General features: G+C 40.8%; 5 protein-coding genes and 1 long non-coding RNA gene across 11 annotated transcripts; 2 read left to right on the forward strand and 4 right to left on the reverse strand.

The window, feature by feature from the left end:
• Positions 1 to 2,775: 2,775 nt before the first annotated feature.
• Positions 2,776 to 46,847, reverse strand: LOC148189799 (uncharacterized). 2 transcript variants are annotated; one of them, XR_015776488.1, is made up of 4 exons: positions 46,660 to 46,847; positions 46,421 to 46,530; positions 22,956 to 23,031; positions 2,776 to 2,813 (listed from the first exon to the last, which is right to left on the reverse strand). It is a non-coding gene; the product is annotated as an uncharacterized LOC148189799 (long non-coding RNA). The 2 variants fall into 2 exon arrangements; XR_015776487.1 differs by lacking the exon at positions 46,660 to 46,847 and having other exon boundaries at positions 46,421 to 46,653.
• Positions 13,749 to 18,469, reverse strand: npy8br (neuropeptide Y receptor Y8b). The gene is made up of 3 exons (XM_042488407.2): positions 18,312 to 18,469; positions 17,813 to 17,944; positions 13,749 to 16,127 (listed from the first exon to the last, which is right to left on the reverse strand). Exon 3 carries the CDS (start codon positions 15,964 to 15,966, stop codon positions 14,863 to 14,865), a length of 1,104 nt encoding a protein of 367 aa, XP_042344341.1. The 5' UTR covers positions 15,967 to 16,127; positions 17,813 to 17,944; positions 18,312 to 18,469; the 3' UTR covers positions 13,749 to 14,862.
• Positions 32,849 to 40,954, forward strand: klhl22 (kelch-like family member 22). Of its 2 annotated transcripts, none has more exons than XM_042488911.2 (7): positions 32,849 to 33,601; positions 35,110 to 35,275; positions 35,368 to 35,691; positions 35,817 to 36,226; positions 37,280 to 37,472; positions 37,631 to 37,864; positions 38,599 to 40,954. In XM_042488911.2, exons 1-7 carry the CDS (start codon positions 33,312 to 33,314, stop codon positions 38,938 to 38,940), a joined length of 1,959 nt encoding a protein of 652 aa, XP_042344845.2. In that variant the 5' UTR covers positions 32,849 to 33,311; the 3' UTR covers positions 38,941 to 40,954. The 2 variants fall into 2 exon arrangements, with proteins under 2 accessions (XP_042344845.2, XP_042344846.2); XM_042488912.2 differs by having other exon boundaries at positions 35,368 to 35,679.
• A 2,829-nt stretch (positions 46,848 to 49,676) lies between the features above and the next one.
• tbx16 (T-box transcription factor 16) lies at positions 49,677 to 53,071 on the reverse strand. Its single transcript, XM_042488907.2, has 9 exons — positions 53,056 to 53,071; positions 52,741 to 52,897; positions 52,531 to 52,633; positions 51,552 to 51,716; positions 51,210 to 51,356; positions 51,047 to 51,117; positions 50,857 to 50,945; positions 50,559 to 50,772; positions 49,677 to 50,475 (listed from the first exon to the last, which is right to left on the reverse strand). The coding sequence occupies exons 1-9, from the start codon at positions 53,069 to 53,071 to the stop codon at positions 50,037 to 50,039; spliced, it is 1,401 nt and encodes a 466-aa protein (XP_042344841.1). The 3' UTR covers positions 49,677 to 50,036.
• Positions 53,072 to 59,400: 6,329 nt separating this feature from the next.
• On the reverse strand, positions 59,401 to 104,553 carry cabin1 (calcineurin binding protein 1). 4 transcript variants are annotated; one of them, XM_088077066.1, is made up of 39 exons: positions 104,369 to 104,553; positions 103,729 to 103,787; positions 103,515 to 103,607; positions 103,298 to 103,411; positions 102,637 to 102,771; positions 102,300 to 102,480; positions 102,078 to 102,207; positions 101,814 to 101,963; positions 101,141 to 101,448; positions 99,579 to 99,756; positions 99,356 to 99,489; positions 99,047 to 99,264; positions 98,746 to 98,818; positions 98,181 to 98,368; positions 97,921 to 98,058; positions 97,443 to 97,631; positions 97,104 to 97,346; positions 96,861 to 97,014; positions 96,648 to 96,763; positions 96,031 to 96,192; positions 94,794 to 95,000; positions 94,498 to 94,643; positions 94,107 to 94,368; positions 93,646 to 93,816; positions 91,881 to 91,970; positions 91,564 to 91,724; positions 91,370 to 91,467; positions 89,077 to 89,142; positions 88,130 to 88,315; positions 86,797 to 87,191; positions 85,028 to 85,141; positions 75,666 to 75,829; positions 75,474 to 75,570; positions 74,683 to 75,366; positions 70,727 to 70,801; positions 65,160 to 65,418; positions 62,135 to 62,296; positions 61,181 to 61,383; positions 59,401 to 61,056 (listed from the first exon to the last, which is right to left on the reverse strand). In XM_088077066.1, exons 2-39 carry the CDS (start codon positions 103,729 to 103,731, stop codon positions 60,913 to 60,915), a joined length of 6,591 nt encoding a protein of 2,196 aa, XP_087933192.1. In that variant the 5' UTR covers positions 103,732 to 103,787; positions 104,369 to 104,553; the 3' UTR covers positions 59,401 to 60,912. The 4 variants fall into 4 exon arrangements, with proteins under 4 accessions (XP_087933192.1, XP_042343402.2, XP_087933193.1 ...); XM_042487468.2 differs by having other exon boundaries at positions 91,256 to 91,467; XM_088077067.1 differs by lacking the exon at positions 89,077 to 89,142.
• Positions 104,554 to 106,403: 1,850 nt separating this feature from the next.
• Positions 106,404 to 109,105, forward strand: neflb (neurofilament light chain b). Its single transcript, XM_042488464.2, has 4 exons — positions 106,404 to 107,537; positions 107,719 to 107,843; positions 107,946 to 108,442; positions 108,528 to 109,105. The coding sequence occupies exons 1-4, from the start codon at positions 106,467 to 106,469 to the stop codon at positions 108,722 to 108,724; spliced, it is 1,890 nt and encodes a 629-aa protein (XP_042344398.1). The 5' UTR covers positions 106,404 to 106,466; the 3' UTR covers positions 108,725 to 109,105.
• Positions 109,106 to 115,021: the final 5,916 nt, after the last annotated feature.

Here is a 115,021-nt window from a genome sequence, read left to right on the forward strand (position 1 = left end):
TTTTGAGAGAAGGTTTGCTTTGGAAAAAAAAATCCTGAGTTTATATATATCACCCTGAAGCTCAGAAGGCTGAGGTCTAAAGCAGCATGTTGTAAGACGGAGGAGGGAGAGAGAGAGCTTGCATCAGGGAGATGGACAGCTCAGGAGATCAGACACCTGACGGAGGAAGATGTGCACTTTTATCCTCATAAGCTCTCCTCAAAAATCAAGAGTAAAAGGAGATTCTGGGGCCTCAGAAAGAAGATGAAGGCCAGACAGTGATAGCAAAAACGACGTTACTGTTTGACTGGCTCCGATGGGAAAACATGAAAGAATCATTTTTTGTTTGCTCCCTCCTCTGTCCTTTGTCTCCCTCCTTCATCTCCTTCATCCTCCGTCTGTGGACCATCTAACCTCAAACTTTCATCTTCCTCATTTACACATCTAACTCCTCTTTAGTTCACTGAGTTTACCGTTTCCTTTTTGTCTTTAATATGTCAGGGACACAGGACTGGTATCTAGCAACATCACTGCCTTCCTCTACTCTTTCCATCTTTTTTCTCCCTAATTCATCTTTCCATCATTACCTGGTGTCCTCAACCATCCATCTTTCCTCCCTCTCTTATATCTTTGCCCCTCTCACAGCTACGTCTCCTGTCATTAGTCTTAACTTTGTGACAGTCGACCAAAGTACCAAGCACTGCCCAACGGCTGGACCAACTTTCTCATCTTACAGCTAAACAGTACACTAAAATATGTTTCTGAAAACATTTGAGGTGAGAAACAGGCAATGCAGTCACAGATTCTTGATTGCTATTTGATCAGCGCTGCCCTGTTTGACAGTCTGACCTTGAGTGGTGACTGACACGATTGGCAGCTGTGTTAAAGACTCCTCCGCTTTGAATGTTTTTTTGTGTGTGGTTAGACCTTTAGAAGCACTGCACGGCAATAGAGTCGGCAGAGCAGCCTGGATATAGTTTCAGCAAATACAAAAAACTTTTTTAAAAAAGTTACCCACTACGGTGTTAACTATGGCTTTTCCTCTACACGTTTCCCTAATATTCTTTCTATCCCTCAACTTTCTCATACATGTCTCCATATTTTTTTCCATCTTTCATCTCTCTCCTTCACTCATCCACCCTTCCTCTTCTTCATCTTCCCATTGTGACCCATCTATTCTCACTTTTTCCTCTCCATCCTTTACACTTCTCACTTCATCTCCCTCTTTTACTCATCTTCTCTATCATTATTTTATCTTTCCTTTTATCACCCATACGCCCACACTTCACTTCCTCAACCATCCATCTTTCCTCTCCTACATTACCTCCCTCTCCCATCTATATTTTCTCCATTTTATTTTCCTACCCTTTACATCTCCAGCCTCCTTATACCCTCAGTGTTCCATCATTTCCATCAGTCAACTTCCTTCCTCCCTCTCCCGTCCAACTTATCTCATTTTTGACTTCCTCTCTTCACCTTTCATCTCTTCCCATCCACTTTCTTCCTGTATTTACCTGTTTGTTAACTCTTTTCATCTTGTCTCCTCCCCTCTTCCATCCACCCATCCCTTGCTTAATGGTCCGTCCTTTACCTTCCTGTTCTTTTTATCTTTTATTCCTTCCTTTACCCCTCCTCTCTCCACCGCTTCTTTTAACATTCATACTCATTTATCATCTTCCTCCCATCTATCTTCCTCAGCTTCTTTTTCCTTTACTCCTGCACCAGTCTTCCATCGTCCTTCTTCTGCCCATCTGTTTACTCCTCTTATTCTTTCTATCTTCCTTCCTTGATTTGTCTGTCAGCTCCTCCTCTCTTTCATCGTCCCCTCTGTCCCATCCAACTATCGCCTCTTTGAACTTCCCTTGCCGTCACGCCTTTACCTATCATACTTTCTTTTCTCTCATCCTCTTCCATGCGCCTCTCCCCCTTTCTATTGCTTAGTCCTCCTGTACCCCCTTCTCCTGTGCTGTACCTGGGGCATTCTCCAATCTTCATCTTCTTAATTCCTTTACCCCCTAACTGTTTATCTCTCTCATCTCCTTTCATGTTCCTCTTCTCCTTTTATTCATTACTGTATGTACTTGCGATTAACTCTTGGATGGGAGATGGAGGAGTGCTCTTTATTCTTCATTTTCGTCTACTCATTCTGCCTTTCTATCCCTCATCTCCCATTGTATACCTTACCTTGCTTCCTACCCTATCCATCCTTTCTCTTTCATTTTACCTTCTTTCCCTCTCCACTTTCCTCTAACTTCTTTTCTGCCCTTCCAAGTGACATAAGTTAGTAATGACAGGCCCCAGTGCAGGCTATTATAATGGGGCCTTGGGCTCCTATATATGAAACACACAAACACACACACACACCCACACACACACACACACAATTATGCGTATATATAAAATACCAACCATGTGTTGGATTTTACAGTGGGAATGTGTTACCTCGGCTGTTGTATTTGCAGAGTACAGAGGTCAAAGAGAGTCATCAGAAGCGTGGACAGTGCTGTGACTGTCGAAGTTCTGAAATGTGACAACAAGCCCCTGAGAGCTGAGGAGCTGTCCATTTCACCATGGTGCTGAAACCACTGCCGCCTTTTTTAGGCATTTTTTGTACAATAACCTCACGAGTCATGACAACCGCACTCCTCGTCTACATAGAGGCAAGAGAGAGGAGAGCTGCAACACTTATAAACAAACAACACCATGTCCCGAAAACAGGCAAGCGACAGCAGCACATGCACAGTTTACCCACATCAGATACTTCAAATCCCTTTGAAAAGGTACTTGTACTCACCTGTTTGAATGGTTCTGACTCCGTCTCTGGCTGGTTCAGCCTGCAACAGAAAATAGATCAATATAATGGTTATCTCATGCTAGGAATAGCCAGCATCTACTAGGCTATTAGTTAGCTTTCCATAATAATTCATCAGCTGGCTATCCACCTGGTATGGTATGAACAGTCAATACTGCACTGTCAATACTTCCACCCTTCCTCACTGTCATTTTTCTTCCTTTCCTCTCTTTAATCCTACCGTATGGCCCTCTCCCAATCCCTCTTTTTCAGTTTCATCTCCTATAATCATCATCATATACATCTCCCATCCGGTGTTTGACTTTCTTTCCCTTCTTCATCTCCTTTTCCCTCACATCATCTCTACCCCTCCTGCATCTTCCTCACTGCCCCATCCCACTCTTCATCTTTCTTTACCTATTCAACCTTCATCTCCATGTCCCCACCCCCTCTCATCCACTCTCTTCTCTTTCATATTCCTCCTGTTTCCCTCAGTTTATTGCCTTTCATCCCAACACTTCCTCCGCTTAATCCTGTCTGATTAACCCCTCCATATCCTTCACAGATGCGAGGTATAGATATAGGGATAGACTCATCCTTCCCTTCCTGTGGTTTCTTGATCACTGAAAAAAAGAGAATTCTTAACCAACTTCAAATAATTACTTCAACTGCTAACACACAAATGAATCAACTCCATCTCAAAGAAATTATGTTAATTTAACTTAACACAGTTCTAAAAAATCTTTCATATGTGTTGCCATCTGGAGTGATAATTAATTAATTATTGAAGCTGGTTAACAAGTCTCTTTTTCTCAGTGAAGATGAAAGACCGAAAGACAAAGAAAGATGAGATGAAGATGGATGGAGGATTAATGGAAGGAAGTATGGAGAGGAAAGGAGGGAAAATGAAGGAGAAAAGGGTGGATGGGTTGAGGTGGGAGATGGAGAGGTAAACAAGGAGAACAAGGAGAGGAAGAGTGGAGGGGAGATTCAATAAGATGAAAGGCAGAAAGAGAGGTTCGAAGAGGGCCCACAGCTATCCATCCTGTATTTCGTCCTCTTTCTGTCTCTCCTGTTCTCAACAAATTGTTTTCTCCTTCAGTGTTTTCTTCATTTTTTTCCTGCCCAGGGACTATAGCTCACCTAAATGGAATGCACTCATCAGAAACTACACCTGTGCCTTTGACATGTCAAAATATTCGAACACTGATAGGGCTTATGAAAAAAAATTAAACTTCTTGGGTCACATTGACCCATGGCCAGCACAAGAGGAAGATACTAAAAGTTCAGAATAGTTTTAGGGCCATTCCCAAAATCTGTATAATATGTATTTGTATAATACATTATATTATCAAGTAAAGTGCACTTTGTCCTAAATGTATTTTCAAGATACATCATATAAAACTTCAATATACCAAGAGCACTGAAAAAAAACAAAACAACATTTTGGAAAACACAAAAACATTTCACAAGGAGCAGATACATGTTGTAGTGTTTTGGGTTTTGTTTTCTGAAATATTGCAGTGTTTTCTGAAACGCTGTTTTGTTTTCTGACATGTTATTTTGTTTTCTGAAATATTGTTGTGTTTTGTAGTGCCACCATAGTTACTAGATACAGTGCTATTTTTTTTCAAATTATGTTCAATTTTAATAAGTTACAACATGTAAATGGCACCTTTTCGGCTGAACGTCCGTTTTGTCCTTTTAGAAAAAAAATAAAACCAGGTAATTTTTGCCCAAACTCCACACAAAGGTGAACTGATCAGAGGCTCAGTGCTCAACCACCAGATGTCACCACAAAACAACGAAGTTTCTACTCCCTCAATGCTGTGGTATATTCATATCTGTCTGATCCATAAAATAATGTGCCATAAAATCCAAATGTAGACAATCAGTCTGACTGCGATTTTATTTACAGTGTCATCCATAGGGCTGGATCAGATCCTGTCGATACTTTCTGTAATTTAATGCACTTTATTGTATTTGTTCACCATGAGGACGTGTGTCTGAGGCCAATTTATTGTAGTGTAATTGCTCATTGCTTGCTTGGCTTGTTTCGCGCACACACTCCACGGTCTCCATTTGATTATAAAAGTGCTTGTTCACGGTTGGATAAGCAACATGAAAATGATTTGACCAGGCGACACGTGTGTGTGTGTTTGCCAATAGCGTATGGAATTTAAACAAACTGAATAACAAATCGAAGTTCATTCATCATGGAGATTTGACAGTGATACAACAGCCGGTAATATCCTGCGGACCGGCGTGTGAGGAGGTCCTGCTCTTATCTCCAATGGAAAGTGTGTTTTTCAAAGTAGTTCAATCAGTCGGTCACTCTGCTGTCACTCAGCAAACACACAAGACAGAAAATCACTTCCACTGGTTTCACAATGTCGATGAGATCGCAGCTACTTTTGTTGAGCATACACCTGACACCATATGGGTCAAGTATTGTCCTTTATCGAAAGGGATTTGATAAGCGATTAATACTACATAGCAAAGACAATAGCGCAGCAGGACATAAAATATTGACTCAAGATCAGTACAACAGCTCTCACCTACCCCCATTTTAATATCATAGACATCATATAATAAGCATTACTTTCAGCAAGGAACATTATTTACTTTTTTTTAAAAGTGGAAATGTCAAAGTAGCCCTAACATGAATGCATGTTTGGCAGAGACCCTTAGAGAGGCAGGTGCTGTGTACTGAAATTCAGTGTAACGTTATAACAAACCGCATCATACTATTGTCATTGTTCCCCCACACAATGAAGTTAGGTGGGGATTATGATAACTAAACATGATAAATTATGAACATGTTACACTGTCATTTGAGCTGACTTTTCCTTTTTCTAAAAAAAAAAAAGCATAGGATTTACATGAAATTTGACAGGAACAGCACAGCAATCCTTTGAAAATTCCACACAACCTATTGAGGATTTTTTTTTAATGATGAGGAAATTCTGACTTTGGCGCTAACTTTTTTAAAATAAAGAAAAAAATATGGTAATGTAAAATAATAATTGGATTTCATATAATGGGTGCATTAAAGCTGCTTTATTTGGTGTATCAGGTGTAAGAAGTTACTGCTGAAATAAAGGTCTTTCTTCATCTTTCTTTTAGGCCACTTAAAGCAACCTGTCCCGTAACACCAAGAATAGACAGGCATCAAAATCCAAGCAGCAGCTGGCTTGACTACGTCATTTTATTAATAGCTAAATCTGGCATGAATTGATAAATGATTTTCTTGATAAGGGCCACAGAAAGGCCTTCACAAAAAAGGAAAAAAAAAGAAACCAGAAAGTTTGCCTTGACAAAAGGGCACTTTGGACATGAAGGGGCAAAGGGGCACATGCTTAAGCACCCTAAGCCTCCCCCTCTGCATGTGCCTGATGTTTGAATTAATAAACAGATCTATCAGGCACACAGTGTCAGCACCCCCTGGCCTTCATCTGCAAAATATCAGCCAAATTACTATTAAATGTACCAACCAGGAAAAGACTCAAAGTGACCACAAAATTATGCAAAGTAACTGCAAAGAGACACAAAATAACTAAAAAGGCCTTTGAAGAGACACAAAACCTCAAAAAGATGCATCATGATTACAAAGACATGCAAAACAACAAAAAAGGAGGCCAAACCACAAAGTCTGTTTGTGTTGCTCTCATGAGTTGGTGGGGCCTTTTGCATATCCGTGCCCAGGGGCCCACTGTCTCATAATTCGCCCGTGCTTGGGTTATTATAGAAAAGATTTAGACGACCACAGTGGGCCATCTGATGTTTTCAAACAACACTATAATTAAGACAATTCATGTTGGAGACATACACCCTGCTGATGTTGTGCTCCCACAGCTGTGAGGTCCACCATGTTACTTCTAATTAGTCTCATTGAGACCCATCTGAAACAGATTGAAATAATAAAAGAGAAGACTGGAACATGCAGAGGCAGGCCAGCAGTGGAGTTTACATATAAATGTTGTGTGTTTCATTCTTGCAGACTCTAGGCCTTTACAGCGAACATTTTGAGTCGTAATGGCGGGAAAAGCACAGGTGATGCAAATTACATTGAATGAATAGATGGGAAATATTTTATTTGCTTGCTTGCTGACAGTTAGATGGCTTGATTGATGCATTGTGTCTGTGCAATAAATGTAAGACCACCAGACAGTCAGCTTGCCGTAGCATAAAGACTGGAGACAGGGGGAAACAGCTAGACCAACTGTGACCAAAGGTAAGAGGAAATCTTCAAACAGGGCAAAGCCAGCTGCTTCCTTTAGTTTCCAGTCTTTGTGCTAAGCTAAACTAACTGGCTGCAGGTTGTTTCTATATATTTGCAGTATAGATGTATAAGTGGTATCAACTTTCTTATCTCACAAGAGAGTGGATCAGCATGTTATTCTAAACTATTTGTGAAACTCTTTCTTTCAATATTAGCTTAGCATACAGACTAGGTGCAGGCGTAAATAGTCAGCTTTATCAACTTAACATATCCACCTATTAGCACCTCTGAAGTTCACTAATCAACATGTTATTTATCGTTTGTCTAATCCATACCTAGGCTGAAGATTTGCAATGATAATTCACCGTTTAACAGAGGGTTATGTATGCTTATTATTTGGCTGCGTCAAGTAGTTCCTGTGTCTCCACTAGATGCCTAGAAGAGTGGTTCCTAACTGGTCCAGTCATGGGGTCCAAATTTATCCTTAGTCATCAGTTCAAGGTCCAGGAATTTATATTAAATAAATAAAACAGTAAATGACCACATATTCAGTTTCATTTCACAAAATGTAAGCAACACATTGGCTTGGAGGACAAAAAAATAAAACATATTGCAGGAATTAACAGAAACTGCACTTCAAAATAAAAACTCAGCGATAGGAATTCCCTGTACTTTAAAATAAAGTGAGTTTTTTACAAACTTGACACATTCATGGAACTTGTGGTCCATTCAGAATGGACTTGCGACCCACTTCTAGACTGCGACCCATCAGCTGGAAACCACTCGCCCAGAATATGCTCCAAACAAAAACGTAATCCGAAATATAACCCCCAGTAGAGAAGTAAGTTGGCGCACGTTTTGTATGGCTTCAACAAATAAATTATACCATATTAATTCTGGCTAAGCAATCTGATTGGACAGGAAGCGTTCTATGAGTGCTATTATAGGGTATAACATCACTGGGACTTTTAACAACACATGTATCACTTCACTTTACAGGTGGTCTAAACCAGTGGTGCTCAACCAGTGGATCCAGAGAACCCAAGAGGTCCTTGAGCAAGTTTCAGGTGGTCCCCAGAAAATGTGGAATATTATCATTATCCACATATTTAATTCACTATAGAAGTGAGCCCAGTGTGAGTAAGAGTTATAATAGTGACTGTTTTGATTATAGGTTTTAATTTAATTGTACAAAAATAGAATTCTGTTCTTGGTTATATTTAACTACTAAGATATTTTTTCAGATGGAGATCCCTGAAACGAAATTTTATCAAATGGGGGCCTGTGACCTAATGTGTATCAATTTAGGGTGCCATTGCAGAAAAAAGGGTGAAGAACTACTGAGTTAAACCATTAATTACAATAACCATTAATTGGGCTATATTAACGATCATCAAAACAAACAAATTTCCACAACTATCATTTGAATTGAATTATGAATGGTAGTCAGAAAAGGGAGAATGGAAGAAAAGAAGCCTCAATAGTTACTGCAAACCCACAGGTGTGCTCATAGGACATCAGCCGATGTTGCAACGTACTCTCTGATCAGCTGTTAACTCATCAGAATCCACACAGGCCTATTTCACTTGCTGCACAATAAGTAGAAGATACAGATAAATGTACACAATACAAAGTAGCTGACCTGCGGTAATGCGTAACGTAGCAAAGCTAGTGTGCAGGAATGTCCACAGTCCAGTTGCGGAACTATCTGTGCTTGTGGAGCCAAATAAATGATTAAACAAACAATATTATTATTGTGGGTTATTAGTGTTAACTAGTACATGATGCTTGTAGAACTGCTGAATAAAAGCACTATCACACCCGAAGTCGTGCTGTTGTACTAAATATCAACACAGCTGTGATTATCTTCGGCACTCAGCCTGCGGGCTTATGCCTGCAACCGAATCATAGACAGCTGTCACCCACAGTGTTTATGTTAAGATAGCCATCTCCTAGCTCAAGGTACATATTTGCTGACAAGACAAGAAAGTGAATAAGCACCACTCCACTAATGCCTTTCTCCCAAGTGTCTTGGTAAGCAATGCTAATGAATCAGCATGCAAATTCCAAATTCTGGACCCTATGCATAAGCAGTCTCTGTGGGCACCCATCCTTCCTCTCTTGATACATGTCTCACACACGCACCTTTTCATTTTTATTTATTGTTTTATTTTTTACACATCAGTTTGACTTCTTTCCCTTTCCCTTCATTTCTTTTCCAATTAGTACATCGGTGCTCCAGGGGCATAAACAGTCAGTCACTTGGCTTTAACTCCGTTAAGAGACAAACCCAAACGCAAGGGTGGACTAAACCATTGTGCACCTTTAACGGGTGTGAGGGAGCTTCCACAATTTTTTTTTTTACACAAAGTTCAGTCTTTCAACCAATTTATTTAACCAGTTTTAATTTAGTTATGGCACTAATTACTTAGAAATAAAAAAATTGCAAACAAACCAAACCCCCTCCGGATTGGGGTTGGTAGTCAGTCCTACTCCTCCCCCACCTCCCCAATACAACACCCCTGTGCACGGTAAATTTGGCCCCAGCATACCTAAATGGAATACATCATTAACAATTATTATTTGCACCTGTGCTTTTCCTGTTATGACATGCTGAAGAAATCACTATTACTTAACAGTTACAGCTAACAATTCTACTAACTTGATAAACCAATTCAAGTCAAAAGGAAAAGTACTGTATGTGCCATCCCCAGCTGTAAATATTACATCTCACTTTCTTTGTCGTCCTTCTTTTTAACCGAGAGAACCATCCGACTGAGTTGGTTCCACTAGAACTGCTTCAGCCCGGCGCAGCATCTGTGTCAGTGTTTAATAAAGTGCCTTTAATAGCTTGGTGCTCTGTGTCAGTTTGAAGGAAGCCCATAGAAACCCCTGAGGAAGCTGTAACCAGGCAACTAAAGCAAGCTGTGGTCTGCCTATTTTCTTCTGATCAGAGAAAATGGAAGGTCAGACGCAGAGACCAAATCCTAAATTGTCTGGGCAAGATTATAGAGATGAAAGAATTTCTTGTTCATCTATTTTAAAAATCCATCTATATATCCATCCATCCATAAACAATCCTAAGGAAAAACTGGCCAACGCCAATTAGGGGGTTTCTATTCCTGGCTTTCAAGTCTGCTTGTGTTATGCAAGACAAAGCTGCACTCGTGTTTGTGTGTATGTGTGTGTTATTAATACTACAGGAGACAAAATTGAGGCCCAGGAATATCTTCCCAGAGACAATGGATATTTCTAGATTTATTTAAAAAAGCTGAGGACTGTTTTGCCTTATATTAATCTTGGAGAATTAACCCTTTGAAACATGAGCAAATTGGCTTGGTTTTCTTTAAAAACATGGGAAGAAGGCAGAAAAAATAACCCCAAAATTAGAAAGAAATAATAAAAAGTACAAGAAAATTACCTAAAAATAATTTTAAAAACAAAACAGCAACAACAAAACAAGGAAATTACCTGGAACAAGTGCTTAAAATTATATATAATATATATAATTCTGTGAGATCATTTCATATCTGTAATTATGAATATCATAGGTTTAGTTTTCCTTTGCTTTTTTAAAATAATTTTCTAAATCTACATTTCTTGCAATCTGAGGAACATTTCTTAACAAGTTGCTCATTGCCTTTTTTCCCATGTTTTTGACAGAAATCGCACCACTTTGCTCAGGGTTCAGAGATTTGAATACTTCTGAAAGGTGTCTGAATGCAGCACAAGAAAAGTGATGTCGCTCCAGGTTTCAAAGGGTTAACTGTGTATAACCCAAGTCCGACTCATCAGCGGCCTGGCGCAACATTCATTCTGTTATGATATCCAAACTAATAAACAGCTAAAACCAGGAAATGCACAGTGAAATAAACCCTCCCTCACAGAGCTAAAAAAAAAAATCAGGGAGCACCTGATTTAAGGGAGACGTATTGGAGCAATTCAACACAGAGAGAACAAGGGAATATCGACTGAGCTGATCTATGTGTTTGACCCCTAGAAGAGCCACCTGTCAGTTTCGGTGCGCCATAGAGATGTTAGCATGTATAATGCCACGATTAGGATTCCAGAGGCAGCAGTCCAACTCCCTCTGACCTTTTCATCTGCCAGAACAAAAAGATTAGTTCCCTCTCACATGGGGATCAAAGGTGCATGAGGCCAATGACTTTGTCTGACATTATTGCATACAAGATTTTGTACTGAAAAAACCTTTTGTTGCATATCTACACTGTGACATCTTATGATTTATATCACCGTTTCTCATACTCAGTGTGGACCCTGCAGATCCACATTATGTAGTATACATCTTTAAATATTTTTATCTTTACAAGCGGTGGCTGGGGAGGATTCACACATCAGGGAAAGAGTTTTATTTTTAAGAGTTCTATAAAGCAACAAAAAGAAAGCTGTCATGGGAATAAGATAAAACAGGGTGAATTATACCCTCTTCTTACAGTAGCAAGGCAAGCAAAAAAAAAATGTGACAGAAGAAAATGTAAATGCTCAAAACAACAGCTTGAGGAAAATCTCTTGCCAACGATGTAGTTCACGTTGTTCCTGTGATCTGGAGAAATTGCTTCGATGAGATTCTCTCTAAATGAAAATGCAGAGCGCCAAGATGCTAATCTTTTCTGGAACTGCTCCACTGACAAGGAGAGTCTGGCCCTGTGGACTCATTAAGTGTTTGTCTTCAGCCAAGCTTAATTTCATAGTGCAGTAATGTGCCCATAGCCCCACAGCAGTTACTTGGGTAACAATGTAAAACGGCATCATTTAAGTCCCACTCATTGTTGAGTGTCGCTGGAGTACGTCGGCCTCTGGCATCTTGAGTCTTTTCTTCCAAAGAAAATGAACTCCTTCATTCAGTGGTAAAGGAGAGACAGGTGAGAAGAAGGAAATGTAGGAGAAGAGAGGGGATTGACAGGCTGCAAAGGTCAGCTCAGGAGAAGACAGCGGAAGCATGTGGTCAATTATGCCTTCAAGGACCTCTGAGAGTGCTTTTATGGACTGAATCGCCCTTGAAAAAGAGTTTGGTGGGTTCTGTGTGACGCTGTCAGGGTCACAAACAGGTTCGGCTTTTTCTGTTAGGTGTAGAAAACATGCTACACTTGCCCTTCTGACACGATCATCAAAGCTGAAAGGCCCCTGACAGCAACAGTTTTACTCTTTTATATCCCTTTAGTTGATATATATCTTCTAGTATAACTGCTAACATGCGCCAACAGCAGCAAGAATATTGAGCACAATTCCCACTGATCTCTCATGCTGTTTTCTGCCCTCCCCATGCTGTTTAACATCTAACGCACCAAACACAACACTGATTTATTCAACACTACAAGCACATCGAAAATTTGTTGTGATCTCAGACTTCTCCCTGAATAATGCACACAGAGGCGGAACACTGAATTTGACCTCAGACAGAAACAAAAAAATTGAAATACTGACTTCATAGAGGATATGTTTTCTCCTACACCAATTGCAACAGCAGTGGAGAGTGGTGATTGACTCATGTGTAAGCACATCAGCACTGTAATCTCTGGGGATCCTAAAAGTGGAATGGCCTGGTCTTAGTGCACCATTCTTACCTCTAATGGGAGACTTAGGGCCAATCAATTATCTGGTAAAAGCTGATACTTATGTAGATGAGCTGACCTGAAAGGAGACAGTGGAAAATCTTTTCTGTGCTTAAAGTCCAGGTAAAGCAAAACCAGTTATTTCTTTTTAAACACATTCTAAATATTAGAAAAAAACGTTGAAAGCACGTAAAATGACTGATATCTGTATTGTAGTGAAATGTGTTTTGGGCAGGCCTGAAAGTCTGCTTGATGACTAACTCCATAGCACAAAGCACAAACATCCTCAGAGCTGAAGAAGGAGAAGCTTTGCAGACTTCCGTTAGCAGAAATTTGCAAGCACAACGTCCATCCACGTCCCCCAAAACCAAAGAACGAGTTGCCTTGCAGCTACAGACTCTTGTTCAAAGTAAGCACCCTTGTCCTCGAAGCTGAAGAACGAGCTGCCACGCCGCTACGGACTCTCGTTGGCAGCTAACTAAGCAGCACAAAGAACACGCTTCCCAAGAGCTGAAGGATGAGCTACAACAACAGATACAATCTCTCGTTAGCAGGTAAACCAGTAGCACAGTAAAACACATCCTGAGCTAAAAAAAAACAGCAGCTAACCTTAGCACAAAGTTACAGTGAGCAGTAACTGCCATTGAGCCGGGTAGCTACATCAACTAAACGGCACGTTATTGACGGATATTCTGCTTGTGTTTATATGATTGAGGAATTTAGCCGCCTGGTCTTTAAATGTATTTATTAGACTGAAAGATATAAGGGGGGTTGTTGAATGTAGCGAATGAACGGAACGACACTAATATGTAATAAAATGCTACGAGCTCTAACATTCATAGTAACCGTAATATAGTTTCAGTTCCTTGAGCCAACCTCCACAGCGTCTCAGAGCAGAGAATACTGCACATTTATCCAATTTTCAAACCTAATTTTACGTACTTGGTGATTTTTTTTTCAATTCAAATTTGGCTAGGTGGTTAATAACACATTTTGCTGTGGTGTGACAGACTCAATAAACATATTTATTTTTCCTTTACCCAGACTTTATCACACAAAGAGAAAGAAAGTTTAGCAAACCCAAGAATTTAAAAAAAGCAAACGCAGTACAAGAATTACAAACAACAAAAATTAGCAAAAATTATGACTCATCAAACCAAATATTACAACATAGACGTTATAATTAAAGATGATAGTAAATATTTTAATTCAGTTCAATACCACAAACAGAAGTGACTTACAACAAGTTTCCTAGGAGATATCTGCAATGCTACACAGTGTTCTTGATTCCCCACCACACCATACACTATAACTGTGTCACATACATGTATTTAGTAATGTTATATACAGCAGAGGAACCTCGCTCCGACAGAGTCCTTTACTGCCTCTTTTATTTTGTTTTATGGCACTTGATGTATGGTTGTTGAATGGCACATTTTATGAGGAAAAAACATCCCACACCCACAATATAGTGAAGCACAAACCTTGGCTGACGGCATGGAATGTATACAGCTCTCGCCAAGGTTTTCTGTAAAAGATCATTATGTCGTTTGTGGTGATTTTAGGTAATAAGAAATGCATTAAGATGATGCTAGTAAATCGTCTCAGTGAACGCCTGGAGGCACATTTAATGCATTAATGTTCCCTCCTTCAGTCATGTCGAAACAGCTCAGTCGATAATCATAAACACATCACATTTTACAATCTCTGAATATTTTTACCAATACTATCAATATAAAACAGCAAAATGTGAAGGAACCCCATCCCCCTTTGTCCTTTCAGTCCTCTTGGGTGGTTTAATTTCTCACAATTAAAGCAGGTTAAAGTGAAAAGCAAACCCTTAACAGCTGATATTCATCAGAATGTGACTCCTGAGTAGATCCCAGTGCTTTGGAAAGAAATATGACAGATGTATTGCAGATCAAATGCTGTCTCTTCATTCGAGAGCATCCACAACACACGGGGAATGGACTGTACAGACTGCAGTTGCAAAAGTGCTCATGTAAAGTGCCTTCAGTAACTCGCTCTACAATGCTTAAACTTGTCCAACCTTTGCACCATCAATTTGTTATCTACTTCCTCTTACATGTGAACTCATACTGAATTGAGGGCAGCGCGCCATGCTGGTTAAGTGTCTCCAGTCAGCTCCCTCTGGACTGCTGTTGTGAGGTTTATAACTTTGTAAGTGTCAACCTCACTTTTGGATGCAACGAAGCAAGAAAAGCTCCAAAGGATGACAGAATGAGGGCTGAAGGGGCCCCGATAGTCTCTTTGTCTTTTACTGAAAAGGCTCGGATCTAAGTATTGATGCTGATTGATCCATTGCTCAAGATCGACCCCTTGGTGACCTCTGTGCTGACAGTAGAGAGCGGGACGCTCTCATACCTCTCTGTCACCCCCCAGCAGCGACAGCGCAACAGGGTAGACTTGAGTTGCTTCTGGAAATTGCTGTTGAGGAAACCGTAGATGATGGGGTTAACGCAGGTGGAGGCCATGGCTGTGAGGTGGCAGAACGAGAAAATGATGTCATGGCCACAGGACGGGATGGCCTCGTGGTTCCAGTCAAACACTGTGTTGAAGACATTGAGAGGGAGCCAGGAAAGGGCGAATGCAACCACTATGGCAACTAACATGGCGTTGATCCTCGTGGCACCTTTGTTTTTCTTTTGGGTGGTGTTCCTGCCGCGGTCCACCATGTCCTTCCTCCTCCTGAGGCGCAGGTAGACGTGCAGGTAGCAGACCATGATGAGGGCGAGGGGGAGGAAGTACTGGAAGACAAGCAAGGAGGTGGTGTAAGCTCGCCGTTCTTGAACAGATGGCCACCGCTCCATGCAAACAAGGTGGTCGTTGACTGGGAAGGGGACACTCAGGTTCTGGAAAGGCAAGGTGAGCACGCTGTATGAGAGGAAAGGCACCGAGATTAGGAAGGCCACGATCCAGGTGACAGCAACGGCCAAGTAGGACTGGCCCACCATTGGCTTCCATCCAGTCGGGTGGACAATGAGCTGGTAGCGCTCCATGGCGATGAGGACGAGGGAGAAAATGGACACGGTGATTGACGTACACTGGATGAAGGGTGTGAGCTTACAGAGGACATCTCCCAGGATCCAGCGGTCCATCAGTGTGTAGATAATAGTGACTGGCAGGCATACGATGCACACGAGGATGTCGGAACAGGATAGGTTGACGATGAAGATGTTGGTGACATTGTGCATCTCTTTGTGCCGCGTGATGACAAACACCAGGCAGGAGTTCCCAATGAGACCCACTGCCATGACTGTACTGTAAGCAACGATGAGAAACGTGGTGCCACTCACTGAGAGCGAGCAGTCCTCGGTGAAATCCCATGGTATCTCTTTCCACAAGGCTTGGTTGTGATTGGTGTTGTGCTGCTGTTCCATGGTGGTTTTTTCCTGGGCTCACTTCAAACGGCAGGGATTAATTGAACTAATTTGTTTTGTCACACCTGCTGTAATTACTTCATGAACAATATTTGCATTTTCTTTCAGCTTGCCTTCATGCTTAATCTTTGGCGGTCTTTACAACAGACCTCATTTGGTGCCTGGAAAAAAAGAAAGAAAGAAAATGAAATGAAACGAGTAACCCTAAACGAATCATGAAAACTTTGAAGTTATGAACTCTTGAGATATGAAGAGGTTGGTTTATCACTCAAAATGAAATGTAGCTTCCATAAATTGCAACATGAAAAGAAATAGCTGCAAAAGCTCATTTCATTACTGGACTCTTTAAATGAGGATATGTGGCAGAAGCTGATTCTCTTGCTGCAGGATGAGTTTTTAAATCACAGCACTCCTGGATGTAATTCCACAAGTATCTTTTTGGTGTGTTTAGTGGTCCAGTTTCTCCTTTGCACACACTGGCAATGGATTCAGTATCACAAATACAGATACTTAAGAAGGTAATGATTAATATTGGTACGCATATATCATGAGAATGATTTTCCTTCTTGTCAAGGACCAGCTATAAGAGGAAATGATGCACTGATGGCGTACCATCAAGAGCACAGCACAGATCCAGACTTGGTGGCATTGCTTTAATGGCATGCTGATTTAAATTTCCATCACAATAACGTGATAATGACTGCTCCTTCAGAGACAATCATTCCCTCTCACTATTTTCTCCCCTTTTGACAGCGGGGATTTATTCTGTTTCTGTCCATAAAGGAACAGACACCTCTCATTGTCACTAAGCATTCACAATAGCATCCCGAAATCTAAAGTACATGTGGTTCTGACAATCTTCTACAAATTAATGTACTGGAAAACAGAACAGAAATACAATTTCCTTACACCAAGACCAATAACATCTGACTGGTGTGTGTGGGTGTGTGTGTATGTGCATATCTATCTATGTGTGTGTGTGTGTGTGTGTGTGTGTGTGTGTGTGTGTGTGTGCGCGCGCGCGCGCGCGTGCAGCAGTGAAAAACAGCACTGATTAACCAAGATGCTTTGCCCACGGCTCAATTCCACAGAAATGAGTTTTGCAACATGCTAACAAAATGAAATCTACAGAATTTAAAGGATTTATCGTATTTAATCGAGGACTCCGAAACGATGACAAATGTTGACAGGTGGGACATTAGTTGCCTGTGGCAGAAATGTCCTTTTACAATGTGCTGTTTCATCTGTGCTGATTACAAAGTCTTCATAACAAAATGTGAACACTCTGACCTGCAGTTAAGTACGTTACCGTCATTTGAATTCCTTTGTGGCACACAGAATTCCCTGTTAAGGCGTCCGGAAAATTAATCCCCTCCTGTATGTCAACCTGACTAAACCTGGCTGAATTTCTGTATATGTGGCCCGCATATCATGCTGCAGACTTGATGCTGAATATTTGTGGCAGAATTTGGACACTTGAAGTGATGCATTTCTTGTGTTGTGTCTGGTGGTAAAGGGCAGTATGGATGTAAAAAGAAAATTAAGGACATTATTTATATTTGATATGATATATATTATAAACATTATCTTCACATAAATGAATAGCCTATGAAGTCTCTGCAGAAAGACCAGTTAGAAATTATACCTAATGGCGATTTGTCTCAAAATAGACATGTTTGTAAATTGTAAATAATATTTTTAATCCGTCCTTTACATCGTCCAGTTACCCACTTTGACATGTCACAAGTCTGGATTTGCTCATGCAAAAATGAGTACAGAAATCACGCACCGACGGATGAAAAACGCATAAGGGGATGAAAAGTGTGAGTTAGTATTTGCAGCCTACCCTCGGTCTCTGCCGCTGTCCTGGACCCGCCTGTCCGCCTGTTCGCAGCTGTGTGTCTGCTCGCTCGGCTCCGGACAGGTGGAGGAGACTCCTCCGTCCTCCGGTGTAGCACCGTGTGTGCTCACTGCTCTCCTGTCGGGGGGAAAGACCGGTCACTCATTCCTACGTGAACGTCCAATAAACAGCGCTACTTTCACTTTTAGCATAATAAGGACAGCAGTCTGACCGCTAAGTCTGAAGAAAACTATAAGAATAGCTACTTTAGCTTGACAGGAAATTCAAAATAGCAGCGACATTAAAACTCACTATGCAAACACCCAAAATACCTATGAAGAAATATTACTTAAACTTAAATATTATAGTGATTGGAGGTTTGTCGTCGTGAAAAAAAAAAAATACCGACCCTATAAAATGACATGTTTTACTTTCAGGTAACCCTCCACCCCTTAAAAGAGTTATAAGCTAGCAAAATGCCGTGTTTTAATTAGCCGTTTCTTACCGATATGTCCTTTGTTGTTGTTGTTGGACTTCCAGCGCTGCTTTGCATCAGGTGAGACACACAACAAGAGTTTTTGGTCGGAGAGGAGGTAGGAGGTGTCCTGTCAGGATCACTGATATGAACTGAGATATCTCTTAAAGCGACCTTATGCCTCAGACTCAGGCAGGGATGTGATTGGGAACATGTTACATAATAAATTCGCCGCGGCTCGCCTCGCACGCACGTATGCACGCATGCATGTGCACGCACGCGCAGGCACGCGCTCTCGCAGGGGCCAATGGGGAAATTGAGTTATTTGAAATTTGTACTCATGGTCTGTTTCACTCAAATGTATAAGCCAGCGACATTATATGATTCATTTAATCTGTTGTAAAGGGGTATACTGAGCCTTTTCATACTGAGGCACGTTTCATATATCCCCAGTGAGAAACTGCTTTAATATGACTGTAATGTAATATTGATATATGCCATTATCACAGTGCAATGTTTAAAATACCTATAGGGCTTACTGTTATTGCTATATAGCATAGATAGAGTATAATATACCTTTGTGTTCTCCATTGGGAACATTTCTTTTTAAATGAAGATAGAGTATTTTAGCTGTGAAGAAACAGAACAATACTGTTCAGAGAAATTCAAGCACAGATTTTAAGTTTTCACACCCTGCAAGGGTCTGTGGGTGCAAAGCTCTTATGAAAAGTGTGTTTGTTAAAGAAGAAGAAGAAAAACACAGAGTGCCATTTACAGAGGACATACATCATGTTGTGCTCCTATCAGTGGTGCCGCCCCCAGAAATTTTTCCTATAGCAGTGTCCAGATTTGGTAACTAAAAACCTTCGGGTGGCACACGAAAACCAAAAGCCATAACTAAACATCATAAATTTGATTATGCTGTTTTAGTGTACAGGCGGTGTTGGACATAACCCTGAAAATGTTATTTATTACTTATTTCCCTTTACTGTTTTCACATCATTACCTAACTGCTAACAGTAATTCATTACACCATTCATTATAACATCCCATTACACCCCCACAAAATTTCCTCTCAAAGTTCAGACTCTGCATGTGCGCCTCTGTGTTAATGTCATGGTAATAGCCACTAAACTTCAATGAGGCTAAATAGCTTGCAAACATTTTACTATCTTCTGTTGCCTGTGGTCAGTGTATTCTCATAGATCTGTCTGCAAGATTGCAAGACCATATATTAGCGACACGTTCTCATCCTAAGCCCTCACATGTCACGACTTTACATATTACGTTCTAAGCATCCTCCTGCATCTGCTGTTGAAGCTCCAGGATGCTGCAACTGACGCCGGGATGGTAACAAAAGCACATGGTTAGGATTGGGCAACAAAAGCACATGGTTAGGTTTAGATAAAAACATCACGGTTTGGCTCTTTTTTCAAACAGGAAGCAAATACTGGGATTCTGGGTGAAGATCCGGGGATTGTTTCACCCAACTACTTCCACACTTGCCTGCTTTATAGGGATGTTCGTTCCAGCTCCTTATGTTATGTTGCTACTGGAAGCTTTTCAACAAACTTATTTTGCCCCTTTCCCAACAAGCTATGCCAACATGGCTGGTACCAATGTACGCCAAATAGATTTTGGTTGTCTACTTCCACAAGATACCACTACCTACTTGCTAGTTTAAAAAACATGAAATAGCAATATCAGCAAATATAATGGGAAGGGGGAAGGGCAGCATTTGTATCAGGTGGGTCAAATGCCAACCCTGCCCCCACCCTCACTTGGGGGTGCCACTGGGTACTATTACAATGAAGTTTACCCAAACTTAGCAGATTCTGCCCGAGAAAGTTTACCCACAACACTATGATGTATACATTTAAAAAAAACCATCATTTTCTGCTGCCAGAATATAAAGAATATTGATGGAAACTGATAAGTATTGATTGATTTGTGCATGGACATGCACTGATGGCTCTATCGGTTATTTTTATCGGTAACGTTGTCAATGTGTAATCTATTGCATTCACACCCAAAACTAGCCACACGGGTTCTTTGTATCTGCAGTGTGCCCCTTTGCATCATTTTTGACGTCCATACAATCTAAAACATCATCATGATAAGAAACCCAGTCCTGATCCCTCCGCAGATAACACCTCAAACTATTTTAAACCCGTTCTTTGCACCTCTCTCGCTTGTGCAACAGATTGTTAACTGCTTCTTCACACTGTCCCCACACACTCCTGTTTCAAGTGGAGGCTGTATGAGAGAACAGTAATAGCTGTTTGTCTGAGAGGCAGAGCGGCGAAATGACTTGCCACCAACAACAACAGCTCTGTGGGTGTTTACTTGACACAGAGACACGAGTGTCAAGTCGCTCAGGACGATTAATGCACATATTTTTGAGAGAACTGGGTGAACTGCAGGACTGAATGTTATGCCTAGAATGAGCAACTATATTGAGAAATTGAATGGTTGTTGTACCTCTCCTCTTGTGCAATCTCCACTACTGTCACTCAAATCTTGATTTTCATTAGAGCTGGCGTTGTTTTGATGGAGGGAGAGAAGAAAACATTTCTTAGAGTCTCAAATGTCTGGACAGCTGAGCACTATGGTGACATGAAATTGTGTTGTTGTTTTTTGACAATGTGTCAACCAGTTTATTTGTGATCGATAAGTGACAAGTTGATTGGCTTGAGGACATGCAGCAAAATAAAGTGTGGTCAGAGAAGCTTGTTGAATCTGAAAAAGGACGAATGCCTCTTGTGGATGACATGGTTTATGAAATGAACCTTTCTGTCACATGAGCATAAACAAACAGAAAGCAGATGAGTTTTGCTCCGTCTTTGGTGATAAACTTGAATGAGAACAGATAGCATGTTCCAAACATTTTAGAAAAATAATCTCGTTGTGACATTAAATATTTGATCCCTCTTTGATCATTTCTTGTATTCGGTACACTCTATCAACTGTTTAGACTCCCATCCTGTGTCCATTTACACAATACATAATGTGACTGGATTCAAACATATGTCCATATTTGGATTTAGAGACAGACTCAACTTACATAAGGTATTTGAGAGTGCTTCTTGTGGGAAAATTGTTAATAGTTTTATGTGTCACTGCCAGTGTAAATCAATATAATACCGTGCCCTATTAAGAAGGAATTGTTCCCATGCTGTTGCTCCACATATTCATGTTTAATAGTATATGGGGAGTCGTTGTTCCTCCGTATTTTTAGGCCCACAGCCGTTTTATGGGTGATTTATTTGTGTTGACAAAAAAACTTTCACTTTAACAGACCTTTAATATCCTCTGCTGTGCAGTGAGGCTTCAAAATAGATTTCAACACCAGCCAGCCAAAACAACAAAAATAAATGACGTCTTTTTGCGACTTCACACTTTGTTCAGTGTGTGTTTTAAAGAAGGGAAAGAAAGAAAGAAAGAAAGAAAGAAAGAAAGAAAGAAAGAAAGAAAGAAAGAAAGAAAGAAAGAAATATCCTTTAAAAATACAACATAAATAAACCACTGTATGTTTAGAGTGTGACACCTTTGTGAATATTTTGCTTTACTTATGGCACGAGGACCCTAAATAATATTAAAATTATAATAATTGATTCTATTAATTATCATATAAGTTATAGAAAAGAGTCGGAAGCATAAATAAAACCTGTCTAACATTAATTGTGAGTTGCACAGATAAGAAAAACACAGAATTTGTCTAATTTTGTGCATATTTACTGTTTATTAATAGGAATGTATCATGGGCATGGGCAGATTATAACTCAATGGGTCCCTGGGCTGGGATGCAAAAGGCCCCCCTTCCACCCTTTTGCAGGTACAACATGTTGTTGTTTGTCCCCATAGACTTGAAGGCCCCATATTTCATAGAGTAATCAGGCAATAAAAAACACTCTCTTAGAATGTATTATGATGGTTTCTTTCTTGATGATATCCTATGAATTAGCATCCCGTGAATGACATTCCAAACGTCAAGTTATTTTAAGTTATGGAGGCTAGGTTTAGGCCAGTAAAGTTACTGTGGTTTTGTTTAAGAAAAAAAAATGGTGAGGACGTACCTTAAAATGACTCAAAGTTCATAAGGTTACAAACAGTGGTCTCATGGGGAATATCCTGTGTTTTGGGACCCATCAACTGCCTCCTAACTGGACCGCTCGGGATCGTTTCTGTCTTTACCCCCATTGGTACAACGTCAAGAAAACTTGATGTATTTGTCTATTTTTTAATTAAAGTGATACTATGTTACTCTGTTATTTAATTTAATATCATTTTTGCACTATAATCGTGTCATTTTCTTGTTTATTATTATTTTCAGGTCTTTTTTGTTTTACTTTTTTGGGGCCATTTGTTGCTCATTGCCTTTTTTCACATATTTTCGATTAAAAAAAGCAAATTTGCTCAGGTTTCAAAAGGTTAATTATGTAACTTAACATTAAGGACGTAATTTCATTCACGGAGCACTATTTCGTAAGATATGCTAACCATTGTGAGTATATTTTCATAAATATCATATGAACTGTTGTGTAAGGATACATTGGATCATGAGTTCTGTTGTGATGTGTCTTAATACACAAAAGAAAGCTGAATCAAAATAAAATAAATATATAAAAAAATAAAATAAGGGGCAGGCCAAACACTATAATGAATTATACTCACAGAAATGTGATGCTCTTCTTGCCACTTGTTGTCGTTGATATTCTGCTAGACTGTATGAGGTGAGTGCCGATAGTTCCTGTTAGGATAAAAGATGTCTTACTGTAATAGCACTGCTAAAAGAGTTCAAACAAATGATCAATTATTCATGTAAATATAGAAAATGACTACTTCCTGAGGTTCTTACAGTGAGCAATAAGATGAAATATTTCCAGATGATGTCATGGATTATACAGATACAGCACATAATTGTGATATACAGGATAGACTGATAGTGACGGTGTTGTAAATTCTAACACGGGCTATCACATTTGTATGTAAATTTCATACATGTTACTGTAAAATTAGGTTAAGGTCTGTCAGAGATGACTGTATGCTCTTGTTTATAGCCCATCTATAAGTACAAAGAGATGGGAACGGTGAGATTTACAGTCTAACCCAAGCCCTAATGCCATGGGAATGTTATTCATTGCAGTGCCAGTCATATATTAGATTGTACAAACATACCCATATGTCAGGCCTGTGATAAGGATCCTTGTGGATACAGATTCGTGTGGAATATAGCAGGGTCAACATAATTGATGCACTGATTAATCAAAAGCTACACATTACCTACGTTTCACACATAAAGTATCGGTGTTGCAGCTCTTGTGCAGGAGTCTATATTGCATTTTCAGAATGTGAGAAGCTGACCAGTTTTTTAATCACAATTTTTATAGAGATGCACATGTATGAATCATTTATGATTTTTATGTGGAGTGTTATATGCAATATGTATTCTGTTTGATTTTAATTATGTTGTGTATGAGAAAGAAAGAAAGAAAGAAAGAAAGAAAGAGAAAAATAAAAATAAGATTAGACAGGAAAGAAAAATGGAACTGCATGTACAATTCAATCACGACTGCTTAAATAAACTTTTGATCTGTTCACACCCCACTTGTAATATTATTTTAGGATTTTTGTGGCGTGAAACTCTAACAGCTAACAATACAAAATCTGCACATGGCTGGGGTCTGACATCAAGCAAAATCAAACCCTGTAACACAGACAGCATATTGATCATGCCGCTTGATTTTTTCCTTCAACTCCTCTCTCACTGCAACCCTAAATCCATATGCATTGTGTGCAGAGAGCTGCTCATCGAGCGAAGGACAATCTTCCCCGCAGTATAACAGCCCCTTACATGAACCAAGTTGAAGTGATCCTTGACACGATCACTGCAACACAGTCCTATAAATCCCCTGAGGCTCTAAATAACCCCAGCCAAGAACAAATGCCACGGTGCCTCAGGTACTCGAGGATGACAAACAACCCCCATCAGGTGCACAGATCACATCTGACACAGAGGCTCACCCTGATGCCCCTCTGTTTAAACGTGACTTTTGGGAGGAGCACATGCTGGTGATTACTCAAGAAAAACACAACTTATATTCTGTAAAACATAAAATATCCCAAATTGATTAATCTACTGCGGTCCATACCCAAAGCCAACCACACAGTTATGAAAAAGGTGTAAAAACCGACTGTACACTACTATAGGTAGCGAAGACCAGTTGCTAACTGACAAAGTTGCGACCAGAAGGTGAACATATTGAGGCATTTATCAGCTAAAGAGCCAGATGTTTCCCAACAACAGAGCTCAAAGCAGAGTTAAAGGTCCAGTTTGTAGGATTAAGGTCAATATATTGGCAGAAATTGAATTTAATATTAATAACTATGTTTTCATTATATCATATTCACCGGAAACATGTTTTTGTTACCTTAGAATGAGCCATTTACTGTATATCTACATACAACGGATGTATTAGAGGAAGTCTGGATATAGCCATGGAGGCGGGCCCCGTTCATTCCAATGAGGGCTGCTTATAGGCACATGAAGCAGAAAAAGCTCTTTTTCTGGGTGTAGAATCAGTGTAAAATACCCGGATCTACTGGCCCACAGAGCGTGTGTACTTAAAGGCCACGGCGGCCGAGGGTGCTAGAGCGGGCACTAGCTTGAATGGTGGTCTAAAAAATTAAATTTTGCATCTCTTTTGGATCTTCCAAATGTTATCGAACTGGATGGCTTAAATCTAGATAGTAAAATGAGTCAGGGTTGTGATTTACAGACATCTCTTCCCCGATGTAAGTCAATGAAGAAAAGTCTTTCTGGGTCAGTGGGCATGTGACCGACCCGGACAGTGTAGTTCCACTTTTGGGCAGTGTGTAAAATTTGCATCTGAGCCTGGCACTCTTTCTGGGGGCTTTCTACATACAGAGCACGTCTTCTTCAACAGAGTCCACCATGTTGTTTTGACAGTAGCTCAAAAAGGACAAGGCAAACACTGGCCATTCACCTTGTTGCGCCAGCCACATGAGTTCTCCTACACACTTATCACACAGAAGAAGTTTCCATTGGTCGCAATCTGCTCCTTCACTGCAAGATGCCACTAAATCCTACATATTTTAATATTGGACTTACATTTGACAGGTGGTAAACACAGTTCCAAATGAATACTAAAGCTGCTCCATAAATCTACTACATCTACTGCTAGCTGCACCTAGCAACATTACAGCTAAGCTGAGGAGGGCGCCATTAATGTTTACAGCTCGTGCTGTCACAAGCATGAACCACTCCTCCATGAGTCGATGCACACTTCTTTCTGAGCTGTGATGCATTTGGTGGGTGTAGAAGAAAACCCAGTTCCTACATCGAACTACTCACAATAAGGTCTGTGGATTATTCTGAATAACTAAATCACAATTTCTGTTGAGTTTTTCCAATGTATTTTTGGCGCTTTATGCACCACAAGCCGAGTGCCATCTCGTTCCATTGCACTCAAGAGATGGCAGACATCTCTACGGTCAATACCTCCAACATTTGGCAACTCACACTAAAACAATCTAGATTAATAAAAAACATTACAGGTAATGGGGGGAAATATGTTTTTTGGGGGGTGAACTGTCCCTTAAAGTTAACCAACTGCTAGCTTTATATTTAGGCCCACCATACAGGCATCCTAATGCTTCCATCCATAATGTTTCCAAGTCAAGTGAAAAAGTTGTGTTCTAGTTTAATTCTGCCAAATATCAAATGAAACAAAGCCAGAAATAAACTGATTTCAATGTCGGTATATGCTTCTTCAAAAATTTCATCTAGTATAGTGGAATAAACTGATTTAAAGGAGGGAGCAATACAGAGAGAGAGAAAAGAGAAAAAAAAAAGACTGGAGAGGAGCCTGAGATTGGAGTTTATTAAAACACAATTGCATTAGCGGACAGAAAGGTAGAATCAATCCAGTGTGCATTAGACCTGCTGACCGACCCCTTTAATTCATATAAATGTTCTGCATGTCTTTCCTGCTTTCTAAAGCCACATAAGTATTCCACTCAGCTGCAGTCACATCTGTGGGGAGCACGGACAATTCTCTTTACCGCCTCGCTTTTCCCTCAATGTTCCTCTGTGTCGACATATGATTCAGAATTTACACTAACGTTGTCACAGCGAATGAGACGGTGGATGTCACACCCCCGAAATAGCACTCATCCCAATAGCAAGAGGTGGAAACTGAATTCAGAGGCACCGTAACATGATAGAGCAGCTCAGTGATGGAGAGAGGACAGCAAGTTGGTATTGATCCCCAAAAGCCTAGTTCAATATGAGTCCAGATTCACTGACACATGGCAGATATGACCAACCACCCACTCCGGCTCTCGGCCACAGTTTTGCTTTATCCCAATTAAAATTTGATCTGCCATAAGTCCCTATTATACTTGGCATCATTGCAAGTGCTGGAGAGAATGCCAGTTGCGCTGAGATCTTACAGAAAATGCATACTGATCAGGCTTTGATGAGCATAATGTAAATTAATCATTCCATGTCAGTGTAAAGATATAAAGCTCTTTCCATGGCTTTTTATATTCCATTAGCAGTGTAGGCAAAGTGCACATGACGCAGACCAAACCTCTCCTGTGAGAGCAGCTGTCACAGCACTGTCCAGCAATGCTATCAAGTCTCGGCTTGCTGTCTTGTATAATATTTTCCACTGGGAAATGCCAGTTTCCTGCCATGTGTGGGCAGGGCGAGGAAAAAAAGTGATGATCTACCCTGTCTGTCTCTACAAAAAGTCAAAAGGTTGTTCATTCTTTCACAATATTAAAATGAGCAGTGATGGACAAGCTGGTGGAACGACTGGAGGAAACTTGCTGAAAGTGCGTGATATTAGGGGAGACAGGGGATGTTTGTAACAAGTGTTAGCTGTAGCACTTTCAATTTCTCCAATTAGAAACGAGGTATGAATCCCCCGATTCACTCTGCACATTCTCAGTTTCATCTTTATTCCTCATGTGAGAAAGTTACACCCCGTGACAGACATAGTTTTTTGGGGTTTTTTCAAAGATATTTTTAGGGTGTTTTTGCCTTTAATTGATAGGACAGCACCAGTGTGAAAGGGGGAGAGAGAGAGGTGATGACATGCAGCAATGGTCCAAGGCTGGAATCAAACCCGCGGCCACTACAGTGAGGACACAGCCTCTAAACATGGGGCGCCCGTTCTATCCACTGAGTCACCACGCACCCCAGCAGACATAAAGTTTCAAAGGTAAAAAAATTATTTACTTTTTTCCTTCTTACTTTTTGTGATGGCATTGCCTACTTTGTAGTTAGATTCTGAAAATGTAAGTTTTTTTCTGCTGGAAAGATGGCATCTTAATAAAACTAACAAGTCTTTGCAGTTGAAAGACACAATCATTTTTGAAATTTGTTGCTGCATGACCAGAGAAAATAGGGGAAAAGAATTCTTTCAGGAGAAAAAGAGGTAGAAAAACCTACACATACCAGAATGCACTGCATTGGACCAGACAAATAAACGTTCCCATTGGTGGGTGATGCAATGTGAACTCGTTTGTGTGAAACAATGTTAGCTGGCCATCAAGAAACAATCTCGTATTACTGTTAAATGGTAAGGTAAAATACTTTCTGAAAACGTTTGAGGCAAGAAACGGGCAACTCAGTAACAGAATCATGGTTTATGTTTGATCAGCGTTACTTAGCTTCATTGTTCAATCTCAGTTTTCTCGGCCTTCATTTTCACTGTATGGTGCCTACTTCCTGCTCACAATTGATTAAGGCCCAAAGTTATGTAAATTTAAGGGCTTGAGTGACAGGCTGTCCGAATGGCACTGCCAGAGTTCTCTGAGTCAGATCCACCCCTCGTACCTCCACAGCTCCACCCTCTCTTTCAAACAAGGTCACCTCCACTCCAAAAAACCAAGATGGCGACGGCCGCAATGCTAAACTCATTCATAGTTCATAATATGAGCAAACAAATCAATAGGTGACGTCTCGGTAGCTATATCCAAATTTTATACAGTCTATGGTTACAACCAACCCTGATGTGAATTGTGACATTGCACTCCTTGTGTTTTTGAGACCAAACCATGCATTTTCTGTTTGTTTTACAGAGATAAAAGCTACTCTATGTAATAGCAGACACGTGTCTCTAGTTTGTACCACAGTTTAAACACACTGGCTTAAAAGAGCTCCATCATACAGACAGCAATATCAAAGATGTTACATCCATCCCCTGTCTCCCCTACTCCATGTTTTCTTCTTAATATTAATACAAACTGACAATCCTTGATTCCTGTAGAGCAGCACATACTGTTGGGATGCTTAAATATTTCAGCAACATTGGTTTGTTTTCTCTAAGTCCCCAGTGAGTCTTCCAGCTTTTCCAAGACCAATGACTCCAACCTCGGAGAGGGGCAAACCAAGGAAAGAAATAACAATGGCAGCTCCCAGGCCTTCAGCTGGCCTGGGAGTTGCCATTATGGTCAAACAATAAAAGTCAATAGTTTCCCATGTAATTTCAATTATCAGGATTCTTTGCTCAATACAGGCTAAAAATTGCTTTTTTTCTCCAAACAATCCCACTGCGGCTTGCAATCGCAGTTTCTCACAAAATGATTCATAACCACAAAGAAAATATACTGAGACAGATCTGTCCAAATCCTGTGGCAGTGTAAATGACCCCCCACTGTTTATAATTTCAGGAGCATTATGTATCACCCAGTGGCTGTCGTACTAAGACGGTTGGCAGGCTTCATCAAACAGCAGTGCTGGAAGTTGTTGTGTTACAGGATTTTGGTGCAGGGGAAAATTGATTGCTCGCCTCACAATCACCAAGCAGCCCCAGCAAAATTGCACCTGCCAGGGCTGCACCTCAGTCACTTCACAGCCCTCCATTCAACGTATGAATCACAGAGCGGGGAGTGGGTATAGACACAGTTCATTTCACACTGCTCCCTTTCCTTTATGAACTGTCCTATTTTTAATTTTGACATGCACACTTTGCAGTTTCTGCCTCACTGTTGACTCTGTGGTAAAACTTACAAATGATCTGAAGAACATATTGTGTATAGAATGGCCCTTCATTAAGATTTCAGCTTTTACACGCCAAGCACAGATTCAAGTCAAGTCTGCAAGTAACAATGATGGTACAGTTTTTTTTGTGTGTGTGTGTGCCATACTTTTCTTGTTTAATCTACGATGCCACACTGAAAGTGGCAGGTAGTTGGCATGGAAACCATGTTAGGTGGGATACGAGCAGAATGAATGGCACCACTGGAGCTGTGTTGTCCCAAACTAATCAGTTGTATTGTCCTCTGGTCTACCAGTTTCTTATCGTACAGCAGAGGGGAGACATGCTGTGGAGCATGGCTGGGACGATTGTGTTTTTCCAGCAACCTGCTGCTCTGCATTTGTTTGAGCCTATTGTGCCCTAACTACTCTCTAACTCTTTCCATCATAAGATGGCCACTAATGGCACAGAGGTGGTCTCCTGAACTGAATGGAGGTCAAACGTCTTAACAATTACAGGATCTGTGTAACAGGGATGCTCGTAAAAGCTCAAGATTGACTATTTCATGTCTTGCTAACCGCTGCAGCCACCATGCCTTTTTGTAGTATGGATTGACAGTTAATTCTGTAAATGCAGCCCACTTTGTTTTCATTCCTTTGTCAGTTCTTCCTGCAGACTGTGGTGCTCCCGCTGCACAGCCCTTGCTTGATGAGATGAGACGGTCCACTGCTAATGTACTGGAATGCTTTACTCTAAATAACGGTAAAATCAGGCTCTCTGTGACCTTCAAGAAGGTCCGACACAAACAATCACGATGCTTCCAGCCACTGACGTCACAACAGCGAGAGCACCAACACAATCCCAAACTCTGTCACTTGTGTACCTGTGATTATGTGGCCCTAATCAGCAGTAATGTGTAAAGGTTATTCTAAATTCATGTGGAGCATTTTAAAAAGTGAGGCATGCATCTGTGTGTGATGTTCACTGTTTTGAAGGTTCGACATCTTGCTAGAAAATAAAAGCATTTTTAGGAGAATAACATTCTCCCAATAAAAGTCAGTAATCAAGATTTTACTACTGAGTAAAATTTTTTTTAAAAAGGACAAATAAAAAGGTACTAACACTTTCAGCATGGGCGGATTATGAGACAGTGGGCACAGATATGAAAGGGGCCCCACCACCCCGCGACACAGGAGCATGACACCCAGACTTTGTGGTGGCTTTGTGTCTCTTTGTAGTTGTTATGCATCTGTTTGTTGTTTTGTGTCTCTTTGTAGTCATTTTGTGTCTCCTTGTCTTTTTTTTCTGTCTTTTAATAGACGCTTTGGTCTCTTCGAAGTAATTTTGTGCTCCTTCGTAGTCATTATGTGTCTCCCTGTGGTTGTTTTGTGTCTCCATCTGGTTGTTTTGTGTCCCTTTGTGGTAGTTCTGCCAGTTTTTGTAATTATTTTGTGTCTCTTTGCAGTTCCTTTACATTTCTGGGGTCATGGTGTTTCTCCTTGTTGTTGTTTTGTGTCTTTTTGTAGTTGCTTTGGTCTCTTTGTTTCATGCCTCTTTGAGGTAATTTGTCTTTTTGGCCAATTTGTATTGCCTTGTACTCATTCTGTGACTCACTGCTATTGTTTTGTGTGTCTTTGGAGATCCTTTGCATCTATTTGTGGTCTTTTTGCATCTTTTTGTGGATATTTTTAGTCTCTTCCCTGTTTGGGCATAATTTCTGCGCAATTTTGCAAGTAAAGGCCAAGGGGCCTCCTGACACCTGTTAAGTCATATATCCATGAATTTCATCATTACATTTATTGTCTGTGACTGATGACTGATATATTTTGGGGGGAACTTTCATTATTGATTCATCTGCAAATGACTTTTTTTTCCCATTAACCAATTAATAATTTGGTCAATACAATGTCAGAAAAAGGTGAAAAATGCCCATCACAATTTCCTAAAGCCAGAGGTGATGTCATCAAATCGCTTCTGTCTGACCAACTCTCCAAAATCTAGAGATATTTATGGCATAAGACACAGAAAGGAAAACAGGAAATGTCTGGAGCTTTCACTTAAAAAAATGACTCAAACAATGAATTGCTCATCAAAATAGTTATTAACTTTTTTATAATCACAGCACTGTATCAGTAATGATGCATGTTTGCTGTTCGGGGAGCTGCAATAGGCTCCATTACTGACAGGAATTATGATAGGGCATTTCTTCAGCCACATGACAGATGTGTCAGGGGAAAAAAGTTATGATTTGCTATTTGAAAAGGGCATTTCTGCATCCAAGACAAAAAAGCCAGGGGAGCTTTCCCCCTTCATTTCCCCATGTGCACTCCACTGCAATGTAGCCTATATTAGACTGGAAAATAAATCAAGTGATGGATTATTCGTACGGTGTTTTTGCAAGTGAAAAAATCCCGAATGATATATGAAATGATATATGCAAATTGAAACCTTGGCTGAAGATGAATGAGATTGTAAAACCTAGGCAATATGGAAGCCTCAGTTTTTATATATAAAAAAAGAGCATCATGTCTTGCTGCCTTAGAAAATTTATCTGGCAGCTCATGCAGTTATCAAACACCAGGAAATCAATCTGAAAAGTGTTTGATCGGATGGAGATCAAATATTGAAGGGGAAAAAGTGATAAATACAACAAACAGCGACAAACATCAAATTTATCTGTATTTTGATTCTTTGATTCTCTTTATTTGAGTTTGTCACACAAATGTATTATTTACAGACAAAGATGTATTTTTTTGTTTGAATAAACTTCTGACAGAACTGTTTTTAATGCCATTTTGTGTTTAAAATAGGGGAGCTGTGCCTGTAAGTGGGTGAAGAAAGTAGCAATACTATTGTTCTCCATTACAAGTTCAATTCTAATATTTAAGAAACAAAAAAGCACAGACATATTACCTATCATATGCATTTCAGTATCTGAAGTACAAAGAAAGGCTCCTTTTAAAAAATATTTAATCATTTATGCAATAATATTTATGCATTATTTAACTTAACTTGTTCAGACATGGATGGATTACTGAATGAGTCTATCAGGCACAGGCTCCAGGGCCACAAGAAAATGCAAATAGTCTACTCAAGTAGAGATCCAGTGCCTCAACATTGACTACTTTCACACAGTATAGAGTAAATGTACTTGGGACTACTTTCCACCTATGGTGCTGGTGTGTTTGTTTGAAATGCAGTGTGACAGCAGACATCCATAAGAAATGGCCTTTGAGACCTTAGAGCAGGAAACAGCATCCTCTTGTGTTTACAGAAAGAGTCACAGTATCTAAACATTGTCTAAATTAATACTTATTACGTCCAATTAAATAAATATCAATTTAGCTAGGGATGAAAACAGTGTGCGGCTAATTCTGCACTCTAACACCTTATGATAAAGACAAATTGACACTGGCATTATTTGCCTTCAGAGTGACAGACGTCTCTGATTGGCTCGTTCTTGGAAACCAGGCGGGACAATACGACGGCAGCGACCAATGGTGTGTGAGCTCACCGTCTGACACCAAAAAGTAAACAGACTTGTTTTGATCTGTCAAAAAAATCAGGCGACCGTGCAGCCGTTTCACGAAGAAGTTGGTGTCACCGTGACCAAACTGTTGATGCAAAACGGTTTGTTTTCGACGAGCACGAAGATATTTTCGTGCAGTCGCTTTGCTTGAGTTTTGCGGTGTTACGGTGTCAAGCCTGCTGTTTTTGTAACGTGTTACATCAGTTAGCAGGCTAACCAACAGATAGCGTGCTAGCTTGTGTTTTTACTAACTTCACGTTAGCCGACAGCGCAGTGGCAGCTAACACTAGGTTGACGGAAGTGCGTATGTGTGTAATTATTTACTTTCACGTCTTTTAAATGCTCTGCAGATAAGGGTATGACGTGAATTGCGTGCATTAGTTGTTACAGATCCGTAACGTTAACGTTACACTTGATATTTCCAACCGTAACCACCCTTAGTTAGCCGCTAGCTAACAGTTGTAGCGCAAATTTATATGAACTATGTGAATGAATACTCATAATTCAGTTAATAGCAGACAGACAAAAGTGATGAAGCCTGAACACCGACACCCTGCCATGGCTGAGGATGGAAAGCTGAGTCCAATGGGAGGACGCGCCTGCTCATCAGGCCGCCCGGGCCGACAGACCTACAAAAGTTCAGCCCATTTCCGCAGCCTGCTGGACGGCCTGCTGGCGCTCAGACAGAGTGGCATCCTGTTTGATGTGGTGCTGATGGTGGAGGGTCGACCCATCCAAGCCCACCGTATACTTCTGGCAGCCTCTTGTGATTATTTTAGGTAAAACACAGCAGGCCACTTTGTTGTTCTGCTTTCACTCTCTTCAAATCAAATCCATGTCCTTAAGTTTCTTTGTGTGTGTTACATCATCAGCAAACTGTAACCCTAACTCAATTTCCCACATATGCAGATACAAGTCTAGACTAAAACAAATAAGATAAAACAGTACTCTCTGACAAGCAGTGCCTAATGCATACCACTGACTGTAACTACATGTTACTCAGTTTATCCACAGTCATGCTGTATAACTGGTATAACTTGTATTTAATTCCTGTCTTTATAAACATACAAAATAGCACATTGTAATCGAGAGCAGGTGTCACAAGACACAGCTCAGCCTCGGTTCAGAGTCCAGCTTAAACAAAGTTTCTCCTTTTTCTCAATCCCCTGCAGCATGTCTACATTGTCATCCTACCAGCAGTGGTGTGCACATTTTTTGTGTACTTTGTAGTTTCTGTTTACTGGTCCTTTATTTATGTTTACTTGTCTGCTCTCATCACGACCTAAGCACATTAACCTGCAGCTTTCAGGGAAAACATTAAGTAGGTCACAGATACAATCACTGAGGTCCGGTCAGCCAGCATGATACACGTGACAAAGGGGAGTGATACAGATAGGTGTATTGAGTATGACGTCAAACACTGTACTTTGTATGGGTGCGTAGCTTATTGTGCACGGGTGGAAAAAGAGATGATTCTTTGCGGTATCAATTGTGCCAGTAAACCAGAACCCTACTGTTGGTAGGAAGCCCTGTAATCCCATTATAATGCTAAAAGTAGGTAAAGATAAGGTACTAACATCCCTTTACTGAGATGCTTTTACTGTGTTGGGTGTGCTTTGTATCAGTGAAGAAGGGAAGAACAACTGAAGCACAGTATATTTAACAAAGATTTGATTGAAGCAAGACTGTGGGCCCCTGGGCACAGATATGCACAAGGCGCCACCACCACCTCTCCTACACAGGAGCAAGCGACAAAGACTTTGTAGACTCTTTGTAAATGTTATGCATCTTTTTGTCGTTTTATGTCTTGATTCGGTCATTTTGTGTCTCTCTGTGGTTGTTCTTGCTTTTGTATTTGATGGGAAAGGTACCAATTGGCCTGCACTTTTGGGACAAATCACTCTGCAGTGATCATGGGTATTGAATCCGGCTCTGATCAGCTCCGATCGGCAATGATCGTGAAAATGCAAATTCTAGCACCCAGCATAATACAATGAAAGCCAAAAAATACTGCCCGTCTCCGTCCGAGCAGTGCTCAAACATCGTTCAACATTTAGTCCATAGCGACTTTGAAAGAGAGACTGAATAAGTAATAGAAATTTTTTAAAAAGTAGGAAAGGAAATGTAGGAAACCAATAAGAGAAAGAGAGGTGGATATCATGCAGCAAAAGAACCAGGTAGAATTGAAACAGGAGTTATTGTGGCGCGAGAGGTATGCATTTTATCATTGTGCCACTAGCTTTGCCAGATATAAGCCATTTAACAGTGTGTCACTTTTCTCCACTAGGGGAATGTTTGCTGGAGGCCTTCGAGAGACACAGCAGAAGGAGATCCCAATTCATGGAGTATCTCACTTGGCTATGAAAAAAATACTCGACTATATCTACACGTCAGAGATCGAGTTAGACCTGGAGTGCGTGCAGGAAGTCCTGATAGCTGCCACGCTAGTACAGGTAAGCTCTTTGTTCTTCTTTTGCCAGATCACGTTGTTCATTGTTGCATTTTTTTTTTCTTCAGCTAATCTGTGTCCTTTTGTGTTTTAAAGCTTGAGATTGTCATCGGCTTTTGCTGCGATTTCCTTTTCTCCTGGCTGGATGAGAGCAACATTTTAGAGGTCCATGATCTGGCTGATCTGTACGGACTGCAACAACTTAACGCCAGGGTCCACTCCTACATCCTCAGGAACATCCAGACTTTGTCTCGCAGCGATGTGTACCGGCAACTTCCCCAAGATCAAGTCTTCAGTGCGCTGAGCAGTGACGAGCTTCAGGTGAACAGCGAAAACGAAGTGTACGAGGCGGCGCTTCACTACCACTACAGTCCTGTGCAGGTGGAAACTGACCAGGTCTACTTGCAGGTCAGTCCCAAGGTGTGTCTGCATTTTGTTCTTATCTATTCATTTCACACTATACATACCCACTTAGTTTTACTCACACTTTATCAAAGCCTTTTTAGCCTGCAATCAACTAATATTTAAGTCTTTTTGACCCAAAGGACAACCTCAAGATGCTGGATGCTGTGCGTTTCTGCCTGATTGAGAAACAAGTGTTGCAGAGGCTGCACGGCAGACTGAACCAGTGTCCACTAAAGGATTCTGTGTCAGCCGCCCTAAAGTACCATGAGCAGGAGATCTGGCAACCCGTCCTGCAGACTCCTCTCACCCAGCCACGGTCTACATTCCGTTGTATACTGGGCTTTGGGGGGATGTTCACCTCCAGCTCCCTCACAGACAGCGAGCATTTGTTTCAAGTGTTCCACCCAAGCTGGAGGGAGTGGAGGACTCTCACTGCGGCTCACGCTCCCCGGATGTCCAACCAGGGCATCGCTGTGCTCAACAACTTTGTTTACCTAATCGGAGGAGACAAGAACACCAGTGGATTTCGTGCAGAGACCCGCTGCTGGAGGTGAGATCCCATCTCATTTACTTAGCTTAAAAGACTGAACTGTTGATATATTTAAATTATGTATCTGCAACTTTTTTTTTTTTTTTTAAATACAAAAACTATGTTGATGTTTTGAGCTAATGCTGGACTCTATGAAAGAGGACCCACTCCCTACACACGTAGATATAAATGACCAATTTTAAGGCATCAAAAGTACACAAGTAGATACTTCGTTTCACAGGAGTTATATCAATAAGATAAGATAACTGTCATTGTTAAAACAACGGAAGTCAGTTTGGTGACTTTTCGGCAGCAGCAATAGAAAAAACACAAACAATGGAAATAAATTACTATTAAAAACCCACACACATTATAAATTACATTACTGAAAACACAGTCTTGATAATTATAATCTATTTCTGCCAGTATATCACACTAAATCCAACACAAATGGCTAATATGCATTGAGCACATTAGCCAGTGGTTTCTGGTGGACAAAATATGTTATGGCAACAGTTTTTCTTATCATATCCTTGGCATTTCTGCAGTCACTTATTACTTACCTTTACTTTGTCGTTTGAGTCTGACATATTTACAGATACAGGTGCATTTGCCATAAGCTAATATTGGCTACTAAATGAATCCACTTGGTTTGTTGATTGGGCTCTGGTCTATAGAGACAGCCAGACAATCGTTTCAAATGTCAGCATGCTCTCAGATTACGTGCTTTATCTGACAAACTGTTCAAAGTCCAAAGAAATTCTGTTTACACTGATATCAAATAGAAAAGCAGCAAATGGAACTAGTTACTGGGAGGCATTTTAGCTTGATAAATAATTCAGGCTACTTTCAAAATTAATTTTCTAACTACTCATTTATTAATCTACTTATTAATATACAGTTTTTTTCAGATCCAATACATTTAAAGTGTTGTTTTTTAGTGGCATACTCCTGTTGGTTCATACTTAATTCTATTTGATCTGTACTTTGGGCGCAGATATTCTTCCTGCTGATTGAATTTTGAAAGTCAGATTTTTTGTTTACTGTTTTGATACTCCTTTTTTTTCCCTCCAGATATGACCCTCGTCACAACAGCTGGTGCAACATCCAGCCTTTGCAGCAACAGCATGCTGACCACTGTGTTTGTGTGATGGGCGGCCATATTTATGCCATCGGGGGACGGGACTACAGCAATGAACTGGACACAGTGGAGCGCTACGACCCGCACACCAACACCTGGGAATTTCTATCACCCCTGAAGAGAGAGGTACGAGAACTTAATGAAACTAATGCATGTAATACTGCTGCCATCCACATGGTGGAGCCATAGACCCACCTGTGTGTTAGTGATGGGGCTTCCCTGTTATATACCAGTACTCCCCTCTCCTCCAGCGCCCTGTAACACTAATCTAATCTTCCCTCCAGGTGTACGCCCATGCCGGAGCAGTGCTGGATGGGAAAATATATATAACGTGCGGGCGCAGAGGAATGGCGTACCTCAAAGAAACCTACAGTTTTGACCCTGTGGCCAATCATTGGTCAGCATGTGCAGAGGGGCCGGTGGAGCGGGCTTGGCACGGCATGACTGCTGTAAATGGACGTGTTTATGTTATTGGTGGAAGCAATGACGAGCGTGGATATCGGCGTGATGTCCTGAAGGTACGATGTCACAAGTCATCACTGGCGTTTACTGTAGCAATATGAAGGCTGTGTTTACAGTCTGTCTTAGTCTGCGCCCCCCCCCCCCGCTTTTATTTTCAATTTTATGCAGAGATTTTCTTGCATTGTGACAAATTCTCAGTCTCAAGGTTATTATAGTTCACTAAACCTTAACTGAGATAAAGTTAAAAATTAGACTTCAGACTACAATGAGAACTTACTGAAACAATATTGTGTACTCACAAAACTAGCTAAAATAGAATGAAGTGTTGTGTTTGTATTGTAATGCCTACTTTTTACTTAAATCTTGCCCCTGATAAATAACCCCTTATTGTAATATTAAAAAAAATGAATACTTAAACTTGTAAAAACTAAGTTAAAACAAACAGACAGAATAAATAATAAAAAGTAAACTGAAACAAACCAAAAAAACACTCTCTGAATTTACTGAAACTAAACTGAATTGAAAAAAAAAAATCAAGACTACATAAAATGTAAACTAATGGAGAACACAAACAACTATTGTCTGTTTTATTAATCTAAATGAAATGATAATGTCTAGTCTATTGACTAAAACATGATTTGACCCTCTGATGAAGGCCTTTGTGGACCAAAAAGCTAGCAGCTGCCTAATTGAATGAGTATGAATCAGAGAAATAACTTTTGACAGAGGTTATTAATGTTTGGACGACACTATGATGAAAAAGAGAGAAATTCATTTCCCTTTTTTTCAGGTGGCGTGCTTTCACCCGGAAGCCAACTCTTGGTCTTTACTGACCCCCCTCCCCGCGGGACATGGAGAACCCGGCATAGCCGTGCTGGACAGTCGCATCTACGTCCTGGGAGGACGCTCTCATGACAAAGGCAACAGGATGAAATACGTCCACGTGTACGACACCGACACAGACGAGTGGGAGAATGAGACGGAATTTAGGGAGCGTGTCTCCGGCCTGGCAGCCTGCGTGGTGCTCATATCCCCTGCTGTGATCGCCGAGGCCAGGAGCTGGGAGCAGCGCACCAAGGCTTCATGGGAAGAAGTGGACATTGACAACTCAGAGGACTCTAGTGAGGACTGAAGCAGCTGCTGAACTGACCGTCTGAGCACTGGAGACTGTCACGCACTTTTCTTACACAGCATGTTGGAGGACTTTTTTTTGTGGCAGTGGTTGTGAGCATCGTGCACTTCTTGCACGCTGACCACTTTGAGTGCCTCTGAACCAAAGTGTCATTCAGGTTCAGGACCTTTGCAGACTTTTTGGGTACTTTTCAAATATCTCTTAAGATAATTACACTCTGCCCATGACTCCCTGCTAAAATGTTGGTGTTTTTGACAGTGATCCCTCATGATTGCCTCTCATTATAGCTGCCTCTGCATCATTTATCATTGGGACAGGGTTAGTTAGGTCATGGAAAACCTGGAAAATTCATGGCATTTTAACAATCACATTTTCCAGGCCTGGAAAAGTAATGGAATTAGTAAAAAGCATTGAAAGTTTTGGAAAACTCATGGAATTTTGTATGTAATTAAAATGAACTGTCACAGTAATCTTCTGGGGATAACCTTCCTCGTAATGCCACATAATAGCAAAATGATTTTCGGTAAATCAGCTGTTAGCTAGAGCTACATAATGTAGCTTTAATGTAAGCTGCATTGGGGCTACACGATATATTGTATTGAAGGACGTGTGATATTATATCAAAGGATGTGCAATGTCAAATAAGGCAAATTAACTCAATCAACTTATTTGCAGCTTTATACAAATTGACAACTTGCAGTTCTTGTTTTCCATTACTAAAACTGGCTAAGCCTTCCCCTTTAACCTTGCACAGTTTCAAAGGTTCAGATACTTGTGAAAGGTGCCTGAGAGCAGCTCAAGAAAAGCAACGTTGATTCAGGTTTCAAAGGGTTAAAACAGGTTGGTGTTTCTATGCGACATAGTGTAGTGGCATTTGTTATCGGCAGCGAGACTCTCCTGCATGTGTGTGTAACCTGGCCAGTAAGTGCTGCAGACACAGTCAATCGCATGCTTTTCAAACATGGAATTTTTATTATGAGTCCTTGAAAAGTCATGGAAAAGTTTGGAAATATTGTCCATGAAAATGTGCGGAAACCCTGTCGAGAGAACCTCGATATCTTCAGGTGACAGAAAGCAGTGAAGACTACTGATTATGCAATAAGTTATTAATATGGTGTACTCTGAGCGGCTTTTCTTTTGGGATTTTTGACATAGGATCTTCTCAAATAGGGTTAAGACTTACAAGCAGTGGGTACCTTTAAGCTAAGTTTTTAATTTCTTAGAATTAAAGTGCATTATAATTTAGTTCTCACCTCCACCATAGTGGGTATTATTTTTCTCCAGGGATTGTATTTGAGTTACGTTCTCATCCAAACTACTGAGTAATAATTAAGCTGTTACATTTTAACATTGTGCCTTGTTTTTGTGGTTACAACCTGAACTTTTGTGAAATGTATTTTTAGGTTTCGGTGTATTCTGTGGGTGGAGATGAGCCTTAGGTACTGTGCCTCTGACAACACATTTTGTGTTTTTAAAAAAAACAAGCTGATTCGTGTTGGTACCTGAATGATGAGGCGCTGGTGGTGCTGCAGGTGGTAGACCCCGGCTCGTAATATATTGCCATGTCTGTGAATCATTTACAAATGTCATGATATTTGTGTGACAAAGACAAAACTGTTGTTGTAATTACTTTTGTGTCCTTTCATTGAGCTTTACCTACTGTATAAGTTATTCTATTACTGAATCCAAAGAGCACAACGAGGAGTAGTTTTGGAAGATTTCTGTTAGCTGAGTCGAGCTTTGCTCCATGCTTCTGCTTGTTACTTTGGCTCATTTTTAAGCTGTTTAATATGAGCATTTAGGAAGCTTAATGACACCCGCTCCACCGTGTGTCCCTTATTTCACCCTCACTGAGAAACTCCAGGAACAAGTCTGTTTTAAAATGTATTTTCCTTTTATATGTAGTGAGATGTCTAGAAAAAAATTTAATATATTAGAACGCACTGTCACACAAGTTATGCAAACTTAGTGTCCTTCTCAGACGTTTTGAAATTTAATAAAGATAGTAACATATTGCTTTTGTCAAGTGTGCATGTTGGTTGGGGCCAGGGCTTTACTGCCCTACTGAGGCTAACCAAAGTGTTTTGACTGTCCAGCCAAATGTGATATGGGTAAGAAGTGGTAAAATAAATATTACATTGGTATTCCTGAAGAATTTTTATGCCTAAAAAACAAGATTAATTATTTGACCTATAACCCAAAAAAAAAGCATTGAAATTGTAGTTCAGGCATGTCCAAAGTAAGGCTCAGGGGCCCAATCGTGGCCGTCGGACAGATTTAAAACAGCCCGTGGCTTGTCTTTCAAAATATGCTATATGTGCCCTGCCACAAAATATTGATAATCACCCAGCACTTTTTCAGTTTTTTTCAGCTCATGGCAGGACTATCATACATACTATGACTATTTGGGGCATTTTTATGACATAATATCTAATGACATTTTTTTTTTTTTTTTTTATCAGGGAGATCATACATAGTTCATGTTTCAAAAACACTGGAATACATCATCACATTAAGCTTATAGGTATATAATCAATGTATAATAATTCAGACATCACTCTGTCGAACTGCATCAAGACATGAATCTATTGAGCTGTTCTTCCATCTATTGCACTCCCTTTCATTTTCCTTAAAACAAACCTGAACATCTGAACAAAAGATGTCACACTCACTTATCTCAAAGGATCTACTTACATCAAGGTCCCATGACAATACAATAAACAAGGGCAGTTAAACAAGGTTATTAGAGCAAGTCAGGTCTCCGTGGGCCAATGTACTTGATCCATTTAGACCACAATCCCTTAAATTTCTCAGATTGTATTTTTATAGAAAATGTTAATCTCTCCATTATGTAAATTTCATGGACAATTTTTAACCAGTCCTCAAATGTTGGGGCATCTATTTTTAACCACTTTCTAGTTAGAGCTTTCTTCCCTCCAACTAGTAATATTCTCATTAAATATTTGTCTGCAGTAGACTGAGCAGTCACTGCTACTGTGCCCAAATATACTGTCAGAACATCAAATGGTATATTGATTTGGAATACAGTTTCTAAACATTTATGAATGTCGAGCCAGTAAGATGTTAATTTTGGGCATTCCCAAAATAAATTTAATGACATTTTTACTACATAATAATTTTTTTTAAATTATTTACATTTTAATGACATACTATACCATGACCTCTATGACATTTTTTTTTTTTTTACATATTATGATGTTTTAATGACATTTTTCAGGAGATACTATACTATGACATTTTTGTGAGTTATTATATTGACTTTTTTTGCTGTCTTTTTTTACCTACTACACTGACTTTTTTTTTTTTAATAACATTTTATTTGACATACTTTACTATGACATTTTTCATTATATTTTTCACGACATACTATACTATGACTTTTTGTTCATATTTTTTGACATACTACACTATGAAGTTTTTATGAATTTTGACATAATTTTATACCATTTTTTTTTACATACTATGCAATTACTTTTTTTATTGACATTTTTTTATGAGATGCTAAGACTTTTCTTGACCTATTACACTATGACTGCCTATGATAACAATACAATGATGACTTTTTAATGACTTTTTTTACTACACTATGACTTTTTAAAATAACTTTTTATGTGACATACTATACTATGACGTTTTTATAACTTTTTTTGACATATTATACTTTGACGTTTTTGTGACTTTTTCTGGCATGCTGTAACTTTTTGTGATACCATTTTTTTACATACTATACTATGATGCTTATATGATGGGTTTTTTTAACGTTTTTTTCTGATATACTAGTAGTGTGCTTCAAATAAAAAGCGAAAACAATAGATAAAGACCATACATGACAAAAACAGAGAACATGAGAACATGTAAGATAGGGAGGTGTTATTAAAAAGGGAATGTGTCCAAAGGAGTTTCCTTGACAGAACTGCTCCATTTAAATAAAACTTGCAGTTGATATGATCAAACAGCTAACCAAAGAAATAAATAAAACTTTAGAGACACGTTTTAAGCATCTTGGGGCCAGTGTTTCTTCAGAGATTCAGAAAGTGTGTTTATTGTTTCTGAAAGTTTATGTTCCTGTGTAATTTCATACGGTCTCATAATAGAAAATCTCCTCTGATGACTGTCGTCCTTGTTTGAACTCCTGTCAGTGGCCCGTGCTCTTTATTCCGCCCAGTCTCTGCTAGTTCCTCTCCATTTGGCCCTCCACTCCATCAGCTTTATGAAGGCTGACTGCTGCTTTCCTCTCTGAGGCTGTTTCATCTGCATCTGTTACCCCCTGCCAGCCTCAGTGAGTGCCCCCCCCCCTTTCTGTTTCACACAATTGTGCCAGCCCCCACCACGATGTCTGGTGGGATGTGCTGACACCAGCACTGGACATCCAGGATCAACAATCTGCTGCGTTTAAGCGTCTTTTTCATTCTAAAGCTGTAGTACCACCTGGGGGATACTTCAGACATATGTCACGCACTTAACCTCGTCAGCGGCCTTTACGGGCATCTGAGTGCAGGTCGATGTGCTGCTCTTTGCTGGGCCCATTATCAGAGCAATTAAAAGGCTCAAATTACCCACTGATGCAGAGCTATGCAGATTAAACCCAGTGGAGTTGAGGATGTGCGTGTCCGGGGAATTTCACTAAGTGCTCACTTTCATTCTTGTTTCTGTCGCTGTGTGGGAGGGCAGGACGTCCTCAGCCAGCCTCTCTGGCTATGGAAGACAAAGAAAGTCACCTGTGGATGGAGATGTGGACTCCTTTCACTGGATGACAGACAATAATCCTCCTGGACATCTATGGAGCAGACCGGCTGCACCCTGTGACCCTGTGACCCACAGTAGCTTTGTCTTTAAATTACGACACATTTTGGTCATGACCAACATGTTTACAGTGAGGGCAACATGTCTGGAATCAACAGAACACTTGATATACAACGTATGTCATTTTACTGTGCGTGGATCAGTGGTTCAGCCTTTACTGTGGATGTGATGGACCCCTAAGTTGATATGAATTAGGTCACGTGCCCCTATTTTTCGCCTCAGGAAACGCCATCTAAGTCAGCAACCAACAATTATTTTCATTGATGAATTATCAGTCAGTTTTTTTCTCAATGAATTCATTAGTTGTTTGGCTGATAAAATGTCAGAAAATGTTTGTTTTTTTTAAAAATGACAGTGTTATCCAGAACCCATGATGACAACCTCTCACTTTGTCCACATCCCAAAAATATTCAGTTTATTGTCACAGCGGAGTAAAAAAAAAAAGAAAAAAAGAAATATCAATCAAATCAGGATTTAGAAACTTAATCAATTTTCATTTTTTCCATAAAAAAACCTCAAACAGATTATTCGTTTATGAAATCAGCTGGCCATAAATTTAATAGTTGATGATTAACCCCTTGAAATCTGGCACTTTTTTTTGGGCTGCAGACACCTTTCACTAGCTAAATGACCCCATAAAACCTGAGCAATGTTTCTATATTCTTTATCGAAAAGGCAATGACCAACTTGACAAAACATCCCACAAATTGCAGAAATTAATTATTTTTTAAAAAGAGGGGAGGATTGTCCACACGGATTCTTATTCTATCCACACAAAAATGATTTACCCAACAAATTTGTCCTGATTGCACGACTAAATTTCCATTTTGTTTGTCTTTTTTAAATCATATTTGAATAAATTGAGTAAGAGGTCTGGAATCAAACTATGATAAATACACCCGAGAACAAGGTCAACAAAGGTTTTACATTTAGGCTACATCTTTAAATCACAACTCTACCTCAGACTAGGGGTTCGCCATTTTAATATCATTAACGATAACACTGGTATGATTTTTATTATACAACAGTTAGTTCTGATTGTAAAACTTCACTAGGACTTTAAACTATGCATGTATTACTCCGCTTCACAGTCGTTCTAAACCGTTAATTAGGCATAAAGGTTGGTGGCCTTGTTATCTCACGTTACCGTAGATTGTTAAGCCTATAAAAATGGACATATTTCCAAATATAAGATTGGGTTCAAAATATGAATGGTCCTAAGATGAGAATGAAGGAAAGGAGAGAAACTTGCAGACTCGAACCCAAACCTCAAGGTGCGCTCTGATGACATTAGCTGACCTCGACTAAATAGAGAGAAAAAAAATGAAGCTAAAACCGTAAAAACAAAAAACATGGGCTTTAACCTGCTTCAAACTTGGTTAAATCTCAGCAATATAAGCATCAACATTCACTTTGTTGAGAAGACCGAGTTGATTATAGTCTTGAATTTTATGGATCCATCCAGATAACTAAAGGGGAGCTCTACAGAATCAGCAGATACCTCGGGCTTCGGGCTAAACACAGCCCTCAACACGTAACCCTCTGATTTAACCTGAAGATCAGTGCATCTTAAAATATTCTGCAACACAAAGTCCAGACAATCTGCAAGGTTCACTGAACAAGGTCTGGCACCACATTCAGTTGCACTTTGGATGCAAGGGCAAAGAAGGAAATCGCGATTTCAAACCCAACTCATTCATGCTCAAATGTGACGAGAATGGAGCTAAGTCTTTCTCCATGACATTCAATGTAGAAACAAAAACATCATTAAGACCCACTGAAGAGGGACAGAGAAAACTGGAGAGGAGCAATGAAATACCCCAAAATTTGGCCAGGAGCAAATGTCCTCTACCGGCAGCCCAGAGAAGGAGTAGCTGTGACAGACGGGTTTTGGTATACAGCCGTTCCTCTGGGAGTAAACCAACTGTCAAAGATGCTATCCAGGATGTGCAGGGAGGCGGGGACACACTCGTCCTACACCAACCACAGCCTAATATGACATGAATTGGTATTTATAATAGCCTAAACTTACAATATTGTTATTGCAAAAACACCCTGAAATATTGTGATATTATTTTATTGCCATATCGCCCACCCCTACCTCAGACTACCTTCACACACAATAGACAAGCAAAATATGATTATATTATATTACAAACACAGTACAGACAGAGGTGGGAAGAGTACTAGAATATTGTACTCAAGTTAACTAAAAGTGTTGAGAAATTTTACTCATGTAAAAGTAAAAGTACTTGTGTGAAAATTTCCTAAGGGTATTTGGGACTGCGTTACAATTTCCATAAACATTGTGTGTGTGTGTGTGTGTGTGTGTGTGTGTGTGTGTAAATTAAATTTTTAGAGACAACACTTTGCAGCCTACACACAACGTATTATCCATCAGACAAAAATCACCCACAATTGATAAAAAGTGAACACCTGCGGCGGGTGCAAAAAAGCAATTTTAAGCTACACAAATTGAATAACCTTACACTTCACAGAGAACCAACAGCAGAATAAAATCAACCCAAATAAAGTCAATAAAAGTCAGACAACACGGACCTTTTACACAGTAAACCGCACACTGGCAGCAGCCACAAACACACACCAGCAATGGACACACCGCACAAATGGTGTGTTTTGGAGTTGTTGCACTCACCTGGATGAACGTCACTCTTTCGTGCAGCCGGAGGTCCTCTTATTCGTCTCTAATTTAACCGGTCCACTCGGCCTCTCTGTCGCACTGCTCCAGTTTTCCAACACGTTGAGCTGAACACGGTTACATTATGGTCAAAAACTGCATGAAGTCCTCACACGACTCACGAAAAGTTTCCCACTCAAACAGCTACTGCTAGCGAATCCACGCGAGCACTTTAGCATGTTTTAGCATTAGCTTACCTCCACGTAACTGCGTCATGCAGCATCACAGGTGTGTTTGATTTACGTTACTGACGTGCTCGGCGGGTGGACGGTTAAATAAGCCATAAAGGGATAGTTCGGGGTTTTTGAAGCGGGGTTATATGAGATACTTAACATATAATCAGGGTCTTACGTTAGCTGGCGTCGGCGCGCTCCCGCTTTGCAGAAACAGACGGGGCTCGTACCCCAACCCCTGCTGTATAGCCACTTTTTAAAAAGGCCTACATAAAAAAAAAATAATATCAGTCTAAGTGGACGCTGTACTGAGAGTTTTTTTCATTGTTTTACCTAACAGAAAATATTTGTAACCCTCACGCACTGTTTCAATTTTCTGACTAATTACACATTTGGTAGAAAAAAATTACCTGTGCCAAAAAATACATTATATAATATTTTTTTTCAACTTTCAGTGCATTACATTTGTCAACCAACATCAGTCCTGAAAATAACTACCAAATATTTATTTATTTTCAAAATGTGAACCCCTTAAATACAAGCTTATTTACATGATGCCACTGTTTTTTTTAAATGACAAAAAACAGCACTAAAAAGTAGTTATTTTCCATATACTTACTGATATTTTTTGTTGTTGATTGTCACAGTCTCAGACAGGTCAATGATTAGTAGCAATATTGATTTTTTTTTTTTGTTATGTCAGGGATTTTTTTTTTAAACTTCACTCTTAACATGTTTGGAACACAAAACATGTACCCTCTCAAATAGTGCAATAAAAATACTATATATAAATATTTTTTCGAACTTTCGGTGCATTACATTTGTCAACCAACATCAGTTTTGATATTAACTACCAGATATTCATTCATTTTTAGGATTTTAAAAAATACAGGTAAATTGCCAAATCTGATAAAAAAAAAAAAAAAAGGTAACATTTACAAAAGCTCATCCAGGACCACAGAATGAAAGCCTGATATTATGGGATGCATGCTTTTATGCTGTAATGACAGTGGGATAAAAATAGTATAGTAGTTTCCAAGTAGTTTTAATGGATTTCAATGGTACAAAAAATGTACTAATAGTGTTAAGAGGGAGGTTTTAATTTCTACGGTGTATTATTGACATATTATATGAACTGAGGCTGAAATCTAAAGGAGAAAAACAAAACAAACACCTTTGCCAAAATGTGTACAATATGCATTAACACAGCCAAAATAATAATAAAAAAAAGAAAGTTAAACAAAAACAAAAAATGTACCAATAGTTGCATGAGAATTAACACAAGGAAAAAACAAAATAAGGAAGGCTGGAGTCAAGTCATGAGGCTATGATATTGTTCTTGTCATGCCTGCACTAAGTCATTACATTACATTTTCTGTAAATACAGATTACATGATGATGTGGGCACAAATCCCCCTAATGTAATTATTCTGTGTGGCGAAAGTTTTTCAATGTTTTATCTTTGATAAAGTTATTTTTCCCCGTTCTTTACAACATGATTTCATCTTTACTGGGTATAAACGTGTATTCTAGGAGATATTATCTTAGATATTGTCTTATAATTCTATAAATATAATTAACATCATATTATGTATACTCTTCACAGGATTGCCCTCTAGCAGATGGTGACATAAAATACAATGTGTCAGTGTGTGTAATATTAATTCATTGAGCAAAATAAGATAAATACCTCAACTTAGGGTTGATATTTTGTCCATGTTCACTTTGCAAGTTGAACAAAAAAAAAATGTCGGTTTGCAATACCGGCAGAAATCAGGATGTTGGTGGATTCCGATATTTTATTTTAAAGCCAATATCAGTCGATACAGATGACGTGCCGATATCATTGTGTATCCCTACTATTTCCTCATCCTCATTAAAATGAGTAAATGAACTGTGTGAAACATAGTTGTTACGTTAAACATACTGGTTCAAGAAGCTTCCAACATAATGAGTAACACTGAGTAAAATCCACACCAGCAGACCTGTTCCTGAAGGATGACACTCCCCTCCTCCTCCTCCTCCTCCTCCTCCCCCCTGGACTTAACAACAGTCATTAGCAGCTCATATCCACCCAGGGTGGAGGCGATGGGCCCGGCCTGTGTTTTTCAGCTGTGAAAAGGAGCCAACAGCCACCCATTTTCATGCTTTTTAGGGCTCATTGAGATGGAGAATGAGAGTCGTGCGATGCTTTATGATGCTGGTGGGTAAACCTCAGCAGGTGAGCCGGAGTCACAGTAATACAATGTCTTTAATGCATGCTGGGCCTGTCGAAACTACAGAGTGGCCCCTCGTTAGATCAACAAAGAGGAAATACAAACAAACGCCACCAAAGGATGTGCTGCGTTATCAGAGCTGGCCGGGTACAAAGCAGGCAGATGTGTACCTGAAAACAAAGACACTTATACAATACACTCATACATACACAAAACCTATGCTGTCTGCAGAACAGAGTGGATGAAAACCAAAATTAGAAACTGTAAATTTACGTCATGTCTCATGCAACCAGTGGAAGATATGATGGCTTGGGTTGGAATCAGAGGGCTGATAATGATGGTGAAAAATACATTTATATAAAGGAAAAAAGGTTGCGCTTCAACAGTGAGATTCTCAGAGGAATTCTAAACCCAAAATCCAGTGAGCTTATTCCAAAAAGTTGAAGAGGCAGCACATATCGAGTCTTCAGGTCAAGGAGGATAAAAAACTCACATTTCACTTATTTATTTGACTCACATCACTAGTTTTTATGGACCTGCAAACTCTAGATGTGCTTCCTTTTCAATTTTGGGGGGGGGTAAGCTTAATGGGGAAAAGTTTTATTAAAATCACCCATCTACGTATCTTCAAATGAATTGTATAATTACGATTAGATAAGTCAGAATTATGTGTAAATTCAGTGTCTTCTTAAAGTATGTTCCATCTCTGTTTGAGTGATTTAAGATGTATAAATATCTACACACATTAGACATCAAATTGTGTTACTTTAACGTTTTTATTTTCAGATCACATCACATTTAAAACACAGACATTAATTGCACACTTCTGTTTTACTCTTTCTTTCTTTTTTCTTTTTTTTTTTTTTTACAAAAATAATATTTAAACTTGGATGTGAGATGAAATTACAAAATAAATAGACAATTCAACAATTAAACAATCAAACAGCATGGCGGAGCACACTTTATTTTCACTCAGCACAACCAGAGTCTGAATCCTGCCAGTCCGAACAGAAGGCAGCGACAGGCGGCCCCCGAAAACTTCTTGTCATCTTTCAGTTTTTTCTGTTGTTGTCACAGGCCTCTGGCCCTCAGCCTGGTCTGGGCATGCATCTTCATAGCTGTGGATCAGCATCCTGGCAGCAGCAGCAGCATCAGTAAAGTCACTCTCAGTCATTGAAGATCCCTTCACCAGCAGGAGTAAGAGAACAGTGGGTACTGGCTCCACTCTGCAACGTTGCCATGGTGATAGCCGTGGTGCACAGCCTGTGTGGTGTAGTCAGCGGTCAGGTGGTGAGGAGGGGGGTACTGGGCCGGGCTGGGGCCACTCCACTGACCCAGCGGCTGCTCGGCGTTGTATGGGCTGTAGATGTGGTGGCCGATCACCCCTGGCTTCCCGGCCTGGGCCATGGTCATGTTGAGGACCCCGGTGTAGTCCTGTGGGGCGGGGAGGTGCTGGGGGCCGCAAGAAGAAGGGCCGATCTCGTGCGTACGAGGCTTTGAGGAATCGTGATCTGGGACAGTGGCGACATCATGGACTCTGGACTCAAAGCTGCTACGTCCTGAACCACTGTTGCTGCTGCCAATGCTGGAGGAGGGGGACGGGGACTTTCCGTACTCGTGGAACCTGAAGAGTAAAAAAAGAGGTCAGTGTTCATTATCATGACTGCATTTCACTCCTAATTACTGCGTAACTTTACAAGTATTCACCTGTATGGCTGGTAGGAAGCTGGAGCGGGAACAAGCTGCTCCGTGTTGTACATGTCCCTGGGGTCGGCCCCGGTGGGTGATTCAGTCCTCACACTGTGGTCCCTCTCAGCAGTCCAAGGGGAGTAACGCTCCTCTTTGACACCATCAGTCTCTTTCTGTTTCGGCAGGTCGCCTTCCTCTCTGTCATAACCCTCATATGATGAGCGGCAGAAATCTGAGAACAAATCATCACGTCAGATTGGGAGTACAGGACAAGAAAGTACAAACACGAACAGGAGGGGGAGTCTTAAAAGTGTACCTGGTGGACTGTCCTCCTCTGAGTCTCTACTCAGAACGTCTGACATCTTGGCTCGTTTGTCGAGGCAGGCTGGGTTCTTGTTTGAACGCCTGCAGAGGAACATCAGATTCATTAAAACAATGCATCAACTTCCAAAAAAGGTGAACCACCATTTGTTCCACAAAGTATCCAAACTGTCATCATCACCAACCTTTTTTTATTGGTGCCTTCATCCCGGAAACCTTTTGCGAACGGGTTGTGATCAATTTTCAGCTTTGTGATCTGTAGGTGGAAGAATTAAATCAGTTAAAATCTCATTGATGTGAGTCGTCCTGTCAGCAGTTTGCATTAACTTGCAGAGGTAGAAAACGGACCTTTGTGTTCTGGTATGCTGTGACCGCCGTGAAGGACGTCTCGGGGAAGGTGAAGGTCTGGAAGACACTCCAGCGGACACTGAACAGGTCATCCGCCTGAACAATGTGGAAGCGCGGATGGTAGCGATGCATGGAGTGCAGAATGATCTGTGTAGATAGGAAGAGGGTGATTATTTCAAAACACTTTTGAAGCACTTCTAGTTCATTTTTTACAAGTATCCACTTTACTGCTGTCAAAGCACCAGTCTGTAAGAGTCGGCCAAGGACTTCAATCATCACAGCAGTTTGGATATCATTTTGATTTTTTTGGTAAGAACCCCTGTTTCGAGTGCTCTTACTTACATGGCCATGCTGGTCAAGCGTATTGTTGGTGAGCTTGAGCTTTAGAAAGGAGACAGACTGCTTCATCCAGTGGCTCCCCGGGGCCGGCGAGTCGGGGTGGAGGTAGGTCCTGCAGGGCGGCTGGGGCTCCGCTTTCCCCGCCACTTCCCATTTCTCTTTATTCCACTGTTGGAAGGAGACAGACAGTCAGTCAGTCTGTCTTGGAGAAAAGCAATTTACAGAAGAAGCTTCATCTTCTTCCCTTCTCCCAGTGTGAGAGGAGAGTGACGGCTTGGCCAATACCACCCACGGAGATAGGGGGTAGTACAGTGGGCTCCCAGCAGGGGATAGAAAAACAGGAAGAGATAGCACCCTTTGATGTACAATGTCAGGAGAGAGGGGGGGTGATAAACAGGGGATGTCTTGTCTGAGGATACTTGTAACCATTGAGCGTTATCTACAGCCTAAGCCATGGCTGTGTGAGTCAAGGCTACGTTTTATCATTGGAAAATGAAATATTTTTGTCAACATAAAAAAAAAAAGCCATGTCAGAAAAAAATTAAATCAGTATTAGATAATAACATGGTACGTTTCATGTTAGAACAAGATGTTTTTCACATCTTTGAAAGATATTTCCATGGTATAAAAAGATGTTTTAAAATCATGCCAAGGATTTCTTCTTGTTACGACAATATACTTATTCATTTACTTATAGCATGTAGCGTTTTATATAGTTATGTGACGCCATAACCCAAAGTAACCTGAAACATATCACAATGAAACAAGATAAATGAATGTGTGTTTAAACAAGAAAAGTTGCTCCTTATAACATGAAAATGTCTTGTAAAAAAAATGAAAACATCTTAAAACAAGTAACATATTACATGTTATCAGTTGATACCAATCTCATTTTTCCTTTCTTCTTTTTCTAGCCTAGTAGTTCTAAAATTCCACAGAAATCAACATGAGACTCATTCATAAGTGACAGAAAAGGTCTTACCTTATACCTGAAACCATCTTCAGGGACCATATCGACCAGTAAGATGTACTTGGCACATGGGATAAGGCCGGACAGATTGATCTTACAATGTGGAAACATCCTCCTGGACAACACAAAAGGGGAGTTGTGAGGCAAACATGGAAATGCAGCATCAGAAAACACTCCCTTTCGAACATTTTGCATGTAAATGTTACTTCTCTATAACCTTACCTTCCTGGTTTAGTGATAATCATCTCTGTTCCAATTTCGTGGAAGGTCTTCCAGAGTTCAGGGTCTTCCAGAGTCATCCGGATGTTACCCTGGAGGTAGGCATCGGGGCCAGCACCCATAGAGGAGGGAGGAGGACCGCTGAAGCTGGGCTTCAACTCTAAAAAGAAATAATCAGAACTGTCTGTATTAGAAGGGGTTATAGAGGAAGGGTCAAGACAAGAAACGTATGCTCAGGTTAAGACAAAACAACTAAACTGGTTGGGATATTGAAGTTATTGATTTGGAAGCCCAGTAAGAATCCAATGAGACACTCACCTCTGATGGACTGCATGGTTCAGGTTCAGCAGAAACAGAAAAAGCTTGAAAAAGGTTCATGCACTCAGGGCCAATAAACAATCCAAGTATCTGTGATATCCAGGTGCTCTTCCTCTTTGGTCTCCTGCCTCGTTTGTAAGAAAAAAGAGAAATCCAGCAGCTCAAAGAGTCAAGTAGGTTAGTTAGTTTTGCAGCAGGTCATACAGAGATCAGGACTCCTGCTGGAAGGGGTGACCATGACTTTTTAAGGGGAGCCCTGGAGTGGGTGGGGTCAGGAGAGCCATTCCCAGGCTTTGAAGTGGCACAATGATGAGTCCGAGCCCCGCTGTGATTGGAGGCTGCTGGAAATCAAAGAGACTTAACAGAGCCTTGATACCGTCCCCACAGGAAGGGGGACGGAGGAAATGCATCTTTATTAACTGCTAAGAGACTTTAAAACAAATATGGACGCACTTTCCTGCAGCGGATCGGGGCTTGCAGCGGCACCAGAATCTGTGTAAATATCATTCACAAGGGCATAAGCACACGGCAAAATGGCATTTAGTGTGTTTGTGCAATGTGGTAAACACTCAGTGTAGTACATCTAACAAAACTGATAGAGATACAGTGGAAGGTGTGTTTATATAGGATTCTGTGGGTTTTGAGATGTTATCCTCTTAAAAATAGCAATTACAATTTTTAAGAGATTTCTCAAAGTAGAACCGTTATTTGAACACTTACTATTGCAAATCCTATTGACTGATGACTTATTGATGATTTTAATACATTTCTATGATTTTAGGATGTTTCTAGGATTAAGGTCATTTCTCGAATTTTAGACCATCTCCAGGATTCTAGGATGTTTCTTGGATTTTGGGATGTTTCACAGATTTTAGGACATTCCTGGGATATTACGATTTTAGGGGCGTTGCTATGACCTCTGTCCAGGGATACAGGGAATCCTTTGCTGATACTTCTTTTGATAAAAAGCTTCTGCATAATAAGCGTACAAAAGTAGCTCCCAGTGTGAATCACTTTATTTTTTCTTGTGAACAAGGAAATGGTTGGGGGGGGCACGTTTGTCTCGCAGGCCTTAGTCGAATATCACTGAAATACACAATCACCTTTATGCTTTTTAAAGATTCTCAGCTTTCTCCATCAGAGAAATTACGCAGTGGGTGTAAACCCATAATGGCGTAATGACACCATGCACCCTTTCTGCAGGTAACTTTTACCTGAGGGCATCCTCTGAAGCCTCTGCATGCAGTGGTGTATGGCTTGAGGTGTGGGGGTTGTGTATTGGGGTGTCTAGACAGGCCCATGCCCTGATAGATAATCTCATTAGGCTAGTTTCCCTTGAAGGAGCTAGTTTCTGCATGTGGAGAAAGCCTTGGCAATTAACAGCCAGTTAGCACCACAAGCCCAAGTCAGCCTTGAATGGGACAGGAGGGGTCTGACAATAAAGACCTGCCACAACAACCCCGACCGTCCTCCCACCATCCACAGCCAGGGCAAAATCCACGGGTGTCGTTCACCGGGCCTGTCTCCGCCTGCGTTGTGCCATGTTACCAAAGGCAAAACAAATGCTAAACGCGGCAGGCGTTAGCATAGAGGAACAAAATTAGACCCTCTTGTTTCCACTGAAATGAACATTTGAATTGAGGTGACTTTTCACATCTCATTCAAGCTCTCTTCTAGCATAGACGCACCACTTCCACTTCTCATTGTATTCTCATGTGATGCATGCTGCATACAATAGCTCCTGTAAACAGCCACACACACACACACACACACACACACACACACACACACACACACACACACACACACACACACACACACAAAGGGTCTGTGTAACTGTATGTATAACAGTTAAAACGCTAAGACCATGTGAAATATGTGATCCAGGATTGTGCAGAAATGGCCCGGCAGTTTTAAAGGTGGCACAGCACTCTGTAAAATGAGCAGTTAAGTGAGAGCAAAGAGACGTTCACTGCTAGAAAGTCTTCCCTGTGAAAATATTGACCGGCCTCTTTAAGGCTCCTGAGTGCGGTCGATGCAGAATAAAAAGGATAATAACATTCAGCTTGTAATGATGCACTTAAAGATGCAGAGATCTCTGTACGGTCATTTGAAATGTCCTGATGCAGGATTCTCCCAGCACCCTCTTCCTCTTCCTCCTCCTCGCTGTGGTACAACATTGGCCTTGAGGAAGTACGATGTGTTTTTATCCTCCTTATGTGAAACAAACTGTTGCCGAGGAGTTATTAATCACAGCTTCAGTGTGGCTCTCCTCACTTAGCACTTTAGCCGGCTCCTCGGGGGCCTTCATTGGGGACAGGGGTCACACAGCTTTCTTAAGAGGAAGACACTGTGAGAAATAAAGAGATTAGAGTTGATATAGAGAGATTTTGAACTACTGTCTATGATAACACTTCGGCTTTCAGCGGCGGAGTGTGTCAGTGTCTGAGCTGAGGTGTACATTTCAGCAGCATCAGTGTCAATCCCATTACGTGCTGGGTTTGGAGGTGACAGGTGTGACTGGTAAAGGGCCCTGCTGCATAGCCTGGGGACAGTTAGGCATGGACGGAGCTCTGGCTTATGTAACAGCAAGACCGCAGTTGATTTGGACTGGATGGCACATCAGGGAAGTCCGCTGGAGGAGACTGATAAGGACTGCTTTCCAAAAATACAGTGGATTTCTTAAAAGCCCTAAATATGCTGTTTGATTTTAGCCACCTCATAACATTTTAGAGTAAATAAGGAATCCTTTAGGACAGATCAACCTCCGATAAACAGCTGATTCCTCCCCCACATCTCATGTCTGATTCCACCGTGGCTCTCCTTCCTGCGTCTACTCCTGGATCACCTTCAGCAGTAATGGTCCTCCTCCCAGGTGTCGGTCTTTGGCCATTTGCTTTAACTGCACAGATCCCCCTTGTGCTCGACAGTTAACAGCTGCCAATATACAGCCAGGGCCTGGGGATCAGACGGCTCTCTAGCAGCCCAATAAAGAGCCCCCGGAGTGGACTGACGAGAAATCTCACACCTTTCGCTCACATTAGCCATGCAGCATGCCCTTTTGATGCTTAATTGGCCACTTTGAGGGGTTTGCAGAGATAGCAGCCCCGTGGCTGGAGACTACATGATGTCACAGGAGACCGAACAATCTCGCATAGCGGAGGAAATGCCTTTACCTGACAACAGGTCAACGGCGATTTTACTTCAACTGCTTTGGGGTGCTGTGTTGTGATTAAAGAGGATTCATTACATTGTGTCTAGTTCATGGAACAGCAGAGAACTTAAATCTAAAGGTATGAAAGTATACGCTTAACATACACGCTGTATTCTTCTCATCAAGACAACAAAACTAATAAGTCAGATTTTATGAGGGTAAGCACCGATTTATCCATTTTCCTTTGTAGTTTGCAGAGATTACAAAAAAATGGACGATGAAAAATGAGTCGATGATTAAATAAATACTGAAATAGATAAACATCTAAATAAATACAATAATAAATACATAAATATGGAAATAAATAAATATAGGTATAAATAAATAAAGATAATAATATACATGAAAGAGACAAATACATGCTGAAATAAATAAATGAGTACGGAAATAAACAAACATCTAAATAAATGCAGGAATAAATAAAAAAAATACAGTAAAATATAAATGTCTAAATAAATACAGGAATAAGTAAATTAATACAGAAATAAATGATCAATGCCAAAATAAATACAGTAATGATAAATACATAAATAAATAAATACATGAATGATGGAAATTAGGAAATAAATATGAAAAAAACTAGATAAATGCATAAATTAATCAATAAATTAAAAAGAGGTGATTAATTTAAACACTATATAAATAACTTCAATTGTTTTCTACATTTTTGTGCAACTATAGTTATTTATCCTTACATTTCTGTCTGTATCTTAATGTTGGAGGCCCTTCCCTCTGCATTTATCACTATATTTCAGAATTTATTTAGTCCTTTATTTCTTTAATTCTGACTATTATTTATCTATTCCTATGTCATATGTATTCTCCTCAATTGATACTCATGCCATTTTTCATTCATCATCCTCCACGATAATAAACAAGCCACTTAACTGTGATTAAATTCTGCTTCAACATCCTCTCAGGCATCCTTGACGTCAGTGATCGTGATCTCGCATGCAGCGATGAGGGGCCGGGTGAGCTCACATTTGGTCGCCCACATAAGAAAACAAACCTCAGATCTAGCTTGCCTGGCAAAGGGGGCAAATGACAACTTCACAGCACTTCATAAGAAACTCCTGGAAGTTGCTAATGAAGACTAATGACTTCCCTCGTGTCGGAGACTTCACACCAGAGTGTACAAGCCCTTTGACCACAAAGTCAATGTGGTCAGCGGGGTGGTCCACCGGCTACAGGAGCCACAGAGCTCACAGCTCCAGTGGAACAAGATGCTTTTTTTTTTTCATTTATTCGAGATTTCAAAATGATTATAAGCAAGATTACATAAATGGCTTTCCTATATATTTTCTCTGTTAAAGAGTTTTTCTCTCATCCAAATCAAGGGTCCAAGGATAGAGGGTAATGAATGCTGTATAGACCTTTGTGGCACAGTTGTGATTTTAAATTAAACATTTGTGATGTGGTTATAGAGTCACGAGCCTATGGGATTTTTATAAATGGCATTTAAAAAAAAAAAAAAGCCAGAAAATGAGTCGTTTTAGTGTGTTTAAACACAAGCTGTTAAGAAATCCAATTTAAACATTGAGTGTTACTGATGACATCTAAATAACGTGTTTCAGTCTGATGGGTCAGATGCACACTGTAACAAAATAACCTTGACTGCCAAGGAATTAGCCGTCTGCTAAAATGTTGTGTGCTCATGTGTGGCCCTGACTGGTGACAGAAATGACTGCTGTGTTTTAGTGAGTTAGCATCACCTTCCTCCTCACAGAACACTTGAACATCCTCTCACTGGTGTGATCCTGGAGGTACACCGAATTATTTCTGAAAAATTGAGATAAAACAAGCAAATGAACATTAAAACCAAACTTTATTAGATTGTAATTTTAAAAACGACATTGCTTAATTGAAAATTTGATGCTCATACATCTTACCTGGATACTCTTTTGAAGTGTGTGAGTTGTCCCAATTTGTTGATGTATTTGTATGCTGCCTTCTTGACCAGGAGTGAAGAATGCATCTCTCTTCATATCAGAAGATTGTTACACTAAAGCATTAAAGTAATACTTCACGCCCCAAATAATCATTTCTATGTCAGTCAGCCCATCTTACGCTGAATTTGTGAAGAAATATTTGTTTTGCAGGCATGCCTCCATGGTGAACAAAGAATCCAAAAAAGGCAAACATTTTTGATGACTTGAAGTCATAGGGGTCCACATTTAAAAAAAACTGTATCAAAATATCCATTTATAAACTTACACAACTCCTGCAGTGTAACCCTTATTTATCGAGTTGTACGCTCAGTAGTTCCAAAACATGCATTTTAATTAAAACATCATTATCTAAATCACCTTGCAAAAATTCATCTCACGCATGAATGAGTAGCGTTCCAGTAGTAAGGTTTTTGTTTGAATGAATGTGTTTGGGAAGTTCAGAGTGTGCAACTAGATAAATGAGACATGGATTGTTTCTAAAAATACTCCTTTAAACAGTGAACTGATCAATTTACAATTTCCCTTGTTCATATTAAGCCTAAAAATTTCTGAATTTAAGTCAAGTTGTGTGGATAAAGCCGTCATTTCTCTGTTTCCGTTCTATTATTTGAATCTTATCAGTTGGGACTTTGATAATTGTAGTCAAAGTAGTAGTAACACTTCATCCAAGGGTCATCCAAGGAAAAGTAAATCATTAGGTAACCTTGTTAGGTTTTTAATACGTTCCCTACTCTAAACAATATTTGGAGTCCTCCTGTGCATCGTGTCCACTTTCATAAACATTATACGACCCCTTTGTTATCTTGATTAGCAACCAATATGTGTTTGATATGAATTTGATATGAATTATTATTGAGGTGGGCACCTCATGCTCCTACATAGTATAATGAATGCTGAAATATTGCTGCACTCACTCAAGTAAGTAAAATGTTGTGTGACAAGACAAGACTGGAAAAAATAAACAGAAGCAATCAGGTGACATCAGCCTTAAACATGTTCAAGAATACGTTTGCTTCTTTTGTGTCTACGGGTGGTTGAGAATGTTGATTTAAAGCATCAGTAAACATCATGCGTCCATAGGTCTTAAAATAAATTACGGTGATAGCAGTCACAGTTTCCCGACTGACCCCGCCCAACCTACCCAGATTTGATTGGTACTTGAAAGAGCACACCAAACAAATATGTGTTTCTCAAATATATTTTTGGTTTGACATCTATAATGCAGTCAAGACACAGAGAACAGTTCCCCTCCATCAGCCGGAGCCAGGAGGGGGCCGAGCTCAACTCGCTCATCTCTTTAGCCGTGGTACATTCCCAGAAGAACAATAGAAAACTATCTTACACCAAAAAAATAAACAAATACGATGAAATAAAATACAAAACTTTTTTTTTTTTTTAAATCGAGGGTGATAGTTTACAATTATTCACTTGTGTCCTTTTTTTTAAAGTCTATTTTTAGACAACTATCAAGAAACATAATATCTTTCTTTTTTTAATAGAAAACAATCTGTAAAAAACATTCTGTTGTCTTCCTCTGAGTTAAGCTAGAATTGTGACAAATTTACCAAAATGGTTTCAATGGAAAGGCATCTGAATTAGAGAGAGTCCTCCTTGGCATGCATTTCAATTTCACTGACATCAGGATCGGTCACGTCAAAGCGTTTGCCGTCAGCTTGCGTCCTGACGTGACTGAAACAGAAGTGACCCTCATCTTCATGTTTAAACTCTCACACATGCACACACTCTTCCCACTTAATACTCAATAACCCATTAAAGCCAAACACATTGGAAAGATATTTGGATTGTGATATGTACAAAAGCTAATTCATAACAACTGAAAACCCATCTCTCTCTGTATCATTCAGATCAGTGCTGGTGACAGGACGCCTTCCTGGTTAGAACTGTTCCTCTTCGCTACAAATGCACGCAAAAACAAAATTTATATAGGACAAAATATTACAAGAGTACAAAAAATAGCACAGAGTTAGTGCTAACTGAAAAACATCCCAAACATTAAAGTGTAAACATTTCCAATCTGCTACAGGTTGTGAGGCTGTGTGAGCCTCGGATGCAGCCGATTGTCCTCACTCCACCTTTGAAATATATCGTGTAGCAACGCGATGCGTCTTGCAGATGAAATTCTCATGCCAAAGTAAGCAATCAAAGTGGTGGACAGCAGGTTACATGCTGCTGAGCGTCAGTCCCGACTGAGGCACCTCAGATCGACGAGTTCTCAGACGAGGTTTTAGCTGCTGCTTGGAGATACAGTTAGCACACGACATTAAAAAATAAAGATGCATAAACGCGGGACTGGTTGGCTTTAAAGGCTAAAAGTCTTTCTTGCCAGATCCAGTGAACTAAGGGCTGCAGGAGAGCTCGATAAGCTGATGTGTGATATGCATAAATGGCACGTTACCAACATGCTGCGAGACTACATCCATCGCTGTCTGTCCTGTACGCCATCACTGCTGACGAGCAGAGCAACACGGTGACATGACAGGCGATGAGAATACTGCGTTTTTTCCAGTTTGGGAGTGCTTTCTTTGTAATGCACGTGAAGGAGCGATAGCATCAACAGAGACAGCTGCAGTGACGTGTACCATTCCTCTTTAAGACAGGGGGCGCAGGGTTTGGCAGAGTGACGCCAACTTGCGACAAAAGGCCTTGTTCAGTTTCAGCGAGGCCTGCGGAGGCTCAGATGTCCATGTAATCGTCCTCCTCGTCCGACTCGCTCTCCAGAGACGACTCCTGGCTGGATGTCTCCTGCACCTCCAGCGCCGGCTGGCTCAGAGTGTCCTTTTTGACTGTGGCTGCAGACTGAGACGACAGGATGACGTTCTGTGGAGGAGCAGACAGCAGGGGTCGCTGTTGTGTCTTACATTAGAGTACACATCAAACAGCTGCATTACGGTTATTTACAGTCACATCGAGAAACACGTGTTTTAGAAGGCGAACTGCATACCTTTAGTCTTTGTTTGGTTTCCTCTGAGATGCTGCCTTTGGGGGAGAGGAGCGTTGGTGTCGGAGGTGTTACTGTGATTTCTGGTGGGAACTTGGTGACGGTGGAAGGGATGAAAAGCTTTGGCATGTTGGGTGGGACTCTGGAGCGGATTCGGCTGGGGTCTGGAAGTTTCGACTGCTCATCGCTGGCATACTGCTGCTGGTCTGAGAGACAGAAAGAAAAAATATCTAAACATTAAACATTTTTAAGGCATATGAGGTCACTGTCCTTCTTAATAGTGTTGTCATGATAATGGAAATTCGAAATTGGATACAACGCCTTAAAAATATTGATATTCTATACTATGTTCAATACCAATGGGAAAAATTGACATTGAGGGCATAAAATTAAAAGTACTTAAAAAAAAAAAAAGATCGCTATGGCAAAGCTATAACATGACAATGACTTTTCCTTTCCTGGCTATAGTAAAGAATAACTGTAGTATAAATAAAAAAAAAAGTAAAATAAATAAATAAATAAATGATTATTTTAATGAAAAATTTATGACAACAATATTCTTGTTAAGGTTTACATATGTTCAAAAGCCTCTGACATTGCCACACATTCAAAATGTAATATTGTGCAAGTAAAAAACACAAAAGTGGAGCTGTATTTTCTCTTATTTAATATTATTTATTTTCAAGTAACAATTGAGAAAAAGTGTGACGAAAGACTAAAGGGCAGCACTGTGAGCGAGAGAGAGGAGGCGGGGCTTTGTGTGCACAACAGCAGTAAGTGTTTCAACTCGCCGTCATCAGAGAGCAAGAAAGAGCAGCTGATGAACAGTTTCAATATAGTGGAAAATGAGCATTAAAACTGTTTCTATTGTTCATCATCCATATGTGCTGATATTTTTTGACAACCCTACTTGTTAGATACAGTTTATATTGAAATATCTGATTCCAAAGTTCTGACCTGGGCAAGGTTGTGCGGTGCTACATGTGGCGGTTTCCTCCTGGAACCAGCCTGCTGATGACTCTTGCCCTTGGGATACAGTGGCGAGTTTCATCTGCTGACAAAGATGCGACTCCTGCTGTCGGTATGAAAGTCCCTCGGAGGGCTCCTCCGCCCGCTCCTCTGTGGGTACAAACAACACATTAAAAAAAAAAAAATGTTAAAGCCATCAGCACCCGGCCCTCCTTGTATTTGGCCATTTTTCCAATATTTGTTATTCTTGACAAAAACACGCAACTACTGATCTACTGATTGGATCCTTTGCAACAAAGACAAAAGCAGCAGACTTTACAGACCGGACTTTCTATGGAGGTCATCAGGTCCACTGTGACATAAGATTTAACGGCTAACTCATAACTGATCATTTCTGGGACACAGCGAGTAAAATGACAGTATTGTGTAGAAATACAATAAAATCATTCTGTACATTTTGGCATTTAATGGCAAATAAAATAAATAAATTGATAAGAATTTTCCATTTAACAGGGACTTTAAAGTTCCCGTCACTAGACAGCTACCTGAAATAATAACATATCTACTAAACTGTGACCCCCCCCACTCCTCCACCCCCCTCCCGCAGCTCAGACAAACACAAATGAAAACAAAAATGATCTCATACTCTTTCAGACTTCTCTACTAATGTTACCAAGGAAACCATTACATAATTCACAGCACTGCAGTGTTACTTAATGCTAACCTGTGTGTGTGTGTGTGTGTGTGTGTGTGTGTGTGTGTGTGTGTGTGTGTGTGTGTGTGTGTGTGTGCGTGCGTGCATGCGCGCGTGCGTGCAAAACCACTAGTTTCTGAAACACCTTTAAAGGTCATCCAACTTTAATAACTTGAGGGAATCTTCATGGAGCCATACACAGTGCAAATATGCAGCCACTCGTTTCAGACACTTTCAGTCAACTCCATTCACTGATGCATCAATGTCTGCATGTGAAAAACAAACGAATTAACTAATAAAAACTATGCAAGCAAAATCTGCAGCACTATGTGGATGTAAAAGGTGCTCGGATGGACTGAGGCGAACCTGAAACAGAAGCTCTGTGAAGCAGCATTGTGAGTTTCTAATTAAGGACAAAAACAAGATGAAAGTGCTGCGCTGCAGAGAGCTCAGCCTGGCAGCTACTTCATTAAAGCTTTGCACTTTCCACTTGAAGTGCTGAAAATATCACAAATGAAAATTAATTAATGTTTGCCTTTATATGAATTGCTGGATGGGATATATAAAATATTTAATCATTCAAATCACAATACCGGAATTTATAACTTCAATACAAAGAAGACCTTGAAAATATTAATGTTTGATTTTCAATACTACTGTGAAAATTGACAATCAGGGCATACACTTGACATTTTTTTTTTATTAAAAGATGAATATCGCAAGGCTATAAAATTGCAGCGGCAACTTTTCTTTTTTTGGTTAGCAGCAGAGAACAGCAGAATGACTTTAGGAAATATTTACACTAAGAGAGAGCAAGATAGTGCAGCTTTTTTTATATAGTATATTTATTTATACATGCTGCTAAATGAAGTGGATTGCTGCCACCCAAATCACCGTGTGTTTTAAAATGCAATGGCAATAAAGAATCTATTGAGCTATCTACCTATGCCAATGATTTGAGTACAGCACCAATGTCATAACAAATGTCAAAGAATTGCACTTGCAGTTGTTAGTTAAGATACTTCTGCTTGATTTAAATTTCGATTATGAGTTAAGTCCATATGACACAACACTCCTTCGGGTCTCATGCGTCTCAAAAGCAGCAGCTGTGTGAAGTTTGTCACCTGCAGGACATCTACAGACTAGCAAAAAGGTACATTTAAGCTAAGGTTTTAGAAGTTATAGTAAAAAGCTCATGACCATTATCTGAAAATGTGCCCCAAATCAGGAGAGCCATCTGTGAGAGCCAAATGCAACAGCTCCACTTACTGAGCACTTATCTGACAGAAAAGAAATAAAAGCTGTGACTCAACAACCAGAGAATTGTCTTCAGCCTCTGAACACAGTTTACTGCCCTCTAATGGCTCTACTGGCCTCATGCAAAAATCTAATGATTGTTAAAACACTCCAAATAATAATTAAATCTCATGACTAGAAAGAAAAATACACTAGTAAATACAAAATATTGAAAATTCAAGCTCACAGGTTAAGTTGGTATTTAATATCAAGGGAATTCTCCATCTTCTCTACAGCCGCCCCCTCCCTCTGGAGCTCTCTCCCCACACACACACACACACACACACACACACACACACACACACACACACACACACACACACACACCCACACACACACACACACCCACACACACCCACACACACAGGGTACTGCACCAGCCTCTCCCACTTCAAAACACTTATCAAAACCCACCTGTTCAAAACTGCTTTTTAATGTGTGATTAATGTTGTGTGTGTTTAAGTGTACTCTATTTTATGATGTAAAGTGTCTCTGAGTACCTTGAAAAGCGCTCTATAAATGAAATGTATTATTATTATTAGTATTATTATTATTAGTATTATTATTAATTCATGCTGCAGATTCTGAGTGCTCAAATTGCATCTTTAGATATCAAACAGACACACAGCAAGCCAGAATTTGCATTATGTGGATCAGCAGTGATGCTGCCAAACCCCAGAGAGGAAGAGAACGAAAAAGAGTCGCAATCTGGAAGACACTAATTTCTAAAATGCTTATTGGGGAGCTGACAAAGCCCAAAAGGCAAAATACAAGCGCGCCAGTCTGCTGTTATGTAACACCTGTGTAAAAGTCCACAGGCGCCCCCTGCTGGTCTTTTCGGGATCTTCATAAACTGAACTGACAACTGCAAAGCTTCACCTCAGCAGCAGTGTTACACTACACCTGCTTATTTTAACCAAAAACTAGCACCAGAGAGTGCATTAACATTTGTGAATATGTACATTACATTGTGGTAAAAACACTGATGACAATGTCTTGGTGTGGGAGTGGAGGCCACTGTACCTGTGTGTGGTAGGAAGGCCATGGCTGCAGCAGGGTGGCTCGCCGCTCTCCTGTGCTGCGTCTGATCGTGGAAGCCCGACGCTTGAGGTCTGGACAGCTTGCTCAGGGGCTCGTACACCACTTTGGCTTGACCCTCGGGGGTGGACAGCGGATGGCAGGCTGTGTGGCTGAGCAGGACGGGTGTCGGCAGAGAGGCGGGGAAGAAGATGTCTCGGTGCTCCTTGGTGTACTTGGGTGTAGTCGGGGCATCGCCTGCAGACTGTTGGAGACAGAAGAGGAGGTCGTGAGGAGCTGTGACTGACCTTGGGGATCCATGTGCAGCGTTAACCCTCCTCTGCACGGGTAGCTTCCTGAAAACTGTACATCCTTGTCCCTGGAGGAAGAATCTGGTGAGAGACTCCAGAGGAACAGAGTGAGCCACAGTGCACTTTTCAAACAACACGCATCAGCAGTATCAGGCTAGGCTCTTTCACACAAGTGGTAACAAAAATCCTTCAGAGTTGCGACGTCGTCCCCCCCCGGGGTTCGCAGGCTTACTTGTGTGCTGGACTCTGTTGTTGGGTGCTGGTAAGGAGCTCGGCTCTAGTCTGCACCACACTACATCCCTCTGAGCCACTTTCCTGTGAGTCCTTTTGAGGACCACTTACAAACACAAGAGCTGCACAAACAACCTGTGACAACAGCCGCTCTGCTCCCACAGCCGCTGTCATGGCAACACCGAGGAGCACTGTTAAAAGAAATGAATACACCTTCTCTAGTTTTCAATTTAAAATGGATGAAAAGTTGGATGAAAACTAACCTTTATAAACCTGTAAATCCAGCTCTTCATTGTAATGGATGAACTGTGTAAAAAGTAAATATGACTCCAGGTTTGGCACAGAAAAGGCTTCTCTGTCAGGAAATTTTGATCATTTAATGCATTGCAGTTTTGTCACGATTTCAAAAGCCTGCAGGCAACGTTCAGGGGAGACACTGTCATGACAAGCACGCTTTGACACATACAGTATGTTAGCACAAGATAATTTGGCAATAACGGAGCTCGCATACCATTTTTTTCTCAGGCTATCTGCTGGGAGTTTAAGTCAAATTGTGCTCTGAATCACAGCTGTGTACGATGGAGCTCCCCACGGGATTCACACAGCGGCGCGCAGGCAAATCAAACAAACAGAGTAGCCTTCCAAAAGCTCACACAGACCCTTCAGCAGAGCGGCACAGAGCAGCTTTGAGCGTTGCAGCAGCTCCACAGCCAGATCTGATGATTCATATCTCATGAATTAAACATCGTCAACAAAGACACCGACAAGTCAGCAGGACCGTGTGCATTAGAAGAACACTGTACCTGAGAAAATTGCAGCACATCACATGCAGCCAGTGTGTAGGTTCCCCCATGTGATGAGAGTGGGCTGCTGACGGCCAAACTCAGGTCCCACAAAGTGAACCAAAAGGTGGTTCTGTGCAATTATCGAGATTGGGCTTTAAATCAGATTAGAGCAGCTGTAGATGTCGTGTACAGGTTTTGTCATCTTTCCAACTAAATTGAAAGACCGGCCAACCGAACATTTTAATTAAATTGCCTGCCCAAATGAGACTGACGCTGGAGCTCCTCTGTCAAACTAATGTCCATATTCTTTGATGAGTAGAGCTTGCTCAAATACAGAAGACTGTTTTAACAAAGTACCCTGAGTCTCTCAAAGAGCTGCAGCATCTCCCCGAGTATGAGAGTAAAAACCAAAAAGATTCTGAAAATATATCAGACAATCATTGAGTGACAGTAACAAAGAGCACAGGTCATGTCGCCTTGTCATGCTCTTCTCCTTGATGTAGCGTCCAAGTGAGACAGCAAACAATACACAGAGTCAATTTTCCGGCTCAGCACTACACGAGCACATCTCGCTCTGCACTTGTGTGGGCTTGAAGGAATGTGTGAATCTGTAAAAAGCAGGCAAGGATTTTTTTTTCATGCCCCCAAGCTGAGAACTCCAAGGTGCCTACTCACATTTCCCGCTTTATACAACCGCAAACAAATGCAAACCACGACACGAGCTGGTGGCACAATAATTATACATAAACAGCAGTTTGATGAGACTGCAGAGCGAGCTGGTACGCAGAGGCGCCCTGTCTTATCAGCATTAAGAGAAAACGAGAACACAAAGCACCACATGCGGGCTAATTATCATAATATCTGACGAGTCAACAATATCTGACAATTGTAACAGTATAACATTTACCTGGCACATAGCAGACTGGAAAGTGTCTGGTTTATAGTGTAATGCATTAATGACGAAAAAAACTGCTTATTGTTCTGAATCAACAAGATTATTATCTCCGAATTCTGACAAGAGTTTCCATAAGAAAAAAATGAATCTGCCTCATTATTGGGCCTCATGTATGAAGTATGAAGCAGCAGAGGAACATTTTTTTTCCTATTTTTGTTTGTATTCAAAGTTCGTTCTTATTTTGTTAGTACACATTGATTTCTGGGTTGATGTTGTTGTTTTTTTTTAATATTGTTCTTTTCTTAGGTAAGAGAAAAATTTTATGAGTGGTTGAAAACAGCTTGTTTTCAGAGTCTACCAACTGCTTCCCAATGCGAAGAAACATAAGTTATATATATTAGATAGATATTGAAAAGTGCATAAATATCGTAACATTTAGATTATTATATTTTAGAGTGATTATGATGATTGGATTATTACATTTCAAGGCTGAATATATATATATATATAAACATACATATATATATATATATATATATATATATATATATATATATATATATATATATATATATATATATATACATATACATATATACATATATACATATAATACTCAAGTATTGTACTTATCTACTGTACTTTTAATTTTTTTAATGTCATGCAACTTTCTACTCCACTGCACTTCAGAGGGAAATGTTGTGCTTTTATGTCAAGTATTTGGTAGCACAAACCATATGATAATTGCTGATGAAACTTTTAGTTGATTGCTTAGAAAATAATTGACATTACATTTTTTTCCTTCTCTCTTGACAATAATTAAAAGACAATGGGCCTCATGCAGCAATATTCTCTTAAATTTCTTATATTTTCTCGTAATTTTCTGGTAAGAGAAAATATAAGAGAAGTCAACTCCAGAATCACAAAACACTATTAACTACCCAAGTTTGCTCTTACACAGCTGTGCTCAATGATGAATCCCTCTTGATCATAAGTCTCCTATTAGCATCAGGAACACCCCCTAAACACTATATAATCACAGATTTTGTGGTGTGTGCAAAGACTCTGGCAGACGAATAAGACCGGAGAAATGACACTAAAAAAGGCAGAGGGACACAAAGTAACTGAAATTACGGTAGTTTGGATCAATGTACTAAGTACAGTAGTATTTCTGTAGTCCTTAAATGTAATAATCCAGTCATTATAATTACAATAAAACATTATCTAAATTTGATTAAACAATATTCATGCCTTTTTTAAAATATTCCTCAAATGTAAAACTATCTCTGGGCAACAATTTGTGGCCTGTGAAAACCAGATGCTTTTATCTTATCTCGGTTACGAGTGTCTCGACCACTCATAAAATGTTCTTTTAGTTAACAGAAAAGCAAAAATAAGAAAATAGTGGTAATTCCCCCCCAAAATAAATGTGTAACTAACAAAATAATAACAAATCGTGGAACGAGCAAAAAAAAAAGAGAGAAAATGTGTTCATTCATCGTTTTTTTTGCATGCGGCCCTGTGACTCAAAATTCAGAAAAACGAGACATTTTTTTTTCTGAGAAAAAAACTTTCCTTGGAATTCTGACATAATAATCTCGTCAATACAGAAAACAAATAGATTCATTGTACTTCCTTTGGTTATGAATTCACATATGGAATTTTAGTTACAAATTAAACAACACTATGGTCATGATAACATAAAATAAGAACTTAAATTACCTCAACAATTTCGGATTTTTTAATGAGTTTGAAGTTGGTATGCTGCTAATAGATCATTTTCTGTGAAGAACTTTTCCCTCAGTACCTTGTTACTTATGTCTGACACTTTTTAAAATGTTTTTGATTTTTAGGTGACTCTTTTATGGTAAAGTATAATTGCATGGAAGTTAGGGACAATTTGATTAGAAACAAAATGAGACAGTGTTTTGAGAACATTTGGTGCAAATATAAAGTGCATTAAGATATTAAGGAGATTTATCCATGTAAATAAACAAACACTGGAAACTTATTTCAACGGTGCCAACACTGCTGTTTCAGTAAAAAAAAAAAAAAAGATTCAAATTCCAACCAGGTTTTTACACATTTGAGAAGACGTGCCTCATCAGCATCATTATCTCTGAGTCGTGTGTTTCTGCATGGAAATTAGACAAATGACTATACGGACAAAACTGAAGAAAGAACACAAAAAGATTGATGCAGAAAATAAGATGATACGATCAGTGAACTAGGAAAGCAGAGATTTATTTTGCCTGCAGCTACTTCTCATGAGCCTGAGGTTCGGGGAACATCACCGTGACAACAGGATGTGGGCAGAGAGACCCTTTTTGACTGTGTGGGCAGGAGGAGGGATGTGAGGAAGGGGGAGTCACTGACACACGATGAGGCAGAGCAACTAATGATTCCATGAAGAATATGAGTCCTGAGGACAAAGCAGAGCTAATCGTTGCTTTAGCTGCACTAGCTGAACCAATTAGAATTACTACAATTAGACACACTTCTTCACTGTATTAAGATTCATGTGTCATCTGGCATGTGAGTCATATCACATTGCAAATAAGTTACATGCACACCGATGCCCGGCTGAAACAAGTTTAGCAACGACGTAGTGAGGCTGAAGGGACAACAGGGAGCATTCACACCACGCTTTGGGCTATATTTAGTACTGGCACGCTGAAGCAGGATAGAATTGGAGTTATCAGTTAGGCACATTTTACTACATGTGCCATTTTTTCCCAATGTTAAACAAAACATCAAAACATCTATCCTTATACTTGCTATTATAAACTAAACAGCAGACAGATTAAATTAGCATTTAATCTACTTGGATTGGAAGATAGGTTCAGTGAACAACATAAGGACAACTCAAAAAGGTATTCTTGGCTTGGCTGTTGAGGTATAAATTTGCTATGCTAGAGACCAGACTTTGATAAACCTTGAGTACATCACCTCAGTGCTATGAGGGTTACAATTTACCAGAAATGATCTGCTTAGTTAAACTTTTACTTGCCGTTATGATAATTTCGTGACTGGATATTTTCTTTTGCCATTCATTTAAAAGGCTATGTCAAATGGCATTCATCACGTCGCTAAAATACTGCTGCTGCATCATAAACTTTTTTTTGAGTAAAGCTTTAAATGATCAAAAGCTTCACTATGTGAAACCAATCCTATTATGAGGAGAAAAAACAAATACTGGGCATCAACTTGGATAAAATATGCATAGATAGAGTGTACATTTGACACTCTATAGGAATGCCAAATACAGTGAGAGCTACGATGCACAGGAAAGAGAAACTGCAGAGGCAGCAGAAAGACGGCAGATGAACATGCTGAGTTGAGGAGTTTTACCTGTCTTTGGGCAGAAGTGGCCAACTGTATCTGGCAGAACTTCACAGCTTGGTCCAGAGCTACGTCCTCATCAACCTGGGACACCAGAGTAGACACAACAAGGACATTAGGGCAGAGCAACAGATCTCCAAATGTTCCTGGTTAATGACAGTAATGGTTGCTAGGTCCCCATTGGCAGTTGGAAACCAATTTTTGGCTTCTCCACTTTATTAAGTCCAGTGTGTAGGATTTAGGGGCATCTATTGGCAGAAATGGAATATAATATTTATAACTATGTTTTCAATCTCTCTAAAATAAGAGTTGTTGTGTTTCCATTACCATAAAACGGTACATTTATTTTATCTACAAACAGAGCCAGTCCTCGCCAGGGAGTCCTCCCTGTTGTTTCTACAGTAGCCCAGAAAAGTCAAGAAAAAGTTCTATATGCTTGGACCCAAGAGAGAAGTTTCAGTTCTGCAACTTTCCCACTAAATCCTACAAACTGGGCCTTTTACATATAATAAATAGGGGCAACAAACACCAAAATGTGCACTCCATAATAGATCAAATTTAAATATTTGTATTTTTTAATATTACTGTAACAGTCAAAACCTGCACATGAAAACACTGCATGTGGGTTAGTGCATTTACTCGCATGCGCACAGACATCTGTTTTAGAGACAATTGTAGAACAAAATTTTAAAAAGGACATAATGGATAAACAAGCAACCAGTATAGTATCAAATAAACCTCAAACTACAAACAATTGCGTTCGGTTAGTGCAAATAAAGGTTTTTAATATTCTTTTGTCACATTTTCATTATTAAAGGTATACTACGCTGGATTGTCGGTTACTGTTTGTAAAAACACTCACTAGCAAAAGTGAAAGTATAAACCAACGCCAGATTCCCTCTTGTATGGCGTTTCGCCTCGCTATCATAGGGAGGGTTTTTTTTGGTGCTGTGTCTCTTGAATGCATGCTGCTTACGGTCATCTTTATCCTGTAATAAAGTCTAGACCTCACCTGAGCGCTGTGGAGGCCAATAAATGTCTGGAGCACAGAAAATAAAAAAATCCAGGCAGAGGGCAGAGTCTCTGCAAAAAAAATACACTGCCAAGGAAATAATACAGGAACTAAGGAAATTCCTGCATGATATACCTTTAAAGTGACACAAGTGCATAGTGTTTGACACCTGGCAACCACTTTTAAAAGTTGGTTTGAGTGAGTTGTCTGGTTATACTGTATTCTAGTCAAAAATCTTTTCATGCACCTTTTCTATGAAACCTCCTCTGGCAACACTGAACCTGTGAGTGTACTACTACGAAATCACTATATATTTCTGAGGTGACCTGTCCTGTGTACACACCGTGTTAATTACTGACTTTGTCTCCACACTAAAACCAAACAAATTCTTCTGACTCCATATTAGAGCCAGTAGGATGTCTCTCCTGCCTCTGATCACAGCACCAGTAAAGAAAGGCTCACATTACGGCCCAGTACAGAGTGTTGTGTGGGAGTTGGTGAGCTTAGCTAGAGCCCGACATTGTACACTTAGCAGTAATCTTGTTCGCACAGCTGTTCTGTTCTCTCCAACAGTCTGTTGTATGCAGCAGTTCAGGGACCCCCAGAGGGAGGGATTTTACAGTAGTCTCATTCTAGTTTTCCAATGATGCCAATTGTTAAATGGACTGAGTCAAGCTTCAGTGCATCTCAGAAGAAAGCCCTGTGCTTTCAATTCATGTGTATCTCACTGCAAATCTTCCTTGTCAGACCACAGACAGTTGTTAGCGATGACTTAAATATCGCACAATGATAACTATTAGAACAAGGCAGATTTCAACAAGACATCTCTAGCACATCAATAAAACCGTTCACTTTATATGACCGGCATACTGTATTGTGATACCAGGAACACACAATTTAGTGGCTTGTAAGCTGAGAGAAAGAAAAATATCTGACTGAAATATGCAGAGGTAAAAACAGAAACAAAAGTGAAATAGATGCAAAGTACGGCTCTAAACTCTAACCACATGCAGCTGTGCAATGCAACAAACCACAAAACCATAAAGCCTCTGCAGTTTGTGCAAGTAGGTGCACAAACAGAAGATGCTTCTGGAAAACGTCCAGGCATATTAATTGCGCAACTCCTTTGGTGACAGGAAACATGTCATGGCAGGTTCTGGCTACTCTCTCCTATGGGTGTGTCTGAGAAAATATTCTCTTTGCCATCTCTGAAGGAGCACAGGAAAAAAAATCTTAGCTGTAACCCAAGCACCTAAAAAAAACAAAACAACAAAAGCTGCTGAAGCTGGCCCATCTCCTCCGATTTTCTTCTTTCTGCTCTTCAGCTGTCCTTTCGCCTACAACCCTCCCACTCCAGCTCCAGCTCTCTGGCATTACACAGCTAATGACATGGCAACTTCTGTAGGGCCAGCATTGATCTTCAGCTCAATATGGCTATATAAGCTGATGTGGGTTGTTCTGCAACTACACCATCAGTGCCATACAAAGCACTGGAGCTGGACTGACTTTCAACAACCGAGAAACATTGGCTCTAGCGAGATACAAAGAAACTTCTCACTTCTATGACACTTCCTACGCAAGAGAAGGTTAACATAATGATTTATGAATTTCAAATAAAAAGCACAGTTATACAGATTGTGGGGCCGTAATGGTTCGTGTATTAGTGCCAAATCGTCATGGTATGAGTGTCACAGTTAAGTGCACACAGCCTCGTGCAGAACACACAGTACGTAGACTGATGCATGTAATGTGGAACCGAAGTTCACAAACAAGAGTTCTACCCGGAAAACTTTTAGCCGTAAGCCGCTGGCAGCATATTATCATGTTGGGAAAACAAGTGTCAGTCATTTTGTATTTTCAGTTTCATAGCATAAGAGCGGCTTTCCTGTTTCATAGCCCGTCTGCCTCTGTTCAGTGTTTGTACAGGGTAATGCAGAAGTGTTTGAAATGTTCCCTATAACCACGATGAAAACAATTTACCAAAGTTGCCAGTGGGCAAAATGCTCTTAGTCCCAAACATGACGAATGTGTCTATCTTGGACACTTGCTGTAGAGTCTGTTCAAAATAAATGAAAACAAACAGATCCTTATACATTTGGGCGTTTTTTAACCCGCTGAAGTGAACTCACACTAAGCAGTGACTTCTAAACCTGGGTACGAACCGAACCGTGACTCCTGTGTACCATTACACTGCAAAACAGCCCCTTCACTGCTTCTCCTAAGAGCTATGGGCAGTCAGAAGGTACTATAAATTTTAACGGTGCATATATTAACTTAAGTAAAAAAGTCCTTAAATTTTTCATACAATACAAACAGACCGTTGTCTATGTGATGCCACTTTGCCACCACACATCTTTCCTTGTTGGCAACAGTTCTACAGCCATTACATGTAAGTCTTTGGTTATTCAATAGTACTTTGTACTGGAGCAAAAACTGGCTGATATAGACACTAGAAAATTAATTCAACATGTTCAAAATGTAACCTGAGGCCAATCACTGCAAATTATAAACTGTGGGAATGCAATGATGAGATGCACCCACTTGATAAGCTAAGTTAGGGGCAAAAAAATCAACAATGACTAAACCACAGCATCTCCCCACCTATTTGTGATGTTGTGTAAAATGAAAAGAAAGAAAAAAAAAAAATATCAGCAGAACACCTAAGTCACAAAGGTTGAATTTAGGTTAGTGAAAGTAAAAATAAAACCACATTTCATGAGCAGAATTTGTTACAGTGTTTGAAAACTGTTACAGGGAAAGTCCCTATTCTACAGCGGGGGTTGTGTTACTAATTCAGTTAGAAAAGGGGTTTCCCAAGACCAGTTAATTTTAGGAGGGATCGTCTCAAGCATGCATGACATTGCAAATCAAGAAAAATGACAGCAGACAACAGACAATAATGTTAGTGTGTGTGCACAGCAGAGGAATCAGTGTACATGTTGGAGAGTTTTACCTGTTTTATGAGCATATAAGTCTCTGACATGATCTTCTCAATTCGTCCCAGATCGTAGGTCATGACTTTCTGGCCTTGCTGCCAAACCCTGTAGGCATCAAGCAGTAAGGTTTTTCCGGACTCCACATCCTCAAGAAGCTTCCTTTTCCTGTTTGGCCTACGTGGTAACCCCTGATCAGTCCCACTGGCTGCCACGGTGACCTTGGGTGCCGAGGCTTGGAGTTGCTGCTGCCTGGAACTGATACTCAGCTCCTCTAGAGACAGCTCTGGTGTCCGGCTGCTGTCAGCCACTTTCTGCTGGGGCTCCACAGCACTCAGGGAGGTCTCAGCCTCCGTCTGGTTGCCCTGAGAATCTATGGTAATAGAGGGCCTCCTCCAGTGGCCAGTGTCCAACTCCATGGGCTCCTCTGGTCCCACTTTGTGCCCCTCACTTCCAGCAGTTTCCACTTTTCCAGGGTAGACCTCCTGAACTTTACTCCCTTTATCTATGGATGGCGGTGGTGTGGTGAGTTGTGCCTGAGAGGCTTCCCGGGGCCCTGTCTCAACGGCGCAGGCTCCTTCTGTGAGCCCAGGCTTCTTAGGCAGTGCATGTTTGCTGTCCTCTGAACTGGGCCTGTTTGATGCGTCCGTTGTGGTCATCTCCCCCATGGAGGGCGCAGGCGCTTTGTGAAGCTGCTCAGACACCTGAAAAAGAACAGAGCCTGTCAAAACACAAAGTGGGTGCATGCCAGACGTCTGAAACACTGAGCGGCTCTTGGTGTATGTGTGTACAGTGATTTGTGCTTCCTTACCCCTGTGAGACTGTTCAGATTGTCCTCCAGGACTTTTACAGTTAGGAAAAATGCTCTCTTGGCCAAAACCTGGCGGTCAACATCCCGTAAATACTTCCTTCATGGAGGAGAAAGAAGCAAGAGGAGAGATGTCATGGAACAAATACATAATACATAACAGAAAGAGCGGTATCACAAGAAGAGTGTCCTTACTTTCCCTGGTCAGGGGTTCTCTGCAGCATGAAAGAGACTTTAACCAGAGTATCGTGATCCTTAAGCTGAGACAGCACCTCTAGCAAGAGGACAATGGATCGGTTCATATGAGATGCAAAACTTCCCGGGCGATCAATCTCATCTACTGGAATGCGCCAGATGCCCTGAAGGAGGTGAGGAGAAGGAAAAAAGAGGCAGAAACTGGAGTTAAGTTTGACAGTGCTACAAACATTAGACAGAAATGTTATGTTTTCCACAAACTGCTGGTGAAACGTTGCCCAGACACACTTGTTGGTGTGGCCCTGGCTTACAAAGTATTTTTCAAATTGGCAAGGAGGCCGAATGGTGTCTGGGAGGAGGTTCCGACATGTAACTGGTCTCACATTAAACTGGATGACAAGCCAACAGGCTAATTTGTGAAAATCTGAAAGTTCTGTTTTTATAACTGCTCTCTGCTGCTGCTCAAGGTTTTCAAAGGCCTGTGGAGTGTATGACACACACAAATAATCAACAGGGAGACATGGAAAAACTGAAAGGAAAGAAAGTGGAGGAAAAAGCAAGAGGAATTAATGGGCGTTAAAAACATGGCATTCAAACAAGAGAGCTCTAATGAGGGGATGGCAGGCTGCAGGAGAGATCTTGCGGACTGGCTGGCCATGTGGGAGGTGGGGAAGAAGGGGTGTGGGGGGGGCTTTCTCTCTGGGCACACATGATAGGCAGCCTCATTAGTGCTCAGCTCTGTCCAAGCAATGCAATGGACCAGCAGACTGGCTGCCAACAAGCAGTCCTCCTTTGCAGAAAGCGTGATGAGGTGGATTTTTTGATGGTCGTGTCCACCTTGTCTGTGAGCACATGTCCTCTCAGCAGGTGAAGCGAGGCAAGGTTCTGCACTCTGAAGCCACTGATGCGAGTGCAGATGGTGGCCTAGGCTGTGTACAGTAACATAGCACATGGCGCAGAGTGCAGCTTCTGGCCTCAGAAAATGTGTGTGAGACAAAACAAAGATGACCATTTCAGGGTGGAACAAAACAAATGAGATGGCTCCATCAGCTGCTGAAGGCACCGGGGAGCGTGACGCTCCTCCTCACAGATTGTCAGATGACATTTTCAAAGCCACCGGAGAGGAACAAAGCTGGAGAGGCAAAATGAACCTATCAAAACAAACACATTCCTGAGGATAGACTTATAGCCTGCTTACTAAGAAACTGTTAAATCTGGCAGTCTAAAACATAATGTAGAAATTCATCCCAGAGAACCCAGGCCTAAAGCTGTTAAAACTTCTGATCACAGGCATCTCTTCCTACAGCTTGAGGGGTATTAGATTAAAGACTTTGAGACTTTTTAAATGCTACTTGGTATGAAATTTAAGACCAGTTTTATAATAACCAAAATAGAAGAAAAAGAAAACTTGAATGAACATCAATTATTTAGATGCAGTGTTGCCCTGATATTTATTGTAGCATAAAACATGACTTCTTTGGTGACGTTAATGTGAGAAGAATTTGGTAAATTTCATATATTTTAAAATGAATTGATAAATAAAAGACTGTACCAATTATTTTGAGATTTGTCAATGCAACATCTGAAAAGAGCACGAAATCATTTATCCAACATCTTAGCATTTTAAGATTTTTTTGATGACTGATTAACACATTTTAATACCAACTGAGGCCTTATTTTTAGATTATTAAATTAAATGCTTTTGAAGACTTTTTAAGGACTCGCAGGAACCCTGTGTTAAAGGAGTTCCACACAGGATTTTCCTAATAATTTAAGAAAACCTACATATACTGTAGACTCACACTATTATCAATTATCACTTATGGCCCATTAAAAGTGTGTGGTTGTGTATTTATCCAGGGTTTCTCACACATTCATTTATTTGTGGTGGCTTGCCACGATTAAAACATCTAATGCCACATACTGATTTTATATTTTCGGAGCTCAAATATTAGGAGCACTGTTGGAATATATATATACAGTTCAGTTATTCATTTCACCTCTCGAAGCGCAGAACATACTCTGAGCACAGACGGAGCAGCAGAACACCAGGCACGGTGAAAGTGAAATGTAACCGTTAATTGTGCTGGGTCTAAATGGCGCTTTCACTCTTTCTGCAGCAGCTACTCCTCTCATCAATCAATCTGATCTGATCAACTCTGACTGGATCAACACATCAATCATCCACCCTGCATCTCAAACTTCACAAACTGTTGCTGAGGAAAAAAAACTCACGAAGAGCTCCACCTGCGTTGTGTTCACAGACCCGCAAACACATGCAAATTTAGAGAGGGTGATGATAACAAAAAAGGGACTTACAAACAAAAGAGAAGTTTGCTGACAGCACCAAAAAATCCAAACCAAACAAAAAAAACCCTGCAAATATATAGCAAATATATAAATCTCTGATGTTACACGGGCCAATTCAAACTGGTGAAATGGTCCCAAATCAGATCTAGTGGTCAGTCACCAAAAACCCCTGAAGAACAAGCGTATGGCTCTGACGCCTGTGTGAAAACGAGAAGATTTATTATCATATGATGCAATCTGGAAGGGCTTGGGAAGGTTTTAACCTTTCATTACACAGATTAGCAAATGCCTCCAACAGGAATGGGACAAGTATGATGGGGGTGGGAGGGCTGCACACTAAGAAAAACATCTCTAATGGAGGAGAGTTGTTCTTCATCAGAGACCCATCCAACCACCGCAAATCTGTTTAGGGAAAGCAGAGCCATGGCTTTACGCAGATTATGCTGTAGCACAACAGCTAAAGCAGATTTGTAAGACTTTAACTGCAATGATTTTAAGCATCTTTTTCCCCCCTTTTTTGTGAGAGAAAAATATGACCAATGCTTGATATCTAGAGCGACAGCTTTGGCAGATGTGGCCAATACATCACGCACAAATCAGACAGAGATTAAGACACGCAGCAAACAAGGGATAGACAGGAGATAAATACGTGACAAGAGAATCCTTTGGTAAAAATGGAATCTGATTTTTTAGGTTCGCAAGGGTTTCTTTGGTTGTGGAGGGTGAGTTGAACCTTTAGACAGTGGACACATCAAATCATAAAGTAATTCTAATAGTCACTTATTCATGTTAGAAACAGCAACATAAAGGAGTACTGTAAAAAAAAGGACAAAAAAAGAGAAGGGAAGAAGAGAAGAGAAGGGACTGATAGTCCCTCTAACTTCCTTGAGCAAAAGGCCCAAGCCAAAACAAAATGCTATCTGTCTGCAAAACAACATTTGCAGGAAAATCCTCAACCTTTCTTCTTAACTTTATCTACTCATGCCTCAAAAGGGGCAGAGGCCCAACTTATGACTCAATGTATAACTCACTAACTACAGGAAAGTTGCACAAACTGAGTGTTCGCATATCATGTAGCAACCACCAGTGACTAAAGCAACTTAATATAACAACAATATCACTATTTCAGCATCCAACTACAACTTTAGATTGTAAGATTAAAAAAAAAAGAATAGCTGGTCACCTGTTAATGTTACCAGCTTTTGGCAGGTGGTGGTGTGATTCTGCATTGTGCAACATTCTTCACCACGCTGTTGTATCTTACACGCAGACACCTGAACAACTGAACCACTCAGGAGGACTAACTTAGAGGCGTTTCTGTTCCATTCAACAAGAGTATCACTGATCTAAAAAGACCACACTCTAACTACAACACAAACTCTCAGAAAATGACACTGGAACTCTGCTCACACTAAAAATAAACACAAACTTGCGCTCGATTGTATAAAAGTCAGACGGAAAGAGTGAAAGCGACTCACCATCACCAAAGAAAGCTACTCCACGGCGCTTGTGTTAGTATTCTTTTGGACAGTTTCCTGCTGGCGGTAGCAGCACCAGCAGCGCTGGCAGCGCCTCCACCCTGAAAGAGGCTCGCGCTCAGAGAGCAAGGGGTGGGCTGCATTTGGGTGCTAGGGCAGCGAGAGCTGCAGGAGAGAAGAGGAGGGAAGCACAGCTGCACAGAGCAGAACAGGAACAGAAGAGGAGGAGAATGGCAGCTGCCTTGGCAAGAGGGGAAACAGCGCTGGAGTCAGGGCCTATGAGCTCAGTGTGCCACTGACAGACAAGCTGACTCGTTCCTCTCCTGCTTTCAAACCCTGCCATCTCAAAACAAAAACACCCACGCACTCTATCTCCGCTCTCCCCTGACCCCAGCCTGCTGGAGTTCTCTCCCCCTCCTCCTTTCCTTTCTCTCACACTATACACAGTGTACAGCCAATCCTCGTAGAGCTTTGCCAGCCAATCAGAGGAAAGTGGAGAAACTCCCGCCCATTCGTGCACACCCACACAAAACACACACACACACACAAACAGAGGAGTGAGAGAGTAATGAGGAAACAGAACGAGTGCAACAGGGAGAGGAGATGAGTAGAGCAAATAAGAGCCAGGGGGAGGGGTAGAGCGTGATCACCCTAAAGACGGAGCAACAGGACAAGAACAAGAGAGCATAAACTGGCTAAAAAATGAAGTCAGTGCTACCACATCAGCGTAGAAGGTGGCATCAAGGGGATGGCACACCAATTGAGAAAGAGAACCACAGAACTTCATACAGGTTTGTATGCGTAAAGCCTCCATTAGCCACAGGAGCACAGGCAGAAGAACAGAGCTGTCTGAACAGATAAGATTGTGTTGTGAACACACAGTATTTCCTCAACCAGCAGCCTACTGACAACAGCCCTCACCTTCTTCCTCTCCTCTCTTTCAACTCTGGTCGTGTCTCTCCAGCTGGCCACCATAAACATACTGAGCAAACACACCTTGTTTTTCACGCTTCCTGTTGTGTGAGTGATGGAAAAACACTGCAGAAAAATGTCAAGCTCAGGTGAACACAGAGCAGAAGAAGGCAGTGTAAAAGACACAGCCAGCCAGATTCAACCCTCCAACATGCAAATCAGAATGCCAACTTGTGCAAAATGTATTCATTGGGTCATTACTCCTCCCTTTAGAAAAACTAAGGTTTTCCTGAGTGAAGCTCCACCTATAGCACACCACACAGCTGAACACACAAATGTTTGAGTCACACATCAAACTGAGGCAAGAAATGCAAGTGTTCCCCAGAAGACTATGCTGACCTAATATAATGAGACACAGAGGCCTACCTATAAGCAAAGTTACATTCAAGCAGTCAAATCAAACACGAATGCTTGTTCTGAAAAGACGGTATCAGTTCAAAGTATGTTCTCGAAAAAAAGTTACAAGACCAGGATGGATTTGTGTTTTTCTGAAATGTAGCAAAATGGGCACCCATTTCCTCTGGAGCTTCGTAGAGAGCGAACGCGTGAGTGGGCGGAAGAATATGTAAGCAAGCGTACGTGTGTGTGGTGTGTCTGGCTGGGACACACACACACACACACACACACGCACACACAGACACACACACACACGCGCACACACGCACGCATGCACGCACGAACACACACACACGCACGCACGCAGGGACTCCTCACGATCACTGTGGAGCAGTACTGAGCAGCCAGAGGGCCTGGCAGCATTATGACCAATAGCATTTGATTCATCCTTGCTATTCTGTTACAAGGGCTGCAAACAGTTATATTACAATATTTCATTACAAGGGTTTACCCACAATAATGACTTGTCACAGCACAAGAGGACTCTGCTAAAGTCTGTAAAGGTCTGTAACATTAAAATATTTGTGTAATTAGGGCTGTGCAATAGATCAATAGTATATCAATATTGTTATATGATATGGATACGATATTGTAATATCGTGAGTGTCGTCTTTTCTTGGTTTGAAATAGGGGTCTACAGATTATCAGCCGGGGCCGATTATCAGAGACGATTTTTGACATTTTGCCAATTATCTGTCGTGGCGTTTTGTTTTAATGATTGCCCATTAAAATTATTTAATGAAAAAGTGTGCACATTAAACTCAACCAGCACCAGAAAAGGCAGTCTGCATTACATGCAAAAAAAGCACCAGCCTGGGAGGAACTTTCACGTTGTAAAACCTCAGGGAGCTATTTTTATTTATTTAATTTTTTGTCTAAATTTTCAAGATAAAAAAAAAAAGAGTATCAGGATATTTCTTGACCAAATAATTCAATATCAATATTATGAATATACCGTAGGGTTGTCAGTTAGTGCTTTCATAAAATAATTACGCAATGAGATTTTTTGATAAATAAGCACCAGTAATGTGGATATAAGCACAAAGTGGGAAGGTAAATAATAGAACAACCACAACAGTCCAGTAAGTTCAGAAAAATACATTATGTTATGTTGTAGGATATCTATTCTCATATCAAAATATCAGTATAATATTAATTTACTGGCCATTATACTGATTTACTGATCTACAACCCAGCCCTACATGACCCAGCCCCCGTCTGTGACTCAGTGACTTCTTTCTGTAAAAACTACACAGCTATTATTAGTTTATCATTGGTTTAAAAGAGAGCTGGACCTCATGGAGAGCACTCATGCTGACAACCACACCAATAAATTATGCAACACAACCTCATTGGATCATTTCTAAACAGCAATATATAGGTTACTTTATGCAGGCCCCAGCTAATGTAGCCCGGCCAAAGCAAGAAGGAAAAGTAGGGCATCATGACCTACATTAGGGCACTCAGTATTCACCAACAGGCTCAGTGAGGTGCGTGCTCAGCTCTGAGTCAAGTCTCCTTGACATCAAGGTGCCATATGTTTGATATGTGATCTTTTGTGGCTGCTCGCATGCTGGTTATTCTGTCGCTGGAGAGATGACTTAAACACGTACAATATATCTATCAAACACTGGCGCTGAGTGATTAGTCAGGCTCAAACGCAGCTGTCAGCTGACATTGACTGGCCTAAAGTATACAAGTTGGAAAGGCGGGCGTGAAGGGTTATGATTTAAAACCCATGTTCACCTGGAAAAAAATTATGTGCCAAACAATGCCTGTCTCTCCATCTATGACTGGAAAAAAAAAGCCAACTAATCCACTGTTGCTCTAAATAAAAGGTGAAAATTCAGGCTATATAATGCATTTTAGCAACTTTTTTTCATGTCTGGAACTCATGCACTCTGTGAAAACAGACGTGTTTGATTAATATTTAAAAGGGTTTGCATTGTCCTGTGGTAGAGAGAGAGTGTGCGAGAGAGAAAGGGCTCAGTTTGAAGGGAACAGTAAAGCTCCAACAGTTGGTATGCCAGGGTGGCAGGTTTGCCTCCAGAAGGGGCTCTGTGAGAACCCAGTGGGAGCCAGAGTGCTGCAGAGCTCTCCTCCAGCTCAGACCTGGCCCACATCGCTTTTACAGTCTGTTACCAAAAACCTTCTGCAGTCAGCATTTGACTCTACAGCCTGCAAAATCTCTGTCCAAAATATGCCCCGACAACTGACTTATGTGACGCTGACATGATGCAACATTCTGACAGTATTATCTGCTCTGTGACAGAAGTGAGAGTATTTAGGCTTTGACAGACCAGACAAGGAACGGATCAAAAAGTAAGCCAATTTCTGCATACATTGAAGAAGCAAAATATCTCCTTCAAGAGCAAAGAGTTAAATAAACCGACACGCACAACACATGACAGATTCAGACAGTAATCTCCTCCACTGGAACCCAGCAGAGGCCTTGTAATTCAGAGAGGCCGATAATTCAACAATCTCCCATTGTGTAACTCCATTTATAGCAGCGCATGTATCTACTGATACATATTTAGGGCTGATTTTTGTGCATCCATTTGAATTATGGGAATAATGAGTGTGAAAAGGGTAAACCTAACTGTAGTACGCCAATCATTCGCTCACAGCCAACGCACAGACAGCTCATTAGTCACAACCATGAGGGAACACTTCAGTGCTTCACAGGTTCTTCCTCTGGGAGTCTTCATTAGCTGCTGCTGTGAAGTTATGTAATATGGTACAGCTAAACTTAAGAGTTAGAAGACGACACATACATGAGTGTTTTATCAACTTTATATACTGGTCTGTTAAATGCCTTCCATATATATACTTGCATTATTTTACCTTTTTAATAAATATTTTATTCAGTTGTTGCTCTTATTTGCTGCTGTAACGAAAACAATTTCCCTCACGGGATTAATAAAGTATTTCTATTCTATTCTATACACTGTAATGTAGTACAGTGCATGTGTTTCTATATTTTCACATACTTAAGACATTATGCATATTTATATTCCTAATATTTTACATACGAGTGTTGAATATTGTAGCGTAACGAACATTTCTATTCTTATGACTTTTGTTTTATGTTGACATTAGGGCTGCAGCGGTGTACTGGTTTTAAGGTATACTATCATATGAAAGGTGCCGATTATCATACTGTGTGTGTTAGCTTATCTACGATTTTGAGAGGAAAAAAAAAATAAATGCAACTAGACTGACAATCTCACCTTTATTTTAGTTATTTTCAAACATGAGACTTTTTACTTATACTTCCATTAAAAACATGCTTCAAGTCATAATTATAGTGATAAAACATTTGTTTAACCAAAACTAACCCTTCTGATTTCATTTATTTAAGGGTCGTTCTGACTGATAGAAATTCTGTTACATTGTAATACTGTGAAACCTTGACATTTTCTGTGACGGTTATTGTACCGAGAAAATCTCATACCGTTGCAACCCTAATTTACATACATCTTATTGTCATACTGCATTTCTACTTTCTCATCAGAGCGAATCATAATTTCCCCAGGGGATTAACAAAGTATTTCTGATTCTGATTTCATAGTCAGGCACAGAAATGTATGAACAATGCTTGTCTGTGTGTTGGAAACAGGTGTTTTGTTTGCAGTGGAAAAGAAAATTGAATTCCAAACTTTCCACTACATGTGAAATGATTTTCCGTCTATTCGCTGACACTCAGCCAGAGGTGATAAACAACTGAAGACTGAGAATCAGTGACTTCAGTGTCAACTCATTTATCGAGCAACCTTGGCTAAGCTCAGACTTCTGGAATAAGGCTTTATTTGCCAATCACCTGAAAGGTACCGTGCTGTTATTCCAAATTGGAGCTTTGTTGAAAATAATGCATTCATTTGTTCGATTTCAAGTAGGAATTTCCACTTCATTAGGCAATTTCAACACCAAGCCAATTCTTTTACACAATACAGGTTTTGAAAGTTTCAGAAACATCAACAACTTTGTTTATGCCTGAAGTCAATCAAGTGGAATGTTTTCAGTTCCTTCTGCCATTTGTAAAAAATGTTAATGTGATATTAGTTCCTGTGGTATCAAAATGGGTGCCAAAAATTCAGTGATGACAGGTGTCTTCAACATGTATAAAGCAATGTGTGATTACATAATGATGAGGAGAGGAGGAGGGGAGCATGCAGGCATGGTGAACGTGGTGAACTGACTTACATTAAACAGGTTTGTCTTGTTTCTTTCACAGAAAAGTCCTTGTGCTGGCATGTGCTTCAGCTGTTGCCATGGGACACTGCTTCCTAGCAACACATCTCGGGCCCACTGTAGGTTCTGTGGTGGGAAATAAATAAATAAATAAATAAATAAATAAATGGGGGGGGGAACACATAAATTTGGATGTACACTTTTTTTAATATACACAACAGCATTCTTAAAGAGAAAACAACAGGGATACCCCTCATCAGAATAGATTCACCGAAGTGATAAACAGACAGATTTATCTTTCCATGCAGTACTATTTTCAAAAAAAAAAAAAAGATGAGAAAATGATGCTCATTTACAATGAGGAAAATGAAGACCTCTTTTCACAGCATGATGACTCACAAATCAGTGTCTACACCAGTGCCCTGTTCGAAAGAGATAGCAAGCTAACGCCACTTCATGTTATCTTTCACAAACCCGGTGGGCTATAGCATAAAATAACAGGCTCCCTCTCCTTCCATCCTTGGAGTGAGGATAAAGCCACCAGTCAATTTGAGGGGAGCCGTTCTGCTGAGGACAAAAGGGGCACAGAGGCTTTTAACACTGGCTGTGTCGGGTTGTGAGAGCAGCTAAGCAACCTGTGTCAACAGCATCACGTCAACTGGCTGTGTCATCAAGTCACTGCCAGGAAGCATTTATGCTTTCATCCAAGCTGCTGATAACTCCGCTTAAAGACATATGTTTGGTCTCAGTGTGAAACAGGGGTTTGGGGTCCTACACAAGAAAATTTTGAGTGTAAAGCAGTTACTTTCCTGCATTCTGGTGAATTTTTCTGCAGTATTTCGTGCCTTTTCTGCATAAAATTATGGTGGAAATGTGTGCTTTTATCAAAATAGAAGTCCTATGCTACTTTCATGCTTATACTGGGTGAGACAAATGCCCACAATGATTGAGGGGGGCGTGTCCCCTGTGTCCACCCTGAAATCTACACCTCTGACTCCACCGCTGGCAAAAACTGAGGGAAACCTTATCTATAAGCCCTATATAAGCCTCTTTCAACCATTATTCTACACTTAATTGAGCCTTAAGGAAATGATCATTATTGAACTTATTAATTTGAATGCTTGTGGCTGTTAATAATAAAATAAAGAATTTTTTTTTAACATTTCCTTAGTCTTGAAGTAAATCAGGAAGACAATACCAGTGGGAGCCATAAAACCCATGATGCTGCGCATACAGCACTCTGAGGTCAAATGAACGAATTACAAAGCATAAAATATAAAAGAGCTTGGACCTTTCCACTCCCATTTCACTCTTATTGAGCAGGGACATGGGCTGTATTAAAAAGGTTCGACATATGGAGCGCTGACAGAAGGATGCCACCAGAGGAAAGCTCAACGCAACCTCACTGTGCCAAACTGGCTGAGTGAGCACTGTGCTACCTCCCACGCACACCTCTGCCCACAGCGCCTCATAGCCAGCACAGGCTGTTTCAACAACTCATGTATTACTGCAGAGCTCACAGACCCACAAGAAAATCCTAGGGGGAAAAAAACAGCCATCATAGCTCTGTTGTACTTGTCACCAAAATAATGAATGCAAAATGTCCGTGTGACTTTTGAGGAAATTGTGAGACTGCTTAGCAAGCCCAATCTTCTGTAAAGGTCACCATTAATGACATGCGGTACTGATTGTAGGTGTGTGGCTTCGGTTTAATGGATGACTTGGCCTTTGAAATGCAATGAGAATTGACGGGTGCCATCAGTTAACACAGGTGGACTGACCTGGTGTGTCTTGCTGTTTGTGTAGAAGAAGGCCAGGCGGTAGAGACTCTTGTAGTGCTGAGGGAAGCGGCTGAGGCAGAGGAAGAGAGCACGGACGCACATTTCCACCAGCATTCGTCTCTGCTCGACACGGTCTGCGGGCAGTGCCTTGGGCACCTCGATCACCTCAGCGGGAGGCTCTGGCTTCTTCTTTCCCTCACTTGCTGGTGTTTGAGGAGCAGCTTGTTGAGAGTGGGCTGGCTTTGGAGGGGTGGCTGGGACTGGCAGAGGATGAGGACAAGGGTCCACGGAGACCTTGGGGGCTGAAGTTTCTGGGACTGTCACCACCACTGCTTCTACTACTTCCTGGATGACTTTTTCTTCCATTTGGATGCCGGAATGTTCTCCATGTGATGCTGAAGAAAGATTTAAATAAAAGACTTTCAGGATTTGAATTCAGAGTTTTGCATGTATCATCAGTTTTCTGCTTTCCTACAACTCATTTTCACAGTTTTGTTTTGTGTCCAAATTTCCATGTAATACTGTACTGTGCAACAGTCTGAGGCCTCCATAGATGTGTTGTTTTAGCAAAGTTGCAATGAGTATGTATGTACAGTATATACTTATTTCTAAGTCTCTTTATCAATATACAAACAAAGAATACAGAGTATACAATGCATTAAAAAAACAAATAGTAAGAGCAAAATGGCTTCTTCAGACTGAAGTGAATATTTAGTGAGACCTCCCTTTACACGAATCACCTCTTGAAGTTCATTCAGTCTTGAAGTTTTCTTAAAAATTATCTAGTATACCATAAGATTGGTGGTATAAATCTTATTAAGTTTGCCCGAGATAGTTCAAGACATACTAAGTGAAAAGGCAGGTCACATTAAATACTTGACACTTTAGATTGTTGAACTTATTTTGTTCTTAATGCTGTATACATATTTCCTGTATGTTCTGGTTGTACTTCAGCAAAAAGACAACTGAGAAATAAATACATATGATCATTATAATCTTGCTAAAATAATAACAAAGTTTCAGGTGGCCTAAGACTTTTGCACAGGACTACATACAGAGTATGCCCCTATTGCATAACGAAATGAAATGCATCTCTTGACAAAGGGTTAGAAGTACCATCACAGACACAGCAGAAGTTAATTTTATGTGATTTTACTGTCCAAACTTGTGTGCGTGAAGCAGACAAAACAGAACCAACATGCATGTAGGCATACAAGTGAGGAGTTTGACCTGTCAGGTGTATAGCCAGTTAAAATTTTATTAAAAGATGTATGACAGTCTTCGCATGACTTAACAAAACCAGAAAAGAGAAGTAGTTTCAGTCTGAGTGTACCTGTGTCCTCAGATGCGAACTGCCCGTGCCCGTCCTTCACAGGGGTTGTGCTCTCTGATGACGATGAACTGACTTTCCCCGAAGCAGGTTTGTGGCTGCTGTCTTGTGAGCTGGCGGGATCTGTGAAGGCATCCTGGGTGGAGTTGGAGTCAGAGAGCATCACCACCTCACTGTCCTGACTGCGCTCTGCCGAAAACAAAAAAACATCATGGGTCATGCCGCCAGACGCATGGACCCAGATCAAGACAAATGACTTCAGCCTGTGGGGATATCATGGGTGAATACACATTCTGTCTGACAAGTGAGGTTTATGTAACTCATTTTAAAAGTTGATAATACTTTAATTTCAGGTGGGACAATCTTTCACTGGTCATTAAATTAAGATTACTGTCTTGTATGAATTTAGACCACTTATTCAAAATGTGTAATGGCATACTTTAACAGCATGCTGTGTAGGCTGCTTTCAAGATAATGGTTGGAGACTTTTTTTAAATGCCAAACATTCCCTATTATTATGTGGGGGGGAGAAAAAAAATTAATATAATTATAAAAACAAAAATAGGTCATGAGCCACAAATCCTTATTAGTGCATCCCTAATGACACATTGTTATAAAGGAGAGAAGGTTTGTTTTTTGTAAGTGGTCCAAAATCAAAATGCCAGCATTCCTCCTAATTGCCATGTTGTGCAGTCTCAGCAAAAAATAAAGTCCTTGGCAGGGAACTGTAAATAACTAAATCAGAAGGGCAATAAGCTCTTGCTATTTCAGTGAATAATGCACACAAGGGACTTTTCAAAAGACTCACAGTCATGAGTTAACAGCAAAGTTACTATGGTACTGGAAGCTTGGTGTAAACTGACAACTGTGCATTCAATGCTTCACGCAACTTCATTTTGGATTAAAAAACATAGCCTCTTAGAGAGTCTGGTGGGTTTGAAGAGCAGTACCATTCAGGGAAGCCAGCCACATTGGAGACCTGGGCAGGCAGTAATCATGGTCAAACCCTGGTGAGGCTGTTGGAGATATGGGGAGCTGGTTTTAAAATATAATCAAGAAAAGCTGCATCTCTGAATTTATGTTTTTGAAAAATCTGCAGTTTTTCTAAAAGATCCATTTCTGACAACAGATTTGAATACAGATTCAATGCCACTCCCCTTGGAAAAGTAGAACCTGATTCAGACACAAATATCTATGAGTGCAGTGCAAGTGAATTAAAATTTTGAGGATCCACATTTCACTCATAAACTTTAAGAAAAATGCTTGTGATATGAGAGAGCTGCCTTTCAGCAAAGCAGAATAGACACTCTGATTTCGCTGATCTCGTACTTTACTGTCAAAAGAGCAGCACATGGTAAAAATCCGGAGAGAAGGTGGAGATGATCAACAGCAGATCATTTAAGAAGCATTTAGCCAGATAATGATTAGATAAAGGTATGTCTGAATCAGGCCCTACACGCCCTCCAATCAGGACTTAAGCCAGAAAAACCAGACAGGCAAACAAGTACATGGTGTGGTATTTTCTGACTTCAGTCTCACAGTTGTGTGCCGGTAACAGGCCAGCCACATTCTTGACTTCACACTAATTGGCCATAATTGGAAATTATATCCAATTAGTGGAAAAAGCAAATACATGACTCACAAGAGATTCTGAAATATTCAAAGAGACTGCTTCACATTAAGCCCACACCAAAAAAAATGTGACCACATGATACACCAGACAATTCAGTGAAGTGTGATAAAGAACTGACACCTGTCCAGTCGTGACGACATTCACCCCATTAGAACTACATGCATATAAATGGCAAAGCAGGTGGTAAAAGCAAGCAGGCAAAGAGGTAGCAGGCAGGTAGGTAGGTAGGAAGGAATCTGGAAAGGGTGACAAAACTGGCAACATGGGCAATATGGCTGCATTATTTGCACATTCAAGCTAAACATGACACATGGGGGGGGGGTGAACAGATGTCACTGTTTTTTTGTCATATGGAAAGAATGGCCCGCATTGTTTTCTCCAAAACAGCATTTCGGCTTTTGTTCCACGGTACTCTGCATTGAGTTACAACTGGTGAAAATGTTCCTGAAATTGAGATCGAAGCTGCTTTAACTCTGCGACATATTCAAAGCTTAAGTACGTGGCTGTCTTCTGTAAAGTCTGACATTCTCAGTGACAGAATAAAATCCCACTAAAACGTTCTCAGACACACTTTTTAAGGCTCATCTCTAAAATTTGAACAAAGACAGTTATGATGGCACCACTGCAAAGCTTTCCATAAAAGATGGTCAATGTGCATGGATCCAAGTCTGTTTTTCAAAAACACTTATTTTCTATCTTCACATCTAGCTTCATGAGAAAAATACATAGTTCTTAGTGGGTAGCATAACAATGAAAACATTCCTTTCTATCAGAGATGCCATTTAGGTCTGCCCAACTGTTCTAAACATCACCTCCAGTGGACCAGCTTGCTGGTTTGTTGTGTTTCTTATCTCTATTCTCATTTCTTCCATTGTACTCTGAGGTCTCTTGCAAAAGAGATCTTAATCTCAGTACATTACCTGCTTAAATAAAGGTTATAATAATACAGCAGGTCCTTGCTGATGAATATGTAATCAGTGTAACCAACACATGAAAATTAGTAGCAAATCACGCTGGATTAGCACCAAAGCAAACCACCACCAACACACAGTGAAGCAACAATCAGCGACGTGCCGATGATGTTAAAGGCTTTACGAAGTTACAGCAAAGCAACATTTGTAACATGTTAGCAGAGGCAAGATGATCGGTAAGGAAAGAAAACAAGACCAGCAATAAAGCAACGTCTATAAATGGATGTTATTTCAGCACACATACACACACACATGCCTTAACACTCTGCAAAACTCAATCTTCAAATCATTTGCTTCAACAGAGCTGCATTGCCAGGCATAACAAATTACTCAAATAATCAGTAGCCATATTGCCCATTTCACCACATCCCAATCACCCAGTGCATGGGGATCATTATAACTGAAACCAAAGCCGTTAAGCATGGTGATTAGCAATCTGAGCGCTCCCCAAGTGGGTTTCCTGACCCGGTGCAGAAAGGGCAAAGAGCCCAACCCCAGAGACAGTGTCTAGGACTGGGACTGTACCATCAGCCTGCTGCTCCTCATGCCGCTGCTGCTGCCACTGCTGCCGTCGGAGTGTTTTGCGTTTGGCGTAATCATGGTCAAACGGCGTGGCCACGTAAGGAGGGGATGTCAGACCTGGGGTGGCAGCGGAGGGATGGGAGGAGCTGAGGACGTTCCCTATGCAACTTGACGAACAATTAAAGCCTTCATCCATCATGGAGGGGGGTTTCTCCCTGCAGTGGATCAAGATCAACATTGAGAATGAATGTTCAGGTGTGAGATCAAATGCTTTTTCACTATTCCTGCTGGGTTTTATTTCTTTAGCTTACTTTTCATGGGACCTAGGCATGCTTGGCATACTCTTCTCTTCCCCCCTGGCAAATGGCCCGGTAGCAGCCTCAACCAGCAAATTGAACAAGAGCTCGTGTTCCAGATCAGGTATATCAGCCTCTAATAGTTTCAGAGTGGTGGCACTGAGACGGAAATGCAACTAGAAGAAAGAAGTTGGAGAAAAGAAGCGTTTAATGGTCCACAGGTTTGTGCGCAGTGTCTTTAAATGGGAAAGCATTCAGACAGTTATCTTACGTAACACACTGAACGTGACACAATCAGAAACTATTTGAGCTATCAGCCACAGGTAGTTTACCTCCAGGGCTTCCATGGCCAGGTCAGGAGGATTATGGTAATGGATTTTCCGGGGGTACCGGGCAGCTTCTTCATGCAGATAGTGTGCTGCCTAAAAATATAAAGAGGAGAGTCACACACCCAGCAATCACCCTGCAAAGCAATCTAATGGGTAAAATAGAGGGAAGGAGATAAACAGATCAGATAAAAAAGAAAAAAGCTATGTGTACTGACATCCAGGTTCACTCTCATCCTCTACTGACCTCTGTGACACTGTGTTTCATGCAGGTTCATCTGCCTCCACTGATCTAATCAGAACAACAGAGCGATGACTAAACCCATACATTGTTCTCTCTAGGAAAAAACATCTTGCGAGGGTGGAGGGGCAGCGATCTTTGTTTCTGTAGGCGGATTATGAAACAAATCCAGGGAGAGCAAGAAAATGTTTGCCATCAATTTTGTACCAAAGGATTATTTTAATTACTTTCAACTATGGTTATTTTTCCCTGTTATTTTTTCCATCGTGACAACTACTTTTACTGTTCCCCTACATTCCTCACTGAAGTCTATTATTTGTTGACCATTAGACTGAAGTACTCAGAAATATTTTTTTTGTGAAAACCACAGACAGTGTATGCAGATCCCAATGCAGCATATATTATTGTTTAAGATGTGTTGTAAATAACCCTTAAAGCTTGAATGATATGTTTCTGTCTTTGCCCTGTGAGTAGCAGCATTTCTTCTGCATTTCTAAAATCCCTTATCAGGACGTGAAAAACATAAACTTAAAGGGATGATTTCCAACCAGCTTTGTATTTAAACAATGTGGGTAATATGCGTAGATGAACTGTGGTAAACTTCCCTCCATCTAACCAGAGCCTTGATATCTCTTCTCCCCCGACAGCGAAACTCTTCCAAATTATGTAAAATACATCATTTGAGGGGGTTTTGCTGGCTCTCCGACTGTTGCTCGAAGTATAGGCTGTACTTCTGTATTTTCCACCACCCCTGCTGCCAACAGCGTGGACAAAGAGTATACAGTTAATCAACAGAGTTACCTGCCCCTCTCTTTCTCTCAAACTCGGACTGAAATCAGATAAAATGCTAAAACTAGGCAGTGCTAATTAAATATTAATCAGGATTATATTACTGCACTATCCTTTTCTGTTTCCAGAAACATATTTAAACCCCCGCTTAGCTATAATAGCTACAGTTTGTGAACAGGAAGTGGCGCCATAGCGCAATACTACTTCCTGCACAGTGAAGACACACAATGAAACAGAGCACTAAGCAGCGCTGATTAAATATAAACCAAGGTTTCGTTACTGAGTTGCAAAGTGTTGCCGATATCATACAGTTCTACCAGATTTTGGATAAAATTCCTGCCGTAACAAGCCCAGTTGCTTTAGGAGTGCTTTTGGAGTGATTTTTCACAGTAGAAAGTGCTGCTCTCCTCTATTACAGTCATTCCAGTTTTTCAGGTGGGAAGCTTTAAGAGACAGGTGCTAAAACGAAGCATTTCAGACAAAGTGGTTCAGCACAGACAGAATGAAGAAAATAGTGTTTTTTTACATTAAAAGCTTGTAAACATTTTTTCATGAACTTGAAAATGAGCATAAGAGTTGCTCTTTAAGACAGGTTCCACCCAACATACTTTTTGACACATTTAATCTGATGCCAGAGTATATCAACACCTCAATAACAAAGTTCATTGTTTAAAAATAAATTAGAGACCAAATTCCTTGGCTGATCAGATAAACTTGAGTTTATAACCTGAAGCTGTTTACCTTCTTGTAAAGCTGCAGATATTCCGCCGGCGGCTGTTTGCGTTTCTCTGCTATCTTCCCGAGCATGTAGTGAATAAGCCACTCTTCTTCATCACTGTCACCCTCACAACGGGAAGCCCCCTGGAAACACTGGAACGCTGTCTCCAACATGGAGTCTCTCCTGTCTTCCATCTGAAGACACAGACACAGACACAGACACACACACACACACACACACACACACACACACACACACACACACACACACACACACACACACAGTGGAGCCTTCATGAGTAATTTAGCTCGAGGCAACACACCAATTTACTCTACAATTAATTCACATGTGGAACAAGCAAAAGTGACAGGATGTGACATCTGTTTATCTCACATGTGGAAAATCTAACATAAAAGCGGAGTTAACACAAACTGACAGGGAAAACAGATGAGCTGCAGGATAAATCTGTTAAAATGTGCCTCACCTGTTTAACCACCTCTGGGGGGAGCTCGTTGCGCCACTGCTTGAGCTGCCGTGAAGCAAATGTATGCAGTGCATATGAGATGGTACCGTACTCGATCCACAGCGACAGGTTGGAGCTGTCTATTTCTAAGGCCCTCTTAAAGCAGTTGAGCACTGCCTGGGAGTGTTTCCAAATGGGAACATCGCTTTTCAGCTCATTGGAGTTAAGCTTTTCCTGAATACGGCTGGCCCTCGCCAAAGCCATTCCTGCCCAGGAGTCAAACCTGAAGAAAGAAATGTTCAGTTAAAGTTACTGCAGCTGGTACACATGTATTTGCTAATGTTCATAACATAAATAGAGTTAAATTTTGATGTTTTGTCATTTGCACAAGCAGTGTAGAGAAATGAGCTACCTGTTGGGACACACGCATATGTCATGCATATAGAACTTGATGGCTTTGGACTGCTCCTTGTTCTTGAAATGGTAATCAGCCAGCAGGTAGTACATCTCATTAATGATTGGAGGTGCAGGGGCGCTTCCCTCAGGAAGGCATGGGGCCTTAAAGAGATCAAAGGTCAACATTTATTTGACAATCTTGATTCTCAGTGACAAGCCTGCAAATTAAGCTCAGAGACTGACATAAAGAGATAGTTTAGCATGTCTGAGTCACTGGTGTTCTTCACATTCGGTGTGGGCCCAACGACTGACCTTTTCTGTCATGCCCTCAATGTAGGCTGCCACTTCATCCATGCTGAGGGTGGGGGTGTCACTCGTGGGGGCGATGCCAGTGAACCTCCTCAGCAGATTGGCCAGTTCTGCAGACACTGTGCTTGTCTTATAGCTATCAAATTCAGGCAGTGACTTTGGTTTGAAACACTGGAACATGAAGAGAGCATCACACCACAGCAGCTCAACCTGCAAAACACAGATTAATTCCACAGCAGACAATCAGTCTCACAGTCCACTGTATTAGAGTGTAACACGCAGCGCCAGAGCAAATTAGTGGTATCTGGGTCCCCAGGGGAGTCTCCTCTTGCACTGTGGCATTGCATAACTACAGTCAGAATGCCAGTCATGTAAATATACTCAGAAACACAACTGTGGGAATGACACCCACCTGGTGGCTGGATACATGCATTACAAAAATACAAGAGACTAGGGGCTGTATCCACAAAGCTTCATGGCGTCATGAGTCATTCTAGTGGTTAAATTCTCACATGATACGAGTTATGATGATGTCTGAGATTCATTTTATAAAAATCTAGCAGTTCATGTAGTCAGGGCAACTCCAAATGTGAACAAAATGCCAGACTAGCTAAACATTAGCTGTACATTTTAAGGGTTTCATAGCAGAAGAGAAAATGACTGAAAAAAAGACAGAAGAGGGCAAAAAATGCCAAACAGCAGTGAGTGAAGTGCTACAGATCTGATTTTGCAGGTATGTTGTTTGTGGTTGATCTAAAAGTGTTCTCACTCAGTTGAATTCATGCTATTATATCATTAACACCATTATACTGACTCAATTTATTTCAGGGACTGCAGACGTGTGTACCTTACAAGCTGACAAAACAACATTAATGGATAAAGCAGCCTTTCTCTGTGTTGAGGGTCAATGAGGGCACATGTTTGCGTCACTGCCAGCAAGCTCCTGTTCAAGCTCTTTATGTAGTTTTGCCAATACATGTGAGAAATCATACCAATTAGTCAAAGCTTTGAACCATTTTCACCACCTCCTCACTATTTCACCGCCTCTTCAACACCCTTTGGCTATTATCTAAATAGCTGCTCTGTCACATTTGGAGTGTTTTTGTTTTACATTTTCAATTACATAATATATTGGTTAGAAATGTGCAAACTTAGCGGAGATTGATTTTTGTATTATGTAACTCAATTGATTAACTTCCAAGCAGTCAAAGGCATGATCAGACGTTTAGAAGCATCTGACCTGTGGAGATGAGTGGTCCTCCAGGTAGCGGGCCTTGCTCTTCTTACTGGGGTAGGCATACAGGCAGAAAAAGCACTGTTCCAGAGCCATCTCCAGCTCCTCTTTGTAGGGATGAGTGTCATTGTTGGAAGAGGTTGCCACCTCTTTTTTCAAAACTTGAACCTACAACAAACATAAGAATAAAGCTCTGTCATACTGTTCAAATGGTCCTCACAAATTAATCAAGTAACAAACATATAAGGTATGCACCGAATGGGGTTCCGATTTTGTCCGATTCCTTTTTTCTTTATAAAATTGCATTATATGTTCATTAAAAACATCGACTATTAACTCATTGAGTGCCACTGACGTATATATATGTCATTCATAAGCCAACGCTTGAGTGCCATTGACGTATATATACATCATGCAAACCACTGTGCGACAAAGAATTGGCTTCATCTGAGACTGAGCGACCATTTTGATCGGTGCCTCTCTAAAATATCTCAGGTAAACTGTTGTTTATGCAAGTATTTAAAAACATGAAATCCATAGCAGATAGAATATTCATATATGCAGGCTGTGCATTCTCATATCACCCTGATCAGGACGCAGCATTTGCAGACAAACAAACTTACATAGAACTTGAGAAGAGCGCCGTCTGAGTTGCAGCACATGGAGCGACGCCCAAGGTACTCATGGGCTGTGTTAAGAAGCATCAGGGAGGAGGGCAGCATGGGAGTGTCTGAGTCATCTGAAAATGAGACTTGAAAAGGTCACTCGGTGCAACAGCAACCCTAGCAGAAACACCAAGCAAAAACTGAAGGCATAAAAACAAGAAGTCAACAAACCTTCATCATCCCCTACAGACATATGCTGTCGAAGCATACAATTAAAAGCAGCCTCCTCGTGTTTGATAATGCGATACAGGATGATCCAGGGCAGAACCGAGAAGAAATATGGCTCTTTGGGATCGTCGGAAATGTTCATGCTCATATCAATCAGCTGAAAATACAACGACAACCACAATAAATTCCACAGGCTGATCAATTTCAACAGTTCCTTATCAGTATCACCTATTGCTTCCTTCCAACCTGAATAAGATTGTTTGCCAGTCGAGCCATACTAGAGAAGTGGGGGACATTGCTGAGAAGCTCAGAGTGTTTGGTGAAGCAGACCTCGATGCCATCCAGCAACTTTACAATAGTGCTGACCCACTCCTCCTTACTAGGAGGAGAATTGCTTGGGGCAGAGTTGAGCTGCTGCAGGGCTTCGTTCAGAGCCAGCTCGCTACACTCCAAACACTGCTGGTAGTCCTGCAGCTTCAACAGCGAGTTCTAGGTCAGAGAGTTCAGATTCAGAGAGGAAGTGTCAACCACCACACATTTCAAAAGATACATCAGCTCAATCGATACTGTTGTAGCATATCTAACCTGCAGTAGCATCAGCTGAGCTGGCCGCTCTGGTGCTGAGCTCACAAACTCCAGAGGTTTACTCCGGCTGCCATAATTAAGAGTGGGCTGCAGCAGACGCACAACGGAATCAAAGTCTGCCGACTCAAAGAGACGCTGGATCTCCTCCAAAGACTGACAGCGCTCCAGAGACTTCAGCCTCTTGTCAATCTGTCCACGGGGAGAGGGAAAACACAAAGTCAAAACAGCCAGAAGCTCTTTGAGGGACTCGCTAACAGTGGTTTTTTAGAAATAATAATTTACAATTATGTTATAAAAATTCTAGAAAAAAACGGAAATATTCATTTAGTTATTTTGCTACTCATATTACACATTCATTAATGGTATCTCAAACTTCAAACTGACAACATTTTCTTATAACTTATGAAAACATGAAGGAAATTAAAAAACAAACAAACAAACAAAAAAACATTGGGATAAGGGTTTTCAGCACACTGACCTCCTCCACAGAGATTGCTGCATCTACACGAAGGTTCGGCAGGCTGATGGTATAATGTTTCCCTTCAGGGGTCTTTGGCTTGCTCTGCAACAGGCCCACACACACATCATAGCTCTCCAGGGCCAACTCCATGTCTCCCTGACAAAAGACAAGGAAGACAGAATTACAACTCACGTCCAGCTAAGCTGAGTCCTCTCAGTTCTCTCAAGGACCCATACAATCAGAAGTCAAGCAAACAAACAACAAAATATGGACTTCACCTGCAGGGCCAAGAATCTGGCCTTGAGCCAGTAGACGCGCACCATGACATCCAGCCAATCATCCTCAAACAGGTCTCTCTGGGATGAACCTAAGGCCAGGAGCAACAAATCACTCTGAAAGTGCTGCCCAGGGAATTCTGAGTCAGCTGCATCACTGCCGGGACCGATGCTGCTCCTTCTTGGAGACACTAGATGAGGAAAAAAATATAACAAGCCAAGTTTAAACATACTGTTCCACACCGAAGACTCACCAATATTTAGCAATTCTTGTGTGTTATCATGTGAGGAACTGTCACTGCAGTGCCCCCCTTTAGGCAAACCAGTCAAAGTTTAAAATGCAAAAGAAACAAAATTGGCATCTATCACATTTTGGACAGGTTGAAATGTTGTCAGTAGTGCTTGAGATATGATATGTAACACATGGACACATTAACATACATTGTGGCACCCCTCTTGACTAGCTAATCTAGCTTAAATAATGCAGCGCAGTATTGTAATGCATTAAATAACTATGTTTTGTAAAAATCCAATCTTAAATGATGACAGTTAGCTCCCTGGTACTCACCGGTCTTCCCCTTGTTGTGTAACCATTGCTCCAACTGCAACTCCATGCACGCCAAGCTCATTGACAACATGTCCTGTACATATATGCAGATACATACAATAACATGAGGTTAGCTCTGATGACAAACTATAAATTTGTTTCTATTAAACCCTGAAGTCTGCAGACTTCTCTAAAAGTGGATCTAAATTAAGTCTAGAACTGTTAGAACAACTGGGACAATGCCAATGTTTTAATTTTAACACAAACCGAAAATAATGTTTGCTGAAATAATCTAATTCGTGTTCAAGTAATCAAGATGTACCCGGATGTGTTGGTGGCTGCAGTCCCGAAGCAGAGGGTTAGGAAGACCACTGCTGTGCTTCCTCCAGGTCTGATGGACCTCCAGCACCACAGCAGTCAGCCCCCGAGGCCACTCCACCATGAACTTCTGACCCACTGCTTTCAGATAGCGCATCATCAAGTCCAATATACCACCATTGGTCATATTACTGAGGAGAAAGTTGTGGACATCCTGTTGCTCTACAGAAGGGAGTGCACTGTGTTAGTTAACAGAAAAAGCAACATGACACAACAGTGTACTATAAATGCATATCCAAGATGTGTCACATGCCAGATTCCATGTATTCAACCGAGTCAGCAGGAAGGCAACTCCCATGTAGAGGCTGCATGTCCTCCTTCCCATCACACTGCGTTTCAAGATTACTCAGGCTCTCGTCATCATTATCAGGATCGAACTTCCTCAGCCTAAAAAACACCCAGTTAAATAGTTATTATTAACAGAACTACAACAAGCAATGTATCTATATATTTATATCCAGTTCAGTGCAAGGTACCTGGAAGGTAGATATTTAAAAAGCAACTCCTGAAAATCAATCTTCTCTTCCTTCTTGCATTTTGTGTTTCGAACACGTGCCGAGCGTCGCTTGGCTGTCTCCCCACTATCTTCTACCACACGTTTCCTTTTTGGAGCTTTCTTAGCTTTATCTGTCAGTGAAACGTCCATTGCTGTCACTGTGAACACATAGTAGGATGAGCATTAAATCTTCCAGGATATAAATTTGACAGTGGCTTAAGAAAATAAATAATAGTACTTATTTATTATCATACACTGCTTGGAACTGCCTGCCACAAAAGCTTGTGTGGTCAGATGTCTGAGAGAGGAAAACTCTATGTTTTTGAAGGGTCTTTTATGCTTTTAGGTTGTTGAAGGTTGTTTTTTTTTAAATGTTATTTTTACATGAAGCATTTGTTTTGTACATGGAGAACAAAATATTGTACAATGGTTTGGCTCATTGGCAACTGAAAGAGCAGAAAACAAAGATTCCTCTGAGCAACAGTTCAATGACAATAGAAGAAATCAGCAGTAATTGGTAAAAGAAACTAGAAGCTTAGCACCCAAATGTGTGCAGATCTAAATGGGAACAGGTTCTGGTTTCATTGACAAGTGTAAAATAAAGCCTGGAACAAGCTGGAAGTAACAGGCAACATGTTGCTTTAGCAAAGTGATTCGTCACACTTCACATTAGAAGGTCAGTGTTTGAGATGGCACTGTTAGAATTGGATCAGGGAATATCACCTGAACACACTATTGACTGAAAAATCACAGTTCAAACCTATTCGATCTGCCACTGAATAGACTGCAGAGGACCAAAAGAAAAGCAGCCTCAGGAATATTTAATTGCACCGTTGTGGTTCAATAATAATAGAGGGTCACTTTTCTTTTCTAAACTGGAAAACAAATTCAAAGTTGGAAGGTATTTGGGTGAAAAATGGTTAAAGCTGTAATGATTGGTTGAGCAATCGATAAGGAAAATTAATCACCAACTATTTAAATAATCAATTAATCGTTTCAGCCATTTGTCAAGCAAAACTGTCAAACATTTGCTGGTTCGAGCTTCTTATATGAAAGTGTTTGCTGCTTTTCTTTGTCAGTCATGATAGTAAATGAATAGTCTTTCGGTTTCAGACTGTTGGTTTGACATAAGAACCAAGATTAAGATGTCACTTTGGGCTCTGGGAAATAATGATGAGCATTTTTCACAACATTTTCGAAACATATCGATTACTTGTGAAAATACTTGGCAGATTAATGAAACTAATCATTAGTTGCAGCCCTAAAAATGGTTACAACAGTAATCTCCTCTGTCATGCAGAACTGTGGGGACATCGACTAAATTAGAATTTTTAATAATTCAATTCCTCTTCTTTTGGGGGCAAAACTATTTCAAATGTAAATAAAGCATTTGGTGTCTGAATTGTAATGTTTCTATTGCTGTTAAAATAGCCATTATTGAAGGAAAGCAGAAAAACATTAATGGATCAGGTGATTTCAAACTTTTGTAGAGCAGTGTATGTTAGTGAGAAAAAGAGAAATGCATCTTTATAAACAACTGACCGACAGGGGGAGCAGAGGTGGTGACCTCCACAGTGGTCTGGGCGGGGGTAATCTGAGGTTGACTGCTGGTTTGAGACAACGCTGCTGGCTCAGGGAGAGCCATCGGCGGCAGGGATGAGCTGGGACTGCTGCTCATCACGGTGGTCTGGCCCATACTGACGGGGCTGCTGGGTTGGGGGAGGTTCTGGAGGAAGTTTGGATCACGGTACTCTGACAAGTCGATTCTGCGGCCAAGACTTGGGCGTGGTGGCTCACATGTCGTCTGATGTCTGTACATCGCAAGAAGGCTTTCGCCCACATGCTTCCATCTGAGACACAAAAACAACAGCTCATCAATATTAGCTCAAACTGTCAAGAAAGGAGACAACACTGATTCACTGAGAAAATATGAGGGGAAAACCAGATATTACAACCCTTGGGGGCAGAGACTGACAAAACTGAGCACAGAAAACAATTACTTCAATGTCAGTGGCACTCAACCAAGAATTTAAGTTAAGTATATCCCATTTCTGCAATTTCTAGCTTTGCATTATTTGGTCTATCCTTAGAAAGAAAAAGAACATTACCCAAATGTAACATGCATTTTTTATTTAAATTAATTTATTCACTTTTAAATAAACCACCCAGACAGGAAAAACAAAAGCATTCACAGACACATCAGCACAGCACTCACGAGAGGCAGCGGATGGGCTGAATCAGGACAAGGTCAGGTTTTGGTTCACAGTGAGAGAGAGCCTGTCTGCGCTTCCGTAACTCCAGCGCCTCTTCCACAATGGATTTGCATTCCTCTATCTCCACTTCAACATAGTGAATAGACATGTCGCTGCAAATGACCCACATAGAAGCACAGAGGTTCATCAGTGATGTGAAAGTAGAGGGCTGCAGCTGCAGCACATTTAAACAGATGGAGAGGTTAAAAAAAGTGAGCTGGCTTCACCATTTCATGAACATCTGCATTGTGTCCCTCTTCAAACAAGGCTGCTCCTCAAAAATTTTCTCCTTCAACACCAGGCCTTTAGTGTAACAGTGATCCCTCTCCAGAGCTTTGGCGATGAAGTACAAACAGCCTGGAAAAATGTATGCAGATGATAGTTATTTTATTTTCAACACTTGGTAATGAGGATACAGAGTAAAGAGCTTATGATGATGTATAGCATACAGGTGTAGTCACTGAGTGTGTAGAGAATAGTTATAAGGTTGTCCAGGCAGGGCCAGTGGTCTGGGTTACAATGCAATCCCTCCTCAAAGGCATGTCGGGCCAGAGGAATGCGCACCAGTCGCACAGCCACCTGACCAATTTTGTACCACATGTTCACGTCAGTGGAATCCAACATAACTGCCTGAGGAAAGAACAGAGCAGAAAATATGGTATAAATACTCAACACAATGTTATTTATGAGGAATAAAATGATAGATTTAGTTGTACAAAGCGCTGAAATGCCAAGACTGGTAATAAATAATGACGTGTTCAACTGGCAGTGTCTCATTTGTTTTACCTCCAAATAAAACTCCATTGCAGTCTCCAAGTCATCCCTCAATGCAGACATGGTAGCCAAGTTTTTGAAAGTCGAATATTTCAACATTAGTCCGGGATGCTTGAGACCCACTTTCTGATCTTCCGATGGCATGGCCTAAAATATTAGAGAGTACATTAAATTTGGCACCCAATACAGTGTAATGCAGGCAAAATGAAGGCCAACATGTACAGCTCCTGTACATGGACAGGCTTTGTTACTACTGCAAAGCCAAATTTAAAGGGCATATTTTACATTTTATTTTATCAGTGAAACTGATTTTGGCACTTTAATCAGAATTTTTAGACAAGAACATTGGTGCAGCCTTGCCCAAATGCACATCTCTAACAGTCTCACCAATAATCAAACAAGTGACTTCATGAATGAAGACTATTTTAGAACCAGTTACTGAAAATTAAAGCATTCGGAGGACTTAAAAAGGACTGTTGCAATGTGTGTTAAGTATCTTAACAATGAATACTGATCAGATTTGTCTGCCAAATGAAGATAAATTAGCTTACTTTACATAAATATATCAAATCCCAGCCATTTTTGGATTCTCACTGACTAAACAGGGTGTATTGCTGTGATCATGTGAGAGCATTACAGCTTTGACAGGAGTTTACACTGTGTGATATTTTACCTCTTTGAGCAGTGGAGTTTTGAGAAGCTCATGATAGGCCTTGGCAGACTCCTCAAACTTGTCATGTTTCTGCAGATCTAAGGCTTTATGATATAAAGCAAATGCCTCGGCTTCCTGCAGACAAAAATAGAAGAAGAAAGGAACAACTAAGTTTGTCAGATTTACAGATGAAAAACGTCTGCATTATATTGCTGATTCATCCACAGACGGTCTGTACCTGAGCCTCTTTTGTCTGACTCTTGTTACTTCTCAAGGGGTCCTGAGACTCATCTGCAGCTGTCGACGCAGCATTCAGTGCTGCTATACGAATCTGTCATCAACAAAGACAGACATATAACCCAGGTGGGAAAGCCAGCAGGGGCATAATAGTCTGCACAATCACAAGAAACAAAATATCTACCATGGATGCACTCAATAATGTAAAGCCTTACCATGTTAGCATATGTCAAGCAGACCTTCCAGCTTCACGGTTTGCAGCTTTTGATTGGATCTATAGAAATACCAAACAGAGAGAGGAAGATTAACAAGACAACAATTTATCAAGAAAATGTAACGTCGCGTGAAAAACATCGATCAACACATGCAAATGCAAATCAATTTGCCACTTCCAATAGAGAGCCTCTTTATTATTTATTCAGTTTATGTAGTGTTTAGAGTATCTGAGAGCTTCTCTGGCTAAATAAACATTGACTCGACAGAGAAAAGGGCAAGGCAACCTGCTGTAGCCAACCGTTATCACTTGACACTATTGCTAATTTAGACGGTCTTGGGACAGACTGGCTAACCTAATAAAACTGCCACTCAAAAGTTAGCCTGGTTAGCTTAGCTCTTCGGTGGGGCATTGCAGCAGTTTGAACCGAGCGAGCATCACTTACAGCTTCACTGAGGAATAACACAGCAAGAGCTGCGAACAGCAGGTGGTAAATACATCTTCCTAACGGGATAGCAAATTAAACTATTGTTAGCTAACACCCCTGCTAGCTGATATTAGCAGACACATTATATGAGCTAACGTTAGCTAGTGTTTCACCGGGTGACCATTAACGGTAGTTGCAACGCTGTGTGACTTACCGTTCATTCCCGTTTTAACTGCATTTGTAACGTTGCTATTACTACAGCGAGGCAGCGGACTCCTAGAAACACCGCGGCCATAAGTGGACGCAACACACAAAGCAAGTTTAAAACTTCATTTATTCACCATCCTTTGTTGTTGTTAACGTTACGAGCCTTTGCGTCACGGCGTGACTTTTGCTACCCGCCATATAGTAAAGTCGAGGCTCATTGGTCAATACGCTGTGGGCGTATTCTTGTGACCAATCATATATCATGATATTGCGTGAAACCACTCCACCAGTACACACCACTGACATGTCATTTACCACTAACGTAAACGCTTGTACCAGTAATTTAGGCTACTAATTGCAATAAAAAAATACCAAGATTATTATTTTATGTAAAGAGACAAAATTAACACTATAATTTAGACACGTGCATATGGAAATTCTGAAAAAAGTCTCCAAACCTGTAAAAATGTGTTGATTACTGACAACTCTTATTTGTGGATGTACTTTTAAATTATGGACTTTATTGGAAACACATGGAAGAATGGTTTAAACAAAAGATTGTACCGGTTACACTTAGTTCACATGTGCATTTGATGTAATGTTTGGGGTAGTTATGAAAGAAAGACAAGAAAGTTTGTTGACTAATACGATCATTATTATGGCCAAATATTATTCGCACAGAGCTAAATTCATCAAAACACCACCCATCTTCATGACGTCCCATAGTGAATTTTTGTTGTACTGCAAATCCCTAAAATGTATGAACTCTTAATATGCAAATTAACAGCTCAATTGTGTAGGAATGTACAATTAACAGACCCTGAAAAATAATATGCTCACTATCAAATGAAGACAAATCGCCTCTGGTTTGTATTATTCATGTTGTATTATTTATAATTTGCATCTTTATTTATTTTCTATTCTTTAGTTGTCTTCTGTTATTCATTTTCTTTTCCTTTATTTTCTTTTTCTTCTTTTTTCATCTCTTCTTCTACTCAGATTAATGACCATATAGGCCATATATTATTGCATGTCAACCATATTGTTAATATGGTTGACATGCCTGATTGTTGTATATGTGATTTTGTTTTTTCAGTTGTTTTGGTTATTAAAGTACAAAGGTGATCAAGCAAATACCAGAGAAAGGACAGTTTTCACTGTACACTGATGTTTCTGCAGCCTTAACCAGTTCCAGTCTATTCGGAAAAAATAGATAATAATGTTTTCATCTGATGAACTAAACCTGTGAACAATATACTTTTTTTTTCTTTCTAATTTTTCCGTCTGGCAGTACAATTGCCTATTCCATAGCCTGCACTGTTGCATGAGCAGGGCAAAACCTCACCATAGTCTCTGAGAGAATAACCAGGTAGGCTTCCCAGAAATCATCATTATTGATCAGCATATTGTTACACACTGTGTATGCATAGTCAGTATTTGTAATGTGTAATCTGTCTGCTAAACAGACAACCACTAGAGGGCAAACTTTTATTTTATAATTCATGAAAATGTTCTCTCTGAGACTGAGGTGGTGTTTTAATAACAGGATCAACCAGACTGTTTGCTATTCAGCTGTTTTTCTTTTCATTGGCATGCTGGGACATGTAATGGTAATACTTAGATCATAATAATATTGTTATTAATATTATTTCTAACACAGCAGACGGGTGGATGATGCAAAGCAGTGTCATCTTCTCCAAACTGAGGTTTTCCTCCCTTCGTCTTCCATCAGGCAGTACAGTTACATGACAGGTACATAGTGTCTTAGTCAGGATTTACAGAGGCAAATTGTAACGACTTCTGCAGTTTTTAGGAGTAACAGTGTACTGTTTTGTCCTCAGTGACCCTGTCTGTTGCAGTCCCTTGTTGCTCCACCGCTTATCCCCGCCTCCTCCATCCCCTGCACTCATCCTCACCCCACCCCATCTCTCCCTTGGCTGAGAGTGGCTGGCAGGCTACATTATCAATCGCTTCTGTCAGCATGCCTGCAAAAAATAGCTTACGTCACAGTCATTACTGGCTCTATAAAAGCCAGCGTAATGCAGATTCACTGTGCAGTCAACCCAGCTACATTCCTAGACATAGAGCAGCCCGTTTCTCAAGCCATGTCTTCCATCGGCTTTGACCCTTATTTCCCTTCTTCTTACAAGAGGAAGGTGGTTGTACGCAGTGCAGGATATGGAGCTGGAGGAGGAATAGGATCAAGGTCTGTCTACTCCACCCACTCAGCCCCAGTAACTTCCTATGCATCTTCACGCAGAAGTTATCCAACACACACCCGAGCTATTTCCAGCTACTCCTCCGTGCTGTCTGCTCCAGTGTCTGCAGCTGCCGCTGAGCTTCGCCTTGACCAAGCAGCCCAGGTCAGCTCTGAGTTCAAAACATTAAGGACCGAGGAGAAGGCTCAACTGCAGGACCTGAATGACCGCTTTGCCAACTTCATTGAGAGGGTCCATGAACTGGAGCAGCAGAACAAGTTGCTGGAGACTGAGCTCCTCCTGCTCAGGCAGAGGCAGACGGAGCCATCCAACCTCCGGGCCCTGTATGATCATGAGATCCGCCAGCTCCGTGCTGCTGTAGAAGAAGCCCGCCATGAGAAGCAGGCAGCCCAGAACCACAAGGATGAGATGGAGAATGTGTTTAATAACCTGCTAAAGCGCCATGAGGAAGAAGTGCTTGGCAGAGAAGAAGCAGAGGGCAGGCTCATGGATGCCAGAAAGGGAGCGGATGAAGCTGCGCTGGGCCGGGCCGAGTTGGAGAAAAGAGTCGAGAATCTGCTGGATGAGTTGGCCTTCCTGAAGCGCCTCTGTGAGAGTGAGATTGCAGAGCTGCAGGCCCAAATCCAGTACAGTGCAGAGGTGTCAGTGGAATTGGAGGTCGCCAAACCTGACCTATCTGCTGCTCTACGTGACATCCGAGTCCAGTACGAGAAACTGGCACATCGCAACCTTCAATCCGCTGAAGAGTGGTTCTGCAACAAGGTGAATGTGATGACAGTGAGCGCCTCTCGCAACACAGAGAGCGCACGCAACACCAAAGATGAGGCTGCAGAGTACCGCCGGCTCCTCAATGCTAGGACGCTGGAGATTGACGCCTGCCGTGAGATGAATAATGCTCTGGAAAACCAACTGCAGGACGTGGAGGAGAAACAGAGTGCTGAGATCTCAGCACTGCAGGTGAGGGCACAGAAATAGATGGAGAGAGCTGCAAAGGTCTCTGTGACCTTCCTTTGATTAAAAAAAAGTGCCAATATGATCATTTGTTGAGCATGTAGTGTTATCCAAAGACTAACTGAGATGCAATATGCATCCAGTCCATAATGCGCCACCAACATGTCATTTTATCTTTCCTATACAGGACACAATAAGTCAACTGGAGGATGAATTGAGGGCTAACAAGAATGACATGGCTCGCTACTTGAAAGATTATCAGGACCTCCTGAATGTGAAGATGGCCTTGGATATTGAGATTGCAGCCTACAGGTAAGTGTTTTGCATACTGCGCTGTAACTGAGGGATTTAAATGCATGCCATCAATAAAAAACATCTTATTTACTTTATATGATGTATGTGTTATTCTATTAGGAGGCTCCTTGAAGGAGAAGAGAATCGTTTAAATGTGGCGGCAACAGGCTCCTTCAGCGTTTACTCCCAATCCATGTTTGCTGCTCCATCCTTTGGAAGAACACAGTTCTCCCTGCAGTCTCAGCTGAGCTCTGCAGCTCCGTACCTGCTGAGCTCCCGCTTGTATACTTCATCCCTCTCCACAGAGGAGACAATATCTGCAAGCCAGGCACAGCAGGCGGAGGCAGGCCCTCCTGAAGAGGAGGAGGAGGAGGAGGTGGAAGAGCAGGTGGAAGAGGAAGAGAAGGAGGAAGAGCAGGTGAAAGAGGAAGAGAAGGAGGAAGAGCAGGTGGAAGAGGAAGAGAAGGAGGAAGAAGAGGCAGAGGAAGAGCAGGGAGAAGAGAAGGAGGAGGAGGAGGGAAAGGAAGAACAGGGAGAAGAGGGCGGGGAAGAGGTGGAGGAAGAAAAGGAGGAGGAGGAAAAACAAGAAGAGGGAGAGGAAGGAGCAAATGGAGAAGGTTAGTGTTGTCATTTTGTTTAACTGATATGCGCATGTGTGTAAATTGATTCTAACTTTTATCACCCTTCACATTATTTTGGAAGAGGGTGTGGCAGAGGCTGAAGAAAAAGAAGATGAAGAGGGAGGTGGAGAGGAGAGTGCACCTCAAGAGGAGGAGGATGCCAAACAGAAAGCGGAGGAAGGCGATGAAGAGGGTGAGAAGGAGGAGGAAGAAACTGAGAAACAAGAGGAGACGGAGGCCGATGAGAAAAACGGAAAAACAACAGATAAAAAAGTCTAAATTTAAATGCTTAAAAAAAAACCCCAAAAACTGCTAGCATTGTAGCTGAAGGATGTCTTCTCTGGTGCTCTCTAAACCGAATGAAAATCTCTTGAAATCCAGCAGTGACCACAGCATGTACGCAAACTGTACCAGCGAAGAAACGAAACAATATAGAAGCTAATGAATAAAGAATAAAGACAGGAAATTTCTGGAGTAGAAATTCTGCATTAGGAACATCTGTTTGCAAACACCTTTGTGCTTTACTGACACAGATACATGCCTGTAACGACTGTCTGAATGTGCAATACGCAGTTTGAGATGCCTTATGTCACTCACTTAGTGCTTTAAAATCCATGATGTGCTGCATTGAACTCAAATAAAGCCTTGAAGCCTTGTCAACCCAAAGCTGGCCCCGGGCTTTTCATTTGTGCTTATGAACAGGAACAGTCGTAATGACGTGTCAGACTGAATGACATTCAGCAAATAAACACATTAGCAGGAAATTATATTAAATGCTCAAGCGCTGACTCACTTTCACAAGCAAGGGTAGATTTTACTTTCAGAGTTCTTTCTCACCAGAATGTTAACAGGGGTTAATGGAAAAAGTACATAGACAGCAGCCAAAGAGCATTTGGTTTTGTGCATATTGATAAATCAGTCTACAATTGAGTGGAAGGGAGGGCTGCATCAAAGTCAGCAATTCTGGGTTGTTTTCTTTTAGCAAAAGTGACATGAAAATGTACTTAAAAAACCCAAACAAAAATCATAGTATATCAGACAGAATTAAGCTTCACATTTTCACCATGATCTGCCGATAAAACCTCGTTAGATTTCTCTTGACCTGGCTTAACCGAAGTCTATAGGGAGTGAGTTACAGTGACGTTTTTGTCTTTATCTCAAGTCAGCAGGTCGTCTCTCTTTGCCTCTAGTCTCCGTGTGATCAGTGAGCTGACACTGGTGTTTTTCCTGCTGCCTCACCCACCATCCACATCACTGTCCATAAATCAGGGCACACTGAAACCTTTATGACTCAGCTTAGTCTGCTGCACCAAAGAATCTGGCTAAGTGTCAACTCACGCAGGACAGCAAGAGAGAGAGAGGAGGAGAGGGAGAAATTTCATTATTTCATTAGGGAGAGAGAGGAGAAATCATGGAGAGAGAGGGAAATATCTCGCTGCACTAAACCTTGACAGAGGACAGACTGTTTTTCACCCAGCAATGAGGTGGAGAGACCAGGGGGCTTCCTTCAGGCATCTGCAGAGATGCAATCCCTATCACACAAATGAACCCCAAGAAATGCAATCTGTCTGTCTTCTCTTCTCACGCACACAATCACACCAAGGAGTGTGAACTACGAGCTTCTTTTTGATGTATCTGCAGCTCACTTTGAAATCTTGCATCATCTTATAATTGTAACACTTTTTTCTACATGTGGTACATGACCCGGCCCATCACGCATGCGTCAAAGCAATGCCCCATATCCAATCTCCTCTCCAGCTCCATCCTCCTTGTCCTCAGTTTACCCCACCCTGAACTACATTATCCTCTTCCTTCTGTTTCCAAAATGAGACCAGTCCAAAGGAGCACTCACTTTAATCACTACAAATTCTACTTTGAAATGAATTTGGCTCCGCTTACTCACACCATTCACCACTCAAAGAGATAGCAATACTGCAAATGTTTCCTTATTGATTAAAAGTACACTAATGATGAACGACCAGCTGCATTTTAAAACACAAACCATGCTGCAGACAGAATGCTGAACAAGTGATAGAGTTCCCTTCACAATATATATAGTAAACCAGCAGTGGGATATATGGATAGTCCCTCAGGTGCTCATATCGCAGACGCATACAGCTCTTGGAGACTTGTGTGTGTGCAGTGTGTGTGTTGATGCATGTCAGTGCTCAGTGAGACACAGATCCGCGTTAAATGTAGCATATCAAAGCAAAGCTGTATTATTTTTATCACATTTCATCTAGCAGTTATTGAGTTTCACCTCCTGTTTCATCTGTCATATTTGGGCTGTGAACGGACTGCTGTATAAATCTTATAACTCCCTCTGCCTCTTGTGGGCACACACTGTGTCAGAAGGAGGGGGAGCCCATCACAGGGGCCCACTGAGACCTCACAGACATATGATGCTGTGATGAAAAACATTGGGCTCAGGGTGCAGGAGGAGACATTGGCAGCAGCTAGTATTGTACAGTTACTCCCAGCTAACAAATAATAATAATAATAATGATTGCATTTATATATATATATATATATATATATATATATATATATATATATATATATATATATATATATATATACATACATATAATTTATTTGACGCTTTTCCCACAAGCTACGTTCTGTAAGTGTTTCTACAGCTTATCTGATATAGTCCGCTCCAAGTTCACAATTTCCCCACTCGAACTCTGAACTATCACCTATGAACGTGAGCTCACCCCAGTCTCTCTACGAACTCTGCTCGACCCATGAACTCTGCTCCACCCCAGAACTGATAACTGTCCCTGCTTACCTGCACCCTGATTAGACTCACCTTTGCTTCATTCAACCTACCGAAAGATTAAGTAAAGGTCATTACCAACTACTGACCTTCTCTGCTGTGCTGCAGTTGGGTCCTACCACATCCTGTTACATGTATAGGTATTATGGATACTTGTTTTTGTTTGTCAGAGCTTTTTTGTTTTTCTTTTTTTTTCAGTTATTCAAAATCCAATAGAAAAATCCCACAGGTTTTTTGGAAAGCGAGCCAGGGTATGCTAAGTGTATTGTTCTGTATTGATCAACAAAAAACACCCATTCACCTGCACCATTCTATTGGATCTTTGGAGAATTTTCCCCTTGAGTTCTTTTATTTTTCATTAAAAAAAAAAGAGATCAAAATCTAAATGAAAATTTTCAATAAAATTACCCCTCCAGGGGTTTGTGCGCTATGCTGCCTGTCGCAAGATCTGTCAGTGGTTACACCAAAATAAATTCTGTGTGAGTCCTACATACAGGATGATTATAGCAGGAAACCCATTTTTGATCTGTCTCAGACTTCTTGACATTCATCTATTCCTAGACTTTAACAGCATGTTGTTAATAGGCTGGCTTGGTCCCAGAGTCATGAGACGTTGTCTGCATGAGGAAAAGAATATCAGCTTTCCATTACAACAAATGTGTATTACATTTCAGGAGGATGCAGAATACTGTGAACAACTGTTTTGGACTCAGTGTCAGAAATCTAATCTGCAAACCAGCGGGGACTCTGGTTGTTATTTGCTTTTGTACTCTCATGATATTTAGGTTTACATCCAAATTGATGCTGAGGTGAAATGCTGTACTGAAGTAGAAGCAGCAGGATTAAACTACATTTAAATTCAATCTTTAAATGATGCTGGGGTAAAAGAATAAAAAAACAGAGTTAATGCTCCCCACGTCTTTGGAAAGAGGATACTTTCACCTTGAGAGAAACACTTGTCATCCTGAGAATGTTTTTTTAAATTTTAGGAGGATATATGCCCTCCTCTCAGACTGCTAAGGACCTGGTCCAGACAGTTAGGATGGTCACGCTGCAGTCTGCCTTTTTGCTTGTCAGACAGCCTCGCTTTGTCTCCAGAAAGAAAAGGAAGTTTCAGATAAGAGTTGTGGCTCCCTCTGCTGATGTCGGAGAATCACCTAATTAAAAGCCACTGTCGAACGAATCTTCACATTGGCCTGGAAGACAGCAGACAGCAACTATTTCATTTTAAAAATGTGGCTCTCTCTTGTCCTAAAAATAGACACTCTCTTCTCCTGGTGTGCACATAGCCACAGTTTTGAGATGGCCTTATGTGCCCACTGCATGTGTACAAAGGATGCTTCAGTGAGTCAGATGGAGACAAATGTAGGAGCCGCAGGGCCCATCCTTTCTCATGCATCACATCCCGAAAATGAGATGTTAGACATGTGGATATAAATTTGCTATCCCTAACTCACCTGCAGAAGATGGATTCTGTGATCACATGCATTAATGCTATATTTTTCCCACCGTGATGGCTGTGTTCCTTCAGGCTGAGCTGCAAGCAAGACCTTTCCGTGCAAAATAACACTTTATCTGGCCAGCCTGTACTGTTCTCACATCGAAAGATATATCACGAGTTGAGTGAATGCTGAGGGAATTCATGTAGGTGTCAATATTAGTGCAGAAAAATAATTGACAGCTTGCATCATTACAAAGTGACGCAGATCTGACGTTTTGGAGCAAGAGCTACAGAAATGTGTCTTATATGTGACATTCTGTAAAAGTTTGGACATTCCTGCACCAAAAGCCAACAGAAAATCAATGTCTGCCCCAGGATGTTGAGTCTTTGTGCCCAGATAGTGCATTGACCTATCTGCACAGCAACGCAGGGCACAGGCTATTACCTGATTCTGCTGCCAGACAGCCAGGTGGATGCTCAGGCCCAATTTGCCTCTGGCGTCATGCGGCCCTGGCAGCGGACCCATAAATCCATTAGGCCTTTTGTCTGCTTTTGTCTCAGCAATTGAACACCTCAGCGGGAGCCATACAACCAGTGTGTAGAGCCCTACCACTCAGAAGTCTCTGAAGCATTGTAGTTTGCCGCATCATAGAAATCACAGTTCACTGAGTTTAGTGATGTCAGCCGCTGAAGTCAACCACTGAGCAACAGTGGAGTCAAATCAGGTCAAGCTTTATTCAAATGGTACATTTCATACATATGGATGCTTGATACTTTATTCCTCCCATAAAATAATGAAACACACAAGGCCGTATGCGCTCAAGCATGTTTGCACACCGAGTTATGCTCCAGAGTGTAGGAAGGTGGATGGTAAATTGGAAGCATATTTCTTTTTGTTCCAGCTGTCTGTCATGCTAAATGTTCATTCATAATGTGTCTGTTTGGTGACACACTGAGAGGCCCTGAGGCGAAGTAAACAGACAGGATGCCCTTGTTTCAGCACAAAAACAGTAATCTACAATAACTACAGCCCACTATCACTGCAGAACTTCTTCATTTTCACGAAAAAAGTAAGAAAATTTACATTCTGCATCCACATGTGTTTCCATTTACCTCACACCTCTGTGCATGGTCAAGTGACTTGAAAATCTTTTTTATTTTTCCACCATTAGTAAAAATGTGGACCCAGTCTGTTAGGGTGTCTGAGACATAACACAATATGATCCAAATAAGCAGATGATGGGAGTGAGGATCTCCTGTGAAGACTCAACCTGTCTACTCCTATTGCTTATGGAGCATTCAACTCCAGGTGAACTCTGGAGTTCAACTCATGCTTGTCAAGCTGTCACACACACTAATGCGAGGCATGCACGCACTAACACACACTCACAGACCAGCACGCCATCTGAATTTAATGATCTCTCTTTAAAGGTTTTGTGAGGGGATATTTAAGCACATAAGCAGATATTTAAAATACAAGGCCACATCAAAATGTAACACATTCTTGAGGTTTTACCATGGACAGTCTATTGTATGCAATAGCACAAAGCAGTCAGGTGATGGCAATATTGTATTCCTTTTTGCAGATTTGATTGTTTTAAACTTTTAATAGCCCAAAAGCGACTTTTCACATTTGATGAAAAGAGATGTGGGAGATTTTGCCAGAGGAAAAAAAGGAATCAAAGGTGAAAAGGGCATGAGCAGATTTGAAGTCCCTTTACAATAAATTGTAATACTCAGCACGCACCTACAGCTCAGCCAGAAATAGGTCACAATAATCATGTGTAACAGCTCAAGCCATAACCTTGGAAATTCAACATATAGCTGCAAAATACATTTCTAGCACTTGATTTTCAGGTAGAGCTCAGTGTGTTTGAATCCTTTAGCTGTGTAACATTTGTTGAACATACAGCAGAAACAAAATACTCAGTGTTTATGCCTCTGTAATTTCACTTTGATGCTATGTGGTAAAAGAAGGCAGCAATTCAAAAAATGTTATCTAAAAGCATAATAAAAAAAGTCAGTTTTCTTGATTATAGTTTGGCCACTATAAAAGCCTCTCATTATGCTCCTCTGCAGTTGCCATATGTTTAACGGCTTTGTCCTTCGTAAAATGATAAGATTCAATAATAGCTTTCAATCAGACCGTGCTGTGTTGTGTTAGCGCTAATTCACCACAAGCTGCCTTTTAAAGCACCCACATCACAAAAGATGGGGAAAAAATGGACGTCACTCTGCCAAAGGGAACAACAAAAGCACTGGATGGCTGAACATTATTGACAGCACCATTTGGCTGACCAGTGGCAGCCGGAAAAAAAAGCACACACACATATGATGGGCAAACAAAAGGCTAAGT

The sequence above is a fragment of the Plectropomus leopardus genome, chromosome 4, assembly GCF_026936395.1.
Source record: "Plectropomus leopardus strain MGB_pleo_1.0 chromosome 4, ASM2693639v1, whole genome shotgun sequence".
NCBI lineage: Eukaryota > Metazoa > Chordata > Actinopteri > Perciformes > Serranidae > Plectropomus > Plectropomus leopardus.

Coding starts and splice junctions, on each gene's coding strand:
- neflb (XM_042488464.2), top strand. CDS start 106,467: ATGTCTTCCATCGGCTTTGACCCTTATTTCCCTTCTTCTTACAAGAGG. Junction 107,844..107,945: donor ATTGAGATTGCAGCCTACAG/GTAAGTGTTTTG, acceptor TTATTCTATTAG/GAGGCTCCTTGAAGGAGAAG. Junction 108,443..108,527: donor GGAAGGAGCAAATGGAGAAG/GTTAGTGTTGTC, acceptor TTATTTTGGAAG/AGGGTGTGGCAGAGGCTGAA.
- cabin1 (XM_042487468.2), bottom strand. Junction 102,481..102,636: donor CAATGGAGTTTTATTTGGAG/GTAAAACAAATG, acceptor TTCTTTCCTCAG/GCAGTTATGTTGGATTCCAC. Junction 102,208..102,299: donor CACACTCAGTGACTACACCT/GTATGCTATACA, acceptor ACATTTTTCCAG/GCTGTTTGTACTTCATCGCC.
- klhl22 (XM_042488911.2), top strand. CDS start 33,312: ATGAATACTCATAATTCAGTTAATAGCAGACAGACAAAAGTGATGAAG. Junction 33,602..35,109: donor GCCTCTTGTGATTATTTTAG/GTAAAACACAGC, acceptor TTTCTCCACTAG/GGGAATGTTTGCTGGAGGCC. Junction 36,227..37,279: donor GCAGAGACCCGCTGCTGGAG/GTGAGATCCCAT, acceptor TTTTCCCTCCAG/ATATGACCCTCGTCACAACA.
- tbx16 (XM_042488907.2), bottom strand. Junction 52,634..52,740: donor ATTATCACTAAACCAGGAAG/GTAAGGTTATAG, acceptor TGTGTTGTCCAG/GAGGATGTTTCCACATTGTA. Junction 50,773..50,856: donor AGAGGAGGACAGTCCACCAG/GTACACTTTTAA, acceptor ATTTGTTCTCAG/ATTTCTGCCGCTCATCATAT.
- npy8br (XM_042488407.2), bottom strand. CDS start 15,966: ATGGAACAGCAGCACAACACCAATCACAACCAAGCCTTGTGGAAAGAG.